Source organism: Onychostoma macrolepis, chromosome 14, assembly GCF_012432095.1.
Source record: "Onychostoma macrolepis isolate SWU-2019 chromosome 14, ASM1243209v1, whole genome shotgun sequence".
Taxonomy (NCBI): Eukaryota; Metazoa; Chordata; class Actinopteri; order Cypriniformes; family Cyprinidae; genus Onychostoma; species Onychostoma macrolepis.
The window spans coordinates 20,630,620-20,774,798 of NC_081168.1; the positions used below are offsets into that span (position 1 = coordinate 20,630,620).

General features: G+C 36.8%; 6 protein-coding genes and 1 long non-coding RNA gene across 18 annotated transcripts; 3 read left to right on the forward strand and 4 right to left on the reverse strand.

Annotated features, from left to right (window-relative positions):
• Window positions 1–632: 632 nt before the first annotated feature.
• On the reverse strand, window positions 633–40,355 carry kctd8 (potassium channel tetramerization domain containing 8). 4 transcript variants are annotated; one of them, XM_058798009.1, is made up of 4 exons: window positions 40,220–40,355; window positions 37,683–37,860; window positions 33,981–34,803; window positions 633–4,353 (listed from the first exon to the last, which is right to left on the reverse strand). In XM_058798009.1, the coding sequence occupies exons 2-4, from the start codon at window positions 37,743–37,745 to the stop codon at window positions 3,827–3,829; spliced, it is 1,413 nt and encodes a 470-aa protein (XP_058653992.1). In that variant the 5' UTR covers window positions 37,746–37,860; window positions 40,220–40,355; the 3' UTR covers window positions 633–3,826. The 4 variants fall into 4 exon arrangements, 3 of the variants coding, with proteins under 3 accessions (XP_058653992.1, XP_058653993.1, XP_058653994.1); XM_058798011.1 differs by lacking the exon at window positions 633–4,353 and having other exon boundaries at window positions 33,973–34,803; XM_058798010.1 differs by lacking the exons at window positions 37,683–37,860; window positions 40,220–40,355 and having other exon boundaries at window positions 33,981–35,093.
• loxl3a (lysyl oxidase-like 3a) lies at window positions 40,245–67,878 on the forward strand. Of its 7 annotated transcripts, none has more exons than XM_058798005.1 (16): window positions 40,245–40,319; window positions 40,957–41,035; window positions 41,431–41,550; window positions 42,379–42,710; window positions 42,864–43,027; window positions 46,335–46,552; window positions 55,807–55,999; window positions 56,126–56,306; window positions 56,417–56,571; window positions 57,015–57,185; window positions 61,386–61,545; window positions 61,667–61,910; window positions 64,920–65,035; window positions 66,157–66,293; window positions 66,762–66,873; window positions 67,062–67,874. In XM_058798005.1, the coding sequence occupies exons 4-16, from the start codon at window positions 42,416–42,418 to the stop codon at window positions 67,133–67,135; spliced, it is 2,220 nt and encodes a 739-aa protein (XP_058653988.1). In that variant the 5' UTR covers window positions 40,245–40,319; window positions 40,957–41,035; window positions 41,431–41,550; window positions 42,379–42,415; the 3' UTR covers window positions 67,136–67,874. The 7 variants fall into 7 exon arrangements, 6 of the variants coding, with proteins under 6 accessions (XP_058653988.1, XP_058653987.1, XP_058653991.1 ...); XM_058798004.1 differs by having other exon boundaries at window positions 40,261–40,319; window positions 40,957–41,057; XM_058798008.1 differs by lacking the exons at window positions 40,245–40,319; window positions 40,957–41,035 and adding an exon at window positions 60,296–60,451 and having other exon boundaries at window positions 41,142–41,550; window positions 67,062–67,878.
• A 594-nt stretch (window positions 67,879–68,472) lies between these two features.
• Window positions 68,473–69,697, reverse strand: LOC131553093 (tubulin beta chain). The gene has a single exon (XM_058797479.1). The coding sequence runs from the start codon at window positions 69,515–69,517 to the stop codon at window positions 68,618–68,620; it is 900 nt and encodes a 299-aa protein (XP_058653462.1). The 5' UTR covers window positions 69,518–69,697; the 3' UTR covers window positions 68,473–68,617.
• A 130-nt stretch (window positions 69,698–69,827) lies between these two features.
• Window positions 69,828–71,312, reverse strand: LOC131553094 (tubulin beta-4B chain-like). Its single transcript, XM_058797480.1, has 3 exons — window positions 71,154–71,312; window positions 70,094–70,202; window positions 69,828–69,991 (listed from the first exon to the last, which is right to left on the reverse strand). Exons 1-3 carry the CDS (start codon window positions 71,208–71,210, stop codon window positions 69,843–69,845), a joined length of 315 nt encoding a protein of 104 aa, XP_058653463.1. The 5' UTR covers window positions 71,211–71,312; the 3' UTR covers window positions 69,828–69,842.
• A 629-nt stretch (window positions 71,313–71,941) lies between these two features.
• On the reverse strand, window positions 71,942–84,730 carry aup1 (AUP1 lipid droplet regulating VLDL assembly factor). 3 transcript variants are annotated; one of them, XM_058797477.1, is made up of 12 exons: window positions 84,535–84,730; window positions 83,778–83,915; window positions 83,089–83,239; window positions 81,415–81,605; window positions 79,634–79,706; window positions 76,536–76,609; window positions 76,034–76,100; window positions 74,867–74,972; window positions 74,598–74,741; window positions 73,216–73,367; window positions 72,675–72,763; window positions 71,942–72,450 (listed from the first exon to the last, which is right to left on the reverse strand). In XM_058797477.1, the coding sequence occupies exons 1-12, from the start codon at window positions 84,573–84,575 to the stop codon at window positions 72,405–72,407; spliced, it is 1,272 nt and encodes a 423-aa protein (XP_058653460.1). In that variant the 5' UTR covers window positions 84,576–84,730; the 3' UTR covers window positions 71,942–72,404. The 3 variants fall into 3 exon arrangements, with proteins under 3 accessions (XP_058653460.1, XP_058653458.1, XP_058653461.1); XM_058797475.1 differs by having other exon boundaries at window positions 74,849–74,972; XM_058797478.1 differs by lacking the exon at window positions 84,535–84,730 and adding an exon at window positions 84,485–84,522 and having other exon boundaries at window positions 74,849–74,972.
• A 10,617-nt stretch (window positions 84,731–95,347) lies between these two features.
• On the forward strand, window positions 95,348–100,568 carry kazald2 (Kazal-type serine peptidase inhibitor domain 2). The gene is made up of 4 exons (XM_058798550.1): window positions 95,348–96,035; window positions 97,048–97,208; window positions 97,588–97,735; window positions 99,825–100,568. Exons 1-4 carry the CDS (start codon window positions 95,555–95,557, stop codon window positions 99,944–99,946), a joined length of 912 nt encoding a protein of 303 aa, XP_058654533.1. The 5' UTR covers window positions 95,348–95,554; the 3' UTR covers window positions 99,947–100,568.
• A 37,414-nt stretch (window positions 100,569–137,982) lies between these two features.
• On the forward strand, window positions 137,983–140,005 carry LOC131553577 (uncharacterized). Its single transcript, XR_009274214.1, has 4 exons — window positions 137,983–138,036; window positions 139,243–139,312; window positions 139,435–139,586; window positions 139,758–140,005. It is a non-coding gene; the product is annotated as an uncharacterized LOC131553577 (long non-coding RNA).
• The last annotated feature ends 4,174 nt before the right edge of the window (window positions 140,006–144,179 follow it).

Consider the following 144,179-nt stretch of genomic DNA (forward strand, 5'->3'; position numbering starts at 1 on the left):
GGTCCAGGGTCACTGATACTTTTGAATGGATGTCAATAAAGAAAAAAAGCATTTTGGGTCTGGATGGTGTAGTTATGCCATCTACTAGCAGGGCTAATCGGTTCAAGCTAACCAGTAAAAACCCTCACATCAACTACCCATCTACAGATAACATACATGGCAAAATAGCAGTTTTATAGCTTTTTTTGACAGGAATTCAAACCAAACTGCAGAAACACTTCCAGGAAATTGCTTCAGGGATGACAAGGACGATGACTCACTTTAAATCACTGATTACATACTGTATCCCAAATATAAAGACAGACGTCATTTTGACAGGTATGAATAAACTATGTGAGATCTGCCTGACTGATTTCACGGCTAAAAGTATCAGCGCCTCCATGACAAGCATCATTTCAGATGTCTGAAATGATTAGGCCGAGCTGAAGAGAAAAGCCTCGGATGACAAAGTTAAGACTCAGCCTAAATTAAGTCTTCACTTACTGTATATGAATAATAAAACCGGCTGCTTCTTCTCAGCATAATTATGCTCTCGAGGACTTCTCAGCTATCTCAGACAGGTGAAATGCCATGAAGTTTTTGTTGAAGCAATCCCTGTTGGAAAATACAGCCAAAACCAGCTTAAGGTGTTTTGAAAGTTGGCGGCTGGTTTCTAGCTGGTCCAAACTGCTGCTTGCTTTGATGCAGCCTCCTTACAATTCATTGTGGTAACAATATTTCTTATAAGCACTGATACATATAGCATTTAATTTTAAGTTATAATTGAGAAAACATCGCAAACTATTCCATTACACTTTGGGTGACAAAGCCGACAGTTACTGTACAGTTGTGACAGAAAATATAAGCATATTTAAAATGATTAAAAACAAAAAACAATCAGAACCTACAAAACTCACCAGAGGATGTGTGGCCTTGTTGGAGGTTAAATATGGAAAGAGGACCTTTAGGATCCTGGCTGCCCTTGGTATTGTCTGATTTTATAGATGTTTTTAATAATTTCTGACTGTTGAAATGTGACACAGTTTAAAACTTACAAAAGAGATGTATGTTAACAACAACTTACCATCACAGTGTTACCAAGAAAATGTAGTCAAAATAAGTGAATTTCCTCACCTAAATAAGCTAAATTTGTGTTATGTTCATTTATGGACTACAAAAAAGTGCAAAAAACACACACAGCTAAACTATAACTTCCTGCAAATAAAATATTTTCAAAAATGACTTTAAATAAGAAGAAATAAAATGTTACATATACAAAACTTAGACAACTGGCTATCTAAATCCATACATAATTCCCTTTTCCAGGAATGGAAAAATCATGCATTTATGCACCATTCAAGTAGGGAAGTTCTGGAAAAGGCAGAGACACAGGATGAACTGAGAAACATTATGTAGAGGGTGGAGGTTTGACATCTGCCAAGAACTAGAAAGCCAAAATGAGTGACTATTCTGAAAATAAAATTAAATTAAATGCATTAATTTAAATGCCATTAATTTAAATGCCATAATGCAACTATATAATAAGAGGACGTGGCAACACTGTTCTGTCAGGATGAATAGCACATGCTTTGTTGTCTCAAAAAAAAAAAAAAAAAAAAAGGCAGAAAAGGGCTGGTATTGACCTTTTCTTGAGCAAAAATAAATAAATAAATGAAAAAATATAATAATAAAACAAAATTGCTAGAAGGTGAATATTTTAGTAAATTACCAAGAGATTTAAAAAAAATCGAAAAATATAGAAATAAGGAAATTGCACATTAAACTGCCCATCATAACATGACACCTTTATTACAGGACACTGAGGCAAATCAACAGATATAACAACGAATGTCTTCACAAATTTTGGAGCATTCAGGTTTCACAGTAGACTAACACTAATTCCTGATTTAAACCCATTAAACATTGTAATTCTAGGATAAGAGTCAACTGTGCCTTGTGCTTTTCAAACCTGTGTCCTGGATTGAGACCATATCATGTCTCAAACCGGCATTAACAGAACGTTGTGCTTTAAATGTGCACAAAACACCATACACATCAATTAGAAGGCAAACGTCTAATATCTCTCAAATACAAGTCTTTATAGAGATGGAAATGCACAGTGAATGCTCACTGACATTTGATACGCAGCCTACAGCAGATGGAAAGATCATTCCCCGAGTCTGGAATGACGCTCTGCCATAAACAATATCTTGGAACCATTTTCAGCACGTGGATTAAGCTACTGGCTCAATGCCATGGCTATTTTCATTTAAAAATAAATCTCGCAAGGCTCAAACTTAGATTAATCTGTGTTAAGAAGATCAATTCTTAAAGATGATTTCACATTAAGGTTTTGCACTGAGAAAAACTGTAAAGGAACCAATGTGGGCATGCATCATTGGAGGTCAACCCCTGGCCTTCTCCATTATCAGCTCTGGACCAACAATAGACAGACACATTTGGAAAATGAATGGCACAAAACTCATAACAAAAGCAGCCCAGAAAATGGACAATTTCCAGGCATCAGTCAGAGAAATCTCACACAGAGAAGAACCAGTGCAGAGATGTTCATAGTAGTCCATCATATAAATGCAACAATTGGGTCATTTAAAGGGATGGAATGAGAAGATAATTTATCCATTACATTATATTTCTGTGCTCATTATACATAGCTAATATAAAATTCCAACAACCAGTTAAGATTTTAGATCCTGTGTAACTCATTCATCATACCTTCCAATTCTAGTTTGATGATTCTCAGCAAATATACAGCTATATTTGTATATATTTATATTGTATAGAGTTATATATATTAGGGCTGTCAATTTAACATCCATATATTGTAATTCATTCTAAAAATGAACACATTTAATCACCACACTTAACCAAGAGCAAGCAGCACAGAACGACTAAAGAGCCGCTCACAAAGGACATGTTTTTTTGTGTATTCAAGGCATTCATGAAAGTGTCTTAAGACACATAAAACAGTTTTGAATGTGACATGCTGAAAAAAAAAAGATATAACATAAAAATAATGCAACATAGAATGACACCCATCTGGAACTTGTGTACATAAATTAAAAATCAAGAAATGGCACATATGTCAGCCTAGGGCAGACTGATTGAATATATACTAATTGACAGACTTGACTGAAAAATGGGGGCTTTCTTTAACAAAAGCTGATATATATGTGATTAATTGCAATTTGATTAATTAATCAGCATATGGTAATTTAATTAACATTTTAAATAGTTTGGTAGCCCTAATATATGTATACAAAAGACAGACCATTTCATCTACAACTAAATTCATCTTTGAAACAAAGGCAGGTAGAGACAACCGCATTTACATTAAATCTGTGTCATTTGTATAGAACCAAACTGAACAACAAGTTAAAGCACAGTGACATCTCTCTTTTGGACACAACACAAATTTACTTTCTCTCCCACTTTGGCTACATCACCAAAGATATCCAACGCTGTCTGTCAGTTCAGTAGTTTATACTATGAGCCCTGTTTGCAGACCTTCTGGACAATGGAAAGGTTTATTTAGATGACTCTAGATGGAATGTCTTTTCATCGAAATGTGCTCCATCACCACTTTTTGGTAGGTTTTTAAAGTCTAGTTCAAAGATATGAATGGTGCTGTCAAGCTGAACAAAAATGGAGCAAAATGGAACATGTTTCATTGGCTCAAGCTCCTTCTTTTACTTTTCTGATACTCAATTGTTTGGTCTCTCAGTGTGAATCAAGGCCTTTGAGGACTTTAAAGTCTGTTGGGCAATCTATTGTGCGAGATTGTGAATCGGTTGGAGAGTTTAAACCAGTCGCCTATCCTGAGTTTCCTTTAAAGGCCGTATTTCTGAAGCAGTTCTGACTGCCACTGCCGTTTGCGCTCTGGGAATGCTGGAGGGATCTTGATATTTCGGAAATCTCGGATACACTGTTTCATTTCCTCCTCTGCGCTGGGCCTCTCCAGAGTCTTCCTCCGGGTCAGACCACTTCCCCCACCTTCCCGCGGACCAACCCCGCTGGTGAGGGACTGGAACAGCTCGCTGTTCCTCCTCTTATCCGGCAGCTCCATCCACTGCACCGAGGAACCTTTCTTGGGCGGTCGGCCCAGAGTAAGAGTGCTTGGAGGTCGAGATACAGAGTGCAGGGCGCCGCACGGGGCCAGCGATCCCCCCACAACCTCACCGCGTGACACCAGGATGGGACCCCCGTCCTGGGGGGACGTGGCCTCTGAGTGGGTCTCGGAGCTGGATGTGGAGAGCTCGTTCAATGAGGCTCCGCTCTCGCTGGCCTTATCCAGCAGTTTCTCGGACTTGGGCTCCTCACACTCCAGTTTAGGGGATGCTGACTTGCAGGCTGGTCCTGGTGGATAGATAAAGAAAAATTAGCTGATAAAACAATAGAAACCCCTGGAGGTCAATGTCAAAGTCCCACAGACTGAATTGATGAAATGCTTAGCTCCTTTGTGTTAGCGTTTGCAATAAATCACCAAATATCCATTGCTTCTTCTCTTTTCATTAGTTTTGTTATGCGTACACTGCAAAAATATCCAAACATCCTTAAAAAAATATGTTTTCTTGATAAGCAAAAACTGCATCAGGACTTGCTTTTTAAATCAAACAAAATTTAAGCTTACAAGAAAAAAATTGGCAACAGCCTAAAATATAAACTTAAACTTTATCTTTCACTTATTTTTTGCTTCTTAAGTTAATGTTATGTTAATGTAAGTTAATTTAAATGTACAGTTTACACACAAATGAAAATTTTGTCATCCTTTATTCACCCTGAAGTTGAACCTGTATGAGTTTCTTTTTTCTGTTGAGCACAAATGGATATATTTTGAAGAATGTGGATAACCAAACTATTTTCAGTAGCCACTGACTTCCATAGTATAGACAAAATAATGTGGAAGTCAGTGGCTTCTGTCAACTTTTTGGTGACCAACATTGTTCAAAATATCTCCTTTCAAACAACAACAACAACAAAAACAATCATATAGGTTTGGAACAACTTCAGGATGAGTAGCCTAAATGATGACAGATTTGATATTTTTTGGGGGGGAACTATCATTTTAAGCAGAAATTAATTAACTAAAGAAAACTAAATGAACTAAATAACCTAAAAAACAAATGGTTCTTTCAATACCTAGTGAGCTGCCTACATTGATAGCATCCTAAATTAAATGTAACCTCGTTAGTGACCAATTTGGAACATTATACGTAGGTGGCATCACAGCGGATTTTCAACAGAGCTTGCTGTTTGCATGTTGCAATGGACCCAGCAAAAAAATTTGGGATAAAAAATAAGTCTATTTAGACCTAAATAAAACAGTTTTTCTTAATATGTTTCAGTATGGACTGAATTCATTTTCTTCATCTGTTATCTTGAATGAACTTTTTCCATTGAAATTCTAACCATGCATTATGGTATTGCCTTCCCCATTGAAGAATACATGACGATACCTCTAAGTTAAACAAGCTATCTTAAAAAACGGTGTAATTTTGCAGCCTACATTTTAAAACTCTTCACGTTGGGATTGTGAATATAAGTCTTCCTAAACTAGATTGCTATCCTAATTCAGAAGTACACAGGCTTATTTTTAAACAGCATTATGTTTCATCAACCCACAAAAATAGGTTGATTCAGTATATCTGTGTTTTAATTCACAACACAACCCTTACTGCATTCCCTCTTAACCACAGATTTAAGGAGTCTGTGAGAGGATGCCATGCATGTATTCTGAGATAGAAGGGTTCTCAGTTATGTAATTCAGCCTCAAGTGAAACACCAAAGCACTTGGGTCTGGCTCAAAAACATTGAAATGTGGTCCATAAATGGTAACTGACTACATTTTAGTGCAATATTAAGGCCTCAGTGGTGATTACACACATAAGAGATATGTTCAGAAGATATCAAAGTGGTTTACACTGTACAGATTAAGACGAGTCCTGAAGTTAATGTCTTAATTCCCCCCTAAGAAGTCCTTTGCTGTCCAGGCTTCAGAGTTCTTTGAGATAGCTTTTATTTTCTGTCTGCAAAAGAGAAAATGTAGCTCATTTTGAAATAAAAATCAAGTTTTACAAAGACCAACACAACTAACTACATCTAATCTCTTGTCTGTTATCTCTGTATTAGCTCATAATGATGAAATAATACATTTTTGCAGAGAATCAAGAGCCAGCTGTAACTGAATGCTTCAGCAACTCTCTTAATGTGATGCAGAGGAGCTGCTAATTGGTGATTAAATGTGGATATGCAGGCGTAGCTGAAAACAAAGACTCCATCAGTCGCTTTTCAGGACACAGATCATTGAAGGACCTCTGGGAACAGGACACCTGACAACTGGCTGGACAAAGATCCCTGACCAACAGACCTTTGGGACACTGACCACGACGGCATAAAACCAACTGCACACATGAAATGTATACACTATGTATTTCACAATGACAAAACTAAAAATAGTTCAAACAGCATCTTACAGGAATATTCTAGGTTCGGTATAAGTTAAGCTCAACCAACAACATTTGAGGCATTAAGTTAATTACCATAAAAAATTATTTTAACTCATCCCTTCTTTCCTTAAAAAATGCAAAAATCTTGGTTACAGTGAGACACTTATAATGGGAGAAAATGAATCTATGTTGAAATGTTGAATGCTGAAAATGTTGAAATACTCACTATTTCAATATTATAGCCAAAAGACATTAACAATGTGTTATTAATCTTTTCTGTGTAAAATTACATCAAACTTAAAAACTTAGCTGTTATGCTAAAGTAATGCCTAAATCCTACAAAATTATGATTTAGACAGATTTACAGCTCAAATAATATTTAAAAGTGTGTAAATTTGCAACCGAATAGGGAACAGAAATGTAATGAGATATTGTGAAATTGTATTTATACTTCTCAAAATCAGCATACAAATTGATTACTTGTCTCTGCATATTCAGGTGAGGTGGGAAAATTAACATTGTAAAAATCTCAAAGTTTTTTTAAAGGTGCACTTGTTGCCAGATCTTACAAGAAAAGTAAGTGAACTAGGCTAAGTGAACTGAGAAAGAGAGAGAAAAAAACAGACACTTATTATATACAGGTGCATCTCAATAAATTAGAATGTCGTGGAAAAGTTCATTTATTTCAGTAATTCAACTCAAATTGTGAAACTTGTCTATTAAATAAATTCAGTGCACACAGACTGAAGTAGTTTAAGTCTTTGGTTCTTTTAATTGTGATGATTTTGGCTCACATTTAACGAAAACCCACCAATTCACTATCTCAACAAATTAGAATATGGTGACATGCCAATCAGCTAATCAACTCAAAACACCTGCAAAGGTTTCCTGAGCCTTCAAAATGGTCTCTCAGTTTGGTTCACTAGGCTACACAATCATGGGGAAGACTGCTGATCTGACAGTTGTCCAGAAGACAATCATTGACACCCTTCACAAGGAGGGTAAGCCACAAACATTCATTGCCAAAGAAGCTGGCTGTTCACAGAGTGCTGTATCCAAGCATGTTAACAGAAAGTTGAGTGGAAGGAAAAAGTGTGGAAGAAAAAGATGCACAACCAACCGAGAGAACCGCAGCCTTATGAGGATTGTCAAGCAAAATCAATTCAAGAATTTGGGTGAACTTCACAAGGAATGGACTGAGGCTGGGATCAAGGCATCAAGAGCCACCACACACAGACGTGTCAATGAATTTGGCTACAGTTGTCGTATTCCTCTTGTTAAGCCACTCCTGAACCACAGACAACGTCAGAGGCTACCTGGGCTAAGGAGAAGAAGAACTGGACTGTTGCCCAGTGGTTCAAAGTCCTCTTTTCAGAGCAAGTTTTGTATTTCATTTGGAAACCAAGGTCCTAGAGTCTGGAGGAAGGGTGGAGAAGCTCATAGCCCAAATGGCTTGAAGTCCAGTGTTAAGTTTCCACAGTCTATGATGGTTTGGGGTGCAATGTCATCTGCTGGTGTTGGTCCATTGTGTTTTTTGAAAACCAAAGTCACTGCACCCGTTTACCAAGAAATTTTGGAGCACTTCATGCTTCCTTCTGCTGACCAGCTTTTTAAAGATACTGATTTCATTTTCCAGCAGGATTTGGCACCTGCCCACACTGCCAAAAGCACCAAAAGTTGGTTAAATGACCATGGTGTTGGTGTGCTTGACTGGTCAGCAAACTCACCAGACCTGAACCCCATAGAGAATCTTTTTTATTTTTCTAATAATTCAACGGACCGAAGTCAATTATTCCGCTTATACTACGGTTGCCTCACCTCAAGACATCGATCAGATGATATATTTCAAGGCATTCGTCTGGTTTTCTACTTAAATCGCTATTGTGAGTAGGATTATTTCTTCCGCATTTCATCCAACGCCTCCGTTGCTAATTCCAAAACGTCATTTTAAACCTAAGGAGGCTTGAGCCATTAATAACAGACTAATGCAGTTAATACAGTTAATAACTAAGTTATGAGAGAGAGAGAGAGAGAGAGAGAATTACCTCTGTGCGTCTCTCAATAGTGTTCGGCAGCAATGTCTCTAGTTATACTTACGGTAGTTCCTTTTGTTCACGAACAGCGCCGTTGTTGTTACCTCGCTTGTTAACCTACTTATAAAATTGTCAGAGTACCGCTATCAACATTAGCGCAATGTATGTTAGCTTGTGTGCAAACTGTAACTGTTATGTGTGTGCGGTCTGTGAGGAAGATGAGCGGGAGAGATAGAGTATGTGCTTTCTGTACATAATAAAGCTAATTTTGTGGCAAAAACATGGACATGATCTGTCGTTTTTATCATATTGTTTACTATATTTATTTATTTGGCCAGTGTCGTTGTGGGTCTTGGTTTTGCTGTTGTAAGGCCTTTGAAATAACAGAAATCATTTGGCGAAGTGATATGGTCATTTAATGCGGTCAAGAGCTGCCTGGAACTACGTTCGCCGTGCGTTTCCCTGAAAATAATTGCACACCTTAGAACGTTCCTCAGCCAATCAGATTCAAGCATTCAACGGCCCCGTAGTATAAATATATATATATATATATATATATATATATATACACACACAGAGAATATATATATATATATATATACACACACAGAGAATATATATTAGGGGAGTCAGCATTAACGCATTAACACATGCGATTAATCAAACAATTTTAACGCGTTAATATTTTATTAACGCAGATTAATCGTTTGATAAGGTCTGACCCCAACTTCTTCCCGTCATCGCAGCGCGGAAGGTTATCTATCAATGTGTGACAAGGGTACAGTACCAGTGTTGCCAGGGTAACGGCACAAGTGGGTTATTTTGAAAATACAGTCGCGGGAAAAATTTTTTTGATTTATGTTTTAAAAAGAGCCGTTTTGGGCTATTTTATTAATGTACCGCGGCCGCCCAAAGTGTATATAGACAAATAAAAATTAAAAAGATCCTTTTACTAATGTGTATTATACTTGGAATGTATCCCTGACAACTTAAGAATGGAGAGGCGGTTGTAACATCAAACAACGTGAGTTTCAGCAGAGCACATGTTAAGGCTTTTACACAGCAGAAATAAACATGACAACAGCCACTATAGATTATATAAGATAATAAACACACGATTATGATAGATATGGTCTGTATGTGATTTTTTTTAGATTAATGTGTACATCTGAAATGCTAATTTGTGCAGCGATATAAAAGGCTATAAATAGCATATTTTAACAACAGTAAACGACCAAATTCCACATGTGATAGTAAAAGGAAGTTACTACAAACACTCAATGGTGGTTTGAAGTGAGTTCTGAGTAAAAGTGTACTATTAATCTCATAAATTGTCTTATGTAGCATGATGCTAATATTAGCTCTAATGCAGCAGCAGAACAGGTCCAATTCTTCTTCATAATGCATTTTGTCATAATACTTCACATAAGGTCGCAAGAAATGTTTTGTTGTATTTATTTAGAAACACTTTTGATAATAGTTGGGTAAATGTATACTGGGATTGAAGCGATGTGGCTTGGTAAACGTTTTATTGCCAGTATAAAGGCTGATAATGGCTGAATAAAAACAAAAGAATAATGATAAGAGAATAATAAGGATTATGTCTCATTCCTGGCGGAAGTGTGAAAGGTTCTGTTTCCTTAAACTAGTTTGTCATGCACTTCTTTATTTCAACACATTTACAGGTAAATCCTAGTATTTTAAATTTGCGATTAATCATGATTAATCACAGTCCACGACTGTGATTAACGCGATAAAAAAATTGTAATCAATTGACAGAAGGATTATATATATATACCAAATGTTTCTTAGTGTACTTTACTACGGTAAAGTTATTAGAAAAAGTATAAAACTGATGACAATATCCTTCAGAGGGACCCAAACCTAAAGGCCAGAATATCATAGAAACTTGAAGACAGTGTCTTTTGTCTTGGGTTTATAAGCAACCACCCAAAACTACTAAGCAAACACATTTTCTTCAGAAACAATGAAATGATAGGTTAAAAACATATGTTATAAACCTGAGCTTGTTGAGCAAACCTGACTGGGCTGAAAAAACCCAATTTACACCATAATTGACCGTCAGAGGACCACATGCAAACTTCATGCTGTAAATTGCATAGTTGCGTATCTGAAGCAGCGGTGTATCCATTTGCTGAGGTCAAGGGGCCTCAGTTGCAGCTGTAGAGAGCTCAGCGTGACCTTATTAAACCCAACAGATGTTCCCTCTACACTCCCCTGCCATTGTGAATTAGCATGAGTACTGTCTACAGGCCTGGAATGTTCCAGAACGTCCTCCGTTTTTGGTCATTTTAGGTTGAACGGTCCGTTGTGAAGTCATTCTGTGTGACTGGGTGTTTTAAAATGAATATCCTGCCATTGAATAACATATGGTGAGCTGATCATTAAGGCACATGTGGTGAGATGGGGGCATTTTAACAGTCTGTTCATCTTACTTGCTCCTGTTGCTTCATAATCTCTACAACAGCAATAACCATCAGGGCCTGCAGCAAATGAGCTAGCCGGGCTAATGAATGGCTTCAAATCACACACACACAGACTTCCCATCTCACTTGAAAAACAATTACACATGTAGATCCACAGATTAGCTCTTACTGGTGTGCCTCACACATGTGCAGCCTGAAGGAAAACAGTAATAGCTTCTCTCCTTTGAGTAAATACAGTCTATATCAAACTGTCATTGGGTTAATGAAATGCATAAGAACACATAAATAAGCAGAGGTAATAACTGTGCCGGCTCTACAGGCAGAAAAACGTGCATCGTAAAACATCTCCAAACCAGGCCATGAGCTGTGACATATGGAGGTCAGACTGATAAATCATGGAAGAGGAGGTATACTAAAACTGCTGTCCCATAACATACAAGTGTGTCATTTGAGGATGCAGCATCTTGGTCTGAGATCAAAAAGTTCATATAAAACTTTATTTTTAATTTTTAGTATAAACATGTTTCAAGACACTACTCTTACTATTCCTTCCATATCAAAGTTAATCTTAGGTAACACTTTCAAAAAGCCCATATATATATATATATACCTGTATACAGTGGGTACGGAAAGTATTCAGACCCCCTTAAATTTTTCACTCTTTGTTATATTGCAGCCATTTGCTAAAATCATTTAAGTTAATTTTTTTTCCTCATTAATGTACACACAGCACCCCATATTGACAGAAAAACACAGAATTGTTGACATTTTTGCAATTTATTAAAAAAGAAAAACTGAAATATCACATGGTCCTAAGTATTCAGACCCTTTGCTGTGACACTCATATATTTAACTCAGGTGCTGTCCATTTCTTCTGATCATCCTTGAGATGGTTCTACACTTTCATTTGAGTCCAGCTGTGTTTGATTATACTGATTGGACTTGATTAGGAAAGCCACACACCTGTCTATATAAGACCTTACAGCTCACAGTGCATGTCAGAGCAAATGAGAATCATGAGGTCAAATGAACTGCCTGAAGAAAGGCACAGATCTGGCCATGGTTACAAAAAAATTTCTGCTGCACTTAAGGTTCCTAAGAGCACAGTGGCCTCCATAATTCTTAAATGGAAGACGTTTGGGACGATCAGAACCCTTCCTAGAGCTGGCCGTCCGGCCAAACTGAGCTATCGGGGGAGGAGAGCCTTGGTAAGAGAGGTAAAGAAGAACCCAAAGATTACTGTGGCTGAGCTCCAGAGATGCAGTCGGGAGACGGGAGAAAGTTGTAGAAAGTCAACCATCACTGCAGCCCTCCACCAGTCGGGGCTTTAGCCTCTCCTCAGTGCAAGACACATGAAAGCCCGCATGGAGTTTGCTAAAAAACACCTGACTGAGATTCTGACGGTATGATAACCTTAGCTAAAAATATCACGGTTTCACGGTATCACGGTATTGCTATTACAGCTCTAAAATATGTTATTTTTAAATGTCTGGGTAAAAAACAAAGTTTTTTCCACTGAACACAATACATTTTATTTTTAAGAAACATATAGAACATTTTGGAATGGTAAACATGTCAGGCTAAATAATTAATATAAATAATTTAATTCTTGTTAATTAAAATATGTGCAGTCACTTAAGTGAGCCTAAACCTGCAGCTCAAAAATAATAAGAACATAAATTATTTTCTGTAAAAAAAAAAAAAAAAAAAAAAAATCCTTCTAAATGAAAACAAATTACAAATGCAGTCACTTAACCTAAACCTACATTTCAATAATCAAAAACATAAATCAAAACAATTTCTGTAAAAAATAAAAAATGCAGTCATTAAACCTGCAGCTCAACAAGGTTTTTGGAGACATGCACATGAAATTTCTACACATTCATCTTTCAGTCCAAGTTATGAGCGGTGAGGTACAAAGTGCACATACACATAAGGAGAGCGCGCGATTGTCTCACACACACGGTCTCTGGTATAACACTCAAACAGTGGCAAAGACACCTGAGCCAGCAGTTTGTTTCTTTTTTAAATGACGTGATTTTGAACACATGTAAAAAATGGCAGTAGGCTTAAAATTATAGACGTGATACCAGCTAAATTTATTGTACCAAATCGCAGAAACGTAGTCTGCTATTCCCCGCTCTGTGAAGTAACGTGAGGGAGGAACTAGTTGAGGTTAGCTAGTTAATTAGGTATGTTATCTGCCTCGGTAGCAAGCCAAATAGTATTTATTTCAACACTGAAACAACCGGCGAATGGGTCTCTGTCTTGATTGAGGGTGAAAGAGGGAGAAATGAAGACGACACAGATGTATCGTTTGTGTACGACCTGGAAGTATTTATTTAGCGATCGGCGCCAAAACGTCATCTGTACTGAACATCGTTGTGTACGGAACATGATTGGTCTGCGTTACCCGAGAAATTCCCAGACAGCAGACTTCGTGTTTTTCGACGGGGAAAAGGTTCCAGGGATTCACCTCATGCGGCCATCATCCTACGCACAGGTGACTCTCACTGACCGCTATCCGGAGGAGGAGGGGTCGTGTGACTCGTTACGCTCTTCACTGCTCACAACTGAGGGAGTCCTGCACTTTCCGTCTTTGACGACACGTAAAAAAAAACTGCGCATACCGCAGGAACGGTATAACGGGAAATTTTAGTGGTTTTGAAACCGTGAATTTTCCAAACCGCGGTATACCTTGAAACCGGTTATCGTCCCATGCCTAGATGAGACCAAGATAGAACTTTTTGGCCTTAATTCTAAGCGGTACGTGTGGAGAAAACCAGGCACTGCTCATCACCTGTCCAATACAGTCCCAACAGTGAAGCATGGTGGTGGCAGCATCATGCTGTGGGGGTGTTTTTCAGCTGCAGGGACAGGACGACTGGTTGCAATCGAGGGAAAAATGAATGCGGCCAAGTACAGCGATATCCTGGACGTAAACCTTCTCCAGAGTGCTCAGGACCTCAGACTGGGCCGAAGGTTTACCTTCCAACAAGACAATGACCCTAAGCACACAGCTAAAATAACGAAGGAGTGGCTTCACAACAACTCCGTGACTGTTCTTGAATGGCCCAGCCAGAGCCCTGACTTAAACCCAATTGAGCATCTCTGGAGAGACCTAAAAATGGCTGTCCACCAACGTTTACCATCCAACCTGACAGAACTGGAGAGGATCTGCAAGGAGGAATGGCAGAGGATCCCCAAATCCAGGTGTGAAAAACTTGTTGCATCTTTCCCAAAAAGACTCATGGCTGTATTAGATCAAAAGGGTGCTTCTACTAAATACTGAGCAAAGGGTCTGAATACTTAGGACCATGTGATATTTCAGTTTTTCTTTTTTAATAAATCTGCAAAAATGTCAACAATTCTGTGTTTTTCTGTCAATATGGGGTGCTGTGTGTACATTATGCTTCCAACACGGTCAGCAGTCTCGTGTCGACGCCAATTGTCTCCCGAGGCTTAATGTATTTTGCCTTATGGAGTTATGCTTTGCTCTATTTATAGATTTGTTCTTTGGCTATTGACTTATATCGAAACCTTCGTGAAAGATAACGCCGATGTCAGTGTTGGAGTTTTAGTCAAGTTCAAAGTAAAGAATGCAGTTTGGCGTATCGAACTATTTAATCAAACATGTCTCTTGGTGATGATTCAAATACCTAGTCAATTGTTGTTATCATACTGTTCGCCTGTTTTTGATTAGGTTAGTTTGTACTTTGTTAGATTAGATTTCAGAGTGTTACGCCACCCTTGTATTTTTGTTTGTAGTTTATAGGAGTTTAGTTCGAGCGTCGTATACGCTGAAGAATTCGGGTTTATTTTCACATTTCTTCTGGTTAGTCAGTTTAGAGGTTAGTTATAAGGATTGTTTTGTCTTGTTTATTTCTTTAATTTGGGTGACACTCCTGTTTTTTTTCCCCTGTGTTAAATTTCATAATTTCTTTGTACATATTATTTGTATTTGTTTACAAAGCGTCCAGTAAAGATCTTTTTCTTGCAATACTACTTTTTAGTACCATCTTTGATCTGCACCACATCCAGTAACAATTGTCTCATATAAATGTTATGGTATCATCCCGTTTTAACATCAAGCACGTAACAATGAGGAAAAAAAATGAACTTAAATGATTTTAGCAAATGGCTGCAATATAACAAAGAGTGAAAAATTTAAGGGGGTCTGAATACTTTCCGTACCCACTGTATATATATATATATATATACATACACACACACACACATACACGTGTCCCTGGACCACAAAGCAGTCTTAAGTGTAAATTTTTCGAAATTGAGAATTATACATCAAATTAGCTTTCCATTGATGTATGGCTTGTTATGATAGGACAATATTTGGCCGAGATACAACTATTTGAAAATCTGGAATCTGAGGGTGCAAAAAAATCTAAATATTGAGAAAATCGCCTTTAAAGTTGTCCAAATGAAGTTCTTAGCAATGCATATTACTAATCAAAAATGACGTTTTGATATATTTACGGTAAGAAATTGACAAAATATCTTCATGGAACATGATCTTTACTTAATATCCTAATGATTTTTGGCATAAAAGAAAAATTGATAATTTTGACCCATACAATGTATTTTTGGCTATTGCTACAAATATACCCGTTCGACTTAAGACTGGTTTTGTGGTCCAGGGTCACACACACACACACATATATATATATATATATGTAAATAATTACAGTATATTTTAACGCCAGTTAACACTGTAATTAACAAACCTACAATACAATGAAGAATAATCTTTTTGCCTGAGAAATAATGGTAGAATAACCTTTAGCCAAGATATTAAAGGGGTCAGTTACTCACACTTGTGTGGTGCAACATTGATGTCGAATCCAATATAGTTGGCACAGCATCGTCTTTTGGTTTCAATCTTTCTGAAAATCCTGTGTCAAATTGTGCCTTGTTTGTAAACGGATCTGCAGTAAAATGAAGTAAACAAATGACCAAGTTCTTATTCACGTGGTCTGAAACTTCATTACAAATAAAGTTTATCCACTCTTTCCTAACGTTGGGATAAGAAGGAAGGAAATGCAAAGACCGTGTTTTTCCACAACTTGGCACTGTACAGCATCTTTTTGTCTTCTGAGCCATCTTTATCGTTTGGTTCCTACATAGACCTGTGTTTGCCTCTCTTGTTATTTACACTGCATGTGCAAATCGGTGGGTGGGGCTAAACAGGCAGTTGATCTTTTTCTGCCGAGGCGGTCACTATTACGTAATAAAGTGGCACATTCCACAAGCTGTTATTATACTTACAAGAAAGTTTTGAGTTCTGAAACTTAGGATAATTTTATAGTACATTTTTATAGGATGACCTCTTATATGTCCAAAGATCAAGGGAATTTTGATTTCTCAGTTCACGACTTTAATGTTTGTTTCTATAAAGATAAAAAATAAACAAACCCCAAGAAACATGCATTGGAATAAAAAAATGTGACAACTAGCCCTGTTTCCCCTATATATACTATATATGTATTATAGTATTAATCATAAAAACTAAACAAATATGCCAAATGCTTCTTGTAATAATGAGAAACCACACGCATTAAGGTTGGATAATGACTGCTGAAAATGTTAATTATCCTCCCAGCTGTCAGAATGCTGTTGGCAGAGAGACACAGGTTTATCCCTCATTCTGCCCTCGTGAAATAAAGACCAATTAGCTTTGGCAGAGACACGAGCTGCTTTAGAAGGATCCTTTCTTTTGAGAAGGATTCTGACGACTCATTCAGCTCTCATAATGGACAGACATTCCAATATGTTGAGTGAAGTTGCTCTTTTTTTTTTTTAAATTACTGGGCTAGAACAGAACAGTCCCACCAGAATCTAGCAATATTTATTTTATTATTGCAGCTAAAAATGAACACTTGCATAATTCAATACTGTAGCAATATAATGTGTGTGGAAATATATGTATGTGTGTGTGTATATGTGTGTATATATGTATGTGTGTGTGTGTGTGTGTATGCAAATATAATAAAATTACTAATGTGAAAGCATTCCAGGGATGCCACACAAACTTTTAACAATTGCTGGAAGATTTCAGAGTCGAGGAATGAAACTCTGCCCCTCCCTGTGCTCATCTGTTTAGCATTTCTCAGCGGTGCCAGGCCGCCACAACTGAACGCACCCTGACCTTTGCCTGGGGAGAATGGATTATTGGAGAGAGAAAGAAACGAGGGGGGAAAAAAACAGACAAGTTGAACACAATGCTGATATGTCATTGAGATGCACAGAGAATTTCTGTAGAAGGAATAGAAAAGGATTGAAAAGAAGCAAAAATCTGATAGGGATTTCAATAAGGCCGTAATCCCACAGGGAGAAACACAGGATTACAGGAGTCTAGCCGTCAGACGGGAGACCAAACAGCAGGGCATGAGAACTACAGGAAGTGACCTTCAGGACTGACTGGCACTGATAGAAATATGTTTAGGCAGAGATAAAGTAATAGATTGGCATAGGTTATGATATGATCGTGATGACTGTGATAAAGCGCCAATCAGATTTTGTTCCAGTGGAAGCAGACTGTGCTTTATCTAGATGTCATTGCGAAGCTGATAATGCCAGACGGACTGTAACAAAAATATATGGTAATTAAGATTCCATGCAATAAAATGTCTACTTTCTTCCACTATAATGGCAAGACAAATACGTATTACTATTGCTATATGAAATGGATAAAGTATGGGATTTAAACAACCTTCTAAAAGTCACACTCATCCTGCATCATTTGTGCCACATTTGCACAGCCGCTACTATGACGGTGTCTTAAGAACTAGTTTAAATAACTAGCAGTTAGCCAAGTGATAATTAGTCTTACTTTCTGGATTAAAATCAGACCAATCTATGTTTTTTATGTAAGTGACTTGAAAACTAATCTTGCAGAAAAAATTAGATGACTAACTTTTAAGACTGCTCTTATATCAGAGAGAAACATGAATGACTTTCAGAATATTTTTTTTCCAGCTGATGAATAATAAAAACACTGACCAGCCAATCAGAATCCATCCATAACAAACAGAACGTTATCGTTTATTGGTGTGGATGCTACTGTAATTATCGTTATAGTTATCTTTATAGTTCTTATAGCATTTGGACCAATCAGACACACAATTTTGCATTTGATTTAACAAATCAATTAGTTATTAGATTAACAAATGGTCACAGACCCCTCACCCAATACACATAGTGAGTGCCAGGATGTCTGTGAACGCCTCGAGGGCAGGCCCCCCAGGTGCCATGGCAACCCATCAGATAACACTAGTTTTATTGCTCAAAGGAATGCAAATGGCCGAGCAACACTCATTTCATATAGGAAAAAGACATTATGCCATAAAATGGACTCTTCTCTAATTAATTCATAGAAAAACCTTTCTTTGAATGAGCACACATATCATTAAGTCATTGTGTATATTATTACTGTTTTTGTGTATTTTATACTGTTTTATGCATGCTTATAATAGATCACTAGTTAATATCACTCTGACTGTAACATGTTTGGTCTCTATCAATTCGTCTTCGGATGATCTAAGTGAGAGTGAATATTACATGTTGATACCTATGCAACATATCAGTGTCCTAAGAATCTTTAATAGTTTGTATAATAACTTTCAATCCAACCCCTTTTGCAAATTACCATGCTCTCAGACAAAGGGCCATAAACCCCCCAGTATTTCCAAACTCCCGCTTGGAAATTCAGCCTTTCTCATTGGTCAAGCCCATCCTGAGAGGTGTGACTCTTCGCAGACCTTAAAGAGCTCACGCACAGTTACGCCAAAGTTTCTTCTTGTGCACTCTCTTCTGCCAAAATCCCGGACTGCTGCCCGTGTGGAGAGCCTGAGCTGGTACCGGCATGTCCGGTGGGCTCCAACATATCTCAGTTTTGCGGTTCTGTTAGATCTTAGAAGGATGTGAGCTAGAACTCTTCTGAAATACTTAAGTTTTGCGCCAGGCTTTGCAGCCTTGACTTTCCATTCAACCAAAGCTCCTCGGACCTCGGACCTCAGAACACAGAATAACATCTTGTGGAAGTCATCACTCTTCAACCCGGAAGAACGTGATCGCGAGTCCAAAACCTTGAAACCACCAAGACTTGTCATCAGAGACTGCATTCCAGACACACGCCAACAGCCGTGGAAGTGCAAGTATGGTACATCTAACAAAACTAAACAGAGGTTTAGTATAAGCTATAGACCCCGTTATAAACGGCGCTGATGGTTTTATTCAGGTGGGTCACTGACTCTTTCCATAACTGCATTCTGTTTTCTTTAATGGCTTCATTAATCCACTTTAGCTCCCCTTTTGTATATACGCGTGAGTGTATGTATGTATGTTTGTTTGTTTGTTTAGATTAGTTATGTGTGTTAGCGTTTAGTTACTAAAAGTTGTGTGCACAAATTACATGAGTTTCCGGTTCTGCCTTGCAAATGAATGTCCCTTTACGATTTTGACCCTTGCTACATGCTCTAATGCATTAATATTTAAGAAAGTATTTTCTGTGGCCACGAAAATATCCTTTCTTAGAGTTGATTTGAACTTGCACTGAATGGTCGCTGGACGACCAGATCAGTTGATGGCAATTTGATTCTGCTACAGTTATCACTGTCAGCCGATATAAATAATTGTAATTAATTATAATTAATTGTAATTACTTATATACAATTCCCTTTTAAGCTAATTTGCTACATTCTAGTTCTTGTGAATGGGCCCTTAAACTTTACTACAATTAACTTCACAACCTGTACAGAGAAAGAGCAGATGTTCTCATATGCATCGGGTTCTCTGGAGGCCGAACCGTGTCCTAGAAATAATTAGCAAGAAAACATTGTAAACATATTGTGTGTGCTCATGTTTCCACCACAACCACCGTCATAGAAATCTCTCCGTCGTCTCTCTACTCTAACTCTCATTTCCTCTTGCAAACCTCAAAGGAGAGAAGCGTTTATTTCTGACGAGATATTTTGGTTGACACAGATGCCCATGATTTACGCTTTTCAGTTTCATCCGCCTCACTAAGCATGCTGGAACAAACAGTAAATAATACAACTACGGTGTCTGGTTTTCACTCGTTTTATAACAGGACATTGCGATGGCTTTATTGCCAGAAATGAATATAATATGATGAAATTTCAGTTCACTCACGCAAAGACGGGTTCTGATCAAACAGCAGGGAAAAGCAATGCTAAATGCAAATAATAAAAAGCAACTAACCATATGATTGTACATAGAGAAGATGCAAAAATAAATAGGATCATCCACCTCAAGGAAGGAAAAAATGCTCCCCATATCTTTTTGATGATGTCAAAGGTTACACATCCAATCACACTATAGCTATATCAGCATACTGCTGATTTCCCCACAGTAAATTATGTGCTATTTGAATACATTTACAGTTACTGAACTAAATTTTGTACTGTACATTATTTTTTAGAGAATGTTTGAAACACATTCAAAAGTGAAAGCTTCTCTAAACAGAAATGAAATTTGACAAAAACACCTGCCAAATGCATAAAACAATGCATGTAAATATATATAAATTATTAATGAAATATTAGGCTTAGTTCTCACAATAATCAAATATAAATAAACCATCAATATACACCCTAAGCATTTTTCTTATGGCCAACCTAATTTAATGCCAGCTTCAAGGAAGATTGAAAACAAGAAAGATGAAAAACAGGGAACACAACAGGAAACACAACTCCACCATTATTTGATCCACCATGCTTCGCACAGAAATGAAGAGGGAATTTACAAGGACTCAAATCTAATTGATGGCCATCTGGACAACATTACAGAGTCTGTAGAGCAAATTTACAATCAACAATTAATAAAAGTAAAGATATGAAACAGAAGGACTTTGAAATTGCTGTTGGGGACGTCTGTAATAATTGTGCACAATAAGGCCAGGAGCATGTATTGAAAAAGGACAGATGCTCCATGGCCACTTGCATAAAGTCAGGACAATATCTGCATATATAATTGCCTGTCTGTTAAGACTTTGTCAATAGAGGTATATTTTAAAAGAAAAGAAAACTATATTTCATTCAGTATACAGTTAGGTCCATATATATTTGGACACTGACACAATTTTCATAATTTCGGCTCTGTATGCCACCAGAATAGAATTAAAATGAAATTGAAGTGCAGACTTTAAGCTTCAATTCAAGGGGTTGAACAAAAATATAACATAAAATGCTTAGGAATTACAACCATTTTTATACACCGTCCTCCCATTTCCAGGAGCTCAAATGTAATTGGACAAATAAATACAATCATAAATAAAATTTTCATTTTTTAGATTTTGAGAATCCTTTAGACTTTTACTGCAGCTGACTTCAGTTGTTGTTTGTCACTCTCAGACTCACAATGTCTTGTCTCTGAGCCTCGTCTGAGCACATGCCATACAATACAACACCACCCTGACTGAAGCTACAAACCCAGAAACCCGTGCACACAGAGACAGGAGAATTTATTCTTGACATGTCAACAAGTTTCGAGGAGGAAGAGCTTGCAGATGTTTTATACTGATTCGCACAGAATGGAGAGAAAGATGAAAACAACACGAAAACATAGATGAGATTGTGCTTGGGGAGATGTGCAGAGCAGTTTGGTGTTTATTATTTATTGTTTTTTTGCTCTCTCTCGTGACAGGATAGCGTGCACATTTGAAAACTAGTCAGATTTCAAACAGGTAGTCTTACAAGTGTACATACTAAGTGAGCATTGGCCATATCGCTAGTTGACACATGTATTGGCCATAGCACAAAGATGTGTTTTTGTATTTAGGTTAGGCTTTTATCAATTTGCTAACGAGTCTACAGCCAAATCACAGGACTGAACTGTCCAAATTTTTGTCAATTCTTTGTAGCTTCGCATTTTACATGTACTTTTCATTAAGCATTTTATCCACTTACTAATGAGAAACATCACAAGCAATTTGTGATAAACACTAATAATGTTCATACTAAGGCAAGTTTAAAGTACAGCAGCAGTGAAATGCAAAATAACAAGAATTTTTAAATACACAGTGCAGATATTTATAGATATAAATTTTACCTTACAAACCTCTGCTTGCAAAAATCCACAAACCACCTCAAAAAAGTCAAGGTCTGGTTGAGTCAGAAATACACAGCAGGAGCAACAGATTCTCTCCATCTCATCCTTCAACTCGGCAAGAACATACAACAATTCAGTATTTCCAGGGGAAAGATAGTGCGACCCTATCTAGCAGCTCAGATAGGATACTGAAAGCATTACATATGTTTCAACAGCCTGGTTCTTCTTTACTTAGAGATGAGATAGAGGCCTGCGGTAGTCTGATAAATGAGCAATGGTCCTGCCATATCTTCTACCCTGAGAGAAAATGTTCCTTTGTGAGATTTGCAGCAGTAACTTTCCACTGGAATGACATTCCATTATCGTTTTGAGAAAGTTTCTACGTTCTTACCACTGAAGTGAACATTTCATGGAGTGGACATACGAAACAGATTAGAGCTAAACGGCAGGTGAAAACTGTCCTTTGCTCTGTGTAAGGTTCCTTTTCTTTCCCAAATGACTTCAATTGAGCAAATTTATTGCTGCCCAGAAGCTTTTTACAATTTAGCCAGTGGGCTGAAAGAGAGGCAGTGCCTCTTATCTCTGTTCTGTTAATTTGAACCAGCGGGAGGAGCTCGGCTGCCTTTCCTTTATTATAAAACCTTTTTCTCATTGTCATTTATGGGCTTTTGCTTATAATTGAAAGGATAGTAGAGGTAGACAGGAAAGTGGAGGATATGGGGAATGAGATCAGGCCATGATACAAACCATACTGTGTCCTGAGTATGCAAAAGCATAAAAGGCCATGAATTACAGCGGGCATGATGCATAATGCTAAAATATTTTGTCTGAGCAATGATAGTGCATGAAAATCCCGTCTGGAAAACAGGCATTACGTTTGTTAATTTACAGTTTGCAAAGGGTTGCAGCTATAATGGAGCTTTTATAATCAAGTTTCTAATTACATTCTATTATATGGCTATAAATCGAGATGGTCATTGTGACTGTTTGCTGTTAAATGTGAAATAATTAGTAAATAAATTACAAAAGGTCGTGCACTGAAGTGCAATTGTTAGGCATGATGCAAAGTGTAAATTATTTTTAGTTACCAATATTAAAGGTAACGTGTGGTGTGAGTTTGGGGATGGACTATATGTAGCAATGATGGGGGAAGTGCAAGAAAAACAGGCATAACTTTTGTTGTGCAGAAATAATATAAATATCAAGATTTGCATTGCCGGAATTAAATATCACTGCTTGCAAGGGAGCAAATGAAAAGTTCAAGATTAGGTTTGAGGCTTTGCTTACATTTAAATGCTGCATCCGAGCCACTTTGCACTATGCATGCATTTTTGTTTTCTCCTATAGTAATATAGCTAATTAACTTTATATTTAGAATGTGTCGCATTAATATAGAAATAACAAGTGAAGTCACATACTGCATAACAATGAAAATACTATCTGTTTTACAAAAGCTTGGAATGTGGTTCATGAAATCAGATTTCAAAGCAGGAGCTATACTGTAATTTGTGGCGCTTGCATTATTCAAAAGCCCTAATCATCAGCAAGGTTCATGCAGGTTTTATGATGGTAAATGTAACACCTCTTTAATGATTTTTTAAGACCAAGCAGTAAAGAAAATTTAAGGAATACATTGAAGGGAACACAATACGTCAATATCTTTTCTTGTTATAAATGTCTAGGGAGCACACAATGAGTTGTATTAGCAACACTTGAAAGTTTAAAAATACAAGTTTCAACAGATCTCCAATACTTTTTAATTAATTTTACAAAAGAATAGCTTAAGGCTTAAATACCTCTGTTCCCAACCACTAGAATAAGGCAATGACCATATCTTTTATGGTACCTACAAAAATGTTCTTCCTCAGTATTTTAGTACAAATGTCTAAAGGTTCTTAAATCAAGATGCATTTACTTGAGAAGCAAAATGACAACATAAATTGATTAAAAAAAAAAAAAGTGAGTTCATGATTAAAACAACAAATATCTGCCGATCGGCTCAGAAAATCGACAGATGTTAATTTTGTTCAATTTCTCAGGAGCAAGATTTAATATCTTTATTTTGCATCTTGGTTTAAGGATATTTCAATATTTGTATTCAAAAACAAAACAACTACTGAAAAAGATTATTTTTATTTATTTTTTGCAGTGCATGCAACATTTAATGCCATGCCAGTCATTCTACTCAAATTTAAGACCATTTAAAGGGATTTAATTTGTGCAAATTAAGACTTAAGACATTAAGACCTGCAGAAACCCAGCTAAGCATTAAAGATCAATATGTAACATCCCATAGTCTGTGCTATAAAAAAAATAATACCTAAAATTGTGCAGAGAGGTATGCTATTACTTCTCAAACTAATAAGACAAATGGATTTCACATAGCAGATTATAAAAACTCTATATTTAGAGACCTGAGTAATCAAACAGATTTGAGAAGTAAGAAACCACCTAGAACACCTTAGAAACTAGCAACATCATAGCAAACATTCAGAACAGCCAAGTGCTTAAAAGCAGTCAGAAAACCTTTTTACTCCTTACTTACACAGCAACAGTGGCTTTTCAAAAGACGCAGTGCTCAGGATCATGCACTTAATGGCATTATATTGCAGAAATATCATCATAACCCAGTTCTAAAATACAGCAGAAGAATTACTACAAATGCACATTGTGAAAAAAAGAAAAAAAAGAAAACTACATTATATTAAGAGAACGCTGAATTTTATGTCACAATGTTCTTTTTAGGCCATTTATGGCTCAGTTCCTCACCTGCAGGGCAGCAGGGCTTACCTTATCATCTGCTCTTTTGTCAGAGCGCTTTCTTTTTCCATTTCTTTCATTCTGAATATTCTTATTCACCCTGAGGGTTAGAAATGGAGAGTGCTTTTATAAGTTCACCAGAGGATGGATGAAGCTTGAGTGGGTTTTCTCAAACTACTAGATAAAAGTGACAGTATCTGCTCTAGTAGGCTCTGAGGTTTGAACTAAAAACTTTACTTGAAGTCTATTTTCTATGGAAACCTGTTTTCATCTCAGAGTAAAAAAATAAAATGCAATTTTGAGATAAAATTTAAAATAGGAATTTAATTTTAGATACAAGTCCCATTGTGAGATATTAAATTGCAATTATGAAAAATAATTTGTGGTTATATTAAATCAAATTGCAATTATGAGAAACAAACAAACAAAAAATAGTGGATATAAAGTCCTATTGTAAAACATAAATTTGAAACTAAAATAAATAAAATCACAATTATGAGAAAGGGGCAATTACAAGAAAACTAAATTTACAAGTTGTGAAATATGAATATAAAATCACTATTACGAGAAAGTATTAACCACAAAAACTGTGATATTCATAATAGTGACACACAGTCATACCAAAAATAGCTTCCATTGTTAAACAGATAAACAAATAAATCCGTAAAGCAACCAATAAAACAAAGAACAACAATAGATGTGACTACTCTCATCCTGTTAATGAATATGCAGCTATTCTTTTCTTTTCTTTGTCGTCCTTTCACAGTATCAATTCATGCTCAAGTAATTTAGTGACTGTAATCTCTCATCCCCAGCAGTAATTTGTTTACATGATGTGACAAAACCATTCAAACCATCCAAACATAATGACAGAACATCATCAGTGTTTACACACCACAACAACCCTGTGCTGTGACAAAGACAAATGAGCGGCCGTCATGGAGCTCTGGTGGGCTTTCTGAGCTTCTAATTACATTGCATTATATGCCTATAAATCAAGACGGACATTGTGACTTATATTTGTTAAACATGAAATAATCAGGTTTTGGGATTATAAATGATTATTTTGTTAGATAATTCTGTTTGACAAGTAAAATGGGTACATCTTTACATTTAAAATTATTCATTTGGCAGATGCATTTATCCAAATCAACCAATATGACATATTCAATTAGTCGCAAACATATAAAAAAGGTGCAAAATTAAAACTTGCAAAGTTAACAACCTTTAGATCTAAAGGCATAAGTTTAAATGCTGGAAATTAATTTTGTGCACAAATACACTGAATGTCTTCACAAAACTTTCATGTTATTAATGTATTTCTCCTAAAATTCCTTTGGAGAAATAAAAAGACACATTAGGGACAATTGATACAGTAAGAGTACACCACACATTAAATGTGGATAGGATAGCTTAGATCATTTGGTCAAATGGACCATAAATATTTCTGGCTTCTCTTGAGATCTCTTACCTTTGCTGTCTTTGCACATTTAGAGACATTGTTGAGATGTCCTCTAAAACTCCAGAGCAGAAACATATGTGTCTCAAGTAAAAGCCACCATTTGCTCTCAGTTTAGTCTCATTGTTTTTGGAGAAACAACTGTAAGATTTTCCTTTCCCAATGAGTGAACAGATAATCTTAAAAAGTTAATTTTGCATAAGTACCTTTTTTAAGATTTATTTTTGGCATTTTTATTGGGATAGGACAGATCAGAACTGACAGGAAGTGAAGTGGGAGAGAGATAGGGGTGGGATTGGGAAAGGACCTCGAGTCGGGATTTGACTACCTGGTCTCATGGCATTTACGTACCTGGGTGCACTTTTTAGCGTGACATGAAATATGTACCAATAAGTACATATCACTGCAGTTTCCAAAATAAATGAACACGTTCACACAAATTTACAGAGTTGCGATTAATAAAGCGTAATTTTCGCACAATTACTTGAAGAATATCATGCTATGACTTCAAAACAATATTAATATGCTGGGAGATTTGAAAACTGATGCTTTTGAACGTTAGCATCGCACACATCCAGCTTCATATCTATGGGTTTTCATAAATTACAAGTTTGTTCGGTAGCTCACGAAGTGCGGAGACGGACTTAGGAGACAAGAAGCACCGGTTCAAATCCAGTGTAACTACGGTTCAACAAAACAGTTCAAATCTGCGTAAAAGGAAGTTCAAATGGCACAGTTGCATCAGCTAATACGTTTTTATATCAGTTTTGCATTTGTTAATACTACCGGGTAGGTTTAGGGTTGGATTTGGTGTAGGGCATATTTCCAACACGATAGAGCATTAACCTTTAGCGACAGTCCCCGGATATTTGAATTCTGAACCGTCGCAATACGTATCTGAAGCAACGTAATAAAAAAACAGCAATACGTACCAATATCTACGTAATAAAAACGTGCCAGGGTTCACATATTGAACCTGTGTTTTAGCGCCACTCAGTGGACATTTCTATTTGAAACTGCGGCGAAATGTGCAGCAAGGTACGTAAAACGGTGTCGCACAAAAAGTGCGCAGAGGTACGTATTTTTATGAGACCAGGTTGGGATTTGAACTTGGGACACCCACAGCAAAATTCACTTTTTCACTTGAACATAAATGTGTGTTGGCAGTGTGTGTACACAACCACCCTATGATAAAAATCCACCCACTCCTTTTTTAAAATCTCCATAAGTCATAAGCAGTGTCTCAGAACAAGTTGTTCACAGAAACTGTACAATGTGAGGTAACTTTGCACAGGCCCCAACCACGACTGTTGACGGACACTGCCGTATTAGCAGAGACCCTGCCCTGAGCGAACTGCACACTATCCTCCATGTTGATCTTCATGCTTGAGCTTTAAAAAGCATTTAAGTAAGAAATGTCTTATTACAACTATACAAGTTCAGAGCAGTAATTTTCTGTATTTATTTTATTGGTTGAGTCATATTAACAGACAGCAGTATAGGTACCGTATATTATGCAGCTGTCACTTAATGCACAGATCTAATATAAAAATGCAATATCTTTCCCAAACATATCCACTTGCGGTTTTGTAACTTATGAGTGTTTTTAACATAAACTTGTGTGTATTTGACATTTTAAGCGCAATAAGACATTAAAGAGAACTGAAATAGTTTAATACGCACATGCTGTGTGACAGCTGCTTTACGTGTTTCGAATGTGTGTGTTCAGAAAACAGCCTGTTTCTGCTTCCACACAAAATAGGCATTTTCAAAATGATACATTAAATGATCTGTGGGGTATTTTGAGCTGAAATTTCGCAGACAAATTCTGGGGACACCTGAGACTTATTTTACATCTTGCAAAAAGGGGCATAATAGGTGCCCTTTAATGGAATATTTCGAACAAAATGTAAATTCTGTCATTCACTCACCCTCAAATGTCTCTTTTGTTCATACAATGAAAGTCAGTGGGGTCTAATGTTGTTGGGACACCACATGGTATGTTAAAAGGTACTAATTTTCATCAGTCGAAATGAATACAATCTGTTTTAGATTCTGAAAGTTCATTTATATCTTCTGAATGAAACTACAGTGACCAGTTGCCACATTAATAACTTAAAGTCACCGTAATAATGTCACTCAAGCTACCAAGAGTATAATTGTGTTTTGGAATAACATGACATTTTTCATTTTTGGTTTAACTATCACTGTAAGTGTCAAATGTCTGTGGTCTGTCAAGACTATCAATGTATTGTGGTGTTGTTGAGCATCAGCCTGTAACGGCACATCCCAGGTTAATCCATCCCATCTCTGGTTTCACTCTATATGTCTCCCACAATCTCTGTAACAGCTGTTTAAACTCTTGTTAATATTTGCTGAATATGTGAATTAATTTGTATAAATATTCATGTGGGTCAGATGCATATACTCAACCTTGACCTGCTCATTCTCCCGTCTCCTCGCTTCCCTCACTAAGACAGACAGGCATTGATCTAACAGTTATGCTGTTCTGAGTTTAAAAAAAGGGGTGGTCAGTTAACGCTGAGATGTAACTCAGCATCCACAACACTGTCAAAATTACAGTATTTTCCACAATTTTCTGTGCTGAGGCACCAAATTACATGAATCGGACGTAAATTTTACATTTCAGTTTGCTTTGTCGGCCTGGGGAGTTTGTACATAATGAAAAATCAAAGAGAAAGATGAAAACAGACAAAGCAATTTTCTTTCGAACTTGTTTACTTTGCTTGAAAGCAGCGGTTCATGAGATGACTGGCTGGCTCCAGCTCCTTCATCCAGGACACCAAGAGATCGACGTTGGACAGATGACAGAGATTTACTCGTGTCCTCTGAGTGAGTTAAGGCCATCGTGGCTTCACAATCAAGAGGTTTGATTTGTCCTTGGACAACAGCAGCGCCGCATGAGGATGTGTGGAGAAATGCGCACATTCACTACACACCCACACACAAACATACTGACAAGCACAAACATGCATGATCAAATCCTGCCCACAGCTAATCTCAACACTGGTCTATATTAAAACATAGATCACACACAATTGTCCACAGACACTGTGAAGTCTTTCACTTAAAGTCAGCTTGAAATCAAACTCTTTTTTTTTTTAACTTTTTTCCGAGTCTTATTGTGAATGATTCATCTGTGCATGTTATTCCAAAGATATTTGCCTACATAATCTTTCATTAAAATGCAGCAACTTGCTCTTCCTCTGTAACAACTTTTGTGTCCTGCTGGTGTGTTTTATAGTATACGGTTAACTAACAGCCAAACAGCTATTTAGGCATTGCTTTAGCAAACTCACAAGTGCAATTCTTGGTATGTTACAGCCACATGTCACAATCCAATTTACCCCAAAATACACTACCAGAAAAATAAATAATTTTTTTTTGTCTTTTAAATCTTTTATGCTCATCAAGTCTACATTAATTTGATTAAAAATTCAGTAAAAACAGTCATTTTGTTTAATATTATTAACTTTAAATGTATAATATTTAACTTGTATATTTAAATATATTTTTAAATATATGACTGAATTATGAATATTTGAATAAAATGAATTTTCAGCATCATTACTCCAGTCTTCAGTGTCACATGATCCTTTAGAAATCATTCTAATATGCTGATTTGCTGCTCAATTATTATTAATTATTATTGGAGATCAGTTATTAATAATGATTAAAAATGAAATTAATAATGAAATTAATAAAATTTTTCAGTATTACTGTTTCTTACTGTAGTTTTAGATAAATAAATGCAGCCTTGGTGAAGATGGCAGACTTCTTTCAAAAATCATGAAAACAATGTAATTACACGACTTGAATCCCTCATCCCTCAGGTAAAAATCTCAAGTCATTTAAGTTATTAAAGTAACAGTACTCCTCTCCTCTAAAAAACAAAACAAAACAAAATCATTCATGTCTGTTACACACCAAAGTTTAATTCTAAAGTGTTAATAGGTTGTTTAATCTCCAACTAAGTATGAGCAATAGTACTTCTGAAGCTTATCTTAGTAAGCATCAGTAATTATTGAGTGTTACTGTCCCTGGACGACAAATGTTAGGCTCTTGTATACTGGTGGGGGGTCTGCAATTGTTAAGTAGTAACTATTGTACTGTAAGCCCCTCAGGCACGTTGAGGCATGTCCGCATTCTTCCTCTGAGCCTCCAGAGCTGTGATTAGCAACCTGACAGAGATAAGGAGCCAGTGTTGATGCTCCTGCAGGGTGGACACACATCACGCTAAGCTTGAACGACAGCCCCGCTACAGTCGGGACTGCTGGTGACCGTTCCACCCCCTCAGCCCCAACACACACTGCGTCCCTTATTCTCTCTCACTTATTACTTTATGCCTCCTTTTTTCAGGCTCTCCGTCACTTCTGCCTCTGCAATCACATACGCAAATTGGTACAATATAAACTGACAGGGGTGTGACGGAGAGACAGACAGAGAGAGAGAGAGGGACACCTTCTCCATCTCTATAATAAACAATTTTAAACCAAAAATAAAATGAGAGAAATACTTCAAAAACAAACTCAAACCTCAAGTGTATCCTAAATTGTAAGAAAAATGTAAAATGCAATGGTGCAGGTAAGGTTTGATGTTAATAGGTGCATTTTAAAATAGATGCTACAGGTTTTTCCTATCATAAAATAGCCTGTTACAACTGCTCCACACAGAGATCTGATCTGATCATCATCCAGTCTGTCTGGAATGACATGAAGAAACAGAACAAACGGAGACAGACTAAATCCAGAAGAACTGTGGCAATGTCTCCATGATGCTTCAAGAGACCTACCTGCAAAGCTTCCTGAGAAACTGTATAAGTGCATCTAGGGCAAAAGCTAATCACACCAAATGTTGATTTAATTCAATTAATAGAAGTCAATTGATAAATACAATATATTTATTACATTATTTTTGAAAGCACAAGTGCCTAAAACTTTTCACTGTACTGTAGTTTTGAAGGTAGGTTTCTACAAGTGTCTTGGAGACGTTGCCACAGTTCTTCTGGATTTAGTTTGCCTCAGTTTTTTTTATTCTTCATGTCTTTCCAGACAGACTGGATGACGATGAAGCAAAAGATAGAAATAACTGACTTAAAACCATTTTTTAGCAGATTTTTAGCTGAAAATACTAGTGTTCTAATAATTTTGGCCACCCCTATATATCCCTATGTAAAGTTTGGAAAACTACCTCTCTCTTCTGTTCCTTGCTGATTCAACTGAGATTTTCTCCACACTGCCACCTATAGTTTTGGAGGATCTCATCACATCTGAGGTGCACGTGTAGCCTACACTCTTAAGAAAAATGGTTCTAAACAGTACCAGAAAAGGGTTCTTCAGCTTTTAACAATAGGAGAACCCTTTTTATAGGGTTCCATAAAGAACCATGCTTTGAAAATGCTATATAGGTCTTTTTAACGATAGTTTATTTTCATTAATATTAGTACATTAGTATTTAATAGTATTATTAATATTATTTGTATATATGATTTATTAATATAGTTTCTTTACCCCTCTATCTGCCTGGTCTTATATTATCTTGTAGCCTCTATTAGGGTTTTTACATAATAAAACAACAACAATAGCATGTCGATTAGGTACTTTTATTTATTTATTTTTAATGACATGCGAAATTGTAACAAAAATGACAGTGCTCTAACAACAGTTATTAGCAGAATACATTAATAAATGACAATTGACATTGAACATAAATAAATACTTAAAGTAAAACAAAATAGAAACAGAGAGAGAAGAAGAGAGAGAAGTATCCTCAGCTTAAAAGAGCTGCTCACACTTACATGTGACCAAAAAACTAAAAAGAGAAAAGAACATGTTTGTTTGGAAACCAGATACAATTTTAAACTTAAATTTGTATTTAAATTTTAGAATGAAATCATTTACCCATTGAGAGTGTGTTGACAGTCTGTGTAGTTGTATCACTGAACTCCAGAAAATCAGTCATGAGGTGCTTTGACAGTTACAGATTTGAAAAACAAAAGGGCGGGAACAAAGAACACTAAACTCTAACACAAAGAACCATTTCAGCATAAAAGGGTTCTTCAGGATGCTATGGTTCTAAATATAACCGTTACTACATGTAATGGACCTTTAAAGAACCATCTTTTTTTTTAGAGTGTAGTCAAAAAAAATAAAATAAATACTTGTAGGCCTATTTGTCTCTGCAAAATTATATAACCATGTTCCAAATTTGAGGGAATCAACTGTAAAAATCACAAAGCTTAAAAGAACTGTCACGTAAAAATCCCACTTAAATATTCAGAATATGTCGGAGTTGGAATAAAATAAAGAATTTAACATCAAAATAATTGCACACATCATCTTTAAACAACTATGTCAATAAAGTATTTGGCAGCCTCACAGAGCAGACATCTTATCTTCATCAATATCTTTTAAAACCTAATAGGTATAACCCAGTGAAAGACAAATACAGACAGACAGTCATTCACTCACTCACTCACTCACACACACACACACACAGACTCATTATCTACAACATGCAGTGGTAGGATTAGCACTTGAAGTTCCATTACCTCGCTTAAGTCTACCAAAGTGAGATTTTCTTTCCTCCTAGACAGTCCTTTTCCTTATCAGCATGTTTTCACACTTCTATACCTGTCCACGCAGCTATGCCTTATCTCAGCTTAAACGTGCACATGCACAAACCCCACTAAAACATGCTTAAATGTTTCAAACAGTTTCAAGAGCATACAAATTCAATGAAAGACAGGTTAAAAAATACCATTAACCAGCTACCAATCAATCACAAGTCAATCAAACCAGCTTGTGGTTTGGCCCACCACAATCACATCAGCTCAGTCAGAGACCTCACGCTGCACTGCATTTTGGTTGACACCTCGTTATAAAAGTGAACTCACAGTCACTGCAGTGTGAAAGCATCAGCCTGCAGTGGATTAGCACTAGTCTGCACAATTTAAGAATGACTAACCCGAGGCAACCAATAAGAATGAACTAAGCAGCAATCGTTTAATCCAACTCTGATTTACATTGGCTGAGGAGGCTTTGATCTGGTTGACTTCTTTATGATTGGACACAAGTGGTACGTGGGATTGCCTAGTGTGCCTTACTATCTTCTCTATTCAGTATGTCAGGCCCGAGGCACTAGCTGTCCCAGTTATGACACACATTTACATGCACTGCAATGAATTACAGCATCAAAGTCGCAACATATTGAAGAGGAGCTAGCAGGAGAAAGAGCATGTGTGGGTAGTTAGGTGTTCAAAAGAGAGAGAAAAAAAAGAGTGTGATTGGGAGACACACTAAAGGTGCGAAATGGGATTGCAGATGAATAGCGAAAAAACAAGACTGCGAATGAAAAGAAAGAAAGATCAGAGTTATCCAAGGGGCATCAAGTGCACTTGATTTTAGAGAAAGCTATTAGCTGTTATAAAGTAGTCTAAACTAAAATATGAGCCTTTCTCTAGCTGCGTGCAAAAATAACTTTTTCGATTTAATCTGCACGCAGTGAGCAGAAAGTGAAATCACACCTGTTCTACACAAGCCACAAAATAAAATGCATGCATGCACACATAAAATAAAGTGCATGCTTTCTTTTTTGGTGGGGAAAAGGCTGTAGGTTGGGTTGTGAAACGTATGACATGTCCCTTGGGAACAAGGTGGGGAACACTCGACTACATGAAAAGGAAATTAAAGTGCAGCACAGGCAGGTTTGCGAGAGCTGCTCTGTCACTTACTAAAGAAGATGTACTCCGTGTAGCTGCTCCAGATCTTGTCGTCTCTGTACTGGTTAACGAACGCAGCCGTTCCTGTTGAGTTGCAGGCCACCATCTGGAACCCAGCCTCACTCAACCTGTCGAACGCTTGCTCCAGGTAGGTGAACTTCAGGTAGAAGCGGGAGGTGTACTTCTCTGGTGGACGGTCTGGATCTCGACTCTCATTCAGAGTGTCTCCGAACACTTCCTTCGCCAGGGCGATACGCCCGCAGACCATGATCCGTGCCACACGGCGAAACTTGGCATCAGCTTGGTTATCCCTCACCATTGTGTAGGATCCCCGATAACCTATTGTAATAAACCCAGACCTCTTATCCAGGGCGGAAGAGGAAGTCGCGTAGTTGGTGGCACAGTTTCCAGTTCGAGTCACCAACTCGCTACTCTGCGAACTTTCCTCAATGTCGCTCTGGCAGCCTTCATCATTGAGCGAGCCTTGCTTGGCTACACGTGGGCCTAAAAGTCTAAGCAGTTCCCCCAACTGGAAGTGCTCGGCCTCACGCTGAAGACGTTCCCGCTCCGGGAAGTGTTCCGGTAGGACAAGCTGGCGATCCCGTAGGAAGTCCAGCACGTATCGGAACAAGAACCCGTCGCGGTCGATGAAGAAGCGCCCTCGGCTGTCGCGGGGCAACTCGAGCGGGCTGCACCGCGTGAACATGGTGTGGAGGGTGGTGTCAGGTATGCTGACCAGGGTGGAGCGCTTGGTGACGTACACCTGGCCGCCGACGTTGAGTTCCACGACCTCTGGGTACGGACTCGACACCTCGCTGATAGGGAGTATGGTTTCCTTCATGGCCATGGTCCAAACCCACCGACACGACAATGTAAACAGAAGACAGAATGAAGAGAGAGGCGACTCTGTAAAGATCTCAAAAAGAAGCAGGGAACGAATCCATAGAGGTCCAGACGTGATGGATCTCAGTCAAGACTTCATTGCCAAACAGCTGTTAAAGTTTGAGAGAGAACTACATCGCTGCTGGAGAATGAGAGAGGAATAGAAAGAAGAAGAGAGGGAGATTAAGAAAAAGGGAAGAGGAGAAGAGAAGGGGATGGAGTGCTATCAAGTTTCCTCAGCTGCTGTCCCTCTGTTGATGAAGAGAGCAGTGGAGTACGAGATGGAGACACTGGGGAGAGAGAGAGAGAGAGAGAGAGAGAGGGTGGGAAAGAGGAGGAACGCCAAACAGAGACCCACATCATTTGTCCAAGGTCTAAGGGAAGCCACAGTGACATCATCTACAGAATGAGAGAGGGAGTGGAGGTGTAGCCGCACAGTCCTGCCTTTTAAAGAGACAGCGGCGCAATAATTTACACAAAAGCATGCAGCCAAAAAAATAATTACCATCAAAGGATAAGTTATAAACCCATAGAAAAAGAAAATGAGGGATGCATTTTTGGTTTGTTCTTTTAGTTATGTGCATGTGCATGCTGTTGTGTAGAATAATGATCTCTCTAAATGACTATCTGGTGTAATTGAGTTGGACTCAAATGTCTGCATGTTGTGGCACAGTGAATAATGAACAGGCACACAATGTGATTGTCTCATGGGAATAAACACAGATTAGCTGTAATTCTCACATTATCTCTGCCAAACCATTAAAAGAGGAAGAGAGAGACAGAGAGAGGTGCGCTTTATTAATCACCCAGTAGACTATATCGCCACCTAGGGGCCATATGTAAGTGTATTTGGTCAGGTTTGTCATTGAAAAAGATTGAAACGATAAGCAGTAAAACAATAACCAGTTCTGTTAAAATGTGTTTCAATTCCTGAATGAACAACAAATTGCAAATCAGAGTGAGATTTTAAAATGATTTCTTGATAGATTTAATAACATTGTGGATATTGAAATAAATGCTGGATGGAGAGTATTTACAAGCTTATCTGGAACATTTGCCCATTGGATTTGGTTGTGACTGATTCATATTTTCATAATTGTATAGATTAGTATGATTCAGATTGGTAACCAGATCAGATCTAAAATTAACTAGCAAATGGTAAACATTCTAAATGGTGGCGACCTTTTATATCTGGCATTTAGATGGATTTTCTATCAGGATAGTATCTGAATATTTTTAGTTGCATGCATTTACACCTTTATTCTAATGTGTGTCAAGTGTGAACCGACTGCACTTACCCCCGCAAAATGCAAATCATCATTTACATATTCATAGAGAGGTTCTGTTAACTTACACATTTCATTCATTTACAGAATTTGAAAAAAAAAAACACTGATGGATAATTGAACATGCTTTCTGTCATTTCTTGCATTTCCTCTGTTTAAGAACACTTCTGTAAAGAAAGTAACAGGGACTGAAAGTGAAAAAAAATGAGAGAAAAAGTTTTAAAGCTTAAAGTTTAAAGAGGGAAATGAGATGGCATTAATTGAGGTTGTAAATGTGGTCAAAAATCACAGACCACTTCCAGATGCTTTTTAGCAATCCAGTCACAATATGATATAGAATAACACATTGATTGTCAAAAAAAGCAAGTTAACGTAATGTGTAAAGGCCAGGAGCCACATGATTATCTGCTTAAGATTCATTTTTATTGGTTGGTTAGAGACCCAAATTCAAAACTTGAATGACCACTTGGGTGAAAAGTGAAAGTTTGATCCACAATATGTTTATTAAAACAGTTGCATGAGGCTTTTAAGCTTTTAAGGTTTTGTGTTGAAATTTTAAAAGAGGTCAAATCTTTGGAAAGACAGTAGATTCTAGAGAAGACATGGGCAAAAGTCCTGGAGGGCCGGTGTCCCTGCAGAGTTTAGCTCCAACCATTGCCCATGCCCATTCTAAAGCAACCTTATCAAAAGGATCAAAACATATCCAACTATGAGGTGACATTTTCTTGAAGGACAACAGCCTACGTGGCTTTTCAGGAGATCTGGATGACGATAATGTCAATGCATTACTATTTATCTCTGTCATTCTAGGTACACTGTTCCTCCTGAGGAACAATAGGCTTCCTCGAGGGACAAACAGAAAGGCAGGGCCATTGTTTTTCGGTGCTAATCACCTGGCTGAGAGCTGACAATGAGTAATTACTGCGATCCTGAAGACTGCAGCCTCGGCGGTGTCTAAATACTACTCGCTGTTGATGAATGGACCAATTGATCTACAGTCTTATTCAGCATTTGCATGTGATTCACATGTTAAGGGCTATTTCTGACAGTGTATGGTGAGTGATTTACCCGTACACAGACAAATACCCACATTCAAACAGAGCAGAGGATGGTAATTGGAGCACGGCAGTGAAAATTATAATGCTGTAGCTGGCCTCTATCTGTGTAATTGTATGGTAAGCTGAAAAACACAGATCTTTCAACAATAAACACTGGATGTGGGCATAAGAGCGGTGGCTATTACACAGCTTTTCTTTTTCTCTTCCTCATTCAGCCTTTTCATCTCCTTTTTTTCTTTGGTATATGGTCAGGAAAGCATCATTATGACAATTACTTTTCTCAGCAGGCTTGGCGGATGATAAAACGGGCAAAAAACCCATAGACTTACATTGAAAGGACCCTAGCCATCTATCTAGAGATCAGAACATCATAGAAACTAGGCCCTTTTGACTTAGTACAGTAATAAGCAACCATTTCAAAACAGCCTAGCAACCACATAGCAACACATTAAAAATCACTTAGAACAACTGCATTAATCACCACTCACCTTTTTTTTTCTTTTCAGAAAAGGTCTCTCCTTGTGTGACTTCACCTTATCCCCTCCTGTCATGTGATTCACTGTTCATCCTCTTTTTTTCAATTTCGACTCCATCGGCCCATCACACACCGCTGAGACACAGCCACACTTCCCTCCATGATTACACTCCGACAGACACCAGTCAGACCTGCACACAGAGCTGTTCATCAGCCACTTAAGGCAGCATGCGTGGTTGATTTTATGGTGGAAGGCACAAAAGTGACATTGACCTTCCTTCTGAAATAATCGCTCTTGAGGTAAACCGCCTGTTAAGTATGCAGCACAGTGCATGTGAATGACATACTGAATGTCATAGCGCGTGCAGCTTTATCAACCAGAGAAAGGACACCACCGCCACATATTTATATGAAGATATGCTTGAATAATGACATTTTACTGCTCTGGTTTCTTAAAAAAAAAAAGGGGTTTCTGTACGTACACTGAAATATAATGTTTTAAATCACAACTTTATGATAGCACAATATATTTAGTATGATACTGACTACAAATACATGCAGAATTTTAACAGTTCTCATCAATCAAATGCAACCAAATACAAGCCTATGAAATCACTGTTAAACATGACTACATAATATCAAACCTCTTACACGCTTTGAGGTGCATAACTTGTTACACATCATTAGAGCAATGGACATAATTGATGTCTCAAATTATGCAGCTTGTTGAATAGAGGTGTGCTATTAAGGAACCCATTTTTGCCTGCATGCTGGATGGTAGTGTTATTATCTCAAGCAAAGTAAAAATGACTAAAATATAAATTTCAGGTATTTTAAATAAAAGCTGAAATAAATTAAACAAACATTACACGAAAAACTAGTTTATTTCAGCTAGTTACGAAGGCAAAATTTCTATTTTTTTTTAATTTTCATTTAAGTATCTTATTTTAAATTTTCATTTATTTTATCTTTATTTGACCCTCCAATGCTAGCATTCTCTATTCTAATTCTATTTCATCTATTTTTTTTATTTAAAAAACAAAAACTTTACCCTCTAACACAATAATTTTCTTACTGCTTGTTTTCTTTTAAAAAAGGCCTCTAACACTAGCTTTCTCTACTCATTTTCTATTCTATCTACTGCATCTACATGTACTGCGTTAAGCTAACTGAGACTTGTCATAGCACTTGCATATTATTGCTCTTTTGTTGGTTTTGATTGCTTCTATTGTCCTCATTTGTAAGTCGCTATGGATAAATGTGTCTGCTAAATGATTAAATGTAAATGTTAGTACTAAAATGTTTAAATATATATAAAAAAAATCTAATAAAATGACTATATACATAGCAAAGGTACTAAAACTGAAAATATAAAAATAAAAGCAAATGCTAAACATTATTAAATATTATAATAATATATTACTAAAATAACACTCCTGCTGAATGATAAAAAATAAAATAATATTTTAAAAATCCATAGACTTATTGGTTTAAATATGATGTAAAAATCTAGCTGTCTTAAGCTGTTTACTATTTGTCCTCCCGGCTCTGTTCCATAACACATTTATTCAGCACAAGAGATTTTTATGTAGCAGCTCAAACAAATTGTTACAATCACTTTCAATAAAATATTAAAAAACACTCAAGAGCAGAGGTTGAAAAATCTCTGGGCCTGAAGAGGTGCGTATACAAAACTGAATAGTGACTGACAGCAGCAAATGACAGCTCTTTGCTGCAGCCTTGCTTTTCTCTTGGTGGTGTGAGGGGAATGAAGACAAGCCGATCAAAGGGGACGCTGCCTGCCGCTGGCCCCCCCTACACCCACCCGTTTGCTGTTAAATTACGGGTTAGGGTGAGACGACTTCCTGCAGAGCAACAACGCTGTTTCTGTAGACCAGCAGTCAACACTTCACATTGAGATGAATGAAGAGGAAAGGTGTCGTCAGCATGACTTGTCAAGCTGATTTAAAAGGTTTGAGGCAGTATGAGAGCACATTTGAAAAAGGGCAGGTAATTCAGTGCGAGTTTGCCTTACCTTAAGGCCTTTAACAGGTGTCAATCATATCAAACTGTCTCAATGCATCATTTAAGAAAGGGCAAAAATGTAAGGTGCAGCCAAGAATAATTTGAAAGAAATTTTCAGATTCTTGTTAGACATTTTCTTACCTTGGTTTGGAGTACCATGTAAATATTAATCTGTATGGCAATTATTCAGTACCACACACACACACACACACACACACACACACACACACACACACACACACACACACACTTTTACTATGTAAAAGTACTGTATTTTCTTTTGGTAACAGTTTGTTAGACGAATTTAAATGTCAGAAAAAGTTACATGGTTATATGTAGCAATGTTGGTACATAAGATATTTTCTGTTTTTATGAAATATTAAAAAAAGTCAATAGCTAGGCCTATATTTCGTAGAAATCAAAAATCTTCAGAAATTCCCTTTTGTTGTGCGTGTCCAAGTCAAGGTAATATCCAAGTACTTTAATATAACTGGTACTTTCAGTTGCAAACTGTGTTTATGTTACCTGTAGCCTATTACAGAGTCGTTCACAAGCTTCACATGCAGGCGTTGAATTCAATCTTCTTTATCGCTGACAGACGTGCGAAGTATTGGTCAGACTTAAGGTAAAAGTCCACTTTATTCAGCGATTTGTTTGTTTGTTCTAACGTTTCTCGTTGTGTCGATAGTGAAACACAGTCTCAAATGATTCAATGCGTGTCGGGCTGTAGATAATCGCGCGAATGATTCGAAACTGATTCGAGAACCGACTCAAAAGAGTGATTCATTCACGAATTACAATGATTCTAAATTATCGATAGTGTCAAGGTAAAATGATTCTACTGATTAATCAATAAAATTGTTTCCCTAATGAAAACCTACATGATTTAAAACTAGCGACGCCACGACCTCCTTAATGAGAGATTTCTCTTAAGTAACGTTAATATTGGAGCATTACTTTGACCGGCTGAAACGTTGTTACACAACACTTACCAGCTAATTGATTCTAAATATTGGCTCGAGTTGAAGCTATTGATTTTATTGTAATTTGTTTATATCAATCAATTATACAGTTTAGAAGTCATTATAAAAGTTGGCGCGCTTTTTCATGACCGTTGAAGCCAGTAGTAAACGAACAACCATGGTCTCCAGTATAAATACTTAAGATATAAAATATACATTTTGTCCTATTGTCTTTAAAGCTCGACTTAATGTCTCTTTTTAATATCAATATCATGATGTCAAACCATGTTTGCTTTGTAGAGCATTAACTTCTATGCACTATGCGCTATTGACCAAGAGATGACGCTGTTTCTCAGCTGTCAGCTGCCTTGAGTTGGAGGTGAGAATTGTTTACTACACAGGTGAGATGTTTAATTTCAAACCTAGAAGATGCTGTATAAAATTGGTGACCTTTAAATTGCTTAAAAGTTATGCAAGAATGATATAAATGCATGTGAAATAGAAAATAGAAACTTAAAAGGAGAGAGTGGAGAAATGCTTGATCATCCCTCCTACTCCTTGCACACATGCATCCTCGGAGAGTCTTTTCCAGATTATGCAAAAACAGATCTGCCAGAAATGGAGAGGACATGACGTGACATTTCCATTCAGTGACTCTGAGAGAGACCTCTACATAAGACCTGCCTCCTCATAAACCTGTGAACCGGGCAGATACACAGCAGTCCCAGCTCAACCCCTGCATCCCGCCAGCTCTTTCTCTCTCTCTGTTTGCAGACAGCAACAGCGTCCTGTGATTTCTCTTGATGCTCTGGACTTCCACTGACTGATCAAACTGAGCCCACAACCAGCTGATTTATTAGAAAATCTGTGCAAGTTTCTGTCTCCTGCATTCAGGTAAGTAGAGCATGGACACTATAGAAATTTGATTATTTTGTTTAAATGCATTTATTTTAAAATATAAAAATGCAATTATTCTAACATTTTAATTTTAAATTAACATTTTTTAAAAATTTATTTAGAAAGAGTACTACAATAGTTGCTTGCGATATGCCTATATGGGATATGGTAAACATTAAACTTTACTTTATTGTGGACTTTTGGTTATAATTCACTTGTTAATTGAGTGTTGCCATCTTAAACATGACTCTGTTAAGACGATGTTCAAAGATCTGAGGAAGGTTTTGCTTTAGTAGCTACAGTGTTAGATCCAACTTGTGGTCAGGAATTTGTGTAAATCCCACAACTGAAATATGCTCTCTAAATTCTGTCATTGTGCACATTTTAAATTTCTAAGTATATGAAAATAACATAAAATACATGTAAACATGATAGTATGAGTACAATTTAGCGATTTCATTTCATTCCTTGGCCTGATATATTTTGTCATTCCTGTGGAAATACACAATTAACTATTGCACATTTTAAGTTTCTAAGAATGCAAAAATAACAAAAACACATAAATTCTGTATAAAAATGCATAAAAATATAAAAAACAATGAGTGATATTTGAATATATCTGATATATTTTGACACTGATGATAATATTTTGAATTTAATTTCTACATTTCCTAATATAAACATTGTTTGATATTACTTCTGCCCTGTTCTGTTTCATGGAAACAGGAAACATTGAAGATTAAAGTGAAATTTGCTTCATTTTATTGTTATAAAATGCACATTTTAAAACCTTGCACATTAATGCATACTTTCTCTCTCTTTCAGTTTTTCTTGCTCTCTTCATCTCTCACACTTTCAAGCCATGCTGAGAGGAGGATTGTGGGATATGGTGATTGCCATGGTGCTATGGGACTTCTGGCTGCCCTCCTGTCTCGGCCAGACCACCTCACCCTCTCAGGATGGAAAAATAAAGTTTCGTCTGGCCGGATACCCTCGCAAGCACAACGAAGGGAGAGTGGAAGTGTTTTACAACGGAGAGTGGGGCACTATCTGTGATGACGACTTCACCTTGGCCAACGCTCATGTTCTCTGTCGCCATCTAGGGTTTGTGGAGGCACTAAGCTGGTCGCACAGTGCCAAGTATGGACCGGGCACTGGTGAGTTAAAAATGAACCTTATTAGCAAAATGTCATTTTCATTTTAGTGCAGCTTAGATATTTTTCACATCTGAAAGTCAGCTTTCTCTATACACTCTCAGAAAAAGGTAGAAAAGTTGTTGTAAGCTAACCTGGCTGGTCAAAAATCTGCAGGTAAAATCTGGCTGGATAATGTCATGTGTGGAGGATCGGAAAACAGCATTGAGAAATGTGTGTCCCGTGGCTGGGGGAACAGTGACTGCACGCACCAGGAGGACGCAGGGGTGGTTTGTAAAGATGAGAGACTTCCAGGCTTTGCAGATTCCAACATCATTGAGGTAAATGATCACTTTCATCCAATGCAATGCCACTGATTCTGGCAAACAGAGAAAAAAAAAGCATCACCCTGGTTCCCTCAACAAAAACCCAATAGGATTTTTCCATTGGCTTTTGAATCATTGATTCTTACACAAAATCTTCACAAAAGAACACAACTTTTATTAATTTTTAAGCCTAAATTCAAGTACATTTAAAAAGCTAAACGTAGGGTATAAATTAACTACACTACAGTCACGTGACTTTAACGTCACAACCATTAACCCCCTGACAACTCTTTCAGTCTTGATTTAAAAAATTTTTGCATGAAAGTTTGAGTTGGAATAGCTTGCAAAGTCTTGGTTATAAACACAGTGCTACACAATAGCAACTGCCTTTTCAATACAAGTATACAGTAGGCTTTAAAAGATCACAAGCATGTATTACTGATGTATTTTATGTCAGATAAAAAAATATCTTGAGCTTGTAATAACCACAGACCTTATTTTTGGCATATAACCAAAAATCCATTTAAAAAAACCCACTGACTTCAAGATGAAGGAACCGGAAAGTGCTAAAATACTCGTTTCTGGGGTTTTTTGGCCTACAAAAATAAGGCATCCTTGCAGCACTCTATTACACCAATAAATCATATTAATGTAGCAATGAAATCTGATTTAACAGAGTGTCCTGTATGTACAGTGCCGTAAAGCTGATTGAGAAGTGCATATCAAATAACAAAGCTCTTTCAGCCTGCATGCAAGTTTTTTAGAATCAAAAGCGCATTTTTACTGTTTTTTGTTGCTGATGTTGTGTTTGCCTGTGGTTTTTCTCAAAACAATTGTTCCTCTTTTGCTTTAAAAAAAAAGATATGCATATGAAAATGCTTATTGAGATAGATATAGATATAGATTCAACATACTTGATTTGCTGTCCATCATTTGGGGAAAAAATGGATTTTACATTTCAAATGTGTTTTTTTTGAGGAGAGGTGGGCCGCTACTTTTCAAAGCAAGAGTTTTTGTGTCCTGGATCAATAATCAACTACCTTGCACAACCCAGAATTGTATGACACCTTGTTTAAAATGCATACTTTCTGTCACATTTATGCACTCCTTTTATCTCTTGAGCTGTTTTATCCTACTTCATTTTTCATCTTCTCTCTCTCTCTCCATTTGACAGCCCCTTTTCCATCCCGTGTTCTCTCTCTCTTCCTCATCCACATGCAAAGAATGAAAGTCCACAGCCAGTGTCACTCTGCTTCGACTGAAAGTCTTTGCTCTGTTGTAAATTAGTCTCTGATGATCTGATTGTGTGCTGGAACCACACCAGAGAAAGAGAGACAGATGTAGAAATATGAGAGCTTGGAGAATTAGAGACTGAACAGCAGATGAGAAGGGAAGAGATGGAAGGGGCTGAGTACGTGCAGAAGTGCCGCTGCTCAGTTTACATGCCAAGTTTCTCTGTGTTCTGGTCCGGAAGGCAGAAAGAACACAGAGAACAAGAGTGGGTGTCAGACGAACCTCTGGCAAACTCTGCAGTTTGTGTTACACTACAGATGTGTTAGAGTTTATTGGAATTGTGCAAATGGCTGATTTCACGTCCAAATTTACAAATGTTTTTCAAAACACAGACTGACAAGAAGAATGTTCTTTCCAAAGACCTTCCCGAAGTAATTATAATTTGCACTCTATTTGATTCAAAGAAATGCAATTTCGTTTGAAACTGAATGTCATTTGTTTTGTTTTCTGCTGTTTTTAGATGTCAGTTACCTAACTCCTAGTGTAGACTTGTGACATAACCACACACACGCACGCACACACACACACACACACACACACACACACACACACACACACACACACACACACACACACACACACACACACACACACACACACACACACACACACACACACACACACACAGACAGACACAGACAGACAGACAGACAGACAGACAGACAGACAGACAGACACAGCCAAAAAATTGCAGACAAATAAACAAATAAACAAAAGAAATATCTGAGCACCAGACTCACTATATGACATTCCGTCTTTGGCATTGTTTCAATTGCCTGAATATTTGTATGATGAGTATTCACATGTGCAGAAGTTTATAAAATGGATTTTAAATTAGCATTCTGAAAAAAAATAATAATAATAATTTGTGAGTGGTGCTTGTGCATTTAAAACTCACTACCTCAGTTTTTTTATTTAGCATATTAGTATGTGGTTGTTAAGGTTTTTTTTTTCTTGTTTACTGATGTTCTTGTCTCTAGATATGACTCAGTTCTATACTTATGTATAAATATAGAACTCATTTGATCATCTGTGAGTCAAAAATCATGTTCAATAGCTTATAGAAGTACTAACACACCTCTCCATAAAAAATGCTGCATGATTTGAGGTATTATTCATGTTTGTACTACATTTAAAAGTTGTGTTTGTTCAAATCACTAACTTTAAGAAAAATCATTAGCATATTCCCTCTAAAAAATCAGCACCATTACTCCAGTCTTCAGTGTCACATGATTCTTCAAAAACCATTCTAATATGATGATTTGGTGTTCAAGAAACATTCCTTATTATCAATGTTAAAAACAGTTTTGCTGCTTAATATTTTTGTGGAAAGTGTGATACATTTTTTTTTCAGGATTCTTGGATAAATATAAAGTTCAAAAGAACAGCATTTATTTGAAATAGAAATCTTTCAGACATTATAAATGTCTTCACTATAACTTTTCTCTGACAAAATCATCTGAGAGGTCAAAGGTCCAAAAATAAAAGAAAAATCAAGAGCTTTTACAGTAAGCTTTCTGGAAACTCTGTTAAACTCACAATGCATTGCATGAGAAGGCCGACTGGTATAGATGTGGTTTGCTACTTCTTTGCCTTGCAGTTCAGCCTTAGGTTACAACTTGGGTTCCAAAATCAGATTTCAGTTGATGGTCTCATGGCAAGGTGCTCAGCAGACATTGTGGACTGTTCTGGCCAGACATTTGGAAGTGCTTGTGTAAATGGTGGAGAGAGTTTGTGTTCTAGCCAATGCACAGTTACGGTGTGGTTTGGCCGTTAAAGATCCAAAACCCTCATGTGAGATGACTCGTGTCGTGCATGAGCCAAAGAGACAGGCTCGTTCATGAAAAACTCATGGAATAGGAGATTGTAGCTGACTAGTTAAACATACCCAAGGCTTATTATAACCATCTGAAAAACATACTGGACCACTTCTTCACCACAAACATGCACATACATAAAAACTGATCAAACTTATCTCAAAGCCTGTATATGCCCTACATCCAATTGACCTGTTCTGCATATGTTTTAGATGCAGGTGGATGAAAACCGAATGGAGAGGATTCGTCTGCGTCCGCTCTCAGGTGCCCATGCCAGCCGTATGCCTGTGACGGAGGGAGTGATTGAGGTGAAGTTTAAGGAAGGATGGGGTCACATCTGCAACACTGGCTGGACCACCAAGAACTCTCGTGTGGTGTGTGGCATGATGGGATTCCCTTCGCAGAGAACTATGGTGAAGAAGCCAAGCAGGTAAAGGACGTTTAAAGAGTACAACGGTCAGATTGTATGCTTGTCCAAAAAAACCCCCCTCTTGGTTCATATTTATCAAATGTTTGTAACTCTATAGGATTAGTACAAAAAGTAGTCTTTAGTGATATTTGAAAACACTTAAGCTGCACTTAGAATGTTACTGTTGTTTTTCACAGTGATGCCATACACAGTAAAAATGTTATGTGCTATGTACTTTAAAAAAATGATGGTAACAATATTACACATCATTTTTTTGAATAGTTTTTAAGGCTTGATTTCTTTCATTGAATCTACCTGAATAAATCATATACAATTTCCTAAATATTTAAATCTATGACACAATGACACAATTTAATATTATTAGTGAAATGTGCTCATTTATTTTAAGTTGATACTCAAAAGTCAATGATTTTGACTGAGTTATCTTATACAAATAAAAGACTATATACAGCTAAAGAGCTCAAGCAGGAAAAAATGTCATACTGCATTGGCATTAGCAATACTAGCCATTAAACAAAGCATCATGCCTCATTGTGTTAGTACATGCAGTTATCCACAACCTAGCCATAAGCTCTCTTCTGCACAATAGTAATGACTCTTTCAAATGTCAAACATAACTGAACATTAAACATTAAGAGAGGTTTCCCTTCACTCAAAAACACATAAAATAGCGGTTAATTTCAATATTTACCCTCCATATCCAGCCATATGCAAAGCATGCTGGGAACTTACAATCACCGCCAAAATAAAACTGCACAATTGAGCTAATTCTCTTCAAATAAATAGGTAGCCTTCTTTCCTTGATTTTATCAGCTTAATCAGTTCCTTAATTCAAGCTTCATAACTGCTCAAGTTTCCTTAAAAATGAAGAAAACATATCTCTTGGTTTTAATAGTGAAATGTTCTCAATATTTTCTATACAACACTGAACCATATTTTTAAAAATACAATATGCACACTATTTTTAATTATTTTAAATGAAAATTACAAGACCAATGATTCATTTTTTACAGTGTAGAAGAACCATTTTTGGTTCTCCAAAGGACCTTTCATTGAGCAGTCTTTAAAATAACCTTTACTTTCTTAGTGTAAAGAACATTTTAATAATCTGAATAACTGTTTACCACTTTATGTGCAAACTTTTGAGCAATGGAAAAATTTCTATAGCTGTTTAAGGTTCATGGAACCATCGATGCCAATAATAAAAAGTGCATATAAAAAAATAAGTGGCTAGACCCAGAGTACCAAATTCAACTGGTGATTTTTATTGATTTTATATAATTTCTCCTCAAGCTCACATATATGTCCTCGCAGATTGCCAGTTTTGTTCATCACATTAATGAACATGAGATCCACTAATGTTTGACAACCACAAATTGACACATTACTTTTGAACGGAAAACCTTATCACTTACAAACATCTTTTTTGTGAAATGTTTTATTTTACTTATGGTATCTTTCTTTATGTTAAATACCACTTGGCTTGATATTTTGTTATATAATGCAGTGGTTTTATGGGGCAATTTCAGGTATTTTATAACTTTAAACCAAAATAAATATTGTATTTTGCAGTTGAAGCCACTTTGTGATCAAAACAGCCTTTTAAAATCATCCTGGTCTGTTTGGAATTCCTCGAAGCTGACTGTCTAATTTGCGGCTGACTGGCTTCCTCTACATTATCATTTGTCTGTGTGATCTCGACTATTTCGGATTCTTATTGTGCATTTTTTATGTATATGTTATTTGAAACCTATTTTTAGTGTTTGCATTTTAACCAGAGCATCCAGATATCCAGATATCAAAAGATCTTTTCAAATGCATTTTTGTCTTTTTTACTGCAAAGCCTTATAGATAGTTTTTCTTCAAATACTCGAAATGAAGAGCTCAAATACACCATTAAGAAGATGTATAGTTACTGCATGCGTTCAGGCACTCTTAAAAAGATGGAAAATGTCTGTATTTCATGAAACTCGGCCAATGAATCATTATAGATCATCATACACTTCCATGCTCCAGGCAAAAAAGACTTTTGTAAGAATCTGCTTATGCATGTCAGAATATGTAGTTATGAAACCTGGCAGCATATGTGAGCCTGCGCACAAACACACACACACACACACACACACACAAATCTGGATGGATATATTAACCCTTACCAAAAAGTAGTATACTTCAAGTTTATTTTATTAAGTATACTTAAGTAAAGTTCAAGTATATTTTAAGTATACTTTATGTAGTAAGTATACAAATATCAGTGTACTAGTAGTATACTTGTAAGTGTACTATTTCAATATTACTTGGGACTAAATTGGCCCACTTTCTTGTATATAAAAGTATACTTTTATGTATACTTTAAGTATAACAGTAGTAAACTTTGAGTACACAACTAGTTTACATCAAAGTTTTTAGCTTGGACTGCAAATATACTAAACATGAACTTATAGGTATACTGACAGTTTACTAATTAAATACTTGTAGTAGCATTTTTAGTACACTTTGAAGTATAGTCTCAGCTTAGTCTGGCTTAGTAGTTTTATACTGAAAGTATACTCGTAAGTTTTTTTTAAAGTGAACTTTACATCATACTTTAAGTACAGGTGCTGGTCATATAATTAGAATATCATCAAAAAGTTGATTTATTTCACTAATTCCATTCAAAAAGTGAAACTTGTATATTATATTCATTCATTACACACAGACTGATATATTTCAAATGTTTATTTCTTTTAATTTTGATGATTATAACTGACAACTAAGTAAAATCCCAAATTCAGTATCTCAGAAAATTAGAAGACATTGAAGACACCTGGTGCCACACTCTAATCAGCTTATTAACTCAAAACACCTGCAAAGGCCTTTAAATGGTCTCTCAGTCTAGTTCTGTAGGCTACACAATCATGGGGAAGACTGCTGACTTGACAGTTGTCCAAAAGACGACCATTGACACGTTGCACAAGGAGGGCAAGACACAAAAGGTCATTGCAAAAGAGGCTGGCTATTCACAGAGCTCTGTGTCCGAGCACATTAATAGAGAGGCGAAGGGAAAAAAGTGTACAAGCCATAGGGATAACCACACCCTGGAGAGCATTGTGAAACAAAACCCATTCAAAAATGTGGGGGAGATTCACAAAGAGTGGACTGCAGCTGGAGTCAGTGCTTCAAGAACCACTACGCACAGACGTATGCAAGACATGGGTTTCAGCTGTCGCATTCCTTGTGTCAAGCCACTCTTGAACAACAGACAGCGTCAGAAGCGTGTCGCCTGGGCTATTGACAAAAAGGACTGGACTGCTGCTGAGTGGTCCAAAGTTATGTTCTCTGATGAAAGTAAATTTTGCATTTTCTTTGGAAATCAGGGTCCCAGAGTCTGGAGGAAGAGAGGAGAGGCACACAATCCATGTTGCTTGAGGTCCAGTGTAAAGTTTCCACAGTCAGTGATGGTTTGGGGTGCCATGTCATCTGCTGGTGTTGGTCCACTGTGTTTTCTGAGGCCCAAGGTCAACGCAGCCGTATACCAGGAAGTTTTAGAGCACTTCAGGCTTCCTGCTGCTGACCAGCTTTATGGAGATGCAATTTGATTTTCCAACAGGACTTGGCACCTGCACACAGTGCCAAAGCAACCAGTATCTTGTTTAAGGACCATGGTATCCCTGTTCTTAATTGGCCAGCAAAGTCGCCTGACCTTAACGCATCTTCCTTGTGAAGAGGAAGATGCGATATGCCAGACCCAACAATGCAGATGAGCTGAAGGCCATTATCAGAGCAACCTGGGCTCTCATAACACCTGAGCAGTGCCACAGACTGATCGACTCCATGCCACGCCGCATTGCTGCAGTAATTCAGGCAAAAGGAGCCCCAACTAAGTATTGAGTGCTGTACATGCTCATACTTTTCATGTTCATACTTTTCAGTTGGCCAAGATTTCTAAAAATCCTTTCTTTGTATTGGTCTTAAGTAATATTCTAATTTTCTGAGATACTGAATTTGGGATTTTCCTTAGTTGTCAGTTATAATCAAAATTAAAAGAAATAAACATTTGAAATATATCAGTCTGTGTGTAATAAATGAATATAATATACAAGTTTCACTTTTTGAATGGAATTAGTGAGATAAATAAACTTTTTGATGATATTCTAATTATATGATCAGCACCTGTATACTACTATGTCCCTATTTAGGTATTAATATGTATATATTTTTTTTGTATGAATATCTGAACATACAAATCATCAAAAGAAAGAACAGAGTATCAGCTTGTAAACAAAAACATTTTATTCTAGCTTCATGCATTCTTTTTTTAAACACTTGAATGTGGGTAAGTTTCATAAATAAAAAAATAAAGAAATAAACAACATTTTGAACAAAAAGCTGAAAAAAGAATATTAATTGGATTCAGAATGATAATCAAAACGTAGATGGAGTCGATCAATACCCCAAAGCTTGACAGTCATTATTACCTCTTCATTGGTCGACATTTTATTCCATAATGTTACACAGTTTTGATGCTATTTTATGTCTGATGATCATGTTAGATTACATGTGGAAGCATCTGCTGTTTCGGTTTCTTCTTCACTTGTGTTTTTTTGAAAATTCTGTAAAGAGTACTAGCGCTCCCTACCGTATAACAATGAAACACGGATTCTAGGAGCACAAGTATAGCTCAAATATATTTAAGTATAAGTCAAGTATACTTAAATGTCATTTTAAGTATATTTCTGAGAAGTACAAAAGGCCAATTCTGAGAAGTACATGAAAAGTAGACCAAAAGTATACTTTCCTATTTTTAGTTTAAAAGAATTATACTAATAGCACACTTGAATAAACTTCTTTTTCGTAAGGGAAGTGTCAGAGAATGATCCGTTATTGCAGACCCCAGTGTTTTGTGGGGTCATAGGTGATGTTGTTCTGCTGGCTGTCCGTACAGCAGTTTCTGTGTATTGTCACATGAAATAATGACGAATGTTTACAAAGCCCTGAAAAAAGTCAAATCAATCCCATATGTGGCCTCTGGGCTGCTGGCCAACGTGTTTTTAACTGTGAGGGATTTGGAAGTTTTATCATTGTGCCAGTGAAAAATGTACCATATGGATTAGCGAGGCCCTGATGGGAATTTCATACTGAGCTGTGGTGTTTGTTTTTGTCTCTCTGATTCGTTCTGATTTAATATCATAGCGATATGTAACAAATGTTGTTAATTTGATCTGATCCTGCACCATTTTTTACTGCAAACCAGGCTGTAACCATCATATTATTTATAGTTATAAATGGCCAAATTGCTGCTGTTTGTTATTAGGATGCCAAAAAGTTTTAACATTTTTTTAGGGCTTCCAAACAGACCATGATGCTTTTAAAAGGCTGTTTTGATCACAAAGTGGCTTTAACTGTTAAAATACAAATGTATTTTTACCTAAAACTACTTGGACCACTGCATTACAAAACTAAATATAAAGCAAGTGACATTTAATATAAACAAAGATAGCATAAGCACAATTAAAAAAAAAAAATCTGAAAATGACATCGAAAGAGTGAAACAGTGAAAAAGTGAGGTAATATGTAAATTATTTAATAGTTGACAACTGTTTTACAATAGAAATTTAAATGTCCAAACTGCTCACCTTTTTTGACAGATTTTGCCATTTTGAATTGAAAATATAGGATGAATCATTTACATGTTTCATGTAATTCATAACTGAATGTGGCTAGGCAAGAATCATTTTGCCGTTTTGTGTTTTCGACATGCACATTATGCACAAATTCACACTTACTTATGCTTGTTTTAAAATAAAAAATATTATTTTCAAATAGTTCTGATTACTGATTACAAAAAAATGCTCTTTTAATGTTTGTCGTTTTCTTTATTATCCAAAATCCATTTAAATCCTTCAATTGTTTAATTTCTTTTAACAAAAAGACTAAACACCTAGCAACACCAAAGCAACTGCATAAAAACATGCTAAATATCACTCTGACACCCCAGCTTGTGGCGGCAAGTTTTTGATGATGCTATAATAAGACTGAATGTGATAGCATTGCTTTGTTCTGCTTAGCTTGTTTGGCTTCTCTCCTCCATCTGCATTGGAACAATCATCCACATCTGAACTCTGAGACACTTACTCCGATTCACAGCAGATGGTGAAATGTAAGCAGTGTGTGACGGGACAGAAAAACAAGAATTCACGTGTGCATCCTGATTGTTTGAGAGAATAGCTATGAATTTAACCAATGAGCTCTCTGTGCGTGTATTAAACTGAATGAGTGACTCATACCTCCTTAGACATGAGCTCAAGTCCTCAGCATGCTGTAGTTAAGCTCCAAAAACACACTCCCGCTGGCTGTTTTTCATTCTGACTGATGAAAAATCCTCTCTTGACAGAAGGCCATTTTATTTACACTTAATGTTGCTTAATATTAAAGTCTACCAGCTGACTAAACACAAGTAATCTTCAGTGGATGAAAAAGATGCCATTTATCTTTTCCATCGCTTTTAAATGATTGTGGACTCAGACAATTTACTGAAAGGAAATGTGTAAAATACTGTACTTCTCTTCATCTTTGTAATTATGACATTCACATCAGGTTTGTGCCATAAGTGCTTGGCTAGATACACTTCAGAAATAGCTCACTCTGCACATTCAGAAGACTGAGGATATCTTACACTTCTCAGATGAGAAATTCAGTTTAAAAAAGTGAAATTTTGCAGTGAAATTATTTGTTTGCTTACTTGGTTTTATATTTTGTTATGCAATGACATTCAGTCATTTGTAAGTGTGTAAATACTTTTTGGGGCCAATGTACATAGATCTTATTCTCAAATATTTTACTTGATTTTTTATTCGATTATTTAATTTGACAGATTGCTTTGCTCTGGAATTAATATGTAACACACACACACACACACACACACGTGAGCAGAAAGTATCCCCTCTCTCAGGAGTGTGTTAAAACCTCAGTGACTCAACCTCATACCGCTACTCACTACAGTAATATTACTCCATACCAGATTTCTTATGGTCATGTCTTTGCCTGCGTGAGAGTCTAGTATGTGTCATAAATCAATGTAAAAGTCTAGCCTTTCATAAAGCAAATACTGCAGTGTGAGCTAGACATGCTGCGGGTGAATCATTGGAAAGCTGTCAAGAACATGTCTGGGTCGTATTTCTTCAGATCATAGAAAGAAATAAGAGATTATCTTTTACAAGAAAATTAACCTTTTTTTTTAGGACCATAAAGCACTTGGACCATTTAGGACCATTAAGCACTTAGGATCACATGAGCCAATATTTTATTCACAATAGAACATAGATAACATAACAAATGTTTAAACTGAGAAATTTTACAATTTTATGCACAAAATGAGCTCATTTCAAATTTGATGCCTGCTACAGGTCTCAAAATAGTTGGGACGGGGGGATGTTTACTATGGTTTACTACTATCAAAACAGTTTGAAAATGCCTGGGCATCGAGGTTATGAGTTTCTGGAGTTTTGGTGTTAGAATTTGGTCCCATTCTTGCCTGATATAGGTTTCCAGCTGCTGAAGAGTTTGTGATAGTCTTTGACATATTTTTTGTTTACTGATGCGCCAAATATTCTATATAGGTGAAAGATCTGGACTGCAGGCAGGCCAATTCAGCTCCTGGACTCTTCTACTACGGAGTCATGCTGTTGTAATAGCTGCAGTATGTGGTTTTGCATTGTCCTGCTGAAATACACGTTGTCTGGAGGGGAGCATATGTTGCTCTAAAACCTTTATATGGCTTTCAGCATTCATAGTGCCTTCCAAAACATGCAGGCTGCCCATACCGTATGCACCTATGCACCCCCATACCATCAGAGATGCTGGCTTTTGAACTAAACGCTGATAACACGCTGGAAGGTCTCCCTCTTATTTAGCACGGAGGACACGGCTTCCGTGATTTCCAACAAGAATGTCAAATTTGGATTTGTCTGACCATAGAACACTTTTCAACTTTGAAACAGTCCATTTTAAATGAGCCTTGGCCCACAGGACATGACGGTGCTTCTGGACCGTGTTCACATATGGCTTCCTTTTTTCATGATAGAGCTTTAGTTGGCATCTGCAGATGGCACGGCGGATTGTGTTTACCAACAGTGGTTTCTGAAAGTATTCCTGGGCCCATTTAGTAATGTCAATGACAGAATCATGCTGATGAGTGATGCAGTGTCGTCTGTGGGTCCGAAGACCACGGGCATCCAACAAAGGTCTTTGGCCTTGTCCCTTATGCACAGAGATTTCTCCAGTTTCTCTGAATCTTTTGATGATGTTATGCACTGTAGATGATGAGATTTGCAAAGCTTTTGCAATTTGATGTTGAGGAACATTGTTTTTAAAGTATTCCACAATCTTTTACACTCTTTCACAGATTGGAGAATCTCTGCCCATCTTTACTTCTGAGAGACTCTGCCTCTCTAAGACATCCCTTTCATAACTAATCATGTTACAGACCTGATGTCAGTTAACTTAATTAGTTGCTAGATGTTCTCCCAGCTGAATCTTTTCAAAATGTCTTGCTTTTTCAGCCCTTTGTTGCCCCTGTGTCAACTTTTTTCAAAATTGAAATTAGATCATTTAGTGGATAAAAGTGTAACATTTCTCAGTTTAAACATTTGTTATGTTCTCTATGTTCTATTGTGAATAAAATATTGGCTCATGTAATTTGAAAGTCTTTTCATTTTCATTTTATTCAAATTTTAAAAGTGTCCCAACATTTCCGGAATTCGGGTTGTATAACATATATAAAATAACCCCTATATGTAACATACATTAATCACCCCATAGCAGATCTAGACAGGAGGAGCTGGGGAAGGTGGAGGGTTTCTGAAGCACGCTGAAACTGCTACAGCAAACACTAGCTGAGTATTTGAATGTTGAGAAGCAAGCTCTTTGGCTGCTGATGCAAAAGAAACCAATATTATAATTATTCCCAACTTTTGTTCTAAGGGTAAATTAAACAAGGCCTTCAGTGGAAAAGCAATGTCAGCATGCCCTCTTTGCTCACACTGGACCAGATACTATTTCTCAGCAAGCTGATAGAATGTGAGAAATCTGTCATGCTGTCTGTTCGGGTTTCTTTTCTGAGCACTGTTCAGTTTTCAAAGACATCTTCTGGTGTATTTGAATGTGGTACATAAATTGCCGTCATTGTCATTATTCTTTCAGCAGAATTTCTTCCTATTGTTTTGGGATACAACGTAGATGTTTTTGTTCATTTGATCAATTGTGTTTCTGTTTAGTCTCCAGACTGTGTATAGGATCCACTCAGTGGCCTGCACAGGAAATGAGGCCCATCTTTCAGCATGCTCTATGGAGTTCAGCGAGGCAAACTCTAGCGCCTCCTGTCCCAATGGAGGAACTGCTGTTGTGAGCTGTGTGCACGGGCCGCTGTTCACACAGGGCAGAGCTCGCAGAGTCAAGCTGAATCCAATGGTGATCAGATAAAACTCATTTTAATAACTGATTTCTAATCATTAAGATTTATGAAGGTAATAACAACAGTATAACAGAACACCTGCATTATGGCTTCCAGTGACCATGCTCCTTCTCATTCTCCAGTCTCAGGTGCGTCTGAAGGGCGGGGCAAAGACAGGTGAGGGTCGTGTGGAGGTCCTAAATGGGAGTGAATGGGGTACGGTGTGTGACGACCACTGGAACCTGCAGTCCGCCAGTGTGGTGTGTAGAGAGCTGGGCTTTGGCACTGCTAAAGAGGCTCTGACTGGAGCACGAATGGGTCAAGGTGGGCTTCCATATAACAGATAGTAGGGGTTCAGTCGATCAGAGTTTATCCACCATGATCCATACAGATATGCTCCCCATTCAAAAACTGTTATGATCTCTTCTCCATAGGTATGGGTCCCATCTACATGAATGAAGTTCAGTGTCATGGTGATGAGAAGAGCCTGTGGGACTGTCCTCATAAGAGCATCACTGCTGAAGACTGCAAACACATGGAGGATGCGTCGGTCATCTGCAACATCCCCTACATGGGCTTTGAGAAATCGGTCAGACACATACATGATGATTCCACTGCTAAAGTAAACTATAATGTGTTTGGAGAAAAAACTGCCTCATATCGGCTTTTATTCAACATTTAACAATTAATATACTTAACCAGAATTGTCTCTGATGTACGAGTCCACACATAGAAAACCTTTAAGGCTCTCATCAAAGTGCCTTCATTTGAAACTAACGTAATGCTTATGTGCATTTTTGTGCATTGTGCAAACGTCTTTCCTAGCTTAGCTATGAAAACTAACAATGCTTTTCAAGGCTGATCCAACTCGACTTAAAACGAGCATGCTTTTATTCAAATAGGTGATGCAATGCATGGTAAAATCAAGTTCTCACAGCCCTAGATCAGCATTCCTTTTCAGGTTAAATGATCAAAGTCAAGGTCCTTAAGTCTCTTAATTCTTTCTCATGCTTGCTCTGTAACCCATCACAGATCCGCCTGACAGGGGGTCGAACGCGGTTGGAAGGGAGGGTTGAGCTGCTGCTCTCTACAGGCAGTGGGGTGAGGGACTGGGGTTTGGTCTGTGGGGATGGATGGACGTCTCGGGAGGCCATGGTAGTGTGCAGACAGCTGGGGTTGGGACATGCCAGCAGTGGCCTGAGAGTAAGATAACCACTGTACAACACACAACACATGCACACACATATGGTAGACAAAGCGTTCTGGTGAATATAGTATGAATTTTGGGGGGGTTGCACAGAAAACGCACCTCAAGCACAATATGAAAATCTGTATTTCCAAAGTCAGAGTTACAGAGACACAGAGCAATCAGAAGGTTGAAATGTGTAACCGTAAAGAGATAGCTGGACAGACAGATACACAGACAATTTCTTGCAAGGGTTTTCAAAATCTGAAAATTATGTTTTTAGGCAGTTCCAACAGTGGTGACAGCATGTTTTGGCACAGTTTTTAACCTGCAGTGCACTAATAATAAGTAGACCCAGACAGAATCTGCACGCTTTCCACATTTTCTGTGTTGATTATGTGGGAAAATCTGGAACAAATCTTTACGGTTGATGTGTGTTTCTGCTGAACTTTCTGTGGGCGCAAATTCTGTGCAGACTTTGAATTCACAAGATTGCTGAATGAGCTTAGCATCTGAACAGAAAAGGTTGCTTTTTGAAAGTAATAAAGGAAGGTAGGCTGAAAACTATTTTGTGTCATGTAATTAGGCAAGAAAGTTGTTTACACATCTGTTGTGTGGCTGTTAGCAGTGACAAGGTTTTTTCTTCATGCCTTCATGCACAAGCAAAGCTGGGTAAATTACTACTAAATTGTAGTCCGTTACTGATTTTGAATTTAAAAAATTGTACCATAGTGATGTAAAAAAAAGAGTAAGAGAATATGTTTGCAACATAAAGTGCATTAAATATTACATTATCAGGGTTTCCCAACTGGGGTTCATGAAGGAACTGCAAGGGGTTCGAAAAGCGAATAATTCATTAAATCATAAAAATGTAAAATTAAATTAAGAAATATGAAAATAACATCAACCAAAATAAAACACTAAAAAATGAAATATTTTATTTGTTTTCTGCTAGTTTATTGCTATTGTGTGAACAATAGGTAATCATGTAATCAATAAAAAAGTAACTGTAGTCTGATTCCAGTCTGAGTATTTTAAAATGTAATTTCATCTAATTACAGGTACTTAATTTTTGGAATCTGATTTCGTAATCCAGATTACAAGTAATCAGTTACTACCCAGCTCTGTGCACAGGTATGCCACAGCTAAAATACACTGCAAGCAATTATTGTTCATCAGTATTTTTTTTTTTGTTTTCCATTACAAATATCTAAACAAACTTAAATAAAGATATATTTACTTGAGAGGCAAAATGACATTAATGATACCAAGTCTTGTTTTCTTAAAATGCATTAAAAATAAGTTTAATCTTAAAACAACAAAGAAATCTGCCAGTGGGGTCAGAAAAATAAACTTTCAAAGGGAAAAGAAGGCATTGGCATAAATTTTAACTCATTAACTTAATTTTGATAATTGTTTCAGAAAACAAGACTTAAAGGGATACTCCACCCCAAAATGAAAATTTTGTCATTAATCACTTACCCTCATATCGTCCCAAACCCGTAAAAGCTTCATTCGTCTTCGGAACACAATTTAAGATATTTTAGATGAAAACCAGTAGGCTTGTGACTTTCCCATTGACTGCATAGTAAATTGCACTGTCAAGGTCCATAAAAGTATGAAAGATGTTGTCAAAGCATGTACATACTGTATATTTCAACTTCAGCGGGCTATTTTTACAGCTAACAGTGAGAGTGAACTGGGCCAAAATACAAAAAGTTAAACATTCAGTTTGATGGATATATTATTTGAAGATGTATGTGTCATGGCCAAATAGTTATTTTAAAGTATATACATCCTGTAAATTATGTAAGTTAAGTTTACAATACTAAACATACAGTACATTTAAAGGAAGATGTGAATAGTTTCTAGAAATAAAAATTCCAGAAATGAATTTTGAACTTTCTGTATTTGATTATTATTTCTTACTAAGTTCTTAGAAAGTCCAGCCACTATCAATCACAACAATGTATATTACAGATGATTAAGCATATAAATCGTCAGTTTGTTGTTTTACACACATGCACACAGACATTATTTCATAGTTGATGAGATGCATAAGAAATCTTTAGACACGTAACACAAACCATAATCCATAACAACAAAAGACAATACTTTATTTAACCTTTTCTGATAAGAAGTGTGTGCTGCAAACGCAAGCATTTTTGACTATCGTTTCTGTCCAGTCCGCTCGTTTAAACAGCTGTCGTCAGTTTTTTATCTGGGAGTGGCAGCAGGTATGCGTTAAAATTTCAAATTGGAGCCTGTACTACGTCGATTCTTGCATCCAACATCACAACAAGATGATATTTTAAGCTCCTTATGTAGCCGAATCTGCGCTGGTTTGAATGGGCCGCCTCCAGTTTTCCCTTTTGTTTTGCCTCAAGCTAGCGCGGTGACGTAATCGTGACGCCAGTGCAAAAAGGGTCTATAGAAATTTGTAATTGAAGCATTAGCATAGCTGGCTCATACCTGGTTAGCACTGCATTTAGCCTACTTTGCATGCCAGGCCCTTGCAGTAGGGGTCTGTCTGCAGATCCGTATAATGGGGGGCAGGACAGATCACGAGGGGCGCGTGGAGGTTCAGGTCAAGTCCAGGTGGGGAACTGTATGCAGTGACAACTGGACCACAAGAGAAGCCATGATGGCGTGCAGACAGTTAGGCCTCAGATACTGCCTGCATGCTATCAGTTATAACTTCTGACAGTCTATAGCTCTCCAGATGTTTTTTCCGGTCCGACCGATTAGTAAAGCCCAAAACATGACAATAATTGACTATTTTAAGCATAATCAGCGAAATTTACATATTTTACGTTCAGTGCCGCCAATATGGCCGACTTGCAGATTAATGACGTGCCATGAAATCACTAATTTTCAATACATTTTCAAAACAGTATGAATGGGGCATAATGCTAACACCTCTTATCCCTGCAGTACATTCACTTACAAATAAAATACTCTCTAGCCTTTGCAAATGATCATAATCCACTAAAATATGACTACTAGATAGCATGAGATAGTATAGAATTTTGTAATTGAAGCATTAGCATAGCTGGCTCGTACCTGGTTAGCACTGCATTTAGCCTACTTTGCATGCTAAGCCCTTGCAGTGGGGGTCTGTCTGCAGATCCGTATAGTGGGGGGCAGGACGGATCACGAGGGGCGCGTGGAGGTTCAGGTCAAGTCCAGGTGGGGAACTGTATGCAGTGACAACTGGACCACAAGAGAAGCCATGGTGGCGTGCAGACAGTTAGGCCTCAGATACTGCCTGCATGCTATCACTGTGAGTAAAAAAGGCGCTATGGGACTGGCTAATCAAGCACTTCAGATTGATTGGTTGTGAAATCCCATGTTCGCCTAAAATGTGAATTATTTATATAAGTGTGAAGTGTACACTACCGTTCAAATGTTTGTGGCCAATACAATTTTTTTTAAATACTTTTATTTAGAAAAAATGCATTCAATTGATCAAAGGTGGCAGTAAAAACCATTTTAATGTCATAAAAGATTTCCATTTCAAATAAATGCTGTATTGAAAAATCCTTGAATATTTTGTTTTCACAAAAATATTAAGCAGCACAACTGTTTTCAGTGTTGATAACAATTAGAAATGTATATTGAGCAGCAAATCAGCTTATTAGAATGATGACTGAAGGATCATGTAACACTGAAGACTGGAGTAATGTTGCTGAAAAATCAGATTTGCATCACAGGAATAAATGATATTTTAAAAAATATTAACACAGAAAATAATATTTATAATATTATATATTTATAATGTAATAGTATTTCAAAATATTACAGTTTTTACTGTATTTTTGATTAAATAAATACAGCCTTGCTTAACATGAGAGACTTTTCTTTTTTCTTTTTCAAAAACACAAAAAGATCTTACAAACCCCAAACCTTTGAACGGTGAAAAAAAAAAATCAGCTAGAGGCTACATTTTTGTGGAATTATTTTCCTACTTAACAGACAAATTAGCAGCAGAAGTTAAAATAGTCCAGATAAGGTTACTAAAACATTGAGGTGTGTCCTGTATACTGTAATATAATTTTAATAAATAAATAAAAAATGATATATATTTCATTTTTTAAATTTATTAGCTGTCAAACAGTGTATATTGTCTCTACTTCATGAATGTAATTTTAAACATTTTTGTGTTCAGTAATTTACTACATTCATTCATCTACTGATGAGCTCTCCCCTGTGTATAGGAAACGTGGTACTGGGACAGCAGTAATGTGACGGAGATGGTTCTGAGCGGAGTGAAGTGTAAAGGAGATGAGATGACTCTGACCGACTGTCAGCATCATTCTGTCGTCAGCTGCAAAAGAGCGGGAGCGCAGTTCTCCGCTGGCGTCATTTGCTCAGACAGTAAGTCATATGCAAGTCTGTAAACAAAAGTTTGTTATCAAGAGAAGGGGTAAAGCAATAGCTAATTGTTACTCCATCATATTTGGGTGTAATATTGGTCCCTTTCTCCCACAATCCCTAGCGGCTTCGGACCTTGTTCTGAATGCTCCACTGGTGGAGCAGACGGTTTACATCGAAGACCGACCCCTGCACTTGCTGTACTGCGCAGCAGAGGAGAACTGCCTGACCAAATCAGCTGCTCAAGCCAACTGGCCGTACGGCAACCGCCGCCTGCTGCGCTTCTCCTCTGAGATACACAACATCGGCAAGGCTGACTTCCGGCCACGACTCGGCCGCCACTCCTGGGTGTGGCACGAATGCCATAGGTAAACGCTGGAGCTGTGGCTCATTTTCAGATCTAGTATACTTGACCAGCCATCTATGTGCCCAGTCTTGCATGTAGTGCATGTGTTTAACACCCAACGAATACACTAAGTATGCAAATGCTCATTTAACATGAGGTTAAATTCAGTAACCAGAAGTAAAAGCTAAATTTAGGCTATAAACAAATTATAAACAAGTTAATTAAACTTAATTAAAAAGTTAATGCCTCATTTGAAATTCATTCCAGTACTGAGGTTTGTTACTGCCCATTAATGCAAGAATACATGTTAAGTATGTACTTAAAGGGATAGTTCACCCAAAAATGAAAATTCTGTTATTGATTACTCACCCTTGTGTCGTTCCAAACCTATAAAACCTTTGTTCATCTTTGGAACACAAATGATGTTTTTGATGAAATCTGAGAGCTTTCTGACCCTCCATAGACAGCAATGTAACTATCACGTTCAAGACCCAGAAAGGTAGTAAGGACATTGTTAAAATAGTCCATGTGACATCAGTGGTTCAACCATGATTTTATGAAGTTCTAAGAATACTTTTTGTGCACAAAGAAAACAAAAATAACCATTCTTCTCTTCTGTGTCAGTCTCCACTGCGCGTTCATGAGAGTATCACAACACGTGTGTGATGCTGCTGACGCAGGAGCCGACGTTCTGATGTAGAACCCAGATGTGCTGCAGCTTGTTTGCTAAGAGAGAAATGCACACGCATGCGTCGTGGTACTGTAGTGTATTTTTGTTTAGTTGAACACAAAAAGTATTCTCGTATCTTCATGAAATTAAGGTTGAACCACTGATGTCACATGGACTATTTAAACAATGTCCTTTTGGGTCTTGAACGTGTCAGTTGCATTGCTGTCTTTGCAGGGTCAGAAAGCTATTGGATTTCATCAAAAATATCTTAATTTGTGTTCCGAAGATGAACAAAGGTCTTACAGGTTGAAGGTGAGTAATCAATGACAGAATTTTCCTTTTGAACTATCCCTTTAAATATGTTTCAATGCACTGGCCAAGCATTCATGTCTGCATTTTTGTATTTGCAAAGAGTATGTTTCAGGCCTAAGCGTGACAGCATCAAGACTTGAATCTATTTATGCATATTTCAGTCTGAGTTCATGTTCACTTATGCTAATGTTGTTCACAGAGAGCACTTGAAACTGTTTGCTTGTTTTGAACAGGGGTCTATCAACTGTTTTTCTTTTGAGAGTCTGGCAGCCTTGCTGAATCTCCTTTCGCTTCGTTCTGATCCAGCTGCAGCCCCAAGGACCCATATGGCTCTACTAACGCTGAGCACTGAGTGGTCATGTCGGCTGAACATCTGATTTCCAAAGGTCATAAACTGATATAAATTTCTTTCTACAAACCAGAGCAGAAGCTTTCAAGACCCTGGACAACCTACAGGGTGAATGAAAGTTCATGCTAGCGGTCTCTGCTTTAAATGAACACATGTGTGCCGACATGATCCAGGGCTGGTTATATCAGTCTAACAGTGGTTTCTGTTTGTCATGGTTCTAACATTTCACTACACAGAGGCGAAGCATGGGCTAAGTGCTTAAATATGTCTGCACGGCTACAATTTTTTACAATGTTTATGTCTGCACGGCTACAATTTCTTCTTTCATCTGTTAAAATTATAATTCTGCTTTCTGCATTGAATTCTATGGCAGCCATTAAAACTGAATTTTTAAAAAATTATTAAAATGTTTACTCTTATTGAGAGTCATTGGGGACCAAAAAGCCTGGTGACAAACAAGTTACAATTTCCACATACTGTATATCGTATTATAATTATATTTTCCTTTGGTGGTAGACATGGTTTTTGGCCTGATATCATGCTTGCTCCATATAGCTGTACAATATGATGATAAGTAATTATTAATGGCCTCCCATGTGCCTTTCCAACATTTGGAACAGGATTCAAAATTACCTTGTAATTGCTGCTTGCTGTTATATTTACTTTTGCTTGTTTTGTTGATGTTGTCCAACCACAGGACAGTTCAAGTAAAAAAACTGATGGGAAATAAATTACCATAACAATAATTAGAATGCTAGATTTACATTAATCATACTAACACCCTTAATTATTGTCATGGCAAAACCAGCAATGTGTCAGTACACCTAAAAATGAAAACTGTCATCATTCACTCACCCTCATGTCATTCTGTGGAACAGAAACTAGATATTTTAAAATAAATCCTTTCAAACATTTTAAACTTACCAGCTAAAGTGAATTTAACAGATTTGTGAGCCAAATGAACCAGTTCAAGGACCAACTCAAATAATTTGTTCACTGACGGGTTCTTGAGTTCGATTTGAACTGCCCAAGATATACTTCTTCAAAATTTCTACTTTTGAGATCCACAGAAAAAATAAAAGCATAGAGATTTGTGAATGTGAGTAAATAATGACAGAAATATAATTTTGTGTTAACTATCCCCTTAAAATTGCGGCTCACTGTTATAGACCACTTTGAAGTCTGCATTCATTGGTGTAGCAAATTCTTTTTCCAATTTATTTTTACGTAGTTAGTGAATTTCATACTCTCCTCACCATGCTTTTTGCGTTGAATAATGAATAAATGCAGCTCTGAATAGTCTCCATTAACTCTTTGTGGTGGTCTGTGTTTACACTGCAAGCTTCCTAGCAGACAGTAGGTTTCCCAATGCATTTGCCTGACACAATGATGATGAGGAAACCTGTTATGTGCTCAGGCTAAAAGGACACACAGTTGGGTTTGGGACAGAGGCCAGTGTCTGAGAAGCTAGTATTTACTCTATGGCTTCAGTTCCCTCCTACAGGCCTACAGCACTGAATCTGCTCTCAAAGGCTGTTTAAATCTTTTTGTCTATGATAGCTTAAAATCAGTTATTGTACGCACATATTGGTAAGCTGATACCGATTTAAAAATGATGTTCTGTACAGCCAGTCATATTTCAACTATATCTTATGGTTTTTGGATGTTAGATTTCAGCAGACTGTGTTTATAACCTCCAGGCACTATCATAGTATGGATATCTTCACCTATTATGACCTACTGTCTCTAAATGGGACCAAAGTGGCAGACGGACATAAAGCCAGCTTCTGCCTAGAAGACACAGCGTGCCATGAAGGTAAGACAGAGGTCAAAGGTCATATGCTGGACATGTCTGTATAATGAAAACCAATCTAACCAACCAACCCTTTCTAAGGCACGTTTATAAAAACTACTTAAATGCCCTAATCTTTTTTTTTCCTGAAGATAAAAGAAAAAAATATTTCTGTCGTGTGCTATCAATGATACGTGCCCTTTAACTGTTTTAGAGTAACATCATGTCAAGGCAGTTGTTTATTCACTAAGGGTCCCTAAACTTCTAGGTATAGAAATGTATTTATTTATCAGTTATAATAATGTCACGTTACAATGACCATTATTGTAAACCTGCTCTGTCACCTTTATACATCTTGTATGTTATTCAGTACTTTGAATTTGAATAAATAAATATTAAAGACACATTAAACCATCCAAAGGTAGTTTGCAGGGCTTAGCTGATCTAAGCTGATTTAGTTGGTCATCAATTATCTAAAAACCTTCTAAAAGCAGTATAATTCATCCTAACCGCTTTGACTAAGGTAGGCCAATCAAACTAATTTTACCAGTTTAAAAGTTTAAATCTTGCAATTCTGAGTTTTTTTCTCGCAAGTGCGAGTTTATACCTCTCAATTTTCAGAAAAGTCAGAATTGTGAGATGTAAACTCGCAATTGCAAGAAAAAATGTAATAATTGTGAGAAGTCGCAATTATCTTTTGTTTTTAAAAAATTTATTTAGTGGGCGAAATGGGGTTCCATAGATTTTCTATTTCGTTCATTGCACTTGAAAGTGGCACGTTTTCATAACACTATTTAAAAAGTTATATTTAAAAGTGCCAATATTAGGTTTTTAATCCCACTGCGCTGACTGCTCTTTAAAAAAAATGCTTGAGGTCTCTAGGCCTGTTTTTCAAAGCTGAGCTGCAGTATAACCTTTTTTAAAAGCAGTTGTCACCCACGAGATGCTGCAAAGGACGCAAGGTGAGAGAGTAACGGTCAAAGATGTCTAACATCTAACACTTTAAATTGAAAAACAATGGAAAAGAAGCGTGGTGGAATGCAAAAACACATTCCTTGTGAAGAACACTTTTGATTAGTTCAAGGTGTTCTTGAGCAAGAATACTGGCTTGTGTCTCCACTGAAGTATTGCTTACCTTGTTGCAGGTGTTTCAAAACACTACGAGTGCGCCAACTTTGGCGAGCAGGGCATCACAGTGGGCTGCTGGGACTTGTACAGACATGATATTGACTGCCAGTGGATTGACATTACGGATGTTAAACCAGGAAACTACATTCTACAGGTATTCAGTTGTGGTGCTACCTTGTCACAGAAAGAGTAACCACCTTGGTACTTTGGTAGAAATGTATTTCTGATAGATAGATAGCACACTAATGGGAGAGACTGTTACATGAGCAGACTTTGGTCCCGTAGGACCCCATTGTCTGGGCTTTTCAGCAAGTCAAACACTTGTCAAAGAGCCGTTGCAGTTCTGCTCTCTAGTGGTGGAGATGCGTCACAGCGCTCACCATCCTGTCCAGGAATGCAAGGGTTAGAAGAATAATAGGATTTAGTTTGATTAATGATGTAATAAACCTTAAGTACACAGAGGGAGGGCAGAGGTTTTACTGGGAAAGACCCTCCCAGATTAGGATTTACTAATAAAAAGATCACGTTTGTCCACATGCTTTGCTGATTATGCTGTTAGCTAGATCAAGTTTGATTATAATTATGCAACCAGGTTTTCCAGTATCAGTCTTATCTTTTTCAGGTCATAATAAACCCCAACTTTGAGGTAGCTGAGAGCGACTTCACCAACAACGCTATGCGATGCAACTGCAAATACGATGGCAACCGTGTCTGGTTGCATAAATGTCATCTTGGTGAGACGGGCTGTTGTTCGCTGGGTCCTTCAGACCTGCCTGATTCTATTAAACATTTGATGGGAATGAAATGACATGCTTGCTTAATCAGATATTTGAGATGAGCACCAAATGAAACGGTTTCTTTACCTTCGGTTTTCTTGTTGGTGGCCAATTTCAGCTTAATTTTGTATTATTTGTGCTTCCAGGTGATTCATTCAGCGAGGAGGCTGAGAGAGAGTTTGAACATTATCCCGGGCAGCTCAACAACAAGATCTCTTAACATTTTTGCGAATGAACCCAGGAACTGCAATAACCACATGGCTCTGGACAAAGAGAAACTTTAATCACTCAACATTACTATTTATTCTCTTTTGAATCCACTGCTACTGTGGTCCAGTCAGATGTTGTCATGCTGAGTTTACGTTTAGATCAGGTCATCAGAAATCATCATGTAGCCAAGGGCCTCAGAGACAGAACACAGCTGTGATTGTGGCCTGGGCTTTTGTCCATGCAAATGTAAGTGGTTGGTCTAGAGGAAGACAGTGGCTATACACTTCCTCTTGTACAAATGCTGAACACTTCAGAGCAGATGTACACGTGAAACACCAGTTTCCTTTAATGAATTTTTAACATGCATCAGGGAATTATAAAAGATGCTTTATATACGTTTACAGACTGTGATTGTTGATGGAGTAGAAGGCTTCTTCACAGTATGTGCATTTATGTGTATGCCCATGCAGGATTTGTGTGTGCCATGTGTGTATATTTGTATATTTCTGGAATGTCCTATAATCACGTTTGTAAAATATACAAATCTGCACTTTTACAAACCTTCTTGGTGTCACTTGAATCATCTTCTCTGCCTACATTCAGATCTAAAAAACAAAAAAAAAACTATAAAATGCAAAAAGGTTTGAACATGTTGCAGTTTCTGGGCATTTCTCAAAGCTGGATTCAAATGAAAGCCAGATGACTAAGGTAAAGGCTATTGAAAACTCTACAATGATTCAGAACTGAGACTGAATGTTCTGGCTTTTATGCCAAGAAAATCTTTAAATTTTCCAGTCATACATAAATGAAAAGTAATTCCCAAAAGTCATCGATTCAGAATCAAACTTATGCACTTACAAGACTGAGAGGATTTTCCACATGAATCCAGTTCATGTCATAAACGTACTTCTGAATATTTAGAACCAATTAGTTACAGGAGACTCAAAAAAAAAAAAACCCATTTTAACTAGTCGCATAATCTTAAATTAGAGGGGTCCAATCCTATTCCTAAAGACCTACCTTCCTGCAAAGTTCAGCTCCAACCCTGATCAAACATACTAATTAGGATCTGAAAGCATGTTTGGTCAGGGTTGGAACCAAACTCTGCAGGTAGGCAGATCTCCAGGACCAGGATTGGGCACCAGTCTTAAATCTACAAGTTACAACTAGAAAAATGGTTCATACCTGGGCTGCGTTTCCCAAAAGCATTGGAAGCCTACGTTTTACCTTACGATGCTTTTGGGAAAGGCAGCCCTGACCATTTGAGGCTCAGCTTTTTGATTTATAAAATTCTTCATCCATTTTCACTTAAGATCTTCCTTTGAATAGAAAACGCTTGTAAATCAATCAGGTTCTTATATTCGTTTTATTAACATTAACACAAAAAGGTACAACTGAAGGTTTTAAGTGACAGGAAATGCAGTAAGAAAAAACAAAAACAAACCATGTGACAAGACTTGAAAAAGGAAAAAGACACAACAGAATGGTCATCTTAAGCAAGCTCCTCTTCGCCCTCCTCCTCAAACTCTCCTTCCTCCTCAGCAGTGGCATCCTGGTACTGCTGGTACTCGGACACCAGGTCGTTCATGTTGCTCTCAGCCTCGGTGAACTCCATCTCGTCCATGCCCTCTCCGGTGTACCAATGCAGGAAAGCCTTGCGCCTGAACATGGCCGTGAACTGCTCGGAGATTCTCTTGAACAGCTCCTGGATGGCAGTGCTGTTGCCAATGAAGGTGGCGGCCATTTTGAGCCCACGAGGTGGAATGTCGCAGACAGCGGTCTTGACGTTGTTGGGGATCCATTCGACGAAGTAGCTGCTGTTCTTGTTCTGAACGTTGAGCATCTGCTCATCCACCTCCTTCATGGACATGCGGCCACGGAAGACGGCAGCAACGGTCAGGTAGCGGCCGTGACGGGGGTCACAGGCAGCCATCATGTTCTTGGCGTCGAACATCTGCTGGGTGAGTTCAGGAACAGTCAGTGCGCGGTACTGCTGGCTGCCCCTGCTGGTCAGAGGAGCGAAGCCGGGCATGAAGAAGTGCAGACGAGGGAAGGGCACCATGTTCACCGCCAGTTTACGGAGATCTGCGTTCAACTGGCCAGGGAACCTCAAGCATGTGGTGACGCCGCTCATGGTGGCGGAGACGAGGTGGTTGAGGTCACCGTATGTGGGTGTTGTGAGTTTGAGAGTGCGGAAGCAGATGTCGTAAAGGGCTTCGTTGTCAATGCAGTAGGTTTCGTCTGTGTTTTCCACCAACTGATGGACAGACAGTGTGGCGTTGTAGGGCTCAACCACTGTGTCGGAGACTTTAGGAGAGGGCACCACGCTGAAGGTATTCATGATACGGTCAGGATACTCCTCACGGATTTTGCTAATGAGGAGGGTGCCCATACCGGACCCTGTGCCTCCACCCAAGGAGTGAGTGAGCTGGAAGCCCTGCAGACAGTCACAGCTCTCCGCCTCTTTCCGAACCACATCCAAAACTGAGTCAACCAGCTCAGCTCCTTCTGTGTAGTGGCCTTAGCCCAGTTGTTTCCAGCACCACTCTGGCCTACCAACAACAAAAAAAATGGTTGGGAGTTTAGTTACATCTATGCAAAAGGGAACACGATCCATATCAGGTCAAAATCTGCCATTCAAATTTTGTTTTGAGCCAGTGCGGGATCAATTCTTTCCAAATCAATTGTCCCAATATGCCCCAATAAACAGTTGACAGTCAGTCAAACGCCACTTTTGGGTGCATATTATAACTTACCAAAACAAAGTTATCTGGTCTGAAGATCTGACCAAATGGACCGGACCTCACGGAGTCCATTGTACCGGGCTCCAAATCCACCAGCACAGCACGTGGAACGTACTTTCCACCTGGAGACAAAGAGCAGAATTTTAGGTCAAACCATGTTGTAATGTGCATGTGCAAGTTGTCATGTGAAATAACCTTACAAAAGGCATTGGATTTCTGCTCACCTGAGGCTTCATTATAATAAACATTAATTCTGTCCAGCTGAAGGTCACTGTCGCCATGGTAACTGCCTGTTGGGTCAATTCCATGCTCGTCACTAATGACTTCCCAGAACTGAAACAAGAAGGATTCAGAAGTAGGAACAAGATAGTTTAGATTTAAAGCGTTTTTGAACCTTGGACAAAAATATTAAAAATGGAACTACATTTATAAAAAAAAAAAAAAAAAAAAAGCCTAATCCAATATCGAATGGCCAGCGCTTCCCAGACTTGTAAAATGGAGTTTGCCAAGTCACCGGGGCCATTTTACATCACCCAGCAGCTTAAAGATACAGCGCAGGCATAGTACCACTGATGTCGCGAATATTAGCTTCGTTATTGCTCAACGGTACAGTTAATCAAATCCTGTCTCTGCATGGGTTCAGAACGGTATCTGCGTAATATTAGCGTTCCCGCACTTTTCCATTAGCCGAACCAGATACAACCGGCCACATTACAACAAGCGATTCTTCCAAGTGAATCGACTCGTTTGAACGGTTTGTGATTCGCTTGCTTCACCATTCGCTACAGTCGGGTGACATCAGTGGAGGAGCGAAAACGAGCAATTCGGCTCTACCAAATCATCAAAAAGAACCGATTCGCTTGCGTATCTGATATTATGTCGGTCCGTCGCGGCCAACACCCTAAAACTAACGCATTGTTTCATCATTACTTCATTCAAACCGCTCTGACTTTTCATAAGACATACGTCCTTTAAAAAACAAAAACAAAAAAACAAGTCCGTTTTGGGCAATATTTAGCAGAGAAATCAAAATAAAATCTTATTTAAAAACTTGTTGCGTGTGAGATTAATCCAGGACCATATTTAGATCGGAGTAGCTTTTAATGGTGAAATTTAAAAATCATAACCAGAATCGAAGTCAGCATAGTGTAGAAAACATATGTTTAAGAAAATTCGCTTAAACTAGAACAAATTGCTGTTCTAAACGCCGCGGATTAGTTATTTTTAACCTCCAATTGTATTAATAGACTACGATTAAAAATATTTATTTTGTTCAGTTCTTACCTTAGCACCAATCTGGTTGCCGCACTGTCCAGCCTGTAAATGCACAATCTCCCTCATTGTTGATTATTTTCTTGCTTAACACAATATGTGACTGAAACAAACGCCTTCTAACTCAAAACCCTCGACAATGAGATCATAAAATGAGATGTGCTCCTACTTATTCAGTCTGGATAAATCGCCTACATTTCCTTCATTCTCATTGGTTGCTGTACGCCCTCTCCTGCATTCTGATTGGCTCTCTTGTGTGCTCATTGTTATGATTGGTTCGTACAGGCGCTGACAGGCTTTACGGCCATTGGCTGGAAGCGCTGTTATAACGGCTGTCGACGTTCAAAACGCTTCTCTAAAAAAAAATCAAATGGTTTCGTGATATAGGAGGGGCTGCAGGGATATTTTCCAACACGTATTTGCTTGTAAACACCTAAATCAGGACTGATGCCATTTTGACAGTTTAACCTTACTATTTGCTCCTCATTCACCACATTGACAAAGTAAAGATAGTTCATTTATTTGGCAGCAATAAAGAAATAAAAATCGCTAATAGGTTTAAAGCTCATCTATGAAGCTTGTGTAAATGTGTAAACGAAGCTGACCATAGACAGTACAGTCAATGGGCATTTAGTGTTGTGTATACGGGTGTTCTGAAAATAAATCTTTCCAAAAAGTGTTTTAAAGATTAGACAAGTTAAATGCCCGGTTTATGCCCAGAACATCCATCCCTCACAACCACATTTTCATTGAGGAAAAAATAAATTAAAAAAATTGCATCAATAAGATGTATTAACAGACACAATGAGAACAATCTTTGCATTTCTATATGATTTTTAATATCTTTAAAAGCTGATATTGCATCAACATGTATCCTTGACAACATAATGAACCTCAAGTTGTGTTTTAGCTCACTGTCATATGTTTCTGATCCCCTATTCTCTACCCAAGGACCTTATAAAAATAATATGAAGTGTGCCAAGGTCACTGGGTCTTAATACAAATTGTTTACCAAAATAATTGTTTTCTGTTGCAGAGAGAAATAATAAAAAGACATGCATGATTGCCATGCAAGAAGATTTACAAAGAAACAAAAACAAGAAAGGAAAAAAAAAAAAAAATCCAGTCTTCTCTCAGCATGTTTGGTGAACTCGTGTTGTTTCATTTCGGGGTCAGCTCTATAATTTTTCCTTTGTCTATGTGGATTTTGTGTTATGCAGCTGTCTTTCCTAAACAATCCCTCAGGTGTGTCTTTATCCACGGTCATAGATCGTCCTGTTTGTTCAGTCCATGTTTTTCAATGTATCGTCTGTGGGTGGGGTGAATAGAAAATAAAGAATCAGGTTACTCAATTCAACAAATAAAAATGGAGTGCAACATACCTTTATTATACAAAAACACTAGTGGATACTGGCATACAATGGATTTCAGGCACAAAGATTTTCAAGCACAATGCCACTGTGTGCTAAACATTTCAGATGTCTAAAATGCAACACGTTTTAAGTATTATTTCAAGGATTTTAAAACAATTACCTTCTTGCATATTCGTATAAGGCTTCTTTTCTTTCATGTAGAGACATGTGTCTGTCTATGGGTGTTCTCCCAAAAGATTTGGCAGCTGGCTGTTGATGAATACACAGACATATTTATATAAATATTCTGTCAGACTATTTATAGGTAAATTCACTAATATAGGCCATGCGAGGCCGCCACCATTGTGCAATTCGTACAGGAAAAGACACTTTCCCCCGGTTTCACAGACAAGGCTTAAGCCTAGTCCTAGACTAAAATGTAAGTCTGAGCTGTTTCAAATGAAAGAAACTTGCACTGACTGATCTTAAAATATATCAGTGCCTTTGTTTGGTCTCAAGATGCATACAAGTAACGTTTTTTCTAAGGCACGTTTATAAAAATTACTTAAATGTCCTAATTGAACTATGGCCTAATCCTGGTTTAGGCTAAGCCCGGTCTATGAAACTATGGGGTGACCATAGTCATAGCCCTAAGGGCTTTGATTAAAGTTCATCTTACTCCTGCATTTTTTTTCAATGGTTGATGTGAGGGTCAGATGTACCTTCAAATTGGGTGTGGATGCTGTTACAGACGGAGTGGAAGAAGCTGCTTGTTTAGCTGGACCTGAAGGTGTGTCCACAGCCGCCTCCGAGCTGAACTGGTCAGTACTCTCCAGCAGGTTGGTTATGGTTGTGTCCACACAGTTGGTCTGCACTGTACAGAGACAATATCAAGGGGTTACTTAACCAAATCCATACTGGCTGAAACTGCACTTGCTTAAACCCAAGGAACCAGCTTTGCATTAGTATGTGTATGCGGAAGCCACTGAAGTGTATAACGGCACATATGCTTTTTAAAGCAAATTAAGCTAGCCTGAATTAAAGGAATAGTTCATCCAAAAATGTTGCTGAATATTTACTCACCCTCAGGCCACCCAAGATGAAGATGAGTTTGCTTCATCATCAAAACAGATTAGGAAAAATATATCATTATTTTACTTGCTCACCAATTGATCCTCTGTAGTGAATGAGTGCCGTCAGACGGTTTAAAGTTGAAACATCTTAATTAAGAATTTGTTTCTTGCAAACATGCAGTTTTTCCATTCACAAGATGGGCAGATGTTGCAGAATTGCAGATGGCAATTCTCAAATTGGCCAGATGTATTTGTCCGTTAAAGCAAGAAGTGAAAGAGAAACTTAATTCGGTGTTCGCATGTTGTCTAAGACGCGCCTCGCTGTTTGCGCACTTTACAAACAAAACATTTGCGAATAAAGCATCGTTTCCAACCAGTGAGTTGAAGAGAACAAAATCGTCACTTCTTCAATCGTCATGAAGAAAAATTTAATTTGCTTAAGTATAGTAGAAGGCACTGCATATAATATTTTTTGTATACAATAAATTAAGAGCTTCAGAGCGCACAGATGAAACGCGGTCATGTTCTCTTATTTTCGGAGCCTGCTGTTTAGGAATGCAGTTCTGGGAGTTTATTGTAATGAAACACTTTGACGAGACTTTGCTCAAGCATTTTAGAATGACAAAACCAGCATTTCAGATGCTGTGAAATGAGATTGGTCTGTTTGGTTGGTCCAGTTTTATGCTGTCCCATCGCAAAGTCACAACTTTTTTGATGCGCATTAAGGAATTTATTTGGTATAAGTGTTCCCATCGCTACTATGCGCATGTTTTCTTGTTTTCTAGCGTTTTTTAATGAGATTTGCCAAAATGCGCATAAAAATAGATGGCTGGAAACATAGCTAGTGCCAAATCCATCAACTGTCCTGAACGTCTTTCACGCTGGTCCCAGGCCATCGGGCAGTCCTTATTGTCAAGCCCTGTCTTGGATAGCCTGAGAGTGAGTACATTTTTAGCAAATTTTCATTATTGGGTAATTTACTCCTAATAATAATTCATGTTAATGCAAAGCATTATGGGAGAATGACATACACAAGTCTCTGGTGATGACCGATAACGGGACGTCAGGCAGCACCTCTTTCACCTGCTGCGCCATACGTGCTACTCGTGAGTCTTCAGCTCCTGCATTTGTGCCCAGGAAACCCTGGGCCACTGTGCGAGGTCTGGCACCCAAATCTGAAGTAGAAAATATAGTTTCATGTTACGCTACAAGCCAAAATACATCTACTATATAGATTCAGTGATCTAAATAATGGATATATACATCATAATTTCTTTCTCACCATTGAATCCGTTCTTACTTGAATGTGCAGTCTGAGCGGCAGTGTGTCTTTTCCTTTTGATCTGCTCGGCTTTGTCGGCTTTAGTGATCTGTGTGGAGACCACGCCCAGCTTGGTGGCCAGCAGCTGACAGAGGGACACAATGGACATTACATCAAACAACACACCAAAACAAGTCAAAGCTTTGAACTGGACAAGATATAGACCTGAAGGTTAGGCAGATCAAAAGCTGTGTCAGTGGACAATAAGATAATGGTTTGTTTGAACATGTTCTTAATGGTAATTCAACCAAGTATGACATTACTGGAAAATAGCTTCTAATCCATTTAATTTCAAGGCACTTCAGAAAGAGTCTATTGCTACAGAAGCATGACTCACACAGATTTTTGAACAGGCTATAAGCAGAGGATCAGTAAATGCATTTACGTGCATTTCAAATGTTTCAGTAGGACAAATGCAATAATTTTTGTAAGAACGATTTTGTCCAACCGAAATCACACCAGTCTGTTTTTTGTAAAAATCGGACTAACAGACCTACACTACCATTCAAAAGTTTATTTATGCTCACCAAGGCTGCATTTATTTGAAGAAAAAAACAAAAAAACAGTAAAAACAGTAATACTGTGAAATATTTTTTATAATGTAAAACAAAAGTTTTGAATTTGAATGTATTTTACATTTTCTTGAATTTTAATGCCATTTACTCCTGTGGTGTCAAAGCTGAATTTTCAGCATAATTATTCAAGTCTTCAGTGTCACATAATCCTTCAAAAATCATTCTAATATGCTGATGTGCTGCTCAAGAAACATTTCTTATTATTATCATTGTGTAATAGGGAATGTGTGTAATATTTATTTACAGCAATTATTTGAAATAGAAATCTTTTGTACATTATAGATGTATTTAATGACACTTTTGATCAATTTAATGCATTCTTGATTGAGGTAAAAAAAATACCTAAAAACTTTTGAATGATAGTGTAGGTAATATGATGGTAGCTTGGCTTCGTCCAGCATTTATACATGTTAATCAGACTAAAACTGGCCTTGACTAAAATCACTGCACATTGCAACACTTTTTTGTTTAATAACAAAAACAACCAAGGCAAACTGCCACCATTCAACATCTGATGGAGAAAAAAAATACACAGAATGCAACAAAAAAAATAGAAAGAAAAGAGTTTTACCTCTTGTACTTTGCTGGCAAATTCTTGATGGGATTCACCATCTTCTTCAGACATTGGTGGAAGCCATCTGGTTGAGAGCATTTCAAAACAATTACACCTTACAGTTTTGTACAGAGATCTATTCAGATAGACGCAATGCTTCTGATTCTTCCTTTATTCACTCAACATTTACAACATTAAACATTAGTATCTATTTTTAAACGTCAACATTATATAAAACAAAATATTTACAATAGTGTGAAATTATTTACTAACCAAATATTCAAAAGGGACAGTAATGAAGTTAATATATTTACCAACAGGCAAGTATGCACAAAGATTTAGGACTAAAACTGAAACTGTCAATCTTATAAGCTGCATGCCTAAGGCTCAAGAGGCTATTAAATACTAAAAAGCTTAATTATTGTCGTATTACCAGTGCTGGCCTGTCGAGAGCAGCAATAGAGGATTGTACATTTAAAATACTGCCACTGGACAAAGGAAAGACTGTAATACGTAGTACCTTACATGGTACACTGTGAACGGTACAAAAAAGGTCCACAGCAACTCTGTCAGCCATGAGGATTCTGGTGTGTTCTGAAAAAAAAAAAGAAACCAAGAAAGACCTTTTATATCATCCCAGATGTTAGTGTTTAACAGAACACAGTTACGTGCTTGTTGATGATTTGACACTTATTATACAGTATACTCATACTTTAACTTTCACAATGCAAATCTCCCTTTCCATTTGATAGAGATCATTTACAGAGCTTCAAAACCAGGTCATTCAGAAACTATTTGGGAATTACCATCACAACCATAAGCACATTAACATATGACCGAATCATTTACATAAAACACTTATATACAGCTTTGAGCAAAACGCCCCATCCCATCCTGAATGACAGTGCGAACTGCACCAGCTGTTTTCACATGCAAACAGGTAAGCAAATCGTAACAGTTCATCTACATATATAAGACTTAAAGATACAGTGTGTCTAACCTCTAAAGAGCCAAACAAGTTGAAAATGGTCAGTCAAAACTAAAATAAGGAATATCTTCGATGCAAGAAAGCCTGTTAGCAAATAAAAAGCTAAAAATTTTAGAATATGACTACTGTTGTACTATACAATAACATAAAAACCAAGCGGTGACATGACAAACAAAACCAATCAAAAGACTTTGATCAGGCAATTAATTTTTCCAGTTTAACTGTATTAAAAATATTTAATGCACTTAAATAAGCTAGGCCACCCTACTCACAACTGCTGCTTCTGTGTCTTTTTTCTTGCATTTATTTAAACCCAGAACATCTTTACAACCACCTCAAACGGGAGAGTTTTCAGTAGAGATCGACCGATATATCAATTTACTGATATTTTCCCGATATTTACCCATAATCGGATATCGGTTTTGTAGTATCGGATTCACAGATAAATGCCGCCATTTTGGGGGTGTTTTGAGAATTGTGCGCAGGATCGCCAGTGCAGCGCGTCTGAGGGGAGATGAGACAACAACGGCGTGCAGGTAGCCTGCTTGATTTTCTGCAGTTAGTAAACGTTATTTAACATAACAGCCATTAATGCACAAATGAGATGCATTACATAAATGCCTGCTATTCAGTTTATGCAGCTTGGCTCTATGAAATAGAGAACTCACGGAGTCACATAAAATAATCTGTCAGTCTGTCCCAATAAAGATGTAACTTTGCACGAATTAAATAATATGCAGCCATGAATGAGCACATGTTGGAAATAAAAGTGCTGAATTTAATTCTCTCTCTTTTGTATATGCTCATCATTAGTCTCGTGAAGCTGCTTTCATATTGCTGTTCACTCAGTGGGTTGATGCTCAGGAAATGCTCCAGCACGGCCACCGCATGTAACTTTTAACAGGATTCACTTGTTTAAAACATTATATCAATACCTAAATTATATCAATTCTATGGAAATTAATTATTTATTATCTCCGCAAGCGATCGCAGTTTGAGTATAGTTCTGTGTAAATGCATAGATAAACCGCACTGTCAGCAGGCATTTCATAATCTAGAATGACAAAAACATTAGTAATTCTGATATAACTTACCAGTTGAGAAATGCAATAGAATACAATGTTTTGTGTTATATTTCAATATTCCAGAGAATATTATTCAGTGAATTAATATTATCCAGTGAATTATTCTTCACTCTTTAGCCTATTAAATATCTTATGAACCTAAAACTGTAGCTTAAAATGAAGTTATGACTCCTGTCCTTTATTTATTTTCTCCATTTGAAAACATTAGTCATTCTACATTTATTTAGCTTATTATTAATATCAGTGTTGCCACTGATGCTTTTTTATAAATACAATGTTTTTATTGTTGTAATATGGACTTACTTCACTCAGTCATTTATTTACTTTATAACAGTAAATAAATATCGGTTCTGCTTATCGGTTATCGGGCACATAAACATGCAAATAATTGGTATCGGTTTATATATATATATATATATATAAATAAATAAAAATTAATATCGGTCGATCACTACTTTTCAGACACGCACTCTACTTCGCCTCAGCGCAAGGCAAACGTAGTACACTTGAACCCATCTTTCATACACTAGTACACTCAAGTGTACTACAAGTGGTAGCTAAATACATTTTTGAAATACAAAGATAGTATGTTAAAAGTGCATTTTAGTTCATATTCATGGCGTCTCAAAATAGCACAGTTGAGTACACTTAGATGATCTTAAGTTGACCTTAAGAAGTACTACAGGATAATTTTTAGTATATTAAGTACAAAAATTAGTGCGTGAAAATAGAGCACTTTAAGTACATTGTGGAAGTGTACTTGTTTTTCACCTGGGAATATAGAAAATATACTGTCTTTATGTTGTTTCTACATTAATTTGAAGATTGAGTATGAAATTATCGCAATATAAAATTATATTTAAAAACTTTAACATTAGGTGGGATTAATCGCGATTCATTTCAGAAAAAAAATAAAAAAATTTTAATCGATTGCCAGCACTAAAACTATATAAAAATATAACAAAAATAATAATATAAAAAAATGTAAATGTAGGAAAAAGTGTAGGCATGTAACAAGAGAAACCAAGTATCTTCCAAAATAATATGTTACACATGGATTGTAAAGATACTCCAATGTTCACCCAAAAATAAATAAACCCATTCTGCAATGTTGTAATGGGAGCAAAAGGTCACTGAGATTTGACAGTCCTTCTTTCTATTGCACTGTGAATCACTTATTATCAGTGCTGCTATAAATATCCCCCTGATGAGGCACACTCTTACAAAGACCCTCTTGTATGCTTTAACAGGAACTTGAGGATGAAAAAAGATATGGAAACTCTAGACACGATTGTTCAGTCACATTTAAATGCCTGGGTGGATGGTTTTACAGCGAAGCGATTTACAGAAATGACAAGAGCAGCAATGACATAAAACCTAGCTCGGATTTCATACACATTCAGAACAATCAGTTTTTTTTGTTGTAATGTTTGTTGTAATTTAAAAGGGTTACAAGAAAAATACCTGGCAACCACAAGGGCCACATCAATAATGACCAATCATTTGACAACAGTGGATTACAAAAGAGGTTTTGAATGTAATTACCACAGCTACGAAAGGCCTCTTCACCAGCAATGCCACAGGCTGGATGGTGTCAGATACAGCAAAAGGCCAAGAGCTGAGGAGAGAGTAGAAGTTGGTCTTTTAAAAATGGCATCTTTCTTAAAGAGAAAGGAACTGTTGTCATCTAAAAGCTAATGGCAAAGGGGATGTCAGCTGATTTACAGGCAGTAAAGGCTAAACCCGAGGCTTAGACCCTTCAAGGAAGCTTAGAGAGGACCTGGCAACCCTCCCAGAACAGATCCACATTTAATCACCTCAGCATTAAAGCGGCCCTTACTTACCAAATATTATTTATATCAGGCACCTGATTGTCTATACAGAGTGGTCACATTTAAAACCAGATGAGATATGACAAACAGTATTCAGGGTATTTTTACACTATAAATGAATGACTGATTGGTTAAATGAATGACTTGTTTGATATCTTTTAATAATATTACTGTTACATATAGTAAGTGAAACATTTAAAAAGACAGTTCAAATAGTCTATTAGTACATTATACACACACACACACACGCACGCACATAATATATATATTAGGGGTGTAACGGTTCACAAAATTCACAGTTCGGTTCGATACAACACAGTAGTGTCACAATTCGGTACGTTTTCGATATGGGGGGCGGGGTAATTGGTTACATCTCAATGTTGGAAATATTTCTGTTTTAAACCATGAAGGCAAGCCAATGGATATCACACAAGCAACGTGTAAACTTTGCGCAAGAGTTATTGAACGTCTTAATCTCAGTCAATTCACTATGCAAAAAGTGAAAGTAAAAACGGAACGACAGGTGGAGCTTTCGGCATCTGACGCCGCATATTCTCTCAGAGACGATGAGAGGCCAATTTACTTCAACATGTGCTGATAACGGTATAGCTAACTGTTTTAATTTATTCCCTTAATATTTCTCTTGTGGCCCATAGTGAAAAAAAAAAAAGAAGAAACATATTTCGTGTTAAACAGGTTGTTTTTGAAAGTCGGGCTTGAAATAGGCCTAAAGCTTTTTATTTAATTGATTTTTATTGATGACTGCAGTGTTAATATTTTAATTATAGGCCTATAATTCATTGTACAATAGACCTGTTTTAAAAGACCTTTTTAAAAAACATTTTAATTGAGAAGTAGCCCAAATAGCCTCGTCTTTTGTTATCCTCGCAACGCGTCACGTTATGGGGTAATTATTGCGGGCCAAATTAATTGTAATTTTAATTTAATAATAAAAGTAACTTCATAATAATAATAGGCCTAATAAAAATAAGAATGTAACAGGCCTACATTAACTGGAAATGCCAAATCCTCTTAAAATTGCCAATAATTGATGTTTTCGACAATATCTCTGGCTATCATTGATACAAGATAATCTTTCGACGCACCCCAGCAAGGGGAGGTTATCAAGGGCCAGACAGCACGTTGCCTGTTACGCCGTTTGGGCTGCCTTGTTGAGTGCATTGGCACTGAGAACATTATATTTCACACACTTTAAGCTCTTATTTTCCAAACGTAATAGGATTAGTCCAACGTATCGTTTGGTTTGTAATGCGTACCGAACTGAAAGCCTTGTACCGAACAGTTCAATACAAATACGTATATATATCAATTAGCTACTTGATTGCTTGTAATCTATTAAATGAACTATAAAGCATCAAGTTAGGATATAAACATTATGAAGCTGCTTTAAAAGCTGAAAAAAACACTTAAATTAATTTGCCAATAGTCAAAAGTAAAAAAATATTTGTTGGCAGCTGTGTGATGTTGGAGTACCTGAACTTGAGGAGGCCGTTTCGGCCGTTGGTGGTGTCCTCCTCTGGAAAAAGCAGGAGGGGTAACGCGGCAGGAGATGAGCAATACCTGCGGAGGGTCTCCGTCAGCTCTGCCCTGCTCTGTACACCCTGACCCAGCTCCATAAAACCCCTCGCCCAGCACAGGAACCCCACAGGGCCCTCCAGCAGTGGCTAAACACAAAGAGACAGACAGGAAAACATGGTTACACGTAGCTTATTAGCTATAGCATGATGTTAGTAATGAAGTCCACAGTAATGAAATGTGTAAAATAAATACATAGGGCTATATAGTCGTATTCTTTTATTATTGAAGCTGAATCAAGTAAGCAACATTGTTTGAAGGTAAACGTACATTTTAAAATACATCTGAGCAATGCATACACTACCATCTAAACGTTTGTGGTCAGGAAAAATATTTTGCAAATGTTATTAATTATGCTAATGTTTTGAAGTCTCTTTTGCTCACCAAGGCTGCATTTTATTTGATCAAAAATACAGTAAAATCTGTATGAAGAAGTAATGTTACAATTTAAAATAACTGTTTTCTATTTTAATATATTTTTAAAATGTAATTTTAATCCTGTGATGCAAAGCTGAATTTTTAGCATGATTATTTCAGTCTTCAGTGTCACATGACCCTTAATATGTTGAAAACAGTTGTGTTGCTTAATATTTTTGTGAAATCTGTGATACAGTTTTTCAGGATTCATTAAAGGGGTCATATGATGTGATTTGAAGTTTTCCTTTCTCTTTGATAGCTAGCCAATCAGAGCACGCCTCGCTTCTCAGAACGAAGAGCTTTGTAAAAAACTATGTGTTTCAGAAAGGCGGAGCATAGAGGAGCAACAATAATGTACAGTATGTGGAAAAAAATGTGTTTTTTTAACCTTAAACCACAAACGCATTGCACTACACCAAATTCACAAAATGATGTTCTTTTTAGCAATGTCATATGACCCCTTTAATGAATAGAAAGTACAAAAAAACAGCATTTATTTAAAATGGAAATCTTTTGTAACATTACAGATTTTGTCAGTTTTGATAAACTTAATGTGTCCTTGCAGAATAAAAATATTATGAAAAATATATATTTCTGAACCCAAACTTGAATGGTAGTAATAAACTAAATGTATGCCTATGCTGAGCATATAATGTAAATTTTAATAGTTGTGTACATGTCCAAATTGCATATTATGTATATTACATATGTATATTATATTTAAGTTCATAATAATTTAATGACTTAATACACTAACTGTGAATCTTTAATTTCATGTTTATTGTATTGTACAGTTATTTAAGTTATTTATGATCAAAACATACATTGAAAATATATAACACATTTATTTTATAACTAAAACCTAGACAGGAATTCAAGCATGACTTAAAGTTTAAGTATGAATTTAAGCTACTCCTGCTGCCCTGCAACCAAACAAAGTGAATCATTTGATGTAAGCAAACAGAGAGAACTAAACCTCATTCGGTGGCCTCTGGCCCAACATTAAGTCAGCACAGCTGCCAAAGGAGAAACAGACCTAATTGTGTGAGTAAACCAATCAAAGAACCAAAAGACACAGGGGTCAAGGGCAGAGCAGAGGAGGAGAAAAAGATTACATCATGCTGGGAAAACACTGAGATGCACATATACACTCACCGTGTTACAGGAGGTAAGAAGGTTGATAATATTGTGGTCGAAATGTGTAACGTGATTGCAGATGTAAAGTCGGGCAGTTTTGTCCCGCAAGCGTGGACTGTCCTGCCGGACATGGAGACCCAACACTGAACACATTATTCTCACTATGAACCTATAACAACAAAGACAAATATGTACCCAGCAATACTAAAAACACATCCACAAGCAAAAACTAAATCGGCCAAACCAAAAGTAACAAACATTAAATGTATTGGGAAAAGTTTGCAAGTTATTCACCATTTTTAAACACCTTTTAGCTTGTTCGAAGCTTAATTATATATCCTGTCTGTGATAAATTAAGTTTTAAAAGTAAAAAATAAAAATCTGCATTTGTGATAATATAAATCTGTGTGATAATTATATATGAATGCAGTTCAACAAAAAAAAAAAGCTTGAGAACGTCACATTGCAGCAGTGTTGTTATTGTAAACTAAAACTATCAAAAATTCAGGAATAAAAATAAACAGTAGATAAAAACTACAAAAGTATGACAACAACAACAAAAACCCTAAAAACTAAGGGAAAAAATACTTAAAGCTAAACAGAAATATTTTAAAACACTCAAAACTAATAAAGTAAAAAAGCACATAAAAATTGCTTTTGCTGTTCTGAATTTTACTATGTATTAACGCTCCAGTGTGGCATCTTACCTTCTGACAATACTGTCAGGTAGTGCACAACTCACTAGAAACACATGGACACCAATAAATATTCGCAGTAGCATCAAACACACACCAACAGGGGAGTAGAGCAACAACAACAGCAGGATGAAGCGATCATTTGGTAACCTGTGGAAATAGATGACAGGAATAGCAACAAGCTTCATGATCTATTTATGACAAGAGCCGTTTGCCAGAAACTAACATCCATCTCTCCATGTCAGAGACCCTACTAACCAGTGCTGTCATGAGTTACTCAAAGAGATCAGAAAGACAAACCTAAGAAACACGTGTTAGGGGGAAACCTCTTGGTTTTTGTGAGAAAATCAGCTAATATACGATCACGCATTATTATTTTTAATTACATCATTTTATGCAACAGGCCTTACTTTTGACATAAATAATCACAAATATTAAGACTATCTGTGTTATTATGCAACACATTTTAATAAAATATAAACACAGCCAGAATTTTTATACACTGCAACACCCTCATAAACCATATAGTACTATTCGAAACTGTTCGAATAACCTTTATGGCAAATATAGTGTATTAAATTACATAAGTGCCGAAAGAAAACATTCATTTACTATCCATTTTCATATGCATGTATCTGAAGATCATTCAACAGTCTCTAACAGACTTTGTACGCTTGTATTTTTGTGAGTTTGATGTTGAACATGCTACGGCTAATTACGTTAGCTCTGCAACTGTTATCATTTCAAGCTCGGAATGCGAGTAGGTTACCGCTGGAAGTCGAACATCTGCTCAATCCCCCGCGTTTCCATTATTTAAACTCTTTCTGGGATATTTTCAAAGGCTGCTGCATACTATTCTTCAGACTTTAACGGTAGGTGAGAGGGGAAGAGACGCTAGCTCGTTATTAGCCTGTGCTGTTATTCGCCATGTTGAGACGCTGCTGATGTTTCTAGATGGGGAACAAAGAACTTCACGAGAGATTAGACACTCCAAAGCTATTTCCGTGTTAGGTCACGTGCTTCGCAGTAGCGCATCTGATTGGCCCCTAGATGTTGAGGATTGGTTTACTGGATTTTACAAAAGAATTATATTACTCAGTATTTAATAATGCACACCGCCAAATAATAAATATAGGAGAAGTACAATTATCTACAAATACAGTTTAAAACAGCTATTGTTTGATACAGAACAAAGTGTTTTCATTAATACTACGAAACCGATATTTAATATAAATACTATAAATATTTATCTGTGTCTTATTTTGCAAAATATGTTTTATGTAAATACTGTTATGTATTAACCATTTCAGTTATAAGCCCTAGAGTAAAAGTTCAGCGTCCTCATTGCGCATTTGATAACTGCTACTAAATAGTGAAGAGTGGACGAGCTGGTAAGTATAGCTTCTATGTTCCTCTTGAGTTTTCAAAGGACAACTCACGTTTCATCTTCATCTTATTCATTTGCCTTTCTAGGCGCACTTTTTAGTTAAAGGCTGACATCTTGTGTTATGGAATATGAACTACGATACAGTCTGACAACCTTTAATAGCCTTCATTAAAATAACACTAAAAATACTTATTGAAAAATATGTATTGTTATAAGATAAACTTAGTACTTATGTAAGGTATTTTTTATTTATTTATTTTTTCCCCCCTTACAGACTAGGACTCTAGTATCGAAGTTTTTTATTATAAAAAACAAAAACAAAAAATAAAATAAAAGGGTGCGACTTATTAGCTCACAATTCTGGGTTTATCGCACAAATGTCACTTTTTAATTATTATTATTTTTATTGCAGTTCTGTCAGAAAAGTAAAAAAGAGTGAGATATGTAATATTGTAATACTGCTTAAAAAAAATCTTCCTGTGGGGGAAAAACACCTTTGCACTGTGTACAAAATTCTATAGGCTATTATTTTTGTAAGAAATTAATTTTGTGCAAGAAACACTTGCGGGTTTCAAACACTAGAGGGCACCTCAATCCTTCTTATTTCCCAATGTTTCCTTTCCAACTCTCAAACAGAACTTCGGTTGTCATATCCTATCAGTGACCTTTTTTGTTAGCCCTCCATATTATTTAATAAATGAAAACCATTAAATTAATTAATAAAACAATAAAATGCTTTTATTTTTCCTACTTTTTCTCCTTCTAGGTAATAAGTCAGGGCAGGGTATTAACTGTAGCAAACCACATCTCTCTCATGAACAGTTTGACAGTATATTGACAAAGCAAATAATGCAGTTTGTCATATATTGATCCAAGTATACTGCAAAGGTAATATACTACACAATCCTAAAAACTGAAACGTCTGATCTATACGGCTGCCGTCTGTAATAAAACTCACTATACGAATGAATGTAGTCCACAGACACACACAAACAGAGTCAGATAACAGTGGTGCTCCTTGAATGCAGTGCATTCGCCCCCAGCTGCAGTTCCCAAATACGTCTCTTCAGTAAGAGATTGAATCTGCCCCATTCATTAGCCTAAGTGGATGAGCTTCCCTAATAGATGCTCCCCTTCCCCTCAATAATTGCTGTTGATTGGCGTAAATTAGACCCTAGTTGCCAGACGAGTGATTCTCGACGACGATAATCTGATTCCCAGCTGAAACTAATAGGATTTTAACTCCGGTTTGGCCTAATGTCCGTCTGTAAGGCCTGGCCCGGCTCTGTTAGGCCAGACCTGCCCTTCAGCCCCGCAGCCTCATGCACAACTCACGCTTACTGCAGGGCTGCAGATGAGAGCGGACCAATAAATGAATTTGTAGCCTCAGGTGAACATGCACGCACACACGCTGTCGGACCAGACCTATTAACAGATGGTGTGGTTAACAGTGTGTTAAGAGGACTTGACTTTAAGGCCTAAAACCACATCGGAAAAAAGCTGACGTTTGAAGATGTTCACCATAAGGTAAAACAAGGATGCTTTGTTTGGCTAGAAACTAGTTTTTAACTAGTTCGAAAATATTAGAAATATAGTTAAAAAAGTTCGAAAAAATTACGACCCTTGTTTTTCAGAGGTTTTCCAACTGGGGTCTGTGGAAAGGTTTACAGGAACACACACACACACACACACACACACACACACATAATGTTAAATCATATAAATAAACAAGAAAAATTGATAAGCTATAAGATCAAAGCCTCTCTGCCTGGTTAATAAATTCACAAATCAAATTTATTAAAACATTAAAAGGAAAAATCAATCAATCAATCAATCAATCCTTTACAAAATACATCTAACAGGACAGTATATTGAGTAGATCAAAATGCATAATATTGTAACCCAATAAAAAACTAAATATTTTCCAAATTTATAATATGCATTTTTTTTTTTACACAATTTAATTTATGGATCATATCTGGTGGTCTATGGCATCTAAACCCCTTGCTTTAATTAATAGAAAAAAACAAAAAACAAAAACACAAATCACGGTAAGCGTGCACACAGATTTTGTGTAGATGTTGCTATGTTGTTGTTGTTCTGAATGTGTTGCTATGAGGTTGCTAGGCAGGTGGTTACTTCCAGGCCCAAATCTCTATGATTTTCACATCTGTCCTTTGTTTTTGTTTTGTTTTTTGTTTTGTTTTTTAAGATGAGAAAAGTCACTTCAAAAACTTGACTCTTTTGAACAAGCTACTTATGGGTATCATTCATGTCTGTGATACACAAATACATGTTAAAACATAAAACATAAGCTTTGTTCAAATATTCCCTTTAGACACTAGTACACTTTAGAAACTTCCATGTTGGTCATTTTCCACCACCATTATGTCCCGATCAGTATATTAACACATTTTGCTTGAACCCCTCACAAATCAAAGCTTTTTGAGACACATGTCCCTAATGAAGATCACCCTTATTTGATATTATTTGTCATCAGGCTGATAAGAGCGAGCAGCACGCCTCGAGTCTAATGAAACTCCACTCCATTAGCACTGAATCGGACAGATTGGCCTCCCAGAGAAATGAATTGAGTTTTTTGTATTTGTGAGATCATTCTCCCTGCATTAACTGATCTTTATCCCATCTCTTCATCACAGCCAAATCAGGTTAGGCGGCCATGATTAGCTGGGGTGGCCTCCCTTTTTAAGCAGTAATTGGGTTTAGCGGCTTAGCTGATAGCGCCATTAGGACCAATAACGGCCTTGCTTGGCTCGGGTAGTGAAACAGATTCTCCTGGAACAGATGGCAGATGCTGGTAAAGGGGTTTGATTTAGAGGGGGCGAAAGCAAAGTTTGTGTAACAGTAGAAGTTCTGGTGCTGGGCTGCATCAGTACGTCCTCTGTGTTCGTCGGGCGTCCTTTTCAGTGCCTACATATATATATATGTGTTTATATATTAAATATATTTATATATAATATAAATTATATGAATATAAATATATACATGTAAATATTTTCAAAATATATACTGTATGTGTGTGTGTTTTGCTATATAAACAAAAACTTTTATTTTGCATGCGATCAATCGTTGCCCAGCACTAATATATATATGTATGTATATTATATATACTTATATTTATTTATATATAAATATATGTGACCCTGGACCACAAAACCAGTCTTAAGTCGCTGGGGTATATTTGTAGCAATAGCCAAAAATACACTGTATGGGCCAAAATGATAGATTTTTCTTTTATGCCAAAAATCATTAGGATATTAAGTAAAGATCATATTCTATGAAGATATTTTGTAATTTACTACTGTAAATATATCAAATGTCATTTTTGATAAATAATATGCATTGCTAAGAATTCAACTTTAAAGGCGATTTTCTCAATATTTTTTTGCACCCTCAGATTCCAGATTTTCAAATAGTTGTATCTCGGCCAAATATTGTCTGATCCTAACAAACCATACATCAATGGAAAGCTAATTTATTAAGCTTATTTCAGCTTTCAGGTGATGTACAAATCTCAATTTCGAAAAATTGACACTTAAGACTGGTTTTGTGGTCCAGGGTCACATATATATATATAATATATATTATTATATTAATATATAATAAGTATATATAGATAGATAGATACACACACACACACACACACACACACACTTTTCTCACTAGTTTATTGTATTTGTCTACTAACAATTCACCACAACGTTATTTCCACTACCATCTCAGTTGATGTTTTAAGATGCTGTGTTTAATAGCATTATGTGGTGGAACAAAATGATAGACTGACTTGTCTGGCCTAGGCTAATTTCATAACCATTATTTTTTTTATTCTGTACACTTTTTACAGGTTGATTGGTGAAGTGATATTTATCTTGATTTCTATCTATTTTCTTCACACACCATATTCACTATTTCATCTTAAAATCTTGTAAACAACTGGTAAACAACTTCAATAGACCTCATTTTGATTAAAAATAGCATTTTTCATCCAACTTTAAGGCTTTCATCAGACATCCTCTGTATTTAAAGGCCTTAATATGAGGCTATGTTTTCCTGTCTATATAAAACGTCCATTTATGAGTGTATTATGATTATGGTGGCCACATTAGGTCCTTTTAGTAAATTAAGTCTCTTTAAACACACTTTCCTCAATGCACCAAAGCCATGAAATGCATTTCTAAGCATCTAAGATGTGTTGTTTTCATTGTCATAGAGGAGTGGGAAAATTGAATATTTACAACACTGAAGGAAAATGTTGATATATAGCCTAAATGTTCAAATCCACAGCTTTCTGTGAAATAAATCCAAAAACCATCTTTGAATATCAAAATGTGTATACTGAGAAGTATTTATGATCAAAATTCATTTCATTTATGCCACAGCATAAATGACTGCTCCGGGTGTGTGTTCACGGTGTGTGTGTGTGTGTTTGTTCACTACTCACTGCTGTGTGTGTGCACTTGGATGGGTTAAAAGCAGAGCACAAATTCTGAGTATCACCATACATGGCCACATGTCACGTCCTTTCCTTAAAATGTGCACACACACACACACACACACACACACACACACACACACATGTTCGTTTTTGTGAAAAGTGGGGACATTCCATAGGCGCAATGTTTTTTATAGTGTACTTACTGTATGTGCTATTGAGCTACACCTACCCTACACCTAAACCTACCCCTTACAGGAGACTGTGCATTTCAACTTTTTTGAAAAAAACTTAATTCTGAGTGATTTATAAGTGTTTTGAAAAGTGGGGACATGGGTCAATGTCCTGAGATGTCACCTTCACCTTGTAATACCTGTGTCATACCTTTGTTATTATACAAATCTATGTCCTGACTTTTCACACACACACACACACACACACACACACACACACGTATGTCAGTTGTGGTTGATGTGATAAATGGCTGTAAAAACTGTGTAATGTTGGGTCGTACAGCCATTCTTTACAGAGTCCAGTTGGGATGCAGCAAAGAGCTTCTCATTAATGCAAGAACAGTGCCGCCTTTTCCCGCTCAAATCCGTCTCTGGAGAAAGACTGATGAGAGAGCACTTCAGATGAATGAGTGCACACAAAACCACTTCAATTATTCAAGTCCAGCTCGGCGCAGGGTGTGACTTTTGGGAAACACAGCACACGCTGCCCAGATCTGTGTACCTGTTGAGCATTAAAACTATTAAAATGATGGAATTATGCTGCTTAAATGGTCCGTCTCAGCAATTCATGCGGACTGGAAGATTGCAAAGAGACTGAATCAACCACCCTGACCAATATTACTTGCTCTGATTGACCATTTCAATGTCCTAGCGTGCCAAGTCCTCAAGTCGTGGCTAACGCTGTGAGGCTAATGTCTGTCGAAGGAAAATAAAGGCACTTTAAAACAATTTAAAAAGAAATCAAGGGGTGTACTTTGCAGGAAAAGCATCCTGTGGTGAGTCTACGGCAGTTGGATCGTGTTAATAACACTGAAGTTAAGTACCTGCCTGGTGAGATAAAAGACTTGACAGGTTATAAGGCGTTTCATAATATGGGAAATAATGGATAATGAAAGTGCCATAAATGTGGATTGGTGTATTTTGCAAAGATGGGCTGGAGAAAATGATTGCGCTGATGTGTTTGACTTGTTTTGTTTAATATTCTTGTTTCCTTCGCTAACAGGCTACACGATGCAAGTGAATTAAGATACAATTCAAAAATGTCAACGGAAATATTTTCCAAAATCCATTACGCTAAACTCAATACCTTCAACACAGCATGCGCACACAGCCCGACAAAACATCGTACTGTGATTTCACAGCAGGTGATGTGCTGAATGGGATTTATATTGCTTTCTCAAGGAAATGCATCTTTATATGGGAGAACAAAACAAGAGAGTTATGAATATGTGCTTTGCAAGAGCACCATTACAAAAACAACTACCTTACATTACAACAGAAGTATATGTAGGCCTATATGAATATACACTATAAAAAATATATTTTAGTGTAGTAAATAAAGTCAAGTTATTTCCTTAGCACTTTACATTGTATTATTTTTACAGTGATAAATAGACAAATAGCCATAGACAGTTGAGAGTGACTGTAAAGCAGCTCTAAAAGATATTATTACATATTTTTACAACAAAATATTATTCAAGTTTTTCAAAATGTCATGTTTAATTCAGTGTGTTGCTATTTCTTAGTTTGTGAAATTTACTAGTAATTTCTCAGGTATACTTCTCAGATTACATATATCTATATATATATATATATATATATATATATATATATAAATGTTTTGTTTATTCTACTTCCTCCAATCAAATTTTAATTTTAATTCTGATTTTCTACATCCAGTAAAATTCAGAAATTGAATTAATTTTAAAAGGCATTCTGAATTCAACTCTAAATTGAGGCTCACAACCCTCAGTCCTCAAAAATGAATGAATGAATAAATCTATCTATCTACATTCATATATTCTCAAGAAACAATAAGAAATACACAATTGTTTAATATGAAATGTTAAACAATCCCTGACTGCTTTTGCTGTGAGGGGATTTCACAGTTTTGTAGAGGAACTTATCAAACTACAGCATTTAAATGAGTAAATTAGTGAACTAAAGATCTAAAGGCCCATGATAAGGGCGCACACTGCGCTGATTCATGGCTTCGGTGTTATCACAAACCAATAGATCTAATCCCCGAGGTGAGCTGAACCTCTCCCTAGCTTCACCTCCTGTAATTCCATTGCTGGCCCTGTTTAATACACTATACAGCCATTTGGATTTACAAGCATTTGCTCCACATGTGACCTCCGCTTGGTGACATCATTGTTATAAAGGAATTGAATTTGCGGAGGCTCCATGAAGACTGTGAGACAGCGTGTGTGTGAGTGTGAGACATGAGAGAGACAGACAGACAGACAGGATAAGGCAATTGATCTTCATGAAACTGACATGCCTGTCCACTTGAAAATAAATCACAAGAGCAAAGTACCCATTACACTGCAAAACAGACAACAGAAATTGACATGAATAAGAATGATTTACATATCAAGTTTTGTTTTCTTTTCATGGGTCTCTAGTTGCGATTAAAGGTTTTCTAAAGAATATTTGATTGGTAAAATTTGCATTTCTTTGGGTGAGACAATCTGATAATTCTGCATTTTTGATACATTTTGTTTAATTTATTGCGTTATGATAAACTACATTTACATTGCTGGTATATCTTCTAAAAGTTTCTTCAGTCACTAACATGTGCAAAAAAGGGTTACACTTTATTTTGATAGTCCACTTTAGACATTCTACTAACTAGAAGTAACTTTGTAACTACACGTCAACTACATGTCTACTAACTCTCAGTAGGGTAGGTTTAGGGTTAGTAGAATAAGTTGACATATACTTACAAAGTTTCTCATAGTCAGTATGTTGTATGTTGTGGACCTATCAAGATAAAGTGTTCGAAGATATTAAGCAGACGTGTAGTTGCAAAGTAACTTACTGTTAGTAGAATGTCTAAAGAGGAATATCGAAGGATATTTCTGTCCAAATTACAGAACACCACAATAAGAAACTATATTTTGCATTATATATATATATATATATATATATATATGTTTTTTTTTTATCCACTATAATATTTCCATAAAATCAGGTGAAGTATTCATATTTTTCTAGTGCCTTGAATTTAATATGTTGATTTTAATCAGCTTTTTTTTTTTTAATAATTAAAAAAATTACAATAATACTGAGAAATGCTCTATTACATTAATGAGTATAATAAGAATTAACATTGAGAATAATGGAAATTGCACACATACACACACACACACACACACACACACACACACAAAATGTCTTGTCATGAAAAATAATGCAAAAATCTTAATATCCCTTCTTAATTTCTTAAATATTTGCAATTGGTATATCGAATTTATGACAAATACATACATTTCTTTTGTGAGAAAGTGGCATATATTTTAAGAAATATTAGTAAAGAAATGAAGCTCATTTTTAGATTTTTTTGCTTACATTTTTTGACTTTGACAACATATTTAAAACTTAAACAGACATCATGCTCCACTAACTCACATATGGGGAGAAACTGTGAAATCTTTTGTTGCCGTCACCTCAACAAGAGTTTACACAATTACAGACAGCTGGTTTGCCTTCAAGCAAAAACTTGTGATGTTACAGTCTCAGGTTGAGTATTACTTTCTAAGAGTGCATTTACAGAAACACTTTGAAGGATATCTAATTAAAGTGACAGCATGTGTTTTTCAGTTAAAGTCCTTAAAGTTTAATCAAACAATGAAAATGTCATCACACACTGGAGCTGTCAAGGTCCAAAAAACCCCCCAAAAACAAGAACTACCACCATAACAATGGTCTATATGTCCTGTGCTCTACATTCAGAAAACTTGAGTTGTGCGAGTCATATGGCCTGCATTTATGCTGCTTTTTGGAGAATTATAAGAAAAGCACATTGTAACCTTGGGAAAGATTCTCAGAGAAAGTTAATTGGAGTGGGGTCTGATCTTATCATGGACGTTCAATCTGTGTTAGTTAATAGTAAAACTCAAGGCACACTCCAGAGCTCGCTGCAGCCTCTCCGGTGTTGAATAGAAATAGCCTGAAGCAATTAGCCCACTAAGACCCACTCATTAGAAGGTAAGAAGTGAATGAGATCTGCTCGCCACAGCTAATCAATATTAATGATGGATTATTTACAATTAACAATGGGCCCTTAATGGCCGCCTAATTGTTTGTTTTGGCTTAACGTGGCGAGGTGAGAGCAGCAGATAAACTAAGGACATTAGTGAGAGAGAGAGGAGCTAAATGTCTTCTCACTTTCTTTCACAGCACAGATAAGCTCGTTTGTAATGGAGGATCGTTTTGTTTTTCATGTAGGCCTGCAACAACAAATCTGCTCAATGTTTTTTACTCCCCTCTTAATCAAAATGTTGAGTTTTGTGACTTTTAATCTGTCTTCACACTTACACTTCTGCAAGTGTAGGCTACGTATATACATGTACATAGATTATATATTCACATACATGCATACATATGTACACACACACACACACACACACACACACACACACACACACACTTATGTTCTCTCTAGATTCAGAGTAACCCCCCTCCCCCCATACAACCTGCAATTTAGCAAATCATAGTATATCTTATTTCTACCATATAGGAAATATAATTAAGAAAACTAGTAATTTCATGGTGTCACTAAGGAAAAATAAAGATTCAAGCACAAATTCTACACAAAATTCAGGTGCAAACAGGGTCCAAACCGTATTAATCCAGACCAATTTCACATCGAAATGGTCAAAATAACAAATAGCTGCTTGAAAGCATTTGAGCAACCGTAAAGGATATAAATAAATAACTACTAAAAATAAAAATAACTTAATAAGCTAGATTGAATGACTGGAGAGACGTGTCTAAATAAATGCGCAATACCTTACTGAACTTCTTCAGCATGTCTGATATCAACAACTGCCTAAAACGTCAAATTTGTGATTAAACAACACAAAAAAGTCAGACTTTCTTTCTTTCTTTCGTTCGTTCGTTTTCACATCTCTTTGTGCTTTATCAACAAAGTTCCACTCAGTCACTTGTAATCAGATCTGTAAAACGCACTGTCACATGATATTTACGGCTCTTGTGATTGGCTAAAAACTGTTTCTAAGTGAATGGGAACTCTTTGATTCTGCCAGTGATATAAGATCTGAGTTACACAACTATATTCACTATATTTAAATCATTTTTTTTTAAACTATTTTATAAATTGATGTTTTATCATCGCATTATGTGGGAAAACAGCCTTGGGGAGGGTGGGGTATGCAAAAAATCATTTCCTACCTGAAACCATGTTTGTGAGGGTTAATTTATGACAGTTTCTGTGTCCAGTTTGGTTTAAAACCCATGATTTCAAACTCAGGTTTCACCCCCACCCTAACTCAGGTTTGAGTGTTTTGATTGGTTGTTGCTCATCTCCCAGTTCACACCTTTTTTACACTTTTGTTGAGCAAATGGGGGGGGAGGCACCCTGCAGTTTAAGAGGGGGTCACCAAAGTTAGAGCTGCCTCTGCGTTTTCTTTCCCACCTTCTTGCTCATTCAGCCTGTTGCACTTTTGTGACACTGCAACACAGTTCAGTTTATAAGGATACTTTAAGGACTGAGCAGGGAGAAAAGGCTTTGCTGATGATCACAAGAATTCTAGAAACTTTGTATTTTGGGATTTTCAGGCCTAGTGACTGCCCTTTAAGCCTGCTTTTGTTGGCCTGCTACATCAACATAAAAGCTACTTCTGCTATCAGAAACAAGGACTTTTTCCATCTGTTTTTGGTGACTTCAACCAGTTTAACCTGACAGACAATGGCTTATTTACTGGTTTTACTGGTGCTGATCCTAGTTTCAGTATCTGAGTCCTTCCATCCGGAGCACCTCGGTCACTTTGACTGGCAGAAGAGCATTCGACCAGGCGAGGGATGCCCTAAAAAATGTCACCCTGAGCACTGTCCAGATGTTAGGCAGCTGCAGGGTTGTCCAGCCGGGCTAGTTCGTGACCAGTGCGGGTGTTGCTGGGAATGTGGAAACGATGAGGGGCAACTGTGTGACCCAGAGCCCCGATCTGGGTCTACTTTTTACGGGCGCTGTGCTGAAGGTCTGCGCTGCAGAGCCCCACGCAGAAACCCCACAGGTGAACCCAGAGCCATCTGTGTGTGCAGTAAACAGGAAACACTCTGCGCTTCTGATGGAAAGACATATAAAAATATATGCCAGTTTCGGGCGGCCCAACACAAGCAAGGCAAAGGTCAGATGCTGACAATGGTGCACCATGGACCCTGCAAGTCAAGTGAGTATCTCTAAATGTACTATGATTAAATCTTAATGTACACATATATAGATCAATTGTAATTCTTGTTATCCTCAATCGTGATTTTCATTACTGCAACTTTTTAAAGTGCATTTGAATTTATTACAGAATTAGCATGGATTAAAAGAAGCACAACAAATACTACAATGATGTATAAACACAACAATTATTACATTTATTTATTTATTTTACAGTTACATCTTACAGTTTATATCTAGATTATAAATCTCTTTAAATAGCCTATTCAGTTGATGAATTGGGGTGGGGTGCTTAATTGTCATAAAAATAAAGTCGCAATTGCCATCATCCTAAAATAAGCTTATTTTTATTTTGACAAAATATGATTATTTATAAGCTCTTAGTGATGACAATATGGCTGGAATAGGTCCTGGCAGCGATTTACCCTTCTAAAGGCCTTCAGCTATTAAAAATCTTTTTAATTGTATTGGATCTGTTTTCTTACTGGCATTTGATATTTAATTTTAGCACTTGTACGTGTTTGCTCAGCGACCTCAGCTAAAGTAATGGCCACATCAGTTTGGTATGAATGCATCTGCTAATGTAAATGTAAATGTATATATAAATGTAAATGTCGTCTCAGGAGGAACCATTGTCATGGATAGAGTCTGAGTGCCAACATAATCACCACATTTAAAAGTTTTGTCATGGAAAAGGCCAAATGAAAACCCATTTGTTCAGCTGTGGGAATAATAAGTCAGCCGTTAAGTTTGTATTTACCTTACCGTCATGCTAAAGATTAGCAGCTCGTAAGTGTCCAGTCTCACACCTTAAAATAATTAACCAAGCTAATCAAAACACAGCACAGCACAGATGGCTACAGTAAATACATAAACTGGTGTGAAAAAAGCATCCAGTAGTAAAGATTTGCTTCAGGATGTTTTAAAAAAATTTTTTTATCTTAAAATATGTTTTATTTTTATAATCAGTTACTCTAAGACTCAAAGTTGTTTATTCTCTGCAAACTTTACAGAACCAGTTATCACTTATGCTCCCCGTGACATCGTCACAACCAAAGGAAGTGATGTCATCTTTTCCTGTGAGGTGTCATCGTATCCATTGGCCTCCATCCAGTGGAGTAAAGGAGGAGACGTTATTTCTTTCCCTGCTGATGATTCAAGCACAGCTGTACAGGTATGTGCACATTAAATAATCTGTAGATGGTGGACAATAAAATTTTAATAAAACAAATTAATAACCAACCACCACAAAATTCTAACAAATACACAGGAAAGCACCATTCAAACTGTCATCAGTCAGATTATATGATAGTCACATAATCTTCAGTATTTATTTATTTTTTGTATGATACATCTTAAGAAGCTTTTGTGGAATGGAAAGGTTCTATGGCTGTTAAAGTTTCTTCATGGAACCATAGATGTCAATAAATAACCTACATTTTTAAGAGTGTAAACAGACAAATGTCCTCTCAAACAGTAGGTTTACGGTCACATTCTCAGAAACAGTTCTGGTTTTGTTAAATGTGCAACGGTGTGTGTTTCTGTAATTACAGGCCCGTGGGGGTCCGCGGCGGTTTGAATTGACCGGCTGGCTCCAGATTCAAGGAGTTGGGCCGAACGATGCAGGTGTGTACACATGCACCGCCAGGAACGCCTTCGGAGAGGTGTCTGCCTCCGCCAGATTACAGGTTACACGTGGAGGTATGTCTGAGAACACACTCATTCATAGACACAGACATGGCCATAAGAAAAACAAGGTCAGAGGTGAACAAGCTGAAAAAACATGATTGTTGGGGCTACTTCCACACACACGCACACACACACACACACACACACACACACACACACACACACGCAGATAACACTGTTTCCATGTTTTATTATTGTTTATTGTTCAGAAATGACTTGTTCAGGAGACTGTTACTTTTATGTGTCAATGTTGTCTCAGGTGTTTCTCATGAAATGCTTTAGGAAAAATTAAACAAATAGAAATGAGTCCGTTGTTGATAGCACAGTATTAGCTCAGATAGCTAGATTTGGGAAAGAATGTGATGAGAAATAAAGTTCATACTGAGATCTCTGACTTTGATTACAGATTTTGGTATTTTAGCAAATCTGAGCGCACCTTGCTGAAATCTCTTGTGAAACTCTAAATGAGATTTCTGTGGTCTTTTTCTCAGAAGAGAAATCTGAAAAAGTCTCTATTCATATAAAAAGTCACTATTTTATTCTTATTCTTATTATAACCTTTATTCGACAACAACATCAGAAAACTCTCTGAGATTAGAAATCTCCTTTACAGGAGTGTCCTGGCCAAGATGCAGCCAAAATAACATATACACATGTACACAAAACCAATACATATAAGAAGACCAACATAAAATATAAGAATTATGTTTCAGAAGCATTTTATGTAGCTACACAGATTATATAGCTTTGATTTCATTTGAACATAGTACCAATCAGATTTATATTTGCTCTCAATTTATTCATCTTATTTAACTTTTTTAACTTATACATATATATACAAATAATTTGATTATTATATTAAAGAGTGTGTATATTAGTATTTATCTTTTGCGGTCATGAAAGTTGATTTCCTCATCTAGTTGCAGTGCAAGCATTTTAATAGACTATTTAACTTAATGCAAACAACAAATGTTTAACGTAAACATTTGTCTTGTTTTAACATTGAAAAATATCTGTGCAGAGAGAGGTCTGTTAGGTTATTCATGTTCTCTCTGTGGTCTGTGGCGTGGTCAGAAAAGACATGCGAACGCACCAACAGTGGGAACTGATCGATTCGCATATGCCACTATCAAAGCTTATCATCTCCTCATCGCTAAAGGTGAACTTGGCCTTCCGAGAATCCGACAGAGCTGACGATAACCGTACACCAGTCAAGGGCTTTCTCTAGCAGGAACGTAAAGGCTGGTGATGACAGGAGGTCAAGAGGGTCCTAGATGGGGGGAGATTCGGAAGGTAAAGGGAGAAGGGGTGGAAGGGCTTGTGTATTATGTGGCAGGTCGTTGCTGTGACTGTCTGGCTGTTATCTCTTTCTCTGGGGGGTCTGATCCTTTAGACTGGCCCTTATCTTCACCACCAGTGCCCCCCCCCCCCCATCCCTCGCTTCCCGGAACGTCCCGCCTGCTATGAACTCTGGGATAGGTGGTAGTGAAAGGTGACTCTGGACACAGGACAGACCCTTTCCTATAGGTTTAGAGGCTATAGAGAAAAATAGAAAGAGAAGATTTAAATATATCAAGTATGTGTGTGTGTGTTTTACAGGAAGTTGTGGGCAAAAATATTGAGAAAATGCTGAGCTTTCATATATATATATATATATATATATATATATATATAAAGTAAACATGCTGCCGCTTTATTTAGTGCATTAATTAATAGATCCTATTTGCATGCTGGTAATGGCTGTTCACCACATTTTCACTCTGTTAATTAAAAAGCATCTACTAAAATGTTTTAGTATAGTAGACTATATTAATTATAGTACATGCTAATAAAAATAAAGGTTTATTATTGGCATCTGTGGTTCCATGAAGAACCTTTAACGACAAAAGTTCTTTATAGTGGAAGAAGGTTCTTTAGATTTTTAAAACGCTCCTCTCACTAAGAAAAAAGGGTTCTTTTAAGAACTGTTCACTGAAAGGTTCTTTGGAACCAAAAAATAGTTCCTCTGAGTGCATTAAACGAAAATAAATAGTTATTTTTTTGTTTTGCATCATAAATAATTGCTACAATTAATTAAACATGTTCTCTTTATATTTTCCAGGTTCTCAGCTCACCAAAGAGTTCTGGCAAAAAGAAAACGAGGCTTATAGAATATCAGGCGAAGAGGAGAATGTCGATGATGAAGATTACGAAGGCCAGCCAAGTGGATACATGTATTTGTAACATACAGAGATTATAAAATCATAGCATTTAAACACAGATGTTTTTTTCAGCATAAAATGTGTACTCTTCAAATTTTTTATTGCCCTTTTAAGGGTTTATGTTTAAGTGTGAGCATTGTACATAAATCCAAATAATTTCTATTCACTCTTGAGAATTGTACTTAAAAATAGAACTTAATTAAATCATTGATTTACAAATTGAGTCCTTTGTTGTTTGTGATCTAAAATCTAAAATATTTGCTAAGAGTCCGTTTAGGGTAAATCGTTATTGCCCAACGTTATTATGCAAAAGTGCACATGCCAGACTTTTCTAAAAGCCAAAAAAAGGCCATTGATGCTGCTGTGGCACGCATTTCCCCTGAACCCATTCCCTGCCGTTGAATAAAACATCAGCAGTGTCTCTCCTCACTTCTGTCTTCTCAAAGACGCTGAGCAGAAAAAAAAAGCACCCAGGTTAAGTTGTTTGAAAGCTCTGGTATTAAGAGGCGTTTTACACTTAAGAAGTTGGTTTCGCAGGGTTTTCTCTTCCCTCCCCTATTGATTGATGCTTAGCTATCAATGCATAATAGAAAAGCACTCAGGACAAATGTGGGGTTATGGCCTTCCAGGGAGAGAGCAGACCAGGCTGTTTCTCAGCGCCATTATTGCCCCATAAAGGATCCCTGGGGAGGGACAAGTTCCTCACATCAGCACACACCAAATACCCAATTAAAAAAGAAGACCTTTAAATTCTCTCCTCTTTCCTGGGCAGAAATCAATCAGAATTCAATCTGTTCGGCTTGGATTCCGACAGGCCAGGTAATTGCTCACCAGAGCTCGGATAGGTGACAACAGCTTCGAGGAGAGACAGCGAGCCAATCAGGTGTTCTCTTTCAGACTGTCGGTGAGAAAGCAGTGATACCTAACGAAAGCTTATCTCTACACTTTCAGGACGGCTTTTATTTTTAGACTCTTGGTGGCAGGTGAGGATATTCTTTTATAGGCAGCAGGTAAACGATACGACTTTGAGCGTTAAAATAAATGGATCATTTAAAGTAAGTGGCTCTCATATTCGTCTTCTTAAAAGCCCTTTGAAAATGAATTCCAATTTGGAATGATTTGTACTCCAAAAGGCATTTGTTGGGGAGCGTGCAAGGCGATTGGGCGAGCGAGAATTGGAGAGACAGACCGGGTGAGAGAGAGGAAGAGATGGATGAAGATGTGATATGGAGTTAGAAGAATGCAATTAAAAGCTGAATCGTTCTCACTCCAGCGTAACTCTATCCGTGGAGATGAGAGCCGAGTCTCTTTCTCATGGCTGTATTTGTGTGGATAAAGCTCTCCCCTGGCCCTCGTTTTAGATTCGCGCTTAATGATTCCCTCTCCGATGGGAGAGAGTGGGCTGCTGTCAGGATGGGAGACGCGATCCGGACGCAGCAGTGCCCAAGTCCCTCTGGCCGGCAACACCATGTGCAGGGGTCAGCCGAGGTCAGAGGTCATGGGCAGAGAGCTAGGATTAATGGACATCTCAATAAAATGCAGGGTCGGGTTACCAGTCGCCCAGCCTGATCTGACACACACACACACACACACACACACACACACACACACTCATCATCTCATCATTATTTCACAAGAGTGTAAACACAAGACTCATCTCAATTGAGCAGAAGAGGATGTGGTCACAATCTTCATTGGCCTGCATTAAAATATATGAAATAAGCATATATTAATTCATAAGACAGTACTATTTGGACATTGTGTATTATACATTTTTACAATTCAAATAACATCTGAATTGAAGCTGGAAAAACAGAAAATTGAAATAAAAGTGAAAAAAGAAACATGCAGGAAAGACGTTAGACTTAATGAAGCAGTCATGACAGTGAATGAAGCATTTTAATATTGTGCTGGTCGATGAAAAAGACCATGCATATCCACAGGAGAGATGAACAGAGATCATACTGACTGCAGTAAAACAGACTCCAGCAAAGAATCGCTTGCTGACAGATATTCAGCTGATTTTGATATTTCATACAGTGCAAAGAAATTCATATCTGGAGGATCAAACATAAATAAATAAAAAATAAGACTTGAGTTATTCAGTGAATTTAATTAATAACATGCAATTAATTAATTAATTATTATCTTTCTATAATATATAATTTAATTATAGCCTATTTAGAAAGAAATAATTATTAAGGTATTAGGCCTATATGTTATATTTAAGAAAGAAATACAAGAACGAGATTTTTATTTATTTTATAGTTGTTCCTGTATTTCCTATTTACCTCCTTTTGCTTAACGAGATCTTGTCCTCATGTCTGGAGAACGACGCCCACAAAAAATCATGCAAATTCAAAAATCATAATTTCCCAAGCTTTAATACTATCAAAGAGCTCAGAATCGAGATGAAGTTGGAAAAAGCCATGGAAAATGCCTCATTAATACCATCAGGTGGCGCGTGCTGCTGTCTCATTCGCTCTCCGCTGGAACTCTCGCGAGAAGCCCGTTGGCTTTTGAAGGAACTCTCGCGAGAATTCCATCCGCTGTTGGGCGGCATTTAGATGATGGATTGTGAGCGGCCTCATTAAGTCACGCAATGAGTGAAATATGTCTTTGTCTCCCCTTTGTCGCAAAGTAATAAAGGGACGCCGAATTCTTCAGCACAGCTGCACATTATTGCACAGCTCTCAGCTGGACGAATTTTTTCTCTCTCTCTCTTCTAATTGATAAATGACAGGATGAAAGGTTATTGTTGTCACACTAATTGGAAATGGCGGTGAATTACTAACTGGGCTCGTGCGTTTCTGCAGTGGCATTGGGTGGCACAGTCTGATTGGTGTTTTCACAACCAGCTGCTCATAGACTGGCCAATATGAAATAACCACATGGGCATAGAGGGAATATTAATAATAAAGCATTTAGATTTCATGCCACTATTACAAAATAGGCCTTTAATAGGCCTTTAACAACTATTGTTGTTCCAAAAAGAACAACATTAGTTGAGTAAAACAAACAATATTTACTCTTCGAGAGAGACCGGGTGCATTTTTTAATTAACTAAATATTTTTTTTAATGATAGATAGGCCTATTTATTGCAGACCTGTGCAAAGGATTAAACACCTTGACCCAGCAGTCAAGTTCTAAGGTATTTAATGGCATTTCAGCAAAAAATTATACAGTAAAATAATTAATTAAACAGCACAAATGGCCAGCAGAAATGGTTTAAAACCAACACCCAAAACCACTGCCAGAGAAAACTTTTGCATTTTTGACTTTTGACTCAAAATAGTTGAGATATGGCTGCTGTGACAACTAGCCCCGTCTTCCCTATTAGTTGTGTTAGTTGGTATAGTTTTTAAAAACATTACTTTATCCAAATGCGGGAGCAAAAAGAGCCCTAAGTTTACAATTTCAATCTTATTTAAATCTTTTTTCTTATAAACGGAATACAGTGCTGTAGAAATGGACTTCCATTTGCAGGAATGTATCATTTAACCCTTCTATTTTGCTCTCCAGAGAGCTACTCTTTCACTTAGCTTTTTCCTGTGAAAGCAGGATTTGATTACTACGGTAAGTAGTAAACATGCAGGTATTTTTCCATCTCAGCTTGTTCTGAGTTCAGGGCCTTGGAGTCTGTGGATGCAGCTCGTCTATGGCACTTTTCACAGATCAGCTTTCACACAAACAAACCCTCACGGAGGAGACTACGGTATATGCAGGTAAATGTACAATACCAGCCATGCACAGCCTCAAGAATCAACAGTGTTACAGACGCTCACATTTGCCATTGCAGACACATCAGGTCAGCCTTTTCAAATCTGTTGTGTCAATAACTATAGAGGGTTTCAGAGGAATTGTTTTCCGTTTAATAATGTATATAGTCAAATGAATAGCATGGAACAATAAATATTTGTAGTACGGCACGTTAAAAAACACAATGGTGTGTTCAGGACAAACATGTACAGTGAGGAAAATAAGTATTTGAACACCCTGCTATTTTGCAAGTTCTCCCACTTAGAAATCATGGAGGGGTCTGAAATTGTCATCGTAGGTGCATGTCCACTGTGAGAGACATAATCTAAAATAAAAAATCCAGAAATCACAATGTATGATTTTTGAACTATTTATTTGTATGATACAGCTGCAAATAAGTATTTGAACACCTGAGAAAATCAATGTTAATATTTGGTACAGTAGCCTTTGTTTGCAATTATAGAGGTCAAACGTTTCCTGTAGTTTTTCACCAGGTTTGCACACACTGCAGGAGGGATTTTGGCCCACTCCTTCACACAGATCTTCTCTAGATCAGTCAGGTTTCTGGCCTGTCGCTGAGAAACACGGAGTTTGAGCTCCCTCCAAAGATTCTCTATTGGGTTTAGGTCTGGAGACTGGCTAGGCCACGCCAGAACCTTGATATGCTTCTTACAGAGCCACTCCTTGGTTATCCTGGCTGTGTGCTTGGTCATTGTCATGTTGGAAGACCCAGCCTCGACCCATCTTCAATGCTCTAACTGAGGGAAGGAGGTTGTTCCCCAAAATCTCGCAATACATGGCCCCGGTCATCCTCTCCTTAATACAGTGCAGTCGCCCTGTCCCATGTGCAGAAAAACACCCCAAAGCATGATGCTACCACCCCATGCTTCACAGTAGGGATGGTGTTCTTGGGATGGTACTCATCATTCTTCTTCCTCCAAACACGTTTAGTGGAATTATGACCAAAAGTTCTATTTTGGTCTCATCTGACCACATGACTTTCTCCCATGACTCCTCTGGATCATCCAAATGGTCATTGGCAAACTTAAGTCGGGCCTGGACATGTGCTGGTTTAAGCAGGGGAACCTTCCGTGCCATGCATGATTTCAAACCATGACGTCTTAGTGCATTACCAACAGTAACCTTGGAAGCGGTGGTCCCAGCTCTTTTCAGGTCATTGACCAGCTCCTCCCGTGTAGTTCTGGGCTGATTTCTCACCTTTCTTAGGATCATTGAGACCCCACGAGGTGAGATCTTGCATGGAGCCCCAGTCCGAGGAGATTGACAGTCATGTTTAGCTTCTTCCATTTTCTAATGATTGCTCCAACAGTGGACCTTTTTCACCAAGCTGCTTGGCAATTTCCCGTAGCCCTTTCCAGCCTTGTGGAGGTGTACAATTTTGTCTCTAGTGTCTTTGGACAGCTCTTTGGTCTTGGCCATGTTAGTAGTTGGATTCTTACTGATTGTATGGGGTGGACAGGTGTCTTTATGCAGCTAACGACCTCAAACAGGTGCATCTAATTTAGGATAATAAATGGAGTGGAGGTGGACATTTTAAAGGCAGACTAACAGGTCTTTGAGGGTCAGAATTCTAGCTGATAGACAGGTGTTCAAATATTTATTTGCAGCTGTATCATACAAATAAATAGTTAAAAATCATACATTGTGATTTCTGGATTTTTTTTAGATTATGTCTCTCACAGTGGACATGCACCTACGATGACAATTTCAGACCCCTCCATGATTTCTAAGTGGGAGAACTTGCAAAATAGCAGGGTGTTCAAATACTTATTTTCCTCACTGTATATTGACTTGAGTAAAGATGGCGAGGGTGTTATTCATGGTTCTTGTGGCTTTAATCTATCAGCAGCGATTTGAAGGAACAATGCATTCTGTAGCTGTACTAATAATCTTTCTCATATTTCTCTTTAAAGTGACAGCTATACTCATGTTTCAAGTAAAAGTATATTTGCCTTCGATTTATTAAAATCACACATTTTCTTATGCATGCATTTCTATTTGGTTCAGGCAGACAGCAGTCAGTGATTGACAGATGTATTGATCCCCAGAGAAGCTTTGTGACGGTGATGTGGCATATTTTTATTTACTGCCTGTCTTTAATCCAACCTAGCCACCGCTGACAGTACCGCCTGTCCTTTAAGACTGACACAGTGCCTGTTGTGAGGAAATGGAAGAGTGTGGTGTTTGATATGCTGAGGATGCCATCAGGGGAAGCTGTCATGGGTTCGCCAGCAGGTACTGTCACCAACATAATAAATCAACTGTCTAGTCATTCATTCATCCTTTTGGCAACTCTCTCCCAGCTTCTGTTCACTTTAAAATCTATATTTCTTTCTTTTTTTCCATTTCATTTTTGTTTTGTTTTGTTCAAGCTAAAACAATAATAGCTACCCTAAATAACAAGCGTGACTGTTAATTGCCATTGTTCAATAACCCACACAATTCATTTTACTTAAGTTTGTGTGCAGAATTTATTTGAAAAAGTTGATACCACAATAATCAATGAATTTATTGTGTGTAGATCGGCCAGAAGTAATAATAAAAAAATAAGAAATATTTTTTTTTCTCATACATAACTTTAAACAGTATATACAGCTATATTTGTGGATGTGTGCTTCAAAGCAGCTTACACTGCAAAAACTCGTTTTCTGAAAAAAAGATGTTTAAAACACACACACACACGCGCGCGCGCACACACACACACACGTTTGTTTTTGTGAATAGTGGGGACTTTCCATAGACTTCTGTTGTTTTTATACTGAAAAAACAATATTTTCAATCTCCTAAACCTACCCCTTACAGAAAACCTGTTTATTGTTACACTTTAAGATAAACATAATTTACTTTTTTTTTTTTCCAATGTCAAAAATTTCAGGTTTTACTACATTTGTGGGGTCCCCACAATGTAGCATAGACAAGTGTACACAAACACACACACACACACACACGCAAAATAATCTTAATTCCAAAGAGAAAAAAATGTTTACTTACCTTATTGTCAAGTTGTTTTTTCGTTTTAAGCATTTTATAATTTTTTTAAAAGAAATCTATCTATCTATCTATCTGTCTACAGTGCCCTCCACTAATATTGGCACCCTTGATAAATATGAGCAAATGCGAATGTGAAAATAAATCTGCATTGTTTATCCTTTTGATCTTTCACTCAAAAAAGTGAAAATCTTTGAAGTAAAACAATTGAAAGTGGAGAGACAATCTCATGATGAAATAAATGTTTTTCTCCAATGAATGTTGGCCACAATTATTGGCACGCCTAGAAATTCTTATGAGTAAAATATCTCTGAAGTATATTCCCATTCATATTTAATTTTTTTAGCACACCAGTGTAGGAGCATGAAATTGTCCAGCAATAACTTCCTATTCCACAGGATTATAAATATGAGGAACACAAAGGCCAAATTCCCTTAATCATCCGTCACAAGGAGTAAAACCTAAGAATATAGTTCTGATGTGCAGAACAAGATTGTTGAGCATCACAAAATAGAAAGTGGCTGTAAGAAAAGAGCTAAAGCATTGAAGATCCCCATTTCCACCATCAGGGCAATAATTAAGAGGTTTCAATCAACTAAAGATGTTATAAAATCTGTCTGGAAGAGGACGTGTGTCTATACAGTCCTAATGCACGGTGAGAAGGAGAGTTTGAGTGGCCAAAGTCTCTCAAAGGACCACAGCTGGAGAGTTGTAGAGATTAGTTGAGTTGGGGTCAGAAACCTAAAAAAAAAAATCAAACATCCCCTACATCACCACATGTTGTTCGGGAGGGTTTCAAGGAAAATTCTCCTCACTCATCCAAAAACAACCTCCAGCAAATTCAGACACTGCTTGAACGACTTGAACTTCAAATGACACTGGCTTCTATGTTCAGATGAAACTGAAAAAAGAGCTTTTTGGCAGCGAACCCACCAGATGAGTTTAGTACAAACTGGGATAAAAAAAAACTACCCCATGTCCATGGTTAAATATACTGCTGGATCTTTAATGTTGTGGGCCTGTTTTTCTGCCAGTGGTCCTAAACATCTTGTTCAGATGCATGGCATCATGGATTCTATCAAATACTAATAGATAAAAAATCAAAACCTCTGTTAGAAATCTTATAATGGGCCGTCTTTGGACCTTCCACCAGGACAACAATCCAAAACAAACATCAAAATAAACACTGAGCACAAAAAGAAGCTTTTGCCATGGCTGTCCCTGTCCTCTGACCTGAACCCTACAGAAAATGAGTGGGGTGAACTGAAGAGAAGAAGTACTAACATGGATCTGGGAATCTGAAGGATCTGGAGAGATTCTGTATGAAGAAAATGGTCTCTGATCTCTTATCAGGTGTTCTCCAAACTCTTCAGGCATTATAGGAGAAAATTCAGAGCTGTCATCTTGGGAAAAGGTCGTTGCAATAATTGGGTGCCAATAATTGTGGCCAACATGAACTAGAGAAAGCATTTATTTCACAATGATATTTTCCCTCCGCTTTCAATTGTTTTACTTCAATGATAGGCTGGTATTTTGTGAATTTTTTGAATGATAGATAAAAAGGATAAACAATGCAGATTTATTTTCACAGTCACCTTTGCTCATATTTACCAAGGGTGCCAATATTAGTGGGCACTCTATCTATCTATCTATCTATCTATCTATCTATCTATCTATCTATCTATCTATCTATCTTTGTAACTTTTTAAATGTGCTTCCTGTATCAACCCAGTACCTTGTAGATGCCTTTGTTACTAGATTCCTAAGTTCCCAACAACTTTTGTGTGCTATATAGATCATATAACCACCGAATGGACAGTGAGTGTGCCATCAGAGGCCGAGACGAATTAAATCCTAACTGCAATGCATTTCACGACAGCCAAATCTGCAGTGGCATCATGCTGAGAGAATAAATGGGACGCCGGAAGCTACAGCAGGTGCTGAGGTTTGTTGGTTATGGATGAGTACCTATCATTGCCTCTGGTCCTGAGCACTCTCAGAATTGCAGTAGGCCTACCTGAGGCGAGGGAAGCACTATTGTTAACGTGAACTGAACAACCCAAATCAGTAATGCAGAATCAAACCTGTTGTGAGCCATCTCATCGCAGACTGAAGCGAACAGAATTATTTAGAGAGTGATCGTCAGTTCTTCCATCCTGTTTTATCGCCTCCTATTCTCATTTCCAAACAATTATGCCTGACTTAATTGCCAATATCCACAGCTGGGTTTCAATGGTTCTCAATGAGTTACCACATCACCAGTGATCATATTTCCACAGTGAAATAAGAGGGGGGTTTACTTTATGAGAAATAAAACTGAAAGTGTTTCACTCTCACAGTAAAAGGACCTGTTGGGGACATCAGGATTTTGTAAACACGGCCATTGGCGACGTGCCGATGTGCTGTAATAGCTGGTTCGAGGATGCGTACCAAGTTACAGAGCGGTGAATATGTGTGGAACTTGGTCCCGAGGCATTCTGGGTAAAGAGCTACATGATGGGGCATTAGAGCCCTTGGTGACAGTCACGCAAGCACCTCAGTGTTTCTTTAGATGATGTAATCATAACACAAACGACTGCAGGAAAAACTGAAGCGAGAGAAAGACACCGAGGTCAATTTGGTCCAGTTTGCAGGCCCTCGTGTCATCTTTATCGAGAGTGATCCGAGAGAGGCGTAGAAAAGGAAGCGCGATGCAATCTGATTATCATTGGAGCAGAGAAACGAGGACGATGGGCGTTTAATGCATAAATGCTGGAAAAAGTGATATTTTATTACAGCAAAAAGGCTTTCAAAAATTACAGGAAAAGGCTGGAAAATGTGTCTGCTTTGGATGGCACTAAAACCTGGTTTAACAGGGTCATAATTCACTTAAGTCTGATGGGTCCTGTCGTTCATACTCTCAAATGTGCTGCCCTGAAATCCTGATTTGATCAGCAGAAACTGCATTTTTGAGGAAAAACCACTTTGTTGCTATTACTGTGGTATTTCAAAGATGGATAAGAGCAAAAAAATTGCTTCTTCAAATTTCATTTTTTGATGTCCCATTCAATTGATCAGTTTATACTGTGAAAAACGACCATGTTTCCTTCCAAAGGGGACGGCCTTCTGTTACATGTGCTACACAAAGCAGAGCAATTAGATGAAAGGCACTACATTTAAGATGATTTATGCCACGCATTATGTCCGTGGAAATCCCCATTCTCACTTTACACACATATTTGCTTGAGAGAAAGGGAGATGTCAGACATTCCGACTGTGATAAAATAATTACAACTATATGAGGAGAACATTAATTATTGTGATGGCATCTATTTATATCAATTGTTTCGACAATGTATATGAAAAGCAGATATGTTTTCAAAGGCTGCTTAAGGCTCATTAGACCAAACTTTGGAGGTTTTCATCAAAACTCAATGATATTTAATAAAGCTAAGCTGCTACAATGTGAAAAAAAAAGTCAATTTTACTGGTCAACTAGCTGTCCAGTGTGGGATACTCCAATGGGCAAAAAATGGGGTATACAAAGTATGCATTGCATAGAAACAAAAAAGCAATGTAACTGCTAGCTTTGTTGGTGTTTTATTGTCCACAGAGAAAGGAGCTGATACATGACAAATAATGCAATGTCTTACACATTTTAAGCATTTGCCAAACACGTGCTGCCATGTTGTCATACATGTGTGTCTTTGTAAAATCAGATTGCTGTGCAAATTAAAAGTCTGACTTCAAGTAGGATGTTGGAAATTCCAATTCAGAATAAAAAATAGTGCTAAATTAGACAACTTTAAGACATGTAACCAGTTACAACAAGACACACATCTGGGTTATGTGCTATTTTCAAACGACAATGCCTTTTCATTTCCAATTCAGTTCTTGAATATGAATGTCAGGAAGTACAGCAGAATTAAAGATAATTGAATTAAAGATAAAATTAAAAAATAATTGTCATATACAGTCATGGCCAAAAATATTGGCACCCTTAGTAAATATTATCAAAGAAGGCTGTGAAAATTAATCTGCATTGTTAATCCTTTTGACCTTTTATTTAAAAAAATAACAAAAATCTAACCTTTCATCGGATAATAAGAATTTAAAATGGGGGGAAATATCATTATGAAATAAATGTTTTTCTCAAATACATGTTGGACACAATTATTGGCACCCCTAGAAATTCTTATAAGTAAAATATCTCTGAAGTATATTCCCATTCATATTCACAATTTTGAGCACTCCACGGTGATTATGAACATGAAATTATCCAGCCATGGCTTCCTGTATCACAGAAATATAAATAGGAGGGAAAGCAAAGCCCAAATTCCCTTATTCATCCATCACAATGAGAAAAAACAAAGAATATATTTCTAATGTGCAGCAAAAGATAACTGAGCTTCACAAATTAGTGAAGTGGCTTTAAGAAAAGAGCTAGAGCAGTGAAAATTCCCATTTCCACCATCAGGGCAATAATTAAGAATTTCCAATCAACATAAAATGGTTTTGAAACTGCCTGGAAGAGGACGTGTGTCTATATCGTCCTAATGCACGGTGAGAAGGAGAGTTTGAGTGGCTAAAGACTCTCCAAGGACCACAGCTGGAGAATTACAGAAAATAGTTGAGTCTCGGGGTCAGAAAACCCTTAAAAAAATAGTCAAACAGCACCTACATCACCACATGTTGTTTGGGAGGGTTTCAAGAAAAATTCTCCTCGCTCATCCAAAAACAAACTCCAGCATATTCAGTTATCAGACACGACTGGGACTGGCTTCTATGGTCAGATGAATCTAAAAAATGAGCTTTTTAGCAGCAAACACTCAAGATGGGTTTGGTGAACACAGGGATAAAAAGTACCCCATGTGTACAATGAAATATACTGCTGTATTTGTGATGTTGTGGGCCTATATTTCTGCTGGAGGTCCTGGACATCTTGTTTAGACACATGGCATCATGGATTCTATCAAATACCAACGGATAAAAAATCAATAAGTGACTGACTCTGTTAGAAATCTTATAATGGGCCATGTTTGGATCTTCCAACCGTACAATAATCCAAACACAAACCTCAAAAACAACACAAAAATGGGTCACTGAGCACAAAACCAAGCTTCTGCTGGCCATTCCAGTCCTCTGACCTGAACCCTGTAGAAAATGAGTGGATGAACTGAAGAGAAGCAGCACCAACATGGAGCTGTGAATCTAAAGGGTCTGGAGTGATTCTGGATGAAGGAATGGTCTCTGATCTCTTGTCAGGTGTTCTCTAACCTCATCAGGCATTATAGGAGAAAATTTAGAGCTGATAAACTGGCAAATGAAGGTTTCAAAAAGTATTGAATAAAAGGGTGCCGTTAATTGTGGCCAATCTGTATTTGAGAAAAACATTTATTTCATAATGATATTTCCCCCCATTTTAAATTCTTATTATCCAATTAAAGGTTAGATTTTTGTGAATTTTTTTAATAAAAGATCAAAAGGATTAACAATGCAGATTAATTTTCACAGCCTTCTTTGTCATATTTACCAAGGGTGCCGATATTTTTGATCATGACTGTAACTCACTATAGATAGATAGATGTGTGTATTTATTATTGTTTCTTATAGATAGATAGACAGACTGGCTGAATGACAGATGATAGATGGATGGATGGATGGATACTTATATTTAGTATTTAATAGTATATGTTATTACATTTAATTAATTTTTTTGTGGACCAGATTGAAAAACCTTTTATTTCCCAGAATGCACTTCCTATGATGAATTTTGTTGATTTACAATTGATTAAATTCCTCATCCTGTCATTCATATTCAAATTCCAATTCAAGTTCCTGTGGGGTGTGATCAATTCACTTAAAACTGAAATCATGAATTGCCAATTCTTCAATTCTTAATTTTGCACAACCCTGACACCCTGCAAGCGTACTTTGTGGACGCATCCCATCATTCAACAGAGCTTTCTAAACACGCTGGTGTTGAATCCACCTGTGTGTGGCGGGAGTTAGCATCTGCTCGAGCGCGTGCGCTAGCATGTAGCCTGAGGTGGTGAAGCACAGATCAGAGCGGGTGGATCATTAACCTTAATTACCTCTCTAATCCACTCCCCACACTACAGAGTACACAGACCGGCCCATTAGCCTGGATCACTGTCAGCCTGCAGGGGTCTGCGGCTCCTCTGCTTCTCACAGCAGCCCCCGGGGAAAGATGGCCTTTTAAGGAGAACCGCCGAGCGCCTGCCTGGAGGAGGGTCAGACGCTCTCTGGCACCCCTGCTTCTTTTGTTTGTTGTCTGTCACCCTCTTCTTGTACCCAGATGGTTCATTTTGCAGAGGCTGGTGGACAGTTCCTCCCCTACATGCTTATTTGGGTTTTTTCATTCTACCCTGCAGGCATCCTTCACTCATTCTTTGCCTTTTTCTGTCTTCATCTCTCTCGATCTCTCCTACACAGCACTGAGTGACATCTCAAGACATCCTACACCATCTCAACTCCTCCTTTTCAGAGACAAAATGCATTGTAATAGTGGCTTGACAAATTTTGTGTAAACTTGGCTGAAATGACATGAAATCTATCTATCTATCTATCTATCTATCTATCTATCTATCTATCTATCTATCTATCTATCTATCTATCTATATATCTATCTATCTATCTATCTATCTATCTCTGTTTGTCTATTCATCTGTCCGTCCATTCCACTCTAGATCTACTGGAATATTTCAGCATATTTTACTGCATATCATATAACATGAATCAAACCCGGACGGTCTTGTATTTTGCGTCACTGTTTGCTGTTCTGATGGGACGGGAGAGCAGACGTGGCGCCAGTCGTGTAGCATTAGATGTAAGGTTTCCTTCTGCTTCAGTGGAGTTCATTATAGCAGAACTATAGTTGAGTTCAATGACACCTGCATCCTCCCTCCCTCCCTCCCTCTCTCTCTCTCTCTCTCTCTCTCATTTTTCAAAGATGTTTGAGAAGGCGTTTATTTGGTCTGTGGGTCTTAAAGCTCTGCTAAGTTTCAGGTTAATTGTCTCCGTTTCTAATATGGCTTTACTGGCGTGGAAATTGTGTCATTTGGGGGCATTTCCTTTGGGTGTGAAGAAGCCAATAATGATGCCAGTTGTGGACAGTTGGCATGTTTTCATTGGAATTGATCCAAGGCTATTTGTCTTGACTCTGGCTGGACTCCAAACTGTTATTAAAGTTTCTTCTCTTTCCCTGCCGTAAGATTGAAATGTGGCACTGACCCAAACACACACACACACACAGTCACACACACACACACACACACACACACACACACACACACACACACACACACACACTCACTCACTCACTCACTCACTCACTCACTCATTTTAAGTCATTTTGATGCATATGCTGCCATGTTAAATCACAAGGAAAATTATAAGACAAGCTTCCTATGGTTAGTTACTAAATCGCAGATCATTCTAGAAAGATCAAGACTGACACAATAAGGGCATACAATGGACTATTAATTCACATAATAGGAGCATTACAGTTAAGCAATAAACTTTAAAATATGTGTCTGATACCATTTATGAAAACCAGGTGATTGACGCATCTGTGTTGGAGTTTTAATTAAAGGCAGCGAATGATCCCCTGCAAACTAAAATGACAGAGTGTTTTTAACAGCGTTTCCTGGCAATTAAAACGTTATTGTCCATAATGAGCATTTGAGGTGGATTCTTCAGCCGCTGCTCATTATTTCTCTATATTTGGACCAAGGAAATTGTATCGATCAAACACTCTCTACATATTTAATTTTGAATAATTTGGAATTATGAAAACAGCTTTGCCACTGGCCATGTAATTCCAGTGTGCCGTCTCTAGACGCTGTGTAAAATTGCAAGAAAGGAACAAGAATCCTTTGAGAAGCACTCAACAATAAATGTAATGGTAAACCAATTTATGACTAGAAAAAAAGCCATTACAACTTGGATTTAGGGGCATGAAGATGTTAGGCATTTACAGATAAAAATATGTCAGGAAAGCTGTCAACATATTTTGCAAGAAATTATGTTATTATTGTATGAAGAAAATGAAGCCTATCTATCTATCTATCTATCTATCTATCTATCTATCTATCTATCTATCTATCTATCTATCTATCTATCTATCTATCCATCTATCAATCCATCCATCCATCCATCCATCCATCTCACTCTCTCTCTTAGTTTTATGTCAGTATTTGATAGATACACACACACGCACGCACACACACACACACACACACACACACACACACACACACACATGTGTAATATGGCCTAATTTTCTTCTTCCACACGCATATGGCCTAATTTTCTTCTTCCAATATATATATATATAAATTTCTTTTTTTTTCGGGGGGGAAATGTGCTTTTTAAAAAAGCACTTTTTTTTTTCTTCATAAGAAGGCTTTGTGACTTCCTGTAGAAAAGTGTGAACATGTTCATTACTGAAGTTGTAATGTGTAAAAGTTGGACCATCCTTGGCCCCGAAGGCACCGAGGCCACAATTCCCAAATAATAAAGATTATGATCCTCCATCTCTGTAGATGTCATGTGCCCTTCCCCTAGCCAAACTTTCTAGATGAAGCGCTTTGCTCCCTGCGGCACCGGCGTGCCCACTAAAAGCCGTCCGGCCCTCCGAACAACCGGGAAACATTAGCCCTCCGCACAGCCACCCCGGCCAGCCTCTAATGGATCGCTCTCATTTCATCAGTCGACTGACATTTAATGAATATATATTTTATCTCCTCCTCTCCCGTGATCGGAATGCTCGCTGCGTTCCGGGAAAGAGCCACCCTGGGAGTGTTTGGGGCGGACCGCAAGATCTTCCGACCTGGCACCTGCACGCAGACCCCCACCCTGCCTTCTTCCTCACGTCGCCCTCTTCCTCCTCTTGGCCCTCAATATCGTATGGAGATAAATAATTCATGGCTAGTTATTAGGGCCGGTTCAATAGAATGGCTGCTGATGGAAAGCGGTGCGGAGTGAGGCTGCCCGCGGGGAGAGAGCGTGTTGTTGTGTCAGCCCCCATCTGCCAGAATGCAATAAGGAGAACAATGAAGGCCTTGATTTCCACCAGCAGGCCTATAATCTTTAAATGGCTATTAGCAGTGGAGAGCAACCAGTCAATAACCGACAAAATCCTTTTAAAAGCTGCTCTCTCTGTGTGTCTGTCTCACTCTCTCTCACTGTATCTCTCTCTCTCTTGCTCTTTCGGTTTAGACGTCTCCGCTGTGACATTCTCCTCTCAACGGTTTTGCTATCAGATATTACTGCTGTTGCTGTTGCATTATGTTTCAGACACTCATTATGATCACACACTCAAATGAGAACATCAGAACTTGTCAGAGTACACACATACAAATCTGTTTTACACTATAATAAATGTAAAAAAAAAACATAAGTAAATTATTTCCACCTCTACACTCTCAGAAATGAAGGTACAAAAGCTGTCACTGGGACGGTACCTTTTCAATAGGTACATGTTTTTACCTAAAGGGTCCATTTTGGTACTTTAAAGGTACATATTAGTACTTAAAGTGTACATATTTGAACCTAATAGGTACAAAAACGTACCTTTTGAAAAGGTACTGCCCCAGTGACAGCTTTTGTACCTTTATTTCTGAGAGTGTACAGTATACACACACATATGTATATATGTGTGGATACTGTATGTGTGTACATGAAAAGTAGAATGCAATTTATGCATATCTTTGTTCCATTTACAACATCAAACAATCATTTTTGCAGCATATTTCCATCTTTATTTGTTAGTATTGTCGTTGATTTATACTATATACTTAAATTAGAAAAAAAAATAGAATTAATTTAATAAATTCTTAAATAATAATTTTTAAATGAGAAAAAATCTAAATATACTTAAATTGACCAGTGAGAATAACGACAATTAAAGGTAAAGGCCAACAATTAAACAAATAAATCCACAATTAATTTTCAGTCATCAATTTTGTCATTAAATGTGATTTTATCATGAGTAAATTGTAAATGTAAGTTTTGGCATCAAATGTGATTTTTTCAATATTTTTTTTTCCATGAGATTCACTCTGATACTATTTACCACCAAAGTCAAGTCATTAAATTAAAGCAAAATGTGTTTTTGGAAATGTCACTTTTCCTGAGATTCACCTTCATACTACACTGTAAAAAGTGAAAGTTGACTTAACTTAAAAAAATTGAGGAAACCCGTTGCCTTAAAATTATTAAGTACATAATAATTAAAAAAAAAAAAAAAAAGTTAAGTGAACTTGACAATTCAATTAACTTATTTTTTTAATTATCATTTACTTAAAAATTTTAAGGCAACGAAAATGAAGTGTGAACGGACTCATTACTGAAGTTGTAATGAAGTTCCCTAAAGGCATTGAAGCCACAATTCCCAGATTATGATCCTAAATGAAAGAGGCATGTAGTACTTAAAATATAAAAGTAACATTTTTGGATTGCTTTCACTTAAGTAAATGTCACGAATGACCTTAAATCGTCAAGTTATCATGACCTAAAATATTAACTGTAATTAGATTAACTATTTAGATGAATCTTTAGAAAATGAAAATTGAGCAACTGGATTAACAACATTGTAAATAAAAACAGCAAACAATCAAACAGTGCAACTATATAAATGATGGAATGATAAATGGGACTGGATCACAAAATTAGTTTTCCAGTGTAGACCTGTTTCAACTAAAACATTAAACAACTCAGCTACAATGTTTGTTGGTTGTAAAAAAAAAAAAAAAAAGATTAAATCATGTGAAATGTGTTCCTAAAAGCTGTAAATTGTTACAAAACTTAATGAACCTACAATAATCAAATATTTGACCATTATTTAGTTTACTTGATCTCATGAGTAATTTTCAAGTGTAGTTCCAGATCATGATCCTCAGGGTATTTGTGGATTAGTTCTGTTCTCTTGAATAATCCATAGAAAACAGACTTCTTTAGGTTGCTTGACATGATTTACCTGTGACGACCCAGAAACAGAGTACAGACGACACAAAGCGATCCATCACCAATCTGAATAACATCACTAGGTTAACCAAACCACTTTTATAGTTTAGCTAATAAAGACAATCCAACAGTAAGTGCTGTCCAGTGTCGCCTCGGACTCTTTGGGCCCTTAAATGAGGACAGTTAACAGTCTCTGTCCAGACTGCTACAATACTTTCATTCTGTTACATCAGACAGACATACTAAGGCAGAAAAGGACATTACTGGATATTATAGAAATCCTTGTGTCGAGTTCAGTACTGAAGTGATAGAAATAGTTGCCATCATGAAAGCAGCAGTGAGAAGAACATGTTGAGGTCATGTTTTATCCAATAAACAAAAGAAAAACAAATAAGAAATTATATTTAACATAAACATAATTTTTAAAATGAACATTTTTGATATTATTATCATTCTCATCACTGTAATGCAAAAAAAAATATTATATATATAATTTATTCATTAATTAATCAATATATGAAGACTTCAGATGCAAAAGCCTCTACCTGCCGTCTGAACTTTTCTTCTAAAATTAGCATTTTTCTCATAAAAATGGCAATTCAAATGGCACTTAGAGGCTTTTGCATTTGAACTTTTCATATATTGATTTAAATAATAATAATAATAAAAAAAAAATTATTGTCAGGAGAATAGCCATAGAAAATAACACATATTAACAGAAGTTAATAAAAATAAAGCAAATTATTTGTATGGTTAAAAAAAATAACTTGATATCTTGCAAGCAAAAAAAAAAATAAAATAAAAAAATTAAAAAAGTAGCATAATGTAGAATATAGTAAAAAAAAAAAAAACATAAACATAAAATTATAGGTAAATATATAAATATAATTAAACAAATAATCAATAATTTAAAAAATAAATAACATTAAGATATTAATATATCGTTTCATTATATGTCTGTGATACAAATGACAGACGACTTACATAATTATATTATAATTCACAGTTCTATAGATAATCTTGTTAAAATGAATGAAATTGTCCTTGAAATAGTGTTTCATTGCAACTGTGCATAACAACTTTGTTTGATTCTGCAAACTGTGAGGGTTGATGCTATTTTCTGTGCATTTGCTGTCGATAGCTCTTAACTTGTACATAAAGCACTTAACACAACTAATACATTTCAGCGTGCTGTGTGCAAACATGAGTCATCTGAAAGGTGTTTGTTTGAAAACAAAAGCCCCCATTTGCGCTCAGGCAAACCCCTCGAGACTCCCGACAGACTCAACATCCACAGAAGGTGAAAGACAGCACCTGAACGCTGCCTGACAGCGTATGACAGAAACATCACATGTGCACTGCAGCATATTACCCATAATGCCTTGCCCAGCACCTCAGGCCAGCCTGTAATTTGATCTCATGATCACCTTCCGCGAGGTCAAAGGTCAGGTCTAATGAATGAAGGGGTGAGGACAGCTAGGTAGCAGGCAGAGGAACGTTTGTTCCTCCTCTGTTCCTTACATGAAAATACTTCTCTGTTATTATTTATGTGGAGCTATTCTCTCTCTCTCTCTCTTTTCCTTCGCTCAGCTGTACGCCGCTTTATGGTAATCCATCTTCATTGCTGAGATGTATACCGTGTTGTGACAGAACAGACACTGAGAGATTCTAGAAGATGGAAAGCAGGTACCTAACACAGATACAGCCAGACAACCAATCAGACCTTCAATATCTGCACTCGACCGGACGGAGAAACTCAGCCGTCAGCCAATAACTCGCAAGACAGAGTGAGACGCGTATCTGAATCTGCTGACCTGTCGCTGCATTTTCTGCGCTGGTTTTGGGGACAATTTGTGGATTTAAACATGACGTTAAATGGTGAAAGCTGCAACTGAAAGCATTTCAATTTTGACAGAGATTTAATGAACAAACACAGCAGCCACGAAGAACATGAACTGCATTGCTGGTATACCAATTCTGTGGACATCTATACCAGGTCGCATAATGATAAAATGCAATTAATGATATAATTGTGCATGCAACGTAAATTGTCTTTTAAAACTTTTTAAAAGGGAAGAGGAAAAGCTCATGAAATGTATTGCTGCTGACGTCAAAGGCTGTGTGTCCAATCAAACTCAAAAAAATGTTTTAGGCAAAAGAAGGGAAAAGAAACCAAACAATAAAGACAGGTTCACTTAAAGGGATAGTTCTGAAATAATTTTAAGTGCTAAAATGGCTGAAACTGAAATATAATCGAAAGGTACATAGAATACAGTATATAACAAAACAATAAAAATGATAAAAGCACATAAATGATCAAAACTTACATTAAAATATAAAATAAAGCTAATTGAAAATATGAATAAATACTACAAGGAACAAAAATAATAGTTTGTGCTGACTGCCTTGTTTTTGTGCCTTGCATTATTGACTTAGCACACAGATAAATAATAATAAAAAATGTAATATTTTATTTTAAGAACATTTGTTCATTTTTGTACCAGTGTTGTTATTGGTAACTAATAGCCTACTATTAGTATTAGTTAGTATTAGTACATCGTTTTTTCGAAAATTGATGAAATAAAATAAAATATAAATATTAATGAAAAACCTAAACCGGGAAAAAAGTAAACAAACAAACAAACAAAACAAAAAAAAGCTATTGCTTAACAGTGCTAAAATGACTAAAACTGAAATCTGTATTTATCTATATTTTATTTTATTTCAGCTCAATTAACAAAAAAAATATTTGTAATAGTTTTAGTTAGCAATAATAACACTGGTACAAATTATTATTGTTATTTATCCACTGTATGTATTAGGTCAATTATATATATATATATATATATATATATATATATATATATATTATTCTATTGTATTGTATCATGTTGTATTATTGTCGTATACTAAAACCACTGAAAATCATTTTGTTAGAAGAAAAACTAAAGGAAAAAAGAAAAGAAAAACGTAAACAAAAAATAAAGGCAACTTACTGAAATAGCTAAAATATAACAATGGAAGCTAATTCAAAATATTAATAAATACTATAATTGTATATAAATAATAATAACTGTTTTATAGCACAATTATGATTCTGTTTTGGGTCAAAACTGGCTCCAATTTAAAACTAGGGTCCTGAAGTGAAACCAGTTTATAAGCACCCCAATTTGTATCAATTCCTGCAACTACATGCCTGAGGATTGAACTGCTTTCTCTCTGCAGTTGGTATCTGATTTATCACGACTGTTTGTCTGAGGAAATGTGCTGCTCTTCACCTGTGACGTCCCTGTTGCCGTGTTACTTTAACCTTAGACCGTGTCATCCTTCGTCTGGTCTCGATCAGCTTTTGTTCACGGTGCACAACATGGCAGTTAACTTCTTGGCCTCTGCACTGTCAGGGAGCAGCCAGACGTCGTGTCACTCGTCGCGCTGGGGAAGAGTGGAGGAAGATGGCGTCTGATGTTCTCAGGAAGTCTGTCCACTCCTTCCTTTTCACTCCTACTCTCCTGATTCTCATCACTCCTCTGGTCTTTAGCACCTGCCAACATGACAGCGGAAAATCATGCAGCTTTCAGAGATGAATTGATCACTCCAAGAGCTTTGATAAAACAACTATGAATTCCCACGACAAAAGAATCAAATTTTGGGTTTCCAGATGATCTTGTAAGAAGAGAAAAAACAAAAAACAAGCAAATACACAAACAGACATGTTGATTAAAACTGCAAAGTGTATTTTGCACCAAAACATTGTAAAAAGAAAGTGTACAGAAATTGTAGAATTTTAACCATTTATAATTATTATTTATAATTAACATTTATAATTTATTTATATAAATTTTATATAAATTATATAAATTATAATTTATATAAATTTTGTCAGATTTTATTGGTTATTTGACATATGTTATTGCAATGTAATGTATTGCAAGGCAAACAATTTGATAGATTTAGGTGTTTCCTCATTTAAGTGGACAAACTGAAATTGAAATAAAAATAAAATATAACAGTTTATGCTAACCACCATGTACAGGTGCTGGTCATATAATTAGAATATCATCAAAAAGTTAATTTATTTCACTAATTCCATTCAAAAAGTGAAACTTGTATATTATATTCATTCATTACACACAGACTGATATATTTCAAATGTTTATTTCTTTTAATTTTGATGATTAGAGCTTACAGCTCATGAAAGTCAAAAATCAGTATCTCAAAATATTAGAATATTACTTAAGACCAATACAAAGAAAGGATTTTTAGAAATCTTGGCCAACTGAAAAGTATGAAAATGAAAAGTATGAGCATGTACAGCACTCAATACTTAGTTGGGGCTCCTTTTGCCTGAATTACTGCAGCAATGCGGCGTGGCATGGAGTCGATCAGTCTGTGGCACTGCTCAGGTGTTATGAGAGCCCAGGTTGCTCTGATAGTGGCCTTCAGCTCATCTGCATTGTTGGGTCTGGTGTCTCTCATCTTCCTCTTGACAATACCCCATAGATTCTCTATGGGGTTCAGGTCAGGCGAGTTTGCTGGCCAATCAAGCACAGTAACACTATGGTCATTGAACCAGCTTTTGGTACCTTTGGCAGTGTGGGCAGGTGCCAAGTCCTGCTGGAAAATGAAATCAGCATCTCCATAAAGCTTGTCAACAGAAGGAAGCATGAAGTGCTCTAAAATTTCCTGGTAGATGGCTGCGTTGACTGTGGACTTCAGAAAACACAGTGGACCAACACCAGCAGATGACATGGCAGCCCAAATCATCACTGACTGTGGAAACTTCACACTGGACTTCAAGCAACATGGATTCTGTGCCTCTCCACTCTTCCTTCAGACTCTGGGACCTTGATTTCCAAATGAAATGTAAAATTTACTTTCATCTGAAAAGAGGACTTTGGACCACTGAGCAACAGTCCAGTTCTTTTTCTCCACAGCCCAGTTAAGATGCTTCTGACGTTGTCTCTGGTTCAGAAGTGGCTTGGTAGCCCTTTTCCTGAAGACGCCTGAGCGTGGTGACTCTTGATGCACTGACTCCAGCTTCAGTTCTCTTCTTGTGAAGCTCTCCCAAGTGTTTGAATCGGCTTTGCTTGACTGTATTCTCAAGCTTGCGGTCATCCCTGTTGCTTGTGCACCTTTTCCTACCCAAATTCTTCCTTCCAGTCAACTTTGCATTTAATATGCTTTGATACAGCACTCTGTAAACAGCCACACCTTTCAGTAATGACCTTCTGTGACTTACCCTCTTTGTGGAGGGTGTCAATGTTCATCTTCTGGATCATTGCCAAGTCAGCAGTCTTCCCATTATTGTGGTTTCAAAGAACAAGAGATACCCAGAATTTATACTGTAGGGATGGTCATTTATTCAAACTCAAATGTAAATATTCTAATATTTTGAGATACTGATTTTTGACTTTCATGAGCTGTAAGCTCTAATCATCAAAATTAAAAGAAATAAACATTTGAAATATATCAGTCTGTGTGTAATGAATTAATATAATATACAAGTTTCACTTTTTGAATGGAATTAGTGAAATAAATCAACTTTTTGATGATATTATAAAATATAGATATTAAAAATATTAAATACTAATAAAAATGACAGAAGCGCATAACAGAAGGATCAAAACTTAAATTAAAATGCAAAATAAAGCTAATTGGAAATCTGAGTAAATACTATAAGGAATAAAAATAAAAATAAAATAAAATGTATTAAATAATTGTATTTATATAAAGTCTTTCTAATACTCAGAGTTGCTTTAAAATAACAAAGAAATAACTATTACAATCAAATAATAATAATACATTTTATTTGTAACAGATTGGCAATTAACACAACAAATTTGAAAAACAAACAAACAAGAATTGTTCAGAATAGCTAAAATGAAGGCTAACCTAAAAGTTGATGGCCATCCAAAAGTAGTTTCTGACAAAATAAACATTTTTGCAAGCTACTGCCATTAAGATGAATGAGATTACTTACAGCTTACCTTTGTTATTATAGAGCTCATTAGCTTTAAGCACCTGAGACAATTATTTTCCATCATATTGAAACGCAGTGAGCTTACTTATGAAAAATATATATATATCTAGACTCAAATGTGTTATCTTAGGATGGAAGTCTGGATGTTTTTATAGCCTTTAGCAAACGTTGAGCTTTGACTGGCATTTAGGTGGCACAAGCACAGATTTCTCTCAGCAAAACCCTGCAGCAATAGTGTGAGGGATGTTGGTATTATGCTTATTTCCCATGAATTACATGTCACAAACAAAGCAATTAGCTGGGACAGAACTTCTCTTAAGAGGTTTATGTATAGGCCGTATTATTTTAAATAATGGCAATGATGGCTAAATAAATATGGGTGAGTCTCATGAAAAAAAGGCCGGGTCACATTTCACCTTAACATCAAAAGAAATGATATTTGGCATATTTCTGACACGTTTCATGAGTTTTAGCCATATATACTGCAGGTTCCACACCCTCAACAACACATTTAAGGATGAAGTTGGTGTGTCTACACTGTGAATAGTGTGTGCTTGTGTTTGTTTGTTGAAGATCACTCATCTGACTATGACAGCTTCTGTTTTTCAAAGAATATGACTTAGAAGCCGTGATGAGGAATCATTAATCCCATGTTGCCATCGATCATTTCAACCAGACAAATATGACAAGAGCTCCGCGAGATGCTGATGGATTTTAAATAACATTTAGCATGTCTGCACTTTGTCTTTTTTTACAATCTATGATGTACGCAGAAATATATTAGGTTTCCCGAATTCAGTCTCTGGCAAAGGAAAGTTCATAAACACAGATATGTTTCCCTTAAAGGAGAAGTGCGCTTCTACATGGTTAGTGACAACAAAAGAAACTACAAAAATAATGACTGTATTCAAACAGGTTTCCTGAACACTCTCACATCTGCCATTGGCCACAAAAAATAGCCCCGTCCCAAATTCATATCAGCATCATACACTGGGGGTGTGGTTTAGTTCCCTGTTCCCATGGTACCTATTCATTCCTATGAGAAAAAATGCAGGGTGAAATATCCAGAAAATATAAATTGAGATACTTTTACAGTGAAAAACATCGCAAAAAGCTGTTGTGATTGTTGAAATTAATTTTTGTTTACCAGTCAACCAAAGATAAAAATAAAGACTTGCTCAGTGAAGACTAACAATTGGTTAAGCCCATGTTTCTGAGTGAAACCATGTTTTTCTAAAAACAGGATTTTGATACTAAATGGAACGGCAATAATAATAATAATAATAATAATAATATATTTCATTATTCATTATAATAATACATTTTGTTTATTTCAAGCAGTTTTGAGTTAAAATGATATATTATCTCATTTTAATAATTTGTAATTATTAATTATATAACTTATTTAATTTCTGGTGGATTTTATACATTTTTCGACATGTTATTGATATGTAAGCCTGGCAGACAGGTTTATAGATTTTGGGGATTCCTCACTCAAGTAAGTAAGTAAGTAAGTAAATAAATAAATAAAATAAAACATAATATACATAAATTTTATTACATATTATACATACAGTATATATATATATATATATATATATATATATATACAGTATATAGTGCTGCTTGAAAGTTTGTGAACCCTTTAGAATTTTCTATATTTCCGCATAAATATGACCCAAAACATTATCAGAATTTCATATTTTCAAGTCAATTTTTCAATTTCAAGTCCTGAAAGTAGACAAAGAGAACCCAATCAAACAAGTGAGAGAAAAATATTTTCTTTGTCATATATTTATTGAGAAAAATGCTCCAGTGTTACATATCTGTAACGTTACGTGTCAGCTAAAGAGGCGCACGACGATGAATATAACAAATGAAAGTCTTTTATTAATAATCCACAGTAGAATTCCAGGAGCAAGGAGTAGCAAAACACATAAAGCAAACTCAATAGCAAACAAAGAATGATGGGAGAACACAGGCTTTAAGTAATAAACGTAATCAAGGGGAAACAGAAACAGGTGAGGAGCTAATTAACCAATAGGGGAACAGAAGAAACTAGGTCAACATGTGACATAACGCGCCCTCCCGGAACGGCGCGTCCCCGCGCCGACAAAAACAGTCCAACAGAGGAGGGAGGGTGGGGGTTCTGGAGGTGGGCGTGGAGCAAGAGGAGGGCAGGCAATGGGAAAGGGGCAAAACCAAAAGTCAGTCCAAGGGGGAGTGGAGGGTGGGAGGAGCCAGGGAGGAGCCTGAAGCAGGATTGGCCAGGTGGTTATCCAGAGGCCAGCCAGGATGGCGGCCCACAGCGGAGTCGACGGTGGGAGGAGCCATGGTGGAGAATGGGCCGACGACACCAGGGGGCCGACTGACGGAGACTGCGCTACTGGAGAAGGAGACCCAGGTGGAATGCTTATATATATATAGCCTGTCTAACACTCAGGGTTGGGTTACAATAAGAAAGGAATAACTATGACAATCAAATAATAGACATTATAATAATAATAATAATCATAATACAAATAAAGTTTATTTGTAATGCATTTCTAATGCCTTTTCTTATTACTCAAAGCATTAAACAAACAAACAAAAAGGATAATATTCTAAATAAATATAAATAAATAAATATTTTAAATGCTAAAAAAAAGTTCATCAGACAAATGAAAAAAAGTCAGATTAGTTATAAAATCAGTTTTGATAGCAAAAGATTTATACTTTTCAGCTGAATCAACCTACAAATAGCTTACTTATAGTTGTTTCTGAACATCAAATTAGGTCAGCAGTATTTTAACATGGGAAAAAAATGACACTTAGCTTTAGATGTAAGTTGTAAGAAAAATAAACATGAGCAAACTTGGAGAGGTTATTTATCTCCACTTGAAATCGGAACCCACTTTCCTCATGTCAAGCACTGACAGGACGAAGCACTCTGTCATGCACAGTCACACAATGAAAATACGAAAAGTTACTCTACAAAACACCTCTAATCGGAGGGAAGAATTGGCTCCGAAATTACGAAACACTTCATAGTTGTTTGACAGAGACAAACGAGTACTGCGGCCCAGAATGCATTGCTGTGGTGAATGCATTGCTTCAAAAAGACACTAATGGTGGTGAGAGGAGGTGAACGACACATCGAGGGTTTTATTTTACTGTACGTAATGCTACAGTGATGCTTCTGTCTGCTGGCATAAACCACACAACCTTCTTTAGCTTACAAAACATAAATTTGCACTGTGAATTCATCCAACTTTTTCCCACATAACTGGTTCACACTACTTCAGAACACAAATTGCTCCAATAATAGAATAATTTCGGCTTTACAAATACTCATAGTTACAGTTAATGGCAATTTAATTACCCTCATGTTGTATAAACAATGTACATGCCCCTGAAAATGGTTCTGTGACAGAGATTAACCTTCCTGTCAGAATTCCCTCCAGGAACAAACCCCTATAAATCTCAACAGGAGCTGCTTCAGCATGCCTTCCAGTGCCACGTCAAGTGACGATTAATCACTCGTGTGACAAATAAGAAAAATAAAAGCAGCTCTTGATGGAAGCTGATTGGCAGATAAGCATGTTCAGAAAGTAAATAAGGCTTTCAAACTGAAACACGCTTGTGAATGTGCCAAACTAAAGACTACTTGAAGTTACATGTTGACAAGTTGAAACACTTTCACATCTTTGCATTTAAATAACAGTGCCAATATATACCTCTGTTCTTACCAGTTTGAGAGTTACTGTGTTTCTGTGCACAACATTCAGACATTAATCAGCATTTGGTCTTAATTTGTTTGTTAACATGTTAAGCTGATAGTCTTACAGGTCATTTGTGTTTTAGGTTTGCTTCAGTTGGACTTTGAGTTGTCACTGTTTCAAGATCAGTTTCCTTTGCATTCATTAGTTTCCATGGTTACTGGTTCTATGGTTTTGCTAGCGTTTCCACCTGCTGTTTATATAGTTGATTGGTTTGTTTCAGTGTATGTAAGCTAGGGATCAACCGATTATCGGTGCCAATATTAAGCATTTTTATGGTTATCGGTATTGGTCATTTTCAAAACCGGTTTGCAGATAAAATAATTTAAAAGCATTTAAAGAAAGTTTTTGTCAGAGCCCTTGTTATTCTTAATTGACATTCATTTTAATTTTTACACCAGACATATATTTCATTTCAAAATATCCGTTACTGGTCTACCTGATCTGTAATAATCCGTATTGGCATCGGGTCTGAAAAACACATATCGGTCGACCCCTAATCTAAGCCCCATGACTTCTTTTGTTCATGGTCAGTTCTTGTTGCCTGTAGCCTAGTTGTTTTATTCTGTTCCTGTTTGAGTTTGTGTAAATAAAACTAAACTGTTGCATTTAGATCCTCACCTCACCTACCTGAGTCTGCTTAAAAAGGGTGGTCTGGGGTCATGTGAACTCTGGTACGGTTCGCTGCTGCTGTGAACGCAATCGTACCAAATCGTGGAAGTGAACCGCTATTAATTACATATTATTTGATAAAAATGTATATTTGTGTGTGTTTCACTCACTTTCCTGACGAGCTGCAAGCAGAAAGCTGTATGTCTCATTTCTGTTCGCCTTCAGCGTTCTTTAGAGCATTTGCAGTACATTCGTAAGACAGACGTAAGTGCCGTTATGCACTGAAGCTTTGTAAACCAAACGAACGGTTCAAAACGTCAATAAAAAAAAGTGCAGAAAGCAATGTTATGCATTTTGCCGCATTGTTCTGCGCCGTCGTTACTTAGCAACAGGGTAAACAGCTGCTGGCTTGATGATGCAAACGAACCGCGGTTCGGACCCAAATAAAATAATATGAACGCAGTCCAGCAGGGGCAGGGGGAGGGAGGAGCAATCGAACTCGGGTTCGGGACCAGGCAATAGAATCAAGTGTGAAAGCACTCTAAGTCTGTTTCACCCAGCACCATACTTTTAGAGTCTGCATTTCCACCCAACCCTGCATCTCCTGCGTACCCTCTGGTTCCACTCAGTACCAAGGCTGTGTCATTGCTGAAGCTCCTGCCCAGGCTCCCTCTCCTGCCTTCGAATCCATTATCAGCCAGATCTTCAGCCCCGTCTCTGCTGTTTCCCTTCAGTTCCTCTGCTCCTCCTCTGTTGCCACTCTCCAGTGTGGAGTCATCTTGGACCTTCTGGTCACCAGCTCCGCCCTGGAATGTGGATCCCTTGGCACGACATTAGGCTTCTGAGCCCTGGACTCCATCTCTGCCTTCCAACCCTTCAGCGCCTCCTTGGCTTCACTGGATTCCGTCAGTCCTAGGACTCCACCTCTGGCTCCGCCTTGGTCAGTTGTCGACCTCCACTATGGTCTTCGACTCGTCTAGCTATGCCTCATCCCTCCATTCCTTCACTCCGGCTCCACCTTGGTCCTCACTCCCTCCAGCTCCGCACTGGCCTGCCAAGCCTCTTTCACCGTGGCCCCACGAGCCTGCAGCTCCGGCTCTTTTGGCTCCGTCTCAGTTCCTGTTTCCAGTTTTGGAGTTTGTGTATAAAACTAAATTGGTGCATTTAGATCCTCACCTCAACTTTATTTGCAACCATTGTGTGACAGAAGATCTGACACATAATAGATGGATGCAACTTAGTTAGGCCAATATTCTACATGGTAAATCAGCTGGCATGGAGTTTTGTAAATGCCTTATTCAGGATATCCATTATAATTGAATAATAAACGATATGTAAATAAAGTAAATGTAAATATATTATATAAAACACTTACATAGCTACATAGTTTTAAAAACCATATTCAGAATATCCATTGTAACTGAATAAACAAATTATATAAAAATAGATAAAACATATATTATATAAAATAAATAGATAGTTTAGTAAAACCTTATTCACAATATCAGTTTTAACTGAATAAAAACTAATTATATAAGTAAAATATAAATATTTTATATAAAAATACATATGTAGTTTTGTAACTACCTTATTCAGAATATCCATTAAAATTGAATAATAAACAAATTATATATACATAAATTAAATTTAAAATGTATTATATAAAATTATATAAAACAATTATACAGTTTTGTAAATATTCTGAATTTATTCAGAATATCCATTATAATCGAATAATTCAATACTAATTATATATATATATATATATATATATATACACTATATACAATGTAAATCTCACTAAGAATGATGCATTTTATATTCATTTTATATTTAGTCAACCACAAAGCATGAAGAAGAACTATTGCTGTAAGCCAACACTTACTCTACATATACTGAGATTAAAGCATGAAGATCTGGGAACCCCCGGTTTTTCTACAAACCCGATTTCCTGTGCTGTCTCCCCCACAGGCAAGAGCGAGTGTTTGGGCTCTGGGGCAACGCAGTGCACTTCATCATTCTTATGAGCGGCTCTCAGACAGCAGCGCTGCAGCCCAGTGTACTATCAGCCTTTAATCCATCATCTTTTATGGAGAGTAATGGCTGTGCATTTACACCAGCAGAAGGGAGGATGGGTAGAGCGCCGGGGCAGGCAGGATCTGGGCCTGCAAACGTCACCCGACAACAGCGCTCACTTCAACATGGCTGGGATTTCAGAGCTATAATAAGATGAGAAATCATGTCATCTTTACATTTCCAATACTTCATCAGTAACTGCACATGCTCAATTCAGTTTGGTTGCTTGAGCTGGACATGTACACAACAAAAACCTTATTGTAATTTACAGTGCAAAGAATGAGAAGCTACATTTTGAATAAACAGACAAGCTGTTATAACAGGTAATGTTTTGTTGTATTATGTATGTGTAGGGCAGACTGGGGATAGTTGTCACAGTGTTTAACTCAGTAAATTTTGGGGATTTTAGTATTAGCAAAAGCCTTAAAATCTTGAATACAAACAAACAAACACCCCAAAATGATTATTTCTACAATCTCTGTTAAAAAGAAAAAGAAAAAAAAAGTTTAACCTGAAATTATATGAAGTTGTCACAATGGTATAAATAGAAATCTAATTTTATTATTTTAAAATTAAATATAATTATAACATTATATATATATATATATATTAGGGGTGTCCCCGACTAAGGATTTTCATAGTCGAATCGGAATTTTCGAATCATGCCAATAGTCGACTGATAGTCGAATCATATATTTGGGGGCGGGGCAAAATACATTACCAAGAGTCAAGTCAGACATTCGACAGTCATAAATACTGACGTTAACACACAGGGAAAATGTGTAATGGACGCCTCGCAGATACAAACTGGGTGAATAATGTTTTATGTTTTGATTAAAAGATAGTTAACATTAAACGTCACCGAAACCCTTAAGATTTCACAACATATATATATATATATATATTTTTTATTTATTTATTTTTTTTTTTTTGTAGTGCTCTCATTATAATGTTATGCATATGAGTTATAAAGTTCTGCATTTCTGTTTTGAGCTGCGCGCGCTGAAGATGACCAGTAGAATGAAGCATATGATAGCCGGTTTTTAATCAATTGGATTTAACTCATTTATCTCACATAGAATACGCTTCGTTATTTATATAACATAACGTTAATATTACGACTTATAGGCTATCTGCACAAAATGCCCCGAATGCACATGAACGCGTCTGCGCGGCTCTGAATGAACTCCTTTTGCGGACGCGTTCTTCACGCAATAACATGCAGAAACACAACTAAACACTAAAAAAAAAATTACAGCGTTTTATTATAATAGAGTTCTCGTTATAATGGTATGTATATGACAGTGCCAGTCATAGTTATTAATATTCTGCATTGTTGTCCCGCTCGCACCACGCGCTGAAGAGATAATCACCGTATAGTACTACAATGAAGCGCTTTACTGCAGCATAACTCAACCAAATGCATCTTATATGAGATAAATAATATATACACGATATATATACACCGACTGAAACCTTTTGAAATCACTTGATATATATATACATATTTGAAAATTGTTTCTACACCCCATTTTTTTTTCAGTTAGTCATTGTGACAACTCCATGTGACAACTAGCCCCGACCTCCCTTATTTAGACATCTTATTTTTACTAGAATTATACAAATAAGTTTAATGAGCACCTGATGCATCTGTCCCATCTGAATCAATCTCACATACTGTACATGTTGCTTATAATTTCTTTTGCTAACTCCACCTCAACCTCTCCCAAGATTTCAGAGTCCTTCAAAAGGTGAAACAGAACAGAAGTCTCAGACAAAGGCCCATTATGAGACACAATGATACATTGTAGGAAACTTTACAAGAAATACCCCCTCCTGAAAACACCATTAGAACATGTTTGAATAATAGATGGAAGGTAATACAAATACCTACTGTAACCATATCTGGATTTGAGCAAGACTCAGCCAAAACATGAAAATGCATATACTGTATATAAATCACATTTATCAGATTTCCGTCTGATTTAATTCATGCACAACTCACTGCCACAGTGCTAGGATGTTGTGGGCTGCCAGGCCATTGCTGTGTGGTTGCTAAGGTGCTTACTGACTCCAAACCTTTGAATGCAAATGTATTGTGGTTTCCACAAAAATATGAAGCAGCACAACTATTTTCAGCATATTTTAATGATTTCCGAAGGATCATGTGAAACTGAAGACTGGACTAATAATGCTGAAAATTCAGCTTTGCGTCACTGGAATAAATTACATTTGAAAAAAACTGTTAATAATATTTCATTAAATAGCTGTATTTTTGATCAAATAAATGCCTTTTGATCAGCCATGGTGAACATAAGAGATTTTCATAATCATTTAAAATATCTTACCAACCCCAAACTATTGAATGGTTGTGTATATATTTGTTTATATATTTTAAATATAAATTATTATACTTGTATTCACCCTCAAGAAACCATAGTTAACTCTACCATGTGTTATGCTGGTAAATTGGTCTGAATATCTACTGAGAGAGTCAGAATGCCATCTGTTGACTTCATCCAGTGGATATTCCTCCATCACCCTGTCACCTAATCAAAGAAATCTGGTCCCCCGTCCCCCTCCTCCAGCCTCCTTATGGTGCTTTTCGCGTCTTCAAAGTTCTGCGCATCGATTAGTAACTTTGACGCCTCCATGCTGGCGAGAGGCCAGAAATGATAAGCGTTCATGGGGGACGTGAGAGCTAAGTGCTAAATCAATGTTTGTACGTCTCTGATGCGGATAGCATTACTGAAAGGACCCAGTGGCCAAAAGTAGTGATGATGTTTCCCCAGGGACATCTTTAAGAGTCACACTTATCGGCTCATTTTTTGGTGCAATCATCCACATGATCAATCATGCCCTTCTTGGGGAGAAAATAAAGAGTTTTAATTCCCTCTTCATTCACTTAAGCCCTTTCATTCAGCCAAAAATGAAAACTTTCTCAATTTATTCACCCTGAGGGCATTGGGACCCCACTTTATTTTTATTTTTTTTTGTGGTCTTTCATGAAATATAAACACAAAAGTGGGTGGTGATTTATACTACTGAGCTTAAAAAAGCTCCATAAAAGTATCATTAAAGTAGAAAAAGTGATGATTTCTTTAAAGGAATAGTTCACCAAAAATTCTAAATTTACTGAAAATGTTCTCACCCTCAGACCATCCAAAATGTATTTTGTTTTACTTCAGCGAAATTTAGAATTGCATCACTTGCTCACCAATGGATCATTTGCAGTGAATGGGTGCCGTCAGAATGAGTTTCATCAGCTGATAAAAACACCGTTCACAAGTAATGTGAGTAATCCATCATTAAAATGTTTTGAACTCCAAATTGTTGCTTCTGGCTAAAATACGAAACCTCTATCCATAATAATGCTTTCTCCAGTGAAAAAGTCGTCTCGTCTGAATCAGGATAGAAATATGGACAGATCAAACACCGTTTGCAAGCCAAAAAAGTCCAAAGCAGTTCTATACAAATATGTCAGTGGATTTTGATGTGAGAGGACAATAGGAGATGGACTTTTAAATTATTATGAAGCATTATTATGGATTATGGACTCTTAGCTATAAGCGATGGATTGAAATGTAAAATTCCTAAATGATTCTTACAAACATGCAGCTTTTCACTTCACAAGATGTTAATTGATGGACTGGAGTGGTGTGGATTACTTGTGGATTATTGTGATGTTTTTATCAGCGGTTTGGACTCTCACTCTGACGGCACCCATTCACTGCAGAGGATCCATTGGTGTTGAATGCTAAATTTCTTCTGTTGAAGAAACAAGCTCATCTACATCTCGGATGGCCTGAGGGTAAGTAAATAATCATCAAATTTTCATTTTTGGGTGAACTATTGATTTAAAAACCTTCAACATTCATGGAACCTTTCTACTGTCCAAAAAGTTCTTTACAGTGAAAAAAGTGCTTGAGATTGTCCACTGTCCACCTAAAGGTTCTTTGGGGAACCAAAAATGGTTCTTCCATAGCATCACTTTCGGAACCTTTATTTTAAGAGTGTATGGAACACTAAAGCTTTCTGCAGATATTTCTCATAAGAAAGAAAACAATTAGGTAACACTTTATTTCAATAGTCCACTTTAGACATTATACTAACAGTAAGTATTTTTGCAACTACATGTCAACTAGCAGTCATTGGAGTATTAGTAGACTGTCTGCTTAATATCTCCTAACACTTTATTTTGATGGGTCCACAACATACTGAGAAACTTTGCAAGTAAATGTAATCATATTCTACTAACCCTAAACCTAACCTAACAGTCCACTCTGAGAGGTAGTAGACATGTTGTTGCATATTAATGAGAATTAGTTGACACATATTTGCAAATGATTGAGAATTAGTTGACATGTAGTTGCAAAGTTACTTATCATTAGTAGAATGTCTAAAGTGGACTATCAAAATAAAGTGTGACCAACAATACAGGTTTGATTTGTATTGACAATACAATTATGACAACATGAGTGAATAAATGCCTTTAAGTGTATTAAACCTTGTTGTAACTCCATCTACTCAGAAACCACAGCCAAACCTTTTTACAGGCAAACTTTTAGTGCTCACCAAGTAAAGCATGGAGATGTCTTATTTAAAATCATGTGTCATCTGTGCTCTGATAGCATGCTTATCTCATTCAACCTGCTAAACTGCGTCATACATCGCTTTCCTTTGATTTGAATAAGTCATTAATAATAGGAGACAAGCTACAGATTTAGAGTTTCTCAGAAATATGCAATGAAGCGTCCATCTTCAAAGTTGAAAGGCAGATGAACCAGATTGGGAGATCTGTTTGATCTGATAAGATCTCTTTCTGGTATTCTGAAAGTATCAACCTCCTTGTCTACGCACTAGCTATTATCTCATGTGTCAATGACTGCTAAAGTACAGGATAACAGGTCTGACTGTGAGAAGGGCACTTAAAACTAAATGGAGAGGCCTGTGATGTTTCTGTGTGAGTGTTTCTTCAACTATAGACACTTTTGGCCCTGAGGACTGACTAAAAATAAACAAATTCTCTCGAAATGCACTCTCGTTAGATTATCGCACCAATTAGAGTGAAAATAAAATGTTAAGAACCACAACACTGTCATTTTCACCACATCTTATTTTGATTAACAGCATTCTGTGGTGAAAATGACGTTAAAATGGTACTGTAGATTTTGTTGTTTTGATCATTGCAAAGCTAGCATATCTAAAACACATTTTACATAATTTGTCAAAATTACAGCTTGATTGCAGCTAGAAATTATATTCTGTTCACAAGTGAAAGTTACTTTTTTGTTGTTGTCTTTACATCATGTCTCATATTTCATCTCAAGCTCTTCACTGACACTTGTCTTCTTGGTAAACACTAACTTTTGATAAAACTTTATTAGTGGCATCATTATTGTGTGTGATGGCACTACAACTGAGGGATAGAAATAATTTGTGTAAAATTGATATAAATCATTTTCACACAATACATATTCAAAAGTTTGTTTATTTCACTATTTGTTTTGATTAGGTTAAATATGTAATCGTATTTTTTATGATGGATTTTCATATCTACAGATTTAACCGCTGGGAGAAAAGTAAAATAAATCTATATAACAACATGAAAGGCATTTGTAAATGAAATATACTGAAGGCATGGTAAAAAGTTTCAAAGACAGTTTTACAGTGAAATTCATCTAACTAACAGATCTATTATTTTTCAATAAAAAGCAAGCCCTGAGACAAAAATGCCCATAAAAAAATGCCCCCAAATGCCCATGATTCCCTTTGTGACATTTGTTGACAACATTTCCTTCAGGTCCAATTCATCCAAACTAACTAACTAACTAACTAACTAACTAACTAAATAAAACAAAGATTACTGGACTATGTTTTACAAGAACATACTACTACTATACTATTTTAGCTTTTCTACTTCAAAATTTCATTTTTTCAGTGCATCAAATATTACTTAAAGTTAAAAGGTTAAATATATAAAAATATATATTTTGTTAATTATTTGGGAAAAAAGTCATTTTAATTTATACATAGAAAAAGAAGAATTAAAGCATTATGTAATCATCTATACAAAAATCTTTAAGATCTTGAGAAACAAATCCAGTCTGGTGTATCAAACGTACACTGGTACTGTACATTTATATGTGTGTGTGTGTGTGTGTGTGTGTGTGTGTGAGAGAGAGAGAGGTAGAGAGAGAGAGAGTGATGGTGAGCTGGGACGTCCTCAGCTGTGTGACACCTACTTAACGTCACAGTATTTTACTGTTCACATATTTCCTATCAGGCTGACGTGTTGCTACACGGAGGCTCATTTTTCAAATCCTTTGTTTGAAAGCCATTTGAAAACCACAGTTTCAGATTAATCTCTTCCTTTCTCACATCTCTTTAATTTCAGCACTTCCTTTTCTCTCTGTATTTTAACTCTTTCATTTCCATCTCACTCAGAGGAAAATTTTAATTGACCCTGAATAAACTTGATGAGAAATGTTCATTTTGAGATTTCAGGTCATTCAAAATGTAGATTAGTTTGTTTTTCCATTAGAACAGATTTGGAGAAATTTAGCATTACATCATTTGCTCACCAACGGATCCTCTGCAGTGAATGGGTGCCGTCAGAATGAGAGTCCACACAGCTGATAAAAACATCACAATAATCCACAAGTAATCCACATGAATCCAGTCCACAAGTAATGTCTTGTAAAGTGAAAAGCTGCATGTTTGTAAGAAACAACCATCATTAAAACAAACCGTTGTCGCCTCATCTGAATCAGGAGCAAAATATGCACAGATCAAGCACTAGTTATAGGCCAAAACAGTCCTAAACAACTACATTGGTGGATTTTGATGTGAGAGGACAACAGAGGATGGACTCTTTCACTGGAGGAGGGGCTATTATGTATTATGGACTTATATTTTAAAGCAGAATGAGTGCACAGTAAGCACACTATAGCCCTATACCACGAGATCTGGGAAATGTGAGCATGACAAGCCTACAGTGTCTGGTAAATGTTTACGGCACCATAAGACACATCCATCACTGCGCGACACAACAGGATCATTTCTCATGCATGTAACACATTTCTGTGTACATATGATTAACATGAAATATGTCAGTCAGTCAAGTCTTTAAAACAGAAGGAAAAATATTCCTCTGAATTCCGTTTGGTTCGGTGAGGTTTCCCTTGAATCTTTCTGTAAATAACAGATCGTTTGTTGCAGCTTAGGTTTGATCAGATATTTTTAAACATCATTTGCATGAACGAGTCTGTGCAGTGTTTCATCAAAGTATGTGCATGTTTGTTTGCATTTCTGTGTGAGAGAAAGATTAGGTGTCACACCGCACACAAATGTAGCACGCGAGTCGAAAAAAAAAGTGATTTCTGTGTTACTACTTTGAATATTTCCTTAAAGACAGCCATAAATTATAATATGGTTATTGACAGTGTGCTGTTAAGCAGTTACAAATAACTTCATAAATCTAAAAGCACTAATTAACATACAAATGGAAATACAAACCTGAACCGAAAGTGCTGCTTAAAGGGATAGTTCACCTAATAATGAAAATTCAGGCACTATTTACTCCACTTCATGTTATTTCAGACCTGTATGACCTTTTTTTCCCTGTAAAACACAAAATATATTTTGAGAAAAGTCTCTACACTGTAAAAAATTACAAAATTTTACTGTTTAAACATTTTACAAGATTTAGCTGTAATTCGCAATGCATTATGGGTCAAATAAGGTTTTACAGTTGTTAACTGTATATTTCCATGTCAACTGTAATTAATTTACAAGAAGCAGGTGTTATCACCGTAGCTCCTGCTTTTTACACTACTTTACTGTAGTGTGGCATTATGGGATTGCGCGCGCATCATTCAAATCTGAAATCCAGCCACTGGAGCAGTGCCAGAACGATTGAAGATTAGAGGCTTTATTCATAATTCCTGGTAAGTTCACTTAAGAAATATATCATTTTATATTTATTTAAGTTAACGTATAAGTGATATCATGTCACAATAGCCTGCTATCACACATTTAGACAAGCGGCCTCGGTAACTTATGTGCAGTAAGATGGAAACTGCTATCATAGCATAGTTAGGCTGAATGCTGCATTTTTCTCATTTTGGCAGTTTAATTTTCTTATTGAGAGCATTTAAAGTCGTGTTTACCCAACTTTTAATGTAATGCCCAGTGTGAATGAGTGTCATAGTAACATTAACTTCTATCTGTCGAAATAACTGACGAACAGCAAAATATGTGAAATTTCATTTGTTTATGTTTTCAACTGTCCCATACTGACGTGCCATCTTACTATAATTAGAAACAACATGTAAATGAGAAATTGTGTCTATTGCCACTGTAGTTGTACTCCACATTAAAGCTTGTGGAATACATCTTTCACGTTACATGCCGGATTAGACAAGTTAGCCTGATTAAAACTTGAGTGAAAAAAAAAAATAATTATAATAAGTAGGGAAGCATCGAATCGCAAGACTGATTCTGATTTTACTAATGTTACATTCAACAAACAAATAACCTTAACAGCACACATAAACTCACAGAAGAAACATGAGGTAAATGTTCAAACTGATGAGTTTATTTATAACACATGATATTGTTAAGCAGCATACCAAGTGATCTGTAACAATATCAACAACAGATCATCTGTTGCTGATTATCACGATTGCAAATTTTACGTAGTTCAATAAACAATTAGTTAACATTAAGTTACTTACTTTTTAGACACAATATTGACTGTTGTTTTATTTCACCAACGAAAATCGTTCCAAACAAAGATCAAAAGCAAAACTCTGCGGTGTTTTTACTGAATGATTCAGCATCCTGAACGAATCGGTTCAATGAATGACTCAATTGACTCACTCATTAAATTATTTGCTGCCACCATTTGCAATGGCGGTTTAGTTTTACGTTAAAAAAATTGCATTTTTACAACGTTTCTTATTTGTAATTTCAAAAATTAATGTAAAACATTAATGTCATAACACAGTTGTAATTTTGCATTATAAATTATTTATTAATCAAATAAAATATAAAAAAAAATATATGCCTTTTTGGGTGTTCATTTTGGTCTCATTTATGTAAATGCATTTCGTTTTTTTAAATCACAAGATCATTTTCATTATTTCTTGTAGGTGCAAAGAATAGCAGCTGATGTGGAGAAATGTTTGATGCTTCAAGACTCTCTGAAGCTGATTATATTAGGTAATGTATTAATTCTTATTAATTCTCTTGTAAATCATTTGATAAACTTGTATTTTAGATTACATTTTATATTGAAATACTGTATTGTAAGTTACATTATTGCTTCTATTTATTCATTTCAGGTGCACCCAGTGGCTTTTGACTAGGCCTATTCGAGGGTCACATGGTTGTGAATTCATACTTCAACTTTGCGGCTGGATTTTCAGTCTTATTACAACTTCAGCCTGGCGTCCCGGGAGCAGGCGACTTTTGCACACTTGAATTAATTTCAAAGGTAACATGTTTTACTTGAGTAATTTCATTTGTGAAAAAGGTTGCTTATTTAGTTTAAGTATGGTAAATGCTGATTGTATTGTATAAGTGGCATTTTTACATTTATTTTATTGAGCTAGTTTCATTCAATACTGAACTTTATTCTAAAGCTTCTGCTTGTTTTTATGTGCAGATGTTTTGTTGGAATCGCAACACTCACTGGATACAAGACGGATATACATAGAGGCAAAACAAGTGGAAAGGTCTCAGAGAAGAGGGACAACCCTCATGTGTGTACTCATCTCAGAAAGTTGATGGACTTTCAGTATGTATTTATTAAATTGTCTTTTGCAGGAATATTCTAAATTTAATATAACATAAGCTCAAACAACAGAATTTGTGGTATAATGTTGATTCCAGCATTTTATTTTAATCCTTTAACCAAAATTATACAAATTCTGTTGATTGACCTTAATTTTTTTATAGAAAGTAAATGTTCTACTCCGAATATGGCTTATTTTTTGTGATATAACAGTTATTTGTAGTTATTTCGTGATGCTATGTTATTTTTATAAGATTTTAACTGTTGAAAGACTGACATTTTTATTTTTACCAGTAAAAGCCTTGCAATGTCTTTCTGCCAGTGTTAATAAATATTTATTTGCAACATCTTTGACTTGGTTTTTATTCATTTGTAAATGTATTAAGACAGTTCTCATGATAATTCATTTAAATCAGTATTTTACAGTTTACTGTTAAAATTATTCTTTGCAGCATTTTCATTGTTAAATTATTACAACATCATCTTGGATTTAGGGGTATTTACAGGATTTTATTGGCAACTTTTGTTGCCAGGTAAATACTGTACTTTCGTGAGATTACAAAATATTGCTGTAATATAAACTACAAGTTTAATTCAATGTTACTGTAAAAAATACTACAAATTACTGTATTTCACACACAGCAATTAACTGTGATTTGCTTTGCAGTATTATACTGTAATCCATTTTACAGCAATTAACATCATTTTTACAAGATTTTATTGGCAACTTTTTTGCCAGTAACATCCTGTAAATTCTACGGTACGTTTTTTACAGTGTAGTTTTTTGTCCATACAATGGAAGTCAGTGGGCTCCGATACTGTTTGGTTTCCAACATTCATAGACAGGCAATATATTGTTAGTAACTTTTTAATATTGACACTGAAATAAATACATGCTGCTTATTTGTGTGGTGTGAAAGAAGCTCCGTTCACACTGATAGTGATTTCATCTCTAAAAGTCACTGGCCATTGAAAACTCTCACTGAAAATGAACGACTTCCGGTCAGTTTGTCGCTGTCAGTGTGAACGGAGCTTTAGATTTGATTGCTTTAGCCCTGGAGCACAGGACCAATGTAATAGACAGATACTCTTCAGAAGTTATGGGAGATTGAGAACTCTTCTTCTCCCCCCATGGGACGGCGTGACCTCTCTAATGCCTGAGGTTTCTAAACCGGGGTGCCTGGCAGATTGGCCACAGTTGTCAAAGAAACACGAGCAGGATTCACATGGCAGCTCTCGGACAGATCAATACACTAAAGTGTGGAGCTACTGACACGTTAAACCCGACAGCAGACATGGTCGAAATACACACACACACACACACGCACACACACACACCACATTACAAGCAGATACCTTCAGCAGAAAGCACAGCAATAAAGGGACTCTATCGTTCTGTTCTGATATCTTAAATCATGCAGCTAAACAATAAAATGTGTGCTTTTACTTTCCTAAGCAATTAGACTTGCAATAATCATCTGGCAAACAATAAAACAGACAAACCTCCAGCAAACATTAAAAACACCCTATAGAAACAACCCTCATAACTACTTCCAAAACACCACGCCAGTGTAATTATTGGTAACTAAAGCTAATAACTATTAAAAAACTTTTAAAAACTTTTTTTGTTAATTGAAAAAACTGAAATCAATTATAATATAATTTAATCTAATCTAAAATAATATATAATGAAAAATATATAATATAATATATATTACAATATAATATAATAATATTTATTACTAAAATAAATGAATGCAAACTATATTAAAATATAAAAATTAAAAATGATTTAGTTATTATAAAAAAACAATAATTATTCGATAATTATTATCATATTAGATGAAAAATCTAATCTAAAAAGATCCTACCTTACTAATTGTTCCCAGTTTGTTGTTTTAGGAAACAACAAATCTGACATTGATCAGGTCAGTCATGGTGTTCATCAGGGGTCTGTTTTGGGTCCTTTACTTTTAGTAGTTATATTCTTCCTCTGGGGCAAATCACTAGGAAATATGGTCTAGGCCGGGTATCACTTTTTTTTGCTGATGATACCCAAATTTACATCAGCTCAAAGTCTGATATTACGGTCAATTCCACAGTTCTCTCCAAATGTTTGCAGAAACTGAATATATTATAAATGAAAACCAATGACATATTCTTCGTAAATTGTAAAAATCCAGTTTCCTTTTCTTGTAGTTCAAAATATATTCTCTGGCTGGACTCTGGCTAAAAAGTGAAAAATGAGAACGGTCTGTTCTGAAAGAGAAACAGAGACAGAAGAGTTTTAGCACCACAGTTAACATTTCAGACAGCTTCAGCCATTTCCAACAAATGAATATAATCCACACAGAAGTTCCCATGATGAATGAGTATTCCTAGCGCTACCTTCACCGCTTTACACGGTTATAGCTCCACTTACAGACATTAAACTTTTATAATATCATCAAGTCATTTCAATTGCTTTAACGAGGCCAGTAATTGGAGCAGCCCCTTGTAGCATGTCGCTTAATTTCCCTATTGCGATGTAACAATTACATATGATTTGAATATTTTTTTCCTCTCCCAGTTAAATTATGAAGAATCAACAGCGGAGTCGAATAACAGGGCGTCGATCCACGCGGCACGTGTCATGTGACTCCTGTGAATTGTTAAGATGAAGACAAACCAGCGGGGCTAATAGTGTAAGCGTTTCCCATGATGCACTGCTTCTAGCAGCTCTGATTATTATGGTGGTCTAATTAGTTGGTGCCAGAGCAGGCGGACTCCCAGCATGCTTTTCAGCACGGTATTGAGACATGGATCACGCTTGCTGCCACCAGCCAATGGCCCTTCTGGGGCATCTGAACCCCATTTTTATGTCTTTAAGGCTTTATTGCGGCTATTTCGGCGAGATTTGATGCAATTGGACGCTGTTTAGACGGAGTATGAAATGCTGGAACGTGATGGTCTCGGATGTGCAGTTTTACAACTCGATATTAAAATGACAAAGGCCAATAACAGTGATATATTCAATGAGGTTTCTCAGCAGACCCCTAAGTAATGCAGCACGTCGTCAAATCATGCGAGGGAAATAACCTCAATAGACTCAAAATGTCTTGTGCATTTCGTTTGGAGAAACTCTGTTATTGATTTTCAGATTCACATTTATGAGACAGGATATCTGTATGCCATAGCGTTCAATCTGCACTTGAAACACTGCGAGAAAGTATGGGAAAAAGACTCCCAAATCCTTCTTTCATATCGTATAAATTTCTCCTGTGGTATTTCCATAACTTATTTTCATTTAAATTAATTTCGTTCAAGTCAGGAGCGCCGAGGGGGGAGAAATGCAAATATCCTTGTAATTTCTCTCCCCTCTGTATATATTTACAAACAGCACAATATCAGGAAAAGACAAAACGGGAGAACAGACTTTCCTTTATAACGCAATTACAACTTTTGATGAAAACGCCTCTCCCTGCTTCTCTGTGTAATTAAATGTCTCTCGGCTGCCCCAGAGCGCCTCGCAAAACAAATCTCAAACAGCAAAAAAAAAACCAAACCTGCCCTGAAAACACAATATTTTTTTCCACTGCACGGCTGAAATGCCATTTAAAGAGCCTATCGCTGGGTTATATCTTGCTTGCAGGGCGATAAGTAGAGCAAAAGAAACATTTTATTTGTCTTTATATCTCTTCAGATCTGTAGCAGTAGCTGTTACTGCTACAGATCTGAACAGATATAACGATGAAAATGTCACATAAACTGAATAAATAAAATAATTAATTTTTTTTTTGTGATGCATTCTTTGAGGATTCTGTAATGAATAAAAATTTGAAATATTATTTAAAATATTTTGTAACATTATAAATCTCTTTACTGTCACTTTTCATCAATTTAATATGTCCTTGCTAAATAATATACATAATACTTTTATAGAATTTGACAAAAGATTTCAAATAAATGCTGATGAATTCTGATTTCAAAAAGAATCCTGAAAAAAAAAAAGTATAAAAATGGATTAAAATATGAAGCAGCACAATGGCTTTCAAAATTAATAATAATAAGAAATGTTTCTTGAGCAGAAAATCAGCATATTAGAATAATTTCTGAAGGATCATGTGACACTGAAGACTGGAGTAGTGATGCTGAAAATTCAGCTTTGCATCACAGGAATAAATTAGCTACATTTTAAAATATATTACAATAGAATTTTTTTTTTATTGTAATAATATTTAACAATATTACTGTTTTTACTGTATTTTTGATCAAATAAATGCAGCCTTGACGAGTATAAGAGACCTATTTTCT

What these genes read in the sequence shown, in the direction of transcription:
- kazald2 (XM_058798550.1), top strand. Translation starts at nt 95,555, where the DNA reads ATGGCTTATTTACTGGTTTTACTGGTGCTGATCCTAGTTTCAGTATCT. An exon ending in CCATGGACCCTGCAAGTCAA is followed by an intron (nt 96,036 to 97,047) that starts GTGAGTATCTCT and finishes CAAACTTTACAG; the next exon opens with AACCAGTTATCACTTATGCT. An exon ending in ATTACAGGTTACACGTGGAG is followed by an intron (nt 97,736 to 99,824) that starts GTATGTCTGAGA and finishes TATATTTTCCAG; the next exon opens with GTTCTCAGCTCACCAAAGAG.
- aup1 (XM_058797475.1), bottom strand. Translation starts at nt 84,575, where the DNA reads ATGGAAACGCGGGGGATTGAGCAGATGTTCGACTTCCAGCG. An exon ending in AACGGCCTCCTCAAGTTCAG is followed by an intron (nt 79,707 to 81,414) that starts GTACTCCAACAT and finishes CTCTCTCCTCAG; the next exon opens with CTCTTGGCCTTTTGCTGTAT. An exon ending in AGAGGCCTTTCGTAGCTGTG is followed by an intron (nt 76,610 to 79,633) that starts GTAATTACATTC and finishes TTTTTTTTTCAG; the next exon opens with AACACACCAGAATCCTCATG.
- kctd8 (XM_058798009.1), bottom strand. Translation starts at nt 37,745, where the DNA reads ATGACAGGAGGGGATAAGGTGAAGTCACACAAGGAGAGACCTTTTCTG. An exon ending in TTCTGAAAAGAAAAAAAAAG is followed by an intron (nt 34,804 to 37,682) that starts GTGAGTGGTGAT and finishes ATGGCCATGAAG; the next exon opens with GAAACCATACTCCCTATCAG. An exon ending in CACGGAGTACATCTTCTTTA is followed by an intron (nt 4,354 to 33,980) that starts GTAAGTGACAGA and finishes TCTATCCACCAG; the next exon opens with GACCAGCCTGCAAGTCAGCA.
- LOC131553094 (XM_058797480.1), bottom strand. Translation starts at nt 71,210, where the DNA reads ATGAGGGAGATTGTGCATTTACAGGCTGGACAGTGCGGCAACCAGATT. An exon ending in GCAACCAGATTGGTGCTAAG is followed by an intron (nt 70,203 to 71,153) that starts GTAAGAACTGAA and finishes TTCTTGTTTCAG; the next exon opens with TTCTGGGAAGTCATTAGTGA. An exon ending in TTATTATAATGAAGCCTCAG is followed by an intron (nt 69,992 to 70,093) that starts GTGAGCAGAAAT and finishes CTTTGTCTCCAG; the next exon opens with GTGGAAAGTACGTTCCACGT.
- LOC131553093 (XM_058797479.1), bottom strand. Translation starts at nt 69,517, where the DNA reads ATGGGCACCCTCCTCATTAGCAAAATCCGTGAGGAGTATCCTGACCGT.
- loxl3a (XM_058798008.1), top strand. Translation starts at nt 42,416, where the DNA reads ATGCTGAGAGGAGGATTGTGGGATATGGTGATTGCCATGGTGCTATGG. An exon ending in ATGGTGAAGAAGCCAAGCAG is followed by an intron (nt 46,553 to 55,806) that starts GTAAAGGACGTT and finishes GTTTCTGTTTAG; the next exon opens with TCTCCAGACTGTGTATAGGA. An exon ending in GTGTGGCACGAATGCCATAG is followed by an intron (nt 61,911 to 64,919) that starts GTAAACGCTGGA and finishes TATAACCTCCAG; the next exon opens with GCACTATCATAGTATGGATA.